The 139,660-nt window shown below is 34.8% G+C and overlaps 13 protein-coding genes, 3 long non-coding RNA genes and 3 pseudogenes across 27 annotated transcripts; 11 read left to right on the forward strand and 8 right to left on the reverse strand.

The window, feature by feature from the left end:
* Positions 1-2,011: 2,011 nt before the first annotated feature.
* LOC9323133 lies at positions 2,012-3,768 on the forward strand (annotated as a pseudogene).
* Positions 3,769-9,494: 5,726 nt separating this feature from the next.
* On the reverse strand, positions 9,495-10,091 carry LOC110224205 (glutenin, low molecular weight subunit-like). The gene has a single exon (XM_021010059.1). The coding sequence runs from the start codon at positions 10,089-10,091 to the stop codon at positions 9,495-9,497; it is 597 nt and encodes a 198-aa protein (XP_020865718.1).
* Positions 10,092-14,753: 4,662 nt separating this feature from the next.
* Positions 14,754-21,949, forward strand: LOC9324600 (nardilysin-like). Of its 3 annotated transcripts, XM_021035354.1 has the most exons (17): positions 14,754-15,743; positions 15,815-15,853; positions 17,293-17,431; positions 17,740-18,027; positions 18,112-18,224; positions 18,306-18,379; positions 18,479-18,697; positions 18,773-18,997; positions 19,081-19,262; positions 19,345-19,516; positions 19,610-19,765; positions 19,846-20,279; positions 20,358-20,510; positions 20,578-20,937; positions 21,018-21,097; positions 21,182-21,323; positions 21,443-21,949. In XM_021035354.1, the coding sequence occupies exons 4-17, from the start codon at positions 17,761-17,763 to the stop codon at positions 21,683-21,685; spliced, it is 2,820 nt and encodes a 939-aa protein (XP_020891013.1). In that variant the 5' UTR covers positions 14,754-15,743; positions 15,815-15,853; positions 17,293-17,431; positions 17,740-17,760; the 3' UTR covers positions 21,686-21,949. The 3 variants fall into 3 exon arrangements, with proteins under 3 accessions (XP_020891013.1, XP_020891014.1, XP_020891012.1); XM_021035355.1 differs by lacking the exon at positions 17,293-17,431 and having other exon boundaries at positions 15,788-15,853; XM_021035353.1 differs by lacking the exon at positions 17,293-17,431.
* A 506-nt stretch (positions 21,950-22,455) lies between these two features.
* LOC110230841 lies at positions 22,456-25,234 on the reverse strand. 7 transcript variants are annotated; one of them, XR_002333988.1, is made up of 9 exons: positions 24,993-25,234; positions 24,472-24,650; positions 24,227-24,401; positions 23,995-24,120; positions 23,644-23,771; positions 23,317-23,564; positions 23,140-23,231; positions 22,940-23,062; positions 22,456-22,717 (listed from the first exon to the last, which is right to left on the reverse strand). It is a non-coding gene; the product is annotated as an uncharacterized LOC110230841 (long non-coding RNA). The 7 variants fall into 7 exon arrangements; XR_002333987.1 differs by lacking the exon at positions 23,995-24,120 and adding an exon at positions 24,759-24,895; XR_002333990.1 differs by lacking the exon at positions 23,995-24,120 and adding an exon at positions 24,759-24,895 and having other exon boundaries at positions 24,989-25,234.
* A 6,073-nt stretch (positions 25,235-31,307) lies between these two features.
* On the reverse strand, positions 31,308-32,461 carry LOC110230842. Its single transcript, XR_002333991.1, has 3 exons — positions 32,021-32,461; positions 31,640-31,723; positions 31,308-31,485 (listed from the first exon to the last, which is right to left on the reverse strand). It is a non-coding gene; the product is annotated as an uncharacterized LOC110230842 (long non-coding RNA).
* Positions 32,462-33,801: 1,340 nt separating this feature from the next.
* LOC9324602 lies at positions 33,802-36,940 on the reverse strand (annotated as a pseudogene).
* Positions 36,941-46,060: 9,120 nt separating this feature from the next.
* LOC9324603 (probable S-adenosylmethionine-dependent methyltransferase At5g38780) lies at positions 46,061-47,619 on the forward strand. Its single transcript, XM_002887024.2, has 3 exons — positions 46,061-46,214; positions 46,306-46,959; positions 47,057-47,619. Exons 1-3 carry the CDS (start codon positions 46,140-46,142, stop codon positions 47,384-47,386), a joined length of 1,059 nt encoding a protein of 352 aa, XP_002887070.1. The 5' UTR covers positions 46,061-46,139; the 3' UTR covers positions 47,387-47,619.
* Positions 47,620-49,271: 1,652 nt separating this feature from the next.
* Positions 49,272-50,643, forward strand: LOC110230614. Its single transcript, XR_002333727.1, has 2 exons — positions 49,272-50,112; positions 50,351-50,643. It is a non-coding gene; the product is annotated as an uncharacterized LOC110230614 (long non-coding RNA).
* A 7,559-nt stretch (positions 50,644-58,202) lies between these two features.
* On the reverse strand, positions 58,203-59,198 carry LOC9324605 (F-box protein At3g17710). Its single transcript, XM_021010233.1, has 2 exons — positions 58,954-59,198; positions 58,203-58,878 (listed from the first exon to the last, which is right to left on the reverse strand). The coding sequence occupies exons 1-2, from the start codon at positions 59,182-59,184 to the stop codon at positions 58,366-58,368; spliced, it is 744 nt and encodes a 247-aa protein (XP_020865892.1). The 5' UTR covers positions 59,185-59,198; the 3' UTR covers positions 58,203-58,365.
* A 623-nt stretch (positions 59,199-59,821) lies between these two features.
* On the reverse strand, positions 59,822-61,105 carry LOC9324606 (putative F-box protein At3g18340). Its single transcript, XM_021010232.1, is given in 2 exon segments — positions 59,822-60,631; positions 60,633-61,105. Coding segments are annotated over 2 exon segments (1,020 nt in total). The 5' UTR covers positions 61,029-61,105; the 3' UTR covers positions 59,822-60,007.
* Positions 61,106-67,273: 6,168 nt separating this feature from the next.
* LOC9324608 (DNA ligase 6) lies at positions 67,274-74,841 on the forward strand. Of its 4 annotated transcripts, none has more exons than XM_021035148.1 (19): positions 67,278-69,698; positions 69,875-69,992; positions 70,086-70,167; positions 70,253-70,355; positions 70,451-70,547; positions 70,893-70,995; positions 71,079-71,210; positions 71,325-71,372; positions 71,596-71,693; positions 71,785-71,850; positions 72,003-72,162; positions 72,342-72,449; positions 72,903-72,952; positions 73,047-73,081; positions 73,191-73,252; positions 73,359-73,520; positions 73,598-73,686; positions 73,842-73,941; positions 74,339-74,841. In XM_021035148.1, the coding sequence occupies exons 1-19, from the start codon at positions 67,415-67,417 to the stop codon at positions 74,645-74,647; spliced, it is 4,206 nt and encodes a 1,401-aa protein (XP_020890807.1). In that variant the 5' UTR covers positions 67,278-67,414; the 3' UTR covers positions 74,648-74,841. The 4 variants fall into 4 exon arrangements, 2 of the variants coding, with proteins under 2 accessions (XP_020890807.1, XP_020890808.1); XM_021035149.1 differs by having other exon boundaries at positions 70,086-70,143; XR_002333994.1 differs by lacking the exons at positions 73,191-73,252; positions 73,359-73,520; positions 73,598-73,686; positions 73,842-73,941; positions 74,339-74,841 and adding an exon at positions 72,234-72,241 and having other exon boundaries at positions 67,274-69,698.
* A 386-nt stretch (positions 74,842-75,227) lies between these two features.
* On the forward strand, positions 75,228-77,001 carry LOC9323137 (probable histone chaperone ASF1A). The gene is made up of 3 exons (XM_002887026.2): positions 75,228-75,569; positions 76,209-76,324; positions 76,407-77,001. Exons 1-3 carry the CDS (start codon positions 75,461-75,463, stop codon positions 76,764-76,766), a joined length of 585 nt encoding a protein of 194 aa, XP_002887072.1. The 5' UTR covers positions 75,228-75,460; the 3' UTR covers positions 76,767-77,001.
* Positions 77,002-77,164: 163 nt separating this feature from the next.
* Positions 77,165-80,095, forward strand: LOC9323138 (cyclin-dependent kinase D-2). Its single transcript, XM_021035746.1, has 6 exons — positions 77,165-77,411; positions 77,487-77,785; positions 77,877-77,985; positions 79,103-79,228; positions 79,445-79,680; positions 79,756-80,095. The coding sequence occupies exons 1-6, from the start codon at positions 77,310-77,312 to the stop codon at positions 79,928-79,930; spliced, it is 1,047 nt and encodes a 348-aa protein (XP_020891405.1). The 5' UTR covers positions 77,165-77,309; the 3' UTR covers positions 79,931-80,095.
* A 350-nt stretch (positions 80,096-80,445) lies between these two features.
* On the forward strand, positions 80,446-81,341 carry LOC9323139 (annotated as a pseudogene).
* Positions 81,342-90,603: 9,262 nt separating this feature from the next.
* Positions 90,604-93,046, forward strand: LOC9323140 (protein DETOXIFICATION 9). The gene is made up of 7 exons (XM_021010137.1): positions 90,604-90,959; positions 91,040-91,584; positions 91,808-91,894; positions 91,982-92,038; positions 92,128-92,366; positions 92,454-92,659; positions 92,750-93,046. Exons 1-7 carry the CDS (start codon positions 90,711-90,713, stop codon positions 92,813-92,815), a joined length of 1,449 nt encoding a protein of 482 aa, XP_020865796.1. The 5' UTR covers positions 90,604-90,710; the 3' UTR covers positions 92,816-93,046.
* A 2,625-nt stretch (positions 93,047-95,671) lies between these two features.
* On the reverse strand, positions 95,672-96,892 carry LOC9323141 (bidirectional sugar transporter SWEET6). The gene has a single exon (XM_002888499.2). It carries the CDS (start codon positions 96,691-96,693, stop codon positions 95,908-95,910), a length of 786 nt encoding a protein of 261 aa, XP_002888545.1. The 5' UTR covers positions 96,694-96,892; the 3' UTR covers positions 95,672-95,907.
* A 1,873-nt stretch (positions 96,893-98,765) lies between these two features.
* Positions 98,766-101,403, forward strand: LOC9324609 (protein DETOXIFICATION 8). The gene is given in 8 exon segments (XM_021034219.1): positions 98,766-99,311; positions 99,314-99,376; positions 99,624-100,168; positions 100,260-100,346; positions 100,438-100,494; positions 100,588-100,826; positions 100,941-101,146; positions 101,259-101,403. Coding segments are annotated over 8 exon segments (1,488 nt in total). The 5' UTR covers positions 98,766-99,137; the 3' UTR covers positions 101,376-101,403.
* A 6,910-nt stretch (positions 101,404-108,313) lies between these two features.
* On the reverse strand, positions 108,314-108,949 carry LOC9323142 (defensin-like protein 195). Its single transcript, XM_002888500.2, has 2 exons — positions 108,833-108,949; positions 108,314-108,716 (listed from the first exon to the last, which is right to left on the reverse strand). The coding sequence occupies exons 1-2, from the start codon at positions 108,897-108,899 to the stop codon at positions 108,508-108,510; spliced, it is 276 nt and encodes a 91-aa protein (XP_002888546.1). The 5' UTR covers positions 108,900-108,949; the 3' UTR covers positions 108,314-108,507.
* A 5,291-nt stretch (positions 108,950-114,240) lies between these two features.
* LOC9324611 (major pollen allergen Ole e 10) lies at positions 114,241-114,833 on the forward strand. The gene has a single exon (XM_002887031.2). It carries the CDS (start codon positions 114,241-114,243, stop codon positions 114,580-114,582), a length of 342 nt encoding a protein of 113 aa, XP_002887077.1. The 3' UTR covers positions 114,583-114,833.
* Positions 114,834-139,660: the final 24,827 nt, after the last annotated feature.

The following is a 139,660-nucleotide window of genomic DNA, read 5'->3' on the forward strand; positions in this document are numbered from 1 at the left end:
AAATTTCAACCTCTCTTCCTTAATTGCATAAATCTTCATGTGTAATCGCTTGAGAAAATCTCATAAAGAGTAAGAGAATGGAAAGGGATCGAAAATGAACACGAAAGTGTTTTTTTCGTTTATGTTGTCTCAAGTAAAGCAGATGAAAACCCCATTTTTGTGCCCTCTATTTAAGATATAATATTTCTTTTTGACAATTGTAGTAATTTTATTTGTCTCTTAGGGCATGATTGGTTGGGCTTTAAATCATTCTTACATTCTTAATTTTTCTTAAACCCTTAAATATATGCCAATCGTGTTGTAGTCTTTTTCTAAAGGTAGAGCTCATATTGTCAATCATGTTGTAGCTTTTGTTTTTAAGCTAAAGCCTTTTTTCTTTCCTTTTTTGTTTTTTTAAGTTGTATTAGGATAAATTCTCAGAATCCTATTTTTTTTGCTTTAGACGGGCTGTAGATAAATATGTAAACTGTTAATTATTTTGCACAAAAAATGTTAAGTTGTAGAAAACTAGTAATTATCAAACACAAAAAAAAATGATAAGTTGTAGAAAACTGATAATTATCAAACACGAAAAAAACAAATTCGAGATGAGCTTGCAATGAATTTATGGAATACTCATAGGTAAAATTATTATTTATTTTATTTATAATCATAGGCTTTTATGTTTTACTATGAGTTTTCATAAGTATTTACTTTTTATTTAATTTTTCATTTGATATTATTATTTATTTATTTAAATTATTAATACAAGATATTTTATTAACTGTAATACAAAACAGAAAAAAAATCTTTTTATTACACCATATTATACTACAAATAAATATCTACAACCAAAAACTTACAGATACAGCAAAAATTCTACAGCAACAAATGATACAGCTACAGCCAACACAGCTACCACTACAGCGAAAACAGCTACAGCTACAGCCAACACAGGTACGACAAAAATTCTACAGCTACAGCCGAACCAATCACCCACTTAATTTATTTCTATCTTTTATTATCTGTTCACATTAATAACAAAAATAAAACAATATCTTGCGTTATTAATAAATTTATACCAACGGTGACTTTCTTTATTTGGTTAGTACTATATAGTATATAGTAACCAAAATTTAAATATTAGGATTGAAAATTAAGTATATAAGCATTGAATTTTAATTTTATAACACAAAATTGAGTAATGCAATTTTGAGTGTACGTGGGATAGTAACTTTAATAACATGTACTTTAGTCATATAGATAGTTTTGCATATTATACCTAAATAATAATACATTATACATTTAATATACACATACCTATGGTTCTTTTTAATTAGATTATAATAAATTCAATAACCAATAGTTTTATTTATTACAAATAGATTGACTACATTAAACTGTGACATCCTTATTAAAAAATCATACAAACTTAATCGATGTTTATACTACAAAATCATAAACTCTTAAAATAATTCCGGATCTGAATAGTTTATTCTTTATCTAAACAAAAAACTAATTTGTTTTTAGTGTTTGATTAGATTTTAAAAAAAAATGATAACTGATTTGTCTTATGATCTCATATTTAATTTGCACTCCAAATATTTTAATACAACTGCATTACATGTAAATGAGTTTCATTTTTATGTCTTTAATCAAAAAAATATTTCTTCTTTAATAGTATAGATAATAATAATATGGCCCAATGATATGAAGAAAAATTTGAAAACCTGTATAGATTGAAGTGACTATTGAAGGAGAAGACGATGAGATTAATTACGTCATATACTTCAAATTTCAAAGACGATGAGATTAACAATTCATAGAAGAAACAAAGCGTATATTCAGTGTATACTGATAGTAACCAATTACGTACGTAGCTATCTTTTTGCATATTATAACCCTCTTTCTTTACAACTATAATATTATATTAATTATATCACCTGTACCAAATATCTCTAAATTCTACGTACACTCCCACTTCTTCTGCTCCTCAAATTCATCAAACCCATTTCTATTCTAACTCCCAAAAATGGCGATTCGTCTTCCTTTGATCTGTCTTCTTGTTTCAGTCACGGCGATTGCAGCTGATTTGACACCGGAGTTACTTTTCAATTTATGGACTTCTTATATCCGTTTTCTTCTAGTCTTGCACAACTATTTCCTATGTTAGGAATCTTGTTATAATTTCTTTGGGAAGTTGTTCTGCAATGATTTTCTAGTCTTAATGGTTTTTTATTTTAAAATAATAAGATATTTACGAAAATGAAAGAAACAGACATAATATAAAAAAAGTGTGTTTGTATTTTTACATTTTCTTTTCACCTTAAAAATGAGTACAAATATCTGAAGACGGGTGTCTCATGCTGATTGGCTACAGTTTCAGTATTATTTGTGAGTCTGTACGTTAATAGCAAATAAATGTAAATTATTTAATTTGTTATTGCAGATTTCACCGACGTAAAAAGCACCAACGTCCAAGTAGGAAAAGGAGGCGTGAACGTTAACGCCGGAAAAGGTAAGCCCGGCGGAGGAACCGCCGTGAACGTCGGAAAAGGAGGTGTATACGTACCGGAAAGGGTAAGCCTGGCGGAGGGACACACGTAAGCGTTAGCGGCGGAAAAGGTCACAGCGGAGGCGTTGGTGTCTATGCGGGTAAACCCGGTAAGAGAACCGACGTAGGAGTGGGTAAAGGCGGCGTGATAGTTCACACCCGCCACAAGGGCAAAAGCCTGTTTACGTCGCTGTGAAACCAGGACCCAACCCTTTTGTGTATAACTATGCAGCGAGTAAGACTCAGCTCCACGACGATCCCAAAGCGGCTCTCTTCTTCTTGGAGAAGGATATGTTTCCCGGTAAAGCTATGAACCTTCGGTTTAATGCAGAGGACGGTTGCGGCGGGGTCAAGAAGTTGTCGGACGACAAGTCGGTGGTGTGTCACAAACAGAAGTATCCGTTCGCGGTGTTCTACTGCCATAAGGCTATGATGACCAGCGTTTACGCGGTTCCACTTGAAGGAGAGAACGGGATGCGAGCTAAAGCAGTTGCGGTGTGCCACAAGAACACCTCGGCTTGGAACCCAAACCACTTGGCCTTCAAAGTTCTTAAGGTGAAGCCAGGGACCGTTCCGGTCTGCCACTTCCTCCCGGAGACCCATGTTGTGTGGTTCACCTACTAGATATACTTTCTATACTTTGGATTATTATGTAATAATATTTGAGATAATCTATCTTTTGAGATGTTTTGCTAATGAACATATACATATATATATATATATATATATATATATATATATATATATATATATTACACATAGTAATGCGTGGTTTTCATATATAGTCAAAGAACGAAGGCATTTTATCTGTGTTTTTTTTTCTTTAACTTTACGTAGCTGTCTTTAATATGCTCGGATTCTTGTTGTTTTGCAAGAAAATATAATAAAACCAGACTTAAAATGTTACCTTAATTTGGCCCAAACTGTTTAAATGTTTATGACAGCCAACTTTATTGAGATAGAGCGGGTTATGAGTAGTTTCGCCTGGGAATGTGATTGAAGTGAATGATGAAGTATGATATCAAAATAAGGTATTTGAGAGTGGGGACAATAGTAGTTGTTGTGTGGGTTTGTTTGAGGAAGAACAAGGAAAGCTTGGTCACATAGAGGTTGATCATGTCATGAATGTGGAAAAAGAAAGAGAGGAAAGTGTTTTGAGTTCAAATTCAAATGAAAATGGTGATAAAGATTGGTGGGTTGGTCTATGTGATTCTTCAGGGATTGCTGAGGATTGAGGAGTTGCTTGACTGGGAGTTTCAAAGGTAGTTTGACTTGTCAAAGTGATGATCTCTGGTATCTCTCAGATAACAGTTGTGTGATATAATCAGCAAGCTAGTGGATATCGTACATGTGAGCGCGTATTAACCCAATAAAACATCGATCTTTTGATTGTAAAGTCTAATGTTTTGTTTGGTTACACTGGAGTGTGGATCTTGAGGTTGTGTAGTAGTTCTTTGGAGTGTGTAAAGAGCATTAATTAGGATAAATGTGTCAAAAATGGATTCAAATCTATGGGTCGAGCCGATCTATCAACTCTGATGAATGATTTTTTTTTTTTTTAAATCAAGAATTGCAGTTTAGTGTAACACGATCGACATTGATTGTCATGCTATACTTGCGGTGGCAAATGTTATTTTATTGGAGGCAAACCTTAATAAAACCATTATTTTTTTTTTATTTTTTTTTTTCCTCAAACACCATTTCTATTAAGATATCGGAAAGAGACTCTCCGCTAGGGAGAGCCAATCAGGAACCGACGAACTTACATGGGAAAATAGACTATTCCTAGCCCAAGCTTTTTTAGCTAAACAATCTGCTCGAGTATTAAAACTTCGAGGAACAAATCTAATGCTAAACGACGGAAAAAAACAAACGAGAGATCGGAAAGAGGCCATTTCTGCTGCGAAAGATGGCCAAGCGTCTTGGTTGTCTAGGATAGATATCATGTCCGAGCAATCAGATGCGAAGGCGCCATTGGTAATGCCTAGCGAGATCAAACACTCCATTGCCCAGAGCAAAGAATCAATCTCCGCGTGGAGCGGTGAGAGGCTCCTTCTCGAGCTCATTAAGCCAAACTGAAGAATACGGTCTTGGTCGACTAAAACCCAACCATGTCCACTTAGAGAGTCCTCCGAGTGCCAGGAAGCATCAATCTGACATTCCGAGATCTTGGGGAAGGACGCGGGAAGTAGAACCGACCGGGCAAGAGATTCAGGATCTGCTGCTTCTTTCATGTTTGCTTTCTTCCACACAGAGGCTTCTCGTAAAGCCAAAGCAAGAGTCTCCTGAGGAGGTTCTTTGAAGTTTTCAAAGCAAAATCTGTTACGACTTTTCCAGATATACCACAATATCCATGGAAAGAGTTCCAAAGTTTCCTCTTCTATTCCGAATTCTTTCCCACGCCAGAAAAGAAAGTCGAAATTATAGAAAAGGGAACTTCTGGGGAAAATGTGCCCTGAGGTGGGAATGGGTGATAAGGCCCAAATTTGCCTCGAAGGCGGACAATCAAAGAGAAGATGGTTTATGGATTCTTCCAGAGCCCCACAACGGGGACATCCTTAGCTTTCTCGTTGCCAATATGACGATAGCATAATCTCTGATAAGTGGCTAAACAGCCTGAAACACATTGCCACGCGAAATGCATAAGCTTTCGCGTAGTTTTTAACTTCCATACCTGTGCCTGAAGTGCCGAAACACCAGGTCCCTGAAAAGGGGGGTCACAGGTAGGACGAGATAACTCTCGCGCGGCCCAGTATCCTGATTTAACAGAATAGTTTCCGGATTTGGTGTGCGACCAGCTATAGCCATCACTTAAGTAGGTACGACTTGGCCGTATTCCTAAAATAAGTGGAATATCAGCGGGGTCAATCAACGCTTGAAGGCGGTCCAGCTTCCAAAGCTTTGTTGATTCATCAATCAGGTCGTTGACATAGAGAAGAGGGTCTCTTACATCAAGAAGACTCTTAGCAGCTCTCGCCGGGATAGTGGGAATCCACGGGTCCTCCCACACTTTAGTTAGCATTCCGGAGCCTATGGTTCTTCGGAGACCCGAGACAAGAAGAGGTTTGGCAGCCATTATACTTCTCCAGCCATAGGAGGGCCGATTCGAATTTCCTATGTGTAAGGGGTCGCTAAAACGATAATAACGTCCCCTTAAGACTCTACTTAAAAGAGAGTTAGGAAATTTAATAAGGCGCCATAATTGCTTAGCCAGTAGGGCTAGATTGAATTCCTCAAGCGTTCTAAAGCCGAGACCACCTTCAGAATAAGGTGTACAAAGTTTATCCCACGCTATCCAGTGGATACCATTGCTGTTCTCATTAGTTTTCCACCAAAAGTTTGCAATGGCACTGCTTAATTTTGAGCGAATCGCTTTGGGAAGTAGGAAACACGACATAATATATGTCGGAAGAGCTTGCGCAACAGACTTTATGAGGACTTCTTTGCCGCCTTTGGACAAGAACTTTGCGGACCAGGTATTGAGCCTTTTTTTAAGCCGATCTCTAACGAAGGAGAAGACTTGAACTTTTGAGCCGTGAATCTGTTCAGGAAGACCCAGATACGATCCCATACCCCCATCACGGTGAATTCCAATTGTCGCTTTAATGGTATTTCTGGTTGTGTTATCCACGTCATGACCAAACATTACCGAGGATTTAGCAGAATTTAGTTGTTGGCCTGAAGCCTCGCCATAGGTACGGAGAATCTTAATAATTTCACGACCTTGCGTCGGATCTGCTCTACAGAAGAACAAGCTATCATCGGCAAACCAAAGATGTGAGGTAGAGGGACTGGCACGGGAAATTTGAAGACCTTGAATGCGACCATGCCATTCGACATCCTTAAGCTTTGCCACCAATGCCTCTGTACATAAAATGAACAGGAAAGGGGAGATAGGATCACCTTGGCGAATGCCCCTAGATGGTCTGATAATCCCTCTAGGTGAGCCATTTATAAGAACTTTATACGAGACCGAGGAGATGCAAAAGATGATCCAATCTACCCATCGCTGAGCGAAGCCCATTTTCAGCATTAGGGCCCTAAGAAAAGACCATTCCACCCGGTCATAAGCTTTACTCATATCTGTCTTTATAGCCATGAATTTTTTCTTGCAAGCCGGGTTTGTGCGGAGGGCATGAAAATTTTCCTGGGCTATAAGAATATTATCGGTGATAAGTCGTCCAGCCACAAAGGCGGATTGAGTCTCGGATATAAGATCCGGAAGAAGTTTTTTAAGCCGAAGACTCAGAACCTTCGAGATGACTTTGTATCCAACGTTACACAGGCTGATTGGACGAAATTCCGTCATCTTCCTTGGTCTATCGGTCTTAGGGATCAGGCAAATATTAGTCTCGTTTAGGCAATTATCAAAGGATCCAGAAGAGTGGAAGTTTTGGACTAATTTAATTAGGTCTTGTCCAATCAGATCCCAGAACTTTTGGTAGAAAAAGGCCGTCATCCCGTCCGGACCCGGGGCTTTATCTCACTACAAGAAAACAAGCCGTTTGCGACTCCCATAATAGTCGGAAAACAGTCACAAATCACTTGTTTGCGACTATTGTCCGACTAATTAAATGGGTCGCTAAAAAACGGTCGCTAAATAAAACAGTCGCAACATAGTCACTTATTTGCGACTACTTTCTTACCGCACTATATAGTTGTAAATAAGCGACTAATTTGTGACTTGTATATGTTGTTGCATATTCCCGACTAAAATGCAACTGAGTTTGATTAGAGACAGATTTGTGACTAAGATTTGTAAGGTGAAAAAAAAATAGTAGTCCCAATTTAGTCTCGTATTAGCAAAGATTCTGCCACCAGTGTAATTTGGTTTAGTCACAAAATGGTCATAACTTTGTGGTTTGTCGAGTAACAATTTGTTTTGCAATCATAAACCTAATTCAATTTCGAATTGAAAAGCAGTAATCAAACAGAAATCAGATTAACAACTGAGTAATCAAATAACCATCCTAATTAAACAAGATAATCCTAGTTTTAACCAAAATATTAGCATCCTAATAAAACAGGTTTCATCCAACTTACAAAAGACACAATTAAGAGAACAAGTTCATAGGTTAGAAGAAGTGTCTTCTGGGGTGCCTGCTGCGTCTGGGATGGCTGCAGCTGCAGCTTTTGTAGTTGGTAGAGTGCCTGCAGCTGTTGTAGTTTCTTGGATGGGTGGTTGAGGTTGTGTAGAAGCAGAAGACAAAAAAGTTGCCAACTCAGGATCCTTATCTTTGATGAAGACGAGGAGCTTCTCCAAGCGAGATTGAGATTGGCGGTGCTCCTCATCACGTTTTGCATTTTCAGCCTCGTGTTCAGATATCTTGCGCCGCAGCTGATCTTGAAGCTCCACAATGGTTGCTGTAGAAGAGCTCGCATAACTCTCTTTCCTTTTTCCTTTGTTCAGTGTCTCCACAAGCGATCCAAGACCATAAGGGGTACCTTTGTCATCTTTATGAGTACACTAAAACAAAATCCAAAGAATCAGTGAACAAGAACAAGAAGGATGTCCAACAAAACGAAATCAATTACCTTAAGAAAGATCTCATTCTTTTCATCAATGCTGAGCATACGGTCAGTGGAATGTTCAGAGGAATTAGCAGAATTCTGAGGACCCTCCTCGTCCAATTCAGACATCCTGTCTTCAATGCCCTTCGCATACGCCTCAGCAACTTCTTTAGCTTTTTGATCCACAAATGATCCATCAGCCCTTGTATGTGTTTTCATAAACACTTCGCCAAGTGATACAGGACGCTTGAGCTCTTCCTCCTACAATTAAACTCAAGCAGATTTAAATCATGGAAGCAATATTAGAAAATCAGAGAAATGATTTGTTTGGATGGAAAGAGGACTCTTACCATTTCTTGATGAACTTGCACAAAAGATTTCTGACCGGCTAAGTGTTTGTGCACTCCAAGACCTCCACGATCAGAGTTTCTGCACTGTGAAGCATTCTCACTCCTCTCAATAGCATCCTCAGTCTTCCAATACACCCACATCTCAGCCCAAAGTGTATCACGGATCCACGGTGGTTGTACATCACTCTGCTTTGCTTGACTGACAATCCCTTTCATCCGTTTCTTGGCTATCACCAAGAATCCTTCTCTAACAAGCTCAGTAATCCCGACATCCCAATTATACTTCCGCTACATAACAAGCACTTAAGTTAGCAAAGTTACTAAGTCATATATATTAAACAATAACAGAATGTAAGGTATATATGACATTACCGCAAAACTTCTGAAGTATCTCTCTCGAATGGGTATTGGAGTAACCTTCCAACTGAAGTAAGGCCCATCAAACTTCCTCCGGAAGATTCCAGCAATCACTCTAGACAGCTTCCCTTTGTGCCGGTTAAACCTGTAACGAAAGTACATTTCACTTTAGTTATGCACTAAGACACTGTGAAAAATAACTCCTAATTCTATTCATTTCTTGAAATCACAGAATTTATTTGATGCAATAACCAACAGATACTGAGCAAGAATGAAATATGTTTGATTAACAGCAGAATCAACTATGACAAGTCTCTAAACTTCAAGTTGAATTACCAAACAAAGCTTTAGTCGTAAATGAACAAGAACCATGAGTCTATCAATGAACAATAAGTTGGTCCAACACAGAGATAACATAGATTCTCAAAACAAACACGGAAAACAAACCAAAATGTTTAACAAACACTAAGCTTTCTACTACAGGACATGACTACATGATTTGCAAATGCTTTTAAAAAAACACAAATGCTCACAAACAATCACAAAATCAGATGATCAATCAAAAACACATATGCTCACAAAAAAATCACAAAATCACAAGGAGAAAAGGAAAGAGATTACCAGAGAGTCTCAACTCCAGGGATCGGGTTCTGAGACAGAAGTGGAAGATGTTGTCGGCCTGGAAGGACTAGCAAACGATCCAACATTTCTTGGTAGTCGACATTTTGATCTCCATTTTGTTCTTAAGGCTCTTCGTCTACTTCTTCCTCATAATCGTCTTCATCATTAAGGTTTAGCTCTGGTGGTATGACCTGTTGCTCCTCTGGATCCTGACGAGGAGGAGGCTGTGGTAGACGCGGAGGAGGCTGCTGTTGACGAGAAGAAGAAGGCTGATGTTGACGAGGAGGCGGCTGCTGTTGACGAGAAGATGAAGGCTGCTGTTGACGAGAAGAAGAAGGTTGTTGTTGACGCCCAAGAGGTTGTTTTCGACGAGCAGGAGGTGGTTGTTGAGAGCCAGCCGGCGGTGGTTGTTGAGAGCCAGCCCGTGGTGTTTGTTGAGAGCCACCCGGCGCTGTTTGTTGAGACCCACCCGACGGTGCTTGTTGAGAGACAGCAGGTGATGTTTGAAGAGCAGGAGTCGAGGGTACTTGTGTCGCCGGCGGATATTGGGAAGGACGACTTACAGACTGTGTCGCCGAACTTGGGTTCGACGAGTGAGAAGAGGTTCCGACGCCACTGGGGATGAGTTTAGGATTCTGACCATGGTAGACTCTGGCACCACGGTTATTTGTCGATTTGCCTCCGCGACCTCTCGCTGACTTGCCTTTGGTAGGAGCCATTAGAAAGAAACGAAAGAGGGATTCAAAAGAGAAAGAACCGGATTAGGGATTCGAAAGAGAAAGAGACAAAATAGGAATTTGAAAGAGAAAGAATCGGATTAGGGATTCGAATGAGAATGAAGCGAAAGAGAAGAAGAGAAGGAATCGATTCAGGGAGAGAGAGAGATTGAAACCCTAGATCGAGAGAGAAGAAGAAGAATCGCAGAGTTGGAGTGAAGAAACCCTAGATCGAGAGAGAAAGAAGATCGAGAGAGAAGGAAGAAAGTGAAAAGTCGAGTGTGTATTTTGCCTAGTAATTAACGAAAAGGAGTCGCTCTTTAGTCGCAAAACAATTGCAACATCAATTATTTGGGGGGGAAAATTAAGCGCCCAAATACTTAGGGAAAATTTCATAAGATTTAACAAAAGTTGCAAAACAGTTGCAATATTAGTCGGCAAATAGTCACAAAACATGTCGTAATTTAGTCACAATATTTGAACAGTCACGAAAATGTCACAAACTAGTCGCAAACTGTGACTAAGTTGAGACAGACAATAAAAAGTCACAATACAAAAAATTCAAAATCTATGGATTTGATTCACTCTATTGATAGAAATCACTCATAAACACTCACTTTAGTAGCATAGAATACATGTACAAGTGTTAGGTTGGTCAAACCTGGCTTTCTCAACATATTTTATAAATTTTACAAAATTTCATATCATGTTCATAAAGTAACATGATGAGTTCATATGGATTTAGAACTTTTGAATGTTTGGATTGTAAACATTGAATTTCAAGAGGTTGGTTGAGTTTTTTTTTACTAATTTCAATAAAATCAAAGTAGTAACATATAAGAAAACATGTAAACAAACTTCAATTTACAAATTTCGAATTGAAAATATCGAGCGTTGGTAATCTGTAGCAAAATAGTCGCTAATCTCAGGTGCTAGACGCCAAAGGGTCACAAAATAGTTATCAAAATTTCTTAAAATATAACAAACATCGCAAACGTCGCAAAATAGTCGCTAATCTCAGGTGCTAGACGCAAAAGGGTCACAACATCAGTCGTACAATGGTCACACAATATGTCGGATTATGGTCACAAACCTCAAATCTGATATTTCGAATGTTTAATATCGAGAGTTGGTAATATGTAGCAAAGTGGTCACTAAATCTCAGATAAATGTGATCGATTATCTTTGTTCGTCGCAAATATGTTGCAATTTTGCGACCGTTTTGTGACCTTTAGTCAAATTGTAAAAAAAAAGAGTTCTATAGATAACAAGTCGCTAAGTGGTCTCAAAGTGCGACCGTTTTGCGACCTAAAATATTGAATTGGTAAACGGTCGGATAGTAGTGGCTTAATTGAGACATTTGTCCGACTACTTATTTCCGTCGCTAATAAGCGACTAGTTTCCATCTGTTTTGTTTGTAGTTGTTTAACAGTCGCAAAACAGACACAAAGTAGTCGCGAGTTTTTGCGACCATAAAAATAGTCACAACAAAGAGTCCCAAATTGCAGGTTTTCTTGTAGTGTCTGGATGAAGAGAGAAAAGGGCTTTTTTAACTTCCTCCGGTGAAATCTCTCTAGTAAGCTTTTGATTCATATCCTCCGAGATCATATTTGGCACATCCTGAAGAACAGAATGGAATTCTTGTGGGTCAGAGGTGGTAAACAGGTCCTTGAAATAATCTACCGCTAAGTGCTCAATACCCACTTCCTTGTCGACCCATATACCATCATTATTCAGAAGGCCCAAAATTTTATTTCGGGCACGTCGCTGCTTGGTGATAGCGTGGAAAAATTTTGTGTTCTTGTCCCCTGCTTGATACCACGTTTCTCTACTCTTCATTTTCCAAAAAATCTCTTCTTCTCGATAAGCGTCGCAGAGTCTCCATTTTAAACCAAGAAGTTCTTCGGCGGAGATGGATTCATCTTCTTGCGCGCTATCGATTTTATCTTGTAATTCCTTAATCAATTTTTCCGAGTTAGTAGAATTAGATTTTTTCCATTTAGAAATGGATCGTCTGCAATTCTTAATTCGTTGTGTAAAAAGACCTCCTTCAAGCGAAGGGAAATTCCAGCCTTCGACAACCGATTCCTTAAACCCCGGTTTACCTAGCCACCGTTTATCAAAAAAGAATTGCTTAAAGGCTCGGGGCGGACTATTCTGAATTGAAGCTAGGAGGGGTCTATGATCAGAGCCCCATAATTTTAAATACTCCACATTTGTGTGGGAGAAAATTGTGTGCCAGTCTTCATTACCCAAAGCTCTATCTAACCGCGATTTGATAAGACGACGAACTCTCCGACCCGTAACTCCACAACTACGACGTCCCACCCAGGAGAACAAGTTTCCCTGAGATGGAACCTCGATCATTCCACAATTTTCAATCATACAACGGAAAGGAAGGAACGACGATTCAGACCTACGTTTACCGCCTCTCTTCTCATGATTTCCGGTAATTTCGTTAAAATCACCGATCATAAACCATGGATCAGAACGAGTAATACCAATACGCGTCAAGCGTTCCCAAACTAATTCTCGGTATTGAACTACCGGATCTCCATAGACAAATGTAATAAAAACACGGTTTCTATCAATAATAGTCTCAATATCGATCAGCCGATCACTAACAAAAACAAACTTAACCGGATAATCTTTTGAATACATAAGAGCAAGACCACTACTGTTACCGTTAGGTTCAACAGTTTGAAGGGAGTCAAAACCTAAAGAGACTTGCATATTTTGAAGATGCATATCCAAGTCTCTTTAGGTCTTGAAGGGAGTCAAAACCTTAATAAAACCATTAATTATTATAAATATCTAACTAAAAGATAAAACAGTGTAATATATATGAGCTGTTCACTTCACATGGCATACCCCACACACACATTCCTACCCCCCCCCCCCCATACCTGTAGAAAGCGACATTATCTCGTCTAGAAAATGAAACTTTTATTTTATTGAAATCTCAAAATAGTGAAATTTCCAATTGTACTAATAATAATCAAATATATGTTTATGCTTTGTAAAACATTACTTAATTCGGTAAGCTCTCTTTTATTGTGTTATGCCAAGAAACCAAGTGTTGCTTGTCGAGTGATGAAAAAGACTTAATTATTATATAGTGGAAGACTGGAAATTGAACTTTGCCCTCTAATTTGAGATCTTTGGAACGAAGAATCCACGTTTGGCCTTCCTATCAAGGCGGCTTACATAAAATCTGATTATTTTACAGATCTCTCATCATGTATCAGAAATGAATATGTCCTTGCTTATACTTTGTTAAAAAATAAAAATAATAATGTAAGACTTTGACATGAATATATACCGTCTGAAAAGATAAATAAATCTTAATAATGGTAAGTAAACGTTTTGGTAAAGATTTCACGTAAAATAATCTTTACGTGATTTGTAAAATAATCAGATTTTATGTAAGCCGCCTTGATAGAATAGAGAAACCAAAATGGCGGTTCTTATGATCAGCTGCATTTATAGAATCAACACCTTTCTCTGCCCGTGAAAGTGAAAAACAACAGTACAACACCTACTTATAAGTTCGGCTCCTAGAGGTAAAGAACTATTTATAAACATCTAACTAAAAGATAAAACAGTGTAATGTATTATATAATATAATAATTCGGTCTATTATTAATATACAAAGGTAGATACTAGGTAAGAAAAAATGACAAATTTAAAATTATGACCAGAAATATAATATTATATAAGATAAGGAATAATTCTTTAATATTTAAAGATTCGATCATTTGAAGAGATTTCAGCATATAAATCCAAATACATATTTGAAAAAAGAGATTCATATCTATTTCATAAATAAGTTTCTACAAACAGTAATTAATTAGACTTGCGAGAAGAAATAAAGTAACCGGCAATACTTTCGAAGTAAGAAAAAAGGAAATACAAATCATTTTAAAATCTGAGATCGTAAAAAAAAAGTAATTAAAAAATGAGAACTCGAAATAGATGATTACATTGATCGTTATTTTAAAGAATAAAATATTTTAAAGAATCGTTGCTAAAAAATAAAATAAATATATATATGATCTTGCATGTGATCCACTTGTCCATATAAAAAAAGAACTTGTTGTTCGACCTTTACTTTGCATGTGATCCGCTTGTCCATATAAGAAAAAGAAGAAAAAAAGAAAATTTAGACGAAGAAATTTTAGTAATGGTAAATAAATGTTTAGGTAAAGATTTTATGTGTGACATCCGAGAATTTATCTAAAAGTGATTTTTTAACAGTATACACATTCGGGAAACAGTTGACTCCCCCTCCACGTAATAATCGGGTGAAAGTGTTAATTATTGACGCATACGTTTATGATTGACTCCAAAATCCGCTTGGTAATAATGAGCTAGATTTTTCAAATCCTCCACAAAAATAAGAGAGAATATTACTCTTTCCATAAATACAAACGAGAATACCATTTTGTAAGATGTTTGAAAAAAAGAGAATATTTACTTTTGTAAAGAAAGAAAGATATTTTTAATAATGGTAACTAAAAATAAAATATCCGAGGTGACCAAAAAAAAAAAAAAGAATAAAATATCCGGTAAATATGCGTGACATCCGGAAATTAACCTAATTGTTTATAGTACTTGACCTAATCCCTCACCCGTCTTTTTTATAAACCTCCACTTCCTCTCTCATTTTCAATTTCATTATTAAGCCTTCCTCTACACTGTTCTTATTTTTTCTCGTTCTTACTACTTCTTTACAAAAGTCCTGATCTATTATCATCCCTTTTCGTTCTTATTATGTTTTATGAAATATTTTTCTTAAAGCTTTTTTTTTCTTGGTTTTCTTGTTCTTATGTTTTATATTTCACTTTCAGTCTCTTGTTAGCTCCCATGGCAAACCCCAGATCCGGTGTTCCGGATATCGTTTTGTTTAAGGTTAAACCCGGATCTGGTGACCCGGCGATTAGTTTGTTTTTACTTATTTTCTGGTTACAAGAAAAGCCTATTAGCTGGTTTAAGTTAATAACTAAAACAATGAAGTCTATGTTTTTTTTATTAGTTTTTAACTTTAATCTTTTGTGAAAAAAATTATATGGATTTTTTCTTTCTTTCTTTCTATTGAGACTACTCTAGCATTCGATTCTTGTTTTTTTTTTTCTAAATCATAAATTTCTTTTTTTTCTTTTTTAAATCATGAATTGAACTATTAATTGCTAGGTAGTTTTGTTTATCTCCTTAAGTATGGATGTTATAAAGCCCTTCAAGCTTATTTCGAGCCCATTCCGAGTTGGCTCTGTTTTTGTTTTTTCTTTAAACAAAACGACAGAGTTTAGTTCTAGGTTTTTTGTAAACGACAAAAATATTGTTTTCTCCTCTTTCTCAGTTCCTCTGGCCGCAAATATCGATTCACTGTCGCAAAATCGATTCACGAAGACTCAGAGAGCCATCCTTCGACAACGTGAGAAGAGAAACGAGATCCTTCGCACCGAAGCTGGATCTCTTCGCAGCTGGATCTCTTCGCAGCTGGATCTCTCCGCCGGATCTCTCGCCGGAATCCACTCCTCTTTGATCTTCTCACTCCACTCCACTCCTCTTTGATCTCTCCGCCGGCTGTCTTCTTCTCTCTCGTGCGTGGGTTTAGGTGTTACGATTGAATTAGCTGCGACCATTGTTTGAGAGGTAAGACTCATGGGTTTGATTATTGGATTTGATTTCTCCTTTAGTCATTGAAATCTCGAAGTGGGTTTCAGGTGTTACGGATTGAAATCGCTGCAACCACTGTTTGAGAGGTATGATATATCTCTAATTCATGATTTTGTATTGAGTTTATGTGTACCAATGGAGACGAGTGTTGTGGCTTTGTTTGATTTCGTGTTTCTAATGCTTATAGGCTATTATCGTTTTTGATGTTTGATTTTGTATTGAGTTGATCTGTTTCACCATCTAAAGCTGCCATTGTTTGATGTTTGATCTGTTTCACCATTTAAAGCTGCCATTGTGTGTTTAGTTCTGTGGCTTCTTCGTTAGTGTTTAGTCTTTTTAAGTGTGTCAGTGCACCAAACTAGCTTTAGATGAAACTTACTTTCTTTGGTTTACTGATTACTGGGATTTCAAGTAGACATGAATCTTGAGCTCTAAGCGGCTAATGCACCAACTTAACTTTAGATGAAATTGCTTGGATTTTGGCCTAACTCTGTCTCTATTGTGGTACTAAAGATCTCTAGTTAGTGCATGAGCGCAGGCTTCTCTTGATATTTGGATGCGCCTGCAAAAAAAAACATAGTTGTTCACTAGAGATCTCTTAAAATTTTCAAAATCTCTAAGATAATGAGAACTTGATCATCTCCTTAACCACAAGATTTCAAGTGAGGTTTTAACCACAAGATCATCCACTTTGTTCACTAGCTTTTTAAGTGTGTTCTGGAAATCTGAGAGTTCCTTCCTTTAATGAAACCCCTGTTATATGACTTTTTTGAGTTTGATTTGTCTGCAACGAAGCATGTAAATCCAGGAACAGCTTTGCTTCTGTTTGTGAATATCTTTCTCTCTTTTTTGTTCTATAAATTTGAGTCTGTTTTGGCCTCATTTCTTTTACTGAATAATTTGATTTAGTCAGCTAAAATTAGTCTGAATTTCTTACGCAGCTTTGCTTGTAATGTCTGTTCGAGTTTGGTTGACTCCACCATGGTTTATGGTACATTATCATCATGTGCATGTTGCATTATCATTCAAGATAGTGTCTTGTGAACTCTAGTGTCTAGTGTCTTTCATGTTTCTTGGGAACTCTAGTGTCTAGTTGTAAATTTGACGTTTACACAATTTGATTAAATAATCTCTTCTGGTTCAACGTAGAGAAGACTGATTGTTGTTATTAAGATTTTTGGAGTTTATGTTTGGTAATGATGTTGGATCCTTAATTGTCATAACATAGGCTTTGGTTCTTATAAAAAAAAATTAATTTCATGAAAATGAAAATTTATAAATGTCAAATATAATAATTTGAAATTTCTTTGGTTATAAATATATATTTGATCAATAATTAAAATTAATATGGTTAAGATTAAGGATTAAAATATTATTAGATGAAAACATGGGCATTTTAGTAATTTTTCTTCTCAAAAACATCTAAATGAGAATGGTTGTCAACCAAACAAACAAAGTTTTAAGCAAAAGCATTTAGATGGACCATTCAGATGAACTACCAAAAATAGAAACGAACATCATTCAGATGGATTAGTCAGATGGAGCATTTGGATGGATCATTTGGATGCATATCCCAAATGAGCAAACAAACAGCACCTCACTGTCGCAAAATCGATTCACGAAGATTCATATTTCACATTCTCTTCAAGTTCTGATAGGCTTAAGTAAGGTTCAATCTATCTTTGTATGACTAATTTCTTCTTACACTTGTCTAAAATCCATCCTTATGATTCAAATTTGTGTGATTTTAAAGCTATGAATACTATGATATTTTTTTAATAAATGTAGTATCTAATTCGACTATATTCACGTGTATGAAATTATTGCCAAGTATGATACATTAATTTTTTATAGTGCTTTAGTGAATCGTATCGGTTTATGTTTGCTGAAGTATTGATAAATTAGTTCTTCATATTTTTAGTAGTTCAATATATCTTCTCATCTAAAATTGTTCATTTATTTGTTTTTGCAGGGGCTTATTAGATCGTTTACCATGGATTACCCAAAGAGAAGTAGATCTTCTGATGACGATTCTCACGATTTCAAGAGACAAAGAATAGCTGATCCCGGTAGACCTAGCAAATCTTTCACGCTGGAGAATGGGCTCAAAGTCTTTGTATTTAGCGGCGGCGAAGAATCATCGGCTGCGATGACTGTTCGAGTCGGTTCCTTCGCAGATCCTCCCAAAATTCCAGGGCTCGCGCATGTAATCGAACACATGCTTTTTCGCGGTTCTCAAAAATTCAGGGGCGAAAATGAGGTAAGTAAATTCAACATTCAATGATTTAAATGTTGTTCTTAATCTCGTTGTTTTTTCTAAATTTCATTTCACTTTGTATTGCAGCTACAAGATTATGTGGCTAAGTATGATGGCGGTACTAATGCCCGTACTGAATTTGATCATACAACATTCAGCTTTGAAGTCGATCCAGAACACTTTCATGGTGCCCTTGATAGGTAGGTTTTTTTGTCAATTCAATTCATTCAACCCTTCCTGTAAGTATGTATATTTTCTCACCAGAAAAATTTGTGTGCCAGGTTTGCCCACCTTTTCATCAATCCTCTCATGGAACCAAAGAGGTTGGAACATGAGATCGATACCGTGGATTCTGGTACCAATACTCTACAAACCGTATTCAATCAATTAATCCAAGTGCGACGAATATGTCCGAGTTACCTACTTTATTTTTTGTTTTTGTTTTTGGCTTCAGAATTTCTCTTGATCAAGTACAGTGATGCTGATCGACTTGATCAAATCCTCGCTCACACATCTTATGAGGATCATCCCTTCAAATGTTTTTCTTGGGGCAACAGAGATACTCTCACCAAAGTTCCCCTTGCTTCTCTCCGAGAATCAGCATTGGACTTTTTCAATACTCATTATCGAGCTTCTTCAATGATCCTTGTGATTGTCCTAGGATCAGGATCAGGTAATGATGCTTTTTTTTTTTTTTTTCCAAGTATCTTCTTGATTTTGATCTAAACTTTGTCTATCTCAATTGCAGGCGACTTAGATAAAATTCAGTCTTCGGTGACTGAATTTTTTAGGGATATTCCTAAAGGAATATCTCCGTATACACCAGAAATCAGCCGACCATGGGACTCGGGTAAAACTTATTTCCTTCAATCTGTTGAGAATAATCAGAGAGTGATGATTACTTGGAGAATTCCTCGGGAATCCCATCAACAAAACAAGGTCGCAAAATATGTTATGCAACTATTCTCCGAAGGTAAAGAAATATTTTTTATGGTTTGGGAGTTGATTATTTTGGTAGGTTTTGAACCAGTCAAGGTGTTCATTTCTTTTTTGCAGAGAGAGAAGGATCTTTGTCCTTCTTTTTGAAGGAAAAAGGATGGATTTGGTCGTTGGAGGTTTATACTGGTGGAAACAACGGTTTTTCAGCTGATGATGAAGACCCCTCAGCTTACTCTTCCACCTCTTTTGGGCAACTGTTTATGCTGGTTTTGGAACTCACCAACGAAGGTTTGGAACAGGTATACTCTTAAGCTCCTGTTTGTTATGTATGATGAAGATCCCTCAGCTTTCTCATCATTATTTTCTTTTGTTAAATGACAGGAATATGTACTCATCAATCATGTATACGAGTATCTCCGTTTTCTTAGCCTGAACACTCCTCCTCCATATCTTATGAAAGAACAAAAGGATTTACAAGATATGAGATTCCGTTTTCTATACAGTGATGACCGGTTGATTGATTCTTTACATGTGTTTGCTGATCGTCTGTCAGGTTTGCTGATCATACATCATAATTGATCATATTTCATAATGAACACTATTTGTTAATATATGTTCATTTAACTGTTTAAATGTTTTTGAACAGCTAACATGCTCTGGTGTGATGCTGATCATGCTTTGAGTCAATGTTTTTCTGATCCTACATGTGATCATAGTGAGATCAATGGCTTTATAAAAGAATTTTTTACTCCTGCGAATATGAGGATGTATTGTCTTGTAAAGACATTACCGGAAAAAGAAGGTATAATTTTTTTGAATGCTATATATTTCCACAATATTTATGAATGCTATATATGCTTATTTGTTTTCTTCTATTTTCAGTTCCTCAAATTGAGCCATGGTTTGGAACCTCTTACATAGAAAAGGAAATTCCCGAATCTTGTATTGAGGATTGGGTGGGTAGTCGTTTTTCTTTCCCTCCTGAAAACTTGTTTATGCCATCAAATGAGAATCTGCATGGCAAGTTAGGTAGTGATGATGAAAATGATGAGGAGCATGACTCGGCTAGCGAAGATAGAGATAATGAGAGCGTTGAGATGGATGATGAGGAGATGCATGACTCGGCTGGCGAAGATAGCGAAGATGGAGATAGTGATGTTGACAACACGATTAAGATTAGCAACACTATCTACTATCTCTCTGGTAATAGCTCCATTTCTGCTGCATACTTCTATCTCTCTATGCCTGCAGACCATACCATGAACCTGATTCTTGTGGAGTTACTAAAGTACTCACTCTGTCCCCTCCAGTTTACTGAAAGTGGTTTTAACATTCCCTTTCTGACTCAAGTTTGTTTAAGATAATTATTATAATAGGTCTCTTTTTGTATGCAGGGGCGCATGGCTTACATAGATTGCCGAGTATCTCTACTTGATGGAAACAAATTGTTGTTGCAATTTGATGGATTACACGAGAAGTTTAAGGACTTCATATCAAAAATTTGGGATAAAATCAAATCGTTCAAGCCGATACAGCAACATTTTAAGGTATGTTTTTGCATATTGTTTTTGAATCATTCAGTTCTTTTAACCAATCTCACTTTACATATCACAGGTGATCAAAGAGAAACTTCTCTTGGAGTTGCATCCCAGAGACATATCGGAACATGCCAAGCAGCTATTCATGGAGTCATTAGTAGAAGAGAAGTGCAAGCCAGTGGCACTTGATGGAGTCACCTTCTCTGACATACAGGAATACGCTGCTGACTTTTCCTCCAATCTGCGTGTACACTGTGGCGTCATTTTTGGTTCTATATCAGAAGAAACGGCCAAGGATATTGCAAACCTTTTGGACCAACCTTCTCTCCTGTTGGACCAACCTTCTCTTGCCATTAACACTAATGTGATGGCGCTTCGTGTTGAAAGAACAGAAGACATACCAAGGAATGCTTTTGATCGCAATTCGTTGACAATGGTAAGTATTTCGATTCTAATTTCTTCTCAAGATTTATGAAATACTCGACATAGTGAGGAATGCTTCTGCGTTTTGTGCAGGTGGTATATGAAATACCTTGCATAGGATTGTCAAGTTTCTTCTCCTCTTTGATGGCATATGGATTTGAACGTCAACTCAAGTTCGATTACTTCTATTTGATTTTTTTTTCTCGTGATATATTTGTTATCTGTTTGAGCTGAGAGCTTCTTTCCTTTGTCTCCAGGATTGTAGAAAATCTGGGGTACCAGGTTGATTGCAGCCCCCAAACAGAAGGCATTAGAGGCATATGCTTTTCGGTTATTTCTCCTCAATATAAACCACATTATTTGTTGGATAGGATATACTCGTTCATCCGTGAATTCAAGGTAAGACTTTCGTGTGACTTCGTTTAAAATACATTCATGAATGAAGAGGACACTTTTGCCAATCTCAAAAAACTTAATTTCACGGATACATTCATGAACGTTTTGTATTAAATTTGTAGATTGAAGAGAACTCTTTTGCCAAGTACAAAGAACTTGCAATAAACTCCTTGGCTGAGGGATCTTCCATATGGCACGTTTTGCTCAGCAATGAGTACTCAGCTCTCTTAGACGCGAGAGGAAGACTTGCTTCACTTACTATTGAAGAGGCTCGCCGGAGCTACGATCGGTTGTTTCTATCTACTAGCTCTCGAAAGAGGGTTGAAGTGTGCATCTCCTCTCCTACTGGGGATATTAACTATTAGAAATGGGGATATTACCGACTCTTGAAGCAGCCTTTTTGTCTACCTTTTTGATGCGGAAGCATGCTTTTGTAACTAGTTAGAGTTTCTAACTTATTGATGGTTCTGTACTTCTGTACCTGTCATAGCTAGCTAAAACATGATGATATGCTAGCTAAAACATGATGATATGCTAGCTTATTTAGCTTCTGGGTCTGTAAAGATTGCTAGATGTAAAACTCCATGAAAAACTAGCTTATCCATGCCTTTGTCTCAGGTTTTGTTGTTTTTGTTCGACTCTGTTTCTATTTTTTGCAGGTTTACATAAACCGATTTATGCAGGTTTCAATTTTTTTGGTATTAATAAACCGAAATTTTGCAGGTCTTCAATTGATTTCGGTTTAAATAAACCGATTTCTCCATGATTTCAATTTTAATCGGAACTCTTAAAATACCTCATAACCGACCCGATTGAACCGTATACCATTTGATTAATTTCGGTTAAAATCGGCTAGAATTCTTAGAAACCGAATTTAAGCTTAACCGAATAATCCGACCTGTTTGAACCGATTATTCCGTAAGCCCAGGGTGACTATTCTGAATCTTTTAGTAATGGATGTTTTTAAAAAGACACTGATTTTAATCTTTCTCAATTTTTAATATCATCAATATCATCTTCTCAACTTCTTCCAAACCCAAAAGAACAGACTCATCGATTTTGGTACTCTAGTAGAGAAGCAACTTGACAAGGAAAACATTGGCAAAACGAGGCATTACATCAACTCATCTTCAAGTTAAAAAGGCTACGCATTAATTGAACAAATATGATGGAATACTAAGGAGTAAGGCAAGGCAACAAAGAGGGAAGAGAACATGTGTCTTTCTTTCAGTCAGCAATTTCATTAAAACTACATTTCGTATAGGATGATAAGCTGAGTATTGTATCTTTATCTTTAAAATATTAAAAGAAAATAAAATCTTTCTTCAGTCTGCAATTTCTACCTCTGATACCAACATTCCAACAATATGAAAATTGCCATACACCGTTACGGCTACCTATGAAATGAAACAGAGTTAAACGTCCGTAAGGATGCACGTGCTTACGATATAAGATTATCAAACTAATGCCAGCCCTTATTGATGTCAAATCTATTGGTCGGTAGGATCCAAGTGGACAGTAAAGTAATTGTTTTCATTGTGAAATTCATGTATTTTTCCTTGCTCCTGAAAACTAGTATTGACCTTAAAAAAAGGCTCTGTTTTACATGGTCAACTTACCGTGTCATTCTTAATTACAGCATTCTCACAGAGTACTTGGCACTCACTTCAACTTCATGCCTTCGAATGCGTCTCCATATGTACCAGTGATTACATACCTCCTTCCTGAGCTATCAGATATAGCTGCAGCGTTTACATATAGGTTTAGATATCCAGTTTATTATTTAGAAACGAAATATGACATGAACATTGTTGATAACCTGAGTTTGAAGAATGTAGAGGTCAAAGCGATCATCATACATCAACACAACTGCTTCCATATTCTGATGCAACCACTGGTATAGAGCTCTACCTACTAGTAGAAATGAAATCTCTGTCCATGAGAGATGAATTGTAAGGTGGAAGAACTAAACACAAAGGAAGGGTTATTCTTTTACCTCATTAAGTAGTTTTTGGAGCGCTCTACTAGAAAGGTTAAAGATATCTAGTCCTCCACTGTTCATTTCATTTGAAAACTTGCTGTCTACAGAAACGAGATCTAGATGGATGCTACCGACCCCATCTGCTTAAGTTATAATGAAGTCTTCCAAAATGGCAACTCCGTGAGTGCGAAACAAGGCTAAGGTCGTACCACGATCAAATTTTCGGGATAATTTGATGGCTCAATAAAAGGTTCCCACAAGACCTTCGACATATATCCACGGGTAATTATCAGCAACTATCAAAACAGATAATGACAGCAGAATTCTGTGTCTGGCATGTACCTTGTGCATATTTTATAATTCACTTCAAGATCACATGAAACCAAACTCTCCTCCTTCTTCGCGGTCAGATTAGCTTGCAGCAGAAAGTTTCTCATAAGAACTTCAAGAAGCAGACCGCTACATCCCCACTGCATGAAAGTCAAGAGACAAGAGAAGTCTTTAACAGAAGTAGCTTAAGAATTCAAGCTGAAGTATCCCATATAAAATGCAAAAGCTGTAGGCAAGGAGAATATGGACAATCATGGAGCAAAACGTATTCCAGACACTCAACATTAAGACTAAAAAATATATTCTAGACAATGGACCACATATCAACCTTGGATATATATTTGAAACCAAACCAAAACTCACACATCAAATTAAGTTTTTCATCAGTGAAGAAAAAAATACGAAGATGTAGCACTAGATCCATAAGCCGACATAAACTGATCACAAAGAACGAACACCTACAGTACAAGGCATAGAGAGCCACACTATCTGCAAACGCAGCATTGATGAACGTAAAAGTGAGATCAACAAAGTAGTGCGTTCATAAAAACATTATATTAGCCTGCAGATATCAGTATATAAAGCAGAAGCATACCCTTCCATCTGATATAAGAAGAGACACATCTCTTATCTGGACTTTTGTACTCATGTTTCCTTGCAAATTTTGTGAAGATGGCGCGTCTCAGGTGCATCAAATGCAACTCCATGCCAGAAAGATGATACTTTATGAGATGCATGCATCTCTACATTGTCAGACAGTATCCCTGCATCTATGCACATGATTTTCTTCTGATCCATATGAATACAAGTAGTTGTGACACCCCAAATAGAGGAAAATACCTGACAGTATCAACCCCCGGATATTATGAGCATCCATCCCCTGTCCATAGGCAGAGTACGATTTCAGTAGATTCCCAGATGAACACAAAATATGACCGTCTGCATCTTTAGAGGAGCAAGCTTTTATTTCCAATGTTTTCACACGGACCGACCACTCTTCAACTTTGGTAAGTGAATACCTGAAAATGACGAGTGTACAAGATAACTTGTCAGAACCCCCAGTGGTAGAATACGTAAATCGACAACCAAGAAAAAAAAGACAATTGGATGAGTGTGGTTTTGACAACGGCATCAGTAGATGAGTCACAGGCAGTGATCGTAAGACCAAATATGTGTATGATAGGAAGCATAGGAACATATTCAACTGCTTGGCAAAACAAGCAGACACCACCGTGGTAGATATAAATGTACAGCAAAAGAAACACTGCATTCACGTTTGTATAATAACAGAAGGTTAACTAGCCACTAATACTGTAAAAAGTCACAAAATGAGCTCCTTTATCGTTGCAACAATTACCTACCAGAGATCCAGCTGTTGAATAGAAAGAACAAGCACTGTGCTATTTTCTCCTTCATTTTCAAGGTTGACGTGCAACCTGAAAAGTACCAAGTTGGTATCGACGGTGAAACGAAAGATGGGAACGGGGTCAATTGGAGCATTTCGATCTCCATGATCCTGAGTATCAAGACATTCAATCACAGACATGATTCCTTCAAATATCGACGGAGAGAAATGCACATTGATCACAGACAGAGTAGCTTCAACCTGAAATGTTAAAAAGAAAATAAAATCTTTCTTCAGTCTGCAATTTCTACCTCTGATACCGACATTCCAACAATATAAAAATTCCATTACACCGTTACGGCTACCTATGAAAATGAAACAGAGTTAAACGTCCGTAAGGATGCACGTGCTTACGATATAAGTTTTTCAAACTAATGCCAGCCCTTATTGATATATGCTTTCTAAATCATCATCTCCATACCACTACTCATTCTTAGAACACAACAAAATGATGAACTACCTCATAATATGCTCCCTAATGGACTTATATCATGTGAAATGACTTCTAAAAACCATCTCCTAACCATTATCCATTTATATACATGTTGAAGTAGAATAAAGGACAAAACAAATAGGAATGACAAGCCACGTAATGATATGCTCCTTAAGTTATTAAATCATATACAAGATGATGAGAATTTCTATGCTCTACACTGAATCCAACAGGCTAGGTTAGGCGATCTCCTGCAGCTAGACAAATAGGAGGACAAGGAGCCACACAATGAACAAACCCATGAAAATTCTTGCCTGTTCTCTGCGAAGGAAATCTAGCTTTTTCTTGTACAAGTTTATATACCTCCTCCGCATTTTCCTGTAATTTTTTCCAAAACAAAAATCTGAATACTAAGCAGATTGCTTGAATATATTGCGGGAGTATTTGTCGACTTAAGCCAAGAAACAATAAGCTGTTTGCGTGGAAATAAATTATGCAGAATTTTTAAGAGCATTGGAAAAATTGTAACTAGTATATGATTAATCATCACATCATCTAATTAAGAAAAAGATGGGAAGAAAGTAAGCTTACTTGATTTAAGAATGTATTGAAAGTTTCCACAGTTTTTTCCGTACATCAGCTATAATTGATTTTTGGGCATAATGCTACCAAAGTTTAATTCTGCCATCATGGTGGTTTCCTCGATAAGGAAGTGGAGCAGGAACGATACCGCCCATACCTAAACCATTCAATACATTCTTAAATCAAGATTTCTTCAAAACGTTCCATAGTGTCATATAGTAGAGCTAAATCTCAGAATAATAAAAGTTTGAATGGAGGAAAAACTATCCTACCCCTAATAAAAGGCTTAACTCTCACGCAATTGGCTAGTTTGCAATTAATCTAACAGAAATAAGAATCTGGTGCAATTGAAATCCATTCAGACTCATGACCTGAAACGCATAAGTGGAAGTTAGAACGAGCCATGAAATTGTAAATTAATCTTAGCTCTGAACCTAGTTTAGCAATTTGGGAACTAACCACATCAGTCAACTCACTGCTGATGGAATACTAAGGTAGATCGTCATAAAGCTCTCCAGATCGATTGGCCTATGCAAAGAAGTGCATCAGGCAAAATGAAGGATGCATATTTACACACACAACAGAAATGCAACCAAGCAACAGCATGCATACACCAGTGTTCGTTCTGTATAAATATTGTATCTTTGATCAGATAGCTGCAAACAGCTTCCACTAAATATAATGTCAATATGGGAGGTGACGGTGAACAATAATAGAATTGGCAAAATGCAATGCAAATCATTCATGGTACACTGATTACTGATAGATAGGAATGTCATCAAAAGTGCACTACTGGAAAATAAGTTCAGCCTAGAACTATGTGCTTAGTCAAAAAGATTTGCTTCTACAAGATCAATCAGCTGAATCCTAATTTTTTAGGCCATCAGGTAAATGAAGTAATAGACTCGCTACAGCAGATATAACATACAATTGTGTGCACCTCATTTTTAATATAACCCTAAAGATAGAGCAACCATGCAAAGCTTCGATGGTAAGGACAGATGTTAAAACACAGCAACAACGCTCCATCACCAATAGTGTTACACAAACATAGACTGGCTTCAGTAAATAACCAAATTTATCGCTTTGCAATCTCGATTGGCACCAGTTTGTCAAAACCTCCTTTTTTATCAACACCCAGAAAGTCCATGTTTCCCTCATAGATGTCGCAATAAATTTCCAAAGCTTCGATCCACAAGTTTATTCACTTGCCCCCCTCTCATCCTACCAACTGATGACCTGATATTCAACATAGACGCCATGTCAAGGTATCTCAGGTGCGCACATATAAACCACAGATCTTGGCTTCACCAAACAAAAAATTAGTTCATGGAGAAACCGGCTTCAACGGAGGTTTATTAGTAAGTAAAGAGGTATGTGGGTGTAGTGGGATATGCTATTAGCTGTCTCACAATGTAATTCAAAACACAGCATTATCATAGAGTAAAGAAAAGCTACAAGGAAGCAAACACGAAAGTGTACTACTTTTTATTAAGTGCCATTGAAGGTGCATCAAGAGCTTACCCTACTGGGGTTTGTTTAGTAACTTTCAAGCTTGAAAACCGCAGTCCTAATACAACTTCTACCTGCAGACAGCAGTTTACAGACAAACATATGAAAAAGGGAAAGAAGACAACACCAAATGATAATTCAAATCATAACTCTAGTGAATCGCAAGATAGACTGATAGTAGTTTAGCATAAACTTGATGCTACCTAAATTTGTATCCTCCAATGATAATTACTATGCCCTCAGGCCTAAACCAAGACTACATTAAGATTATAGATGTATATACAAGTTTCCCTGCTAATGGAGAATACAGAGTTACAAGCCTATATTTAACTAATTAAACTGAAAAAGCAGGAGACTTAGCGATTCAGGTTGTGCATCAGAGTATAAGATGTGGAAGTTTCTGATGGACAGTTGAATGCTATCAAGAATCTAAGCCAATAGAGAAGGAAAGTTGACATAGTAGAAAGGAGCGAAGACATGATTGATAACCTCATCCACAAGCAAGAAGATTTAAACTTACTCAAAAATCAGCATCAGACCAAACATAATGCAAAACTGTAAGATGCTTAAACTAAGGATAATGTAAAAAATGTAAGACGTTTAAACTAAAGGTAGCATTGCAGAACATAATGTCACCTTGGCTGCAATATATGACATACTAAAAGGATTCCCTGCTGGACTATCTGGAAAAAACAGAAAAATTGAAGGATCTGACCAAATATTATATAGGAGCAATCTTTAGAGATTAACTAATTAGTGCAATGTAACAGAATCCAAGACTACACAGAGTAGGACAGAAAGTATTTTGCTCACCAAAGATACGCCTGGATAATTTTGCCAATTCTGCAGCAGCAAGCTTAGCCTTCTTACCAGCAAACTCTCTTTTCTCAACCACATCTGAAATCCACTGCAATGGCCATGGAAACATTTGGAAGTTAAGTATAAAGGCTTGTCCACTTTGATATAAGCTTTAAAAGTTGTCTATGAGTAGGCTCATCCAAATATTCGATTGCTGCCTGAAACTTCACAACACACCTCTTCTCTAAGCACTTCCACAGCTTCCGAGACTCCATCCTGCTGCTTTTGGAAATTGCCAGAAATTTACTCAAAACTACGAAAAGAGAAGACTAGGCTACATCGAAAAACTCCATGATTTTTTATTCTGCGCCATGATGAATCAGTACGAGAAAAAATTAAAATCTGATCGTCCAGTTACCTCAAGAATAATATTTCAGCGATTTCCACGGCACATGCTGTAGCTCTTGTAGACAGTGCATCGTAAATGGCTTTTTCTACCACTTATGCAGCTTCCATGATGTTCTCATCATTTGTTTCCTCCAGAAGCAGGTGGTATCTTTTCAATGGTTGAGGAGCAACACCAAGCCAAGACATCTTTTCTGCCCAATAGAACTGATCCAGCATAAATGGGCATATGATCTGTACACACACATATACATGCACATTATGTAGTCACTTTTTGGCATTATAACTTCCAGATTGACTCAAATGAACACCAAAACTAGTCTGTTAACCCAGAAGATGCAAGATAAAGCTTCAAGAAAAAGAGACCAAAAAACGGTAATCATCATTTGTAACCAACAGTGCACAAGACTTTGGTTTATGAAAAGACTACATTAGGTTTATTGCAGCGTAACTAAAGAGCAGGCATGATTAAAGGACCATTGTACGTCGAATCTATTGACACAACATTCATTAACCGTACTAGTTAATTCTAACCTACTGATCCTTGTAGTAGTTTTACCATTTTATGTCAAGTTCGATACAAACACGTTTGTGGAACTAAAACAAATCTGTGGGATTCCAGCATGTAATGCTGCAGATGTAGAACCAAAATTTCCAGAGGTAGACATTTTCATAATAAAAACAAGAAACAATTATTGCATGAAAACTACCACTCGTTGAGTAGAAACAAAAAAAAAACAGACTCAAACACTCAATGGCCAATAAGTAACAGGTCACCTACCAATGCAATGTCATATGGTTTTTAAATTAATATCAGTATCATATTGCAACTAAACTACTACAAGTTTTAAAAAGGTGCTTAGATTTAATCAGAGATCAGCCAGTGCCGGACTTATAAAATGAGAAAAGTACATTAAATGGGTCAAGTAATAAGAAAATACAAACTATATGAAGATATAATCTGAACGGGAAGACAGATTGCAAAGTGAATCAGATGTTACCACCAAGAGAATTTACAACTCACTAGACCAAGGGAGATGGTGGCCGAATATGTCAAATCGGTAGATCCTGCACCAAATGAGCATGTCGGGTGACAGTTCACACTATCATTTCTTGCAATAAACTGTAACCTTCTGTTTGAAAAACGCCTACCGCAAAAGGGTAAAAGCTTAGGTTGAGTTCCTCGTATTGCCATGATCCCCATTCTTCAGTAAATAGAGGGCCGCATCCAATGAGTTACATCACTCCAGCTAACCTGGAAAAACATACAAACTATAATAATTCAGGAGTTTAATGACGACATGTTTGTATTACAATCATATGGAATAGTTTGCCGAGGGGGGCTTCTTTCAAGTACTTGTACAGCCCCGGGAGTTCCTTCCTAAACTGTCTTTCAAAGCCTGACGGTGGGCTGTAAAAAAAAGAAGAACTGAAAGTGGTCATCTTTCATATCCAGGATGTTATGTCACATTCATACACAGATTCATACTTCCAAGCTAAGAAGTTTACCTATACGGAAAAACAAAAGGAGCCGCCACTACACAGTGGAAATATAAGAATTCTGCAAACCGATCCTCCTTGCCTGATTTTCTTATTTTGAGCAGCAAAGGAGTAATCCCCTGCTCATCACGGGGTAGATTCTGGAGTTCATTTCAAATCTGGTATTCAGATAATGAAAGAAACAAAAATGGAAAACAGATTTGCAGTCACCAAATGCTATATATGATATCAGCTTACCTTGTCAGGATCAGTATTTTCCACGAAAACAGCTCCCATTATAACCAAGCCGTGCATGCCTTTTAATATGCTTCACGGACGGACAATATCCGTAAAAGTAACCATCCACTCATCTGAATCGATTGTGCTAGAGGTCTTATTTGTCTGCAGAGCAAAGACAATAATAGCTGCTCACAAGGTATAGATAATCACATCAAATTAGTATCTCGGATATTACTAATGGTAAGAGAATAACAGATATTATTACTAGAGAAGAAGGAAACAATGAAACGAATCAGTAAGCTCTTGCCAAAAGTAATTTGATTCAAATTTTGCCACACAGGGTCGTGCGTTTCAAAATTGTGACATATACTAGAATATGCTACGGTAGAACACGGACACTGATGTAACTACTTGGCTCAAAGTGCACGTGCTTCTTTAGGTATATACTCTATTTTTGATAATGATGATATATGTTATGCCCGTGAAGTAGAGATCATTGGAAATAAAAGAAATATGTTCAAAATGAAATACTAGAGAAAGAAGGTATAATAAGATTACCTCTTCTTCAGGTTTCTGAAAACATGACCAGAGCAAGTACAATTGGGTTGGTGCCCCTCAGATATTGCATACAAACTCAGTGAGGAATCTGCTTTCAGGTGTACTCTCACGATTGGACGGATCTAAAGAATCTAAAAGCTTTGCTTTCAAAACATCCCAGTACAGACTTGTCAAAATCCACGACAACTTGCTGTATTGGATACCTATATAACAGCTATGGTGCAGTGTAAAGTGAAATGGAATAGAGATCTTTTCAAATGACTAGTCTTACCTAGCAGAAGATTCTGAAGTTCCAACATCAGGAACCGGAGTTTTGAACAGGGAAAATACTTGGTCACCAGCCAGAGATGCATGCCAAGCAAGTAGTACACTTGCAAGAAGACTCTCCCCGAGAAAGATACGCTCCCCTGATGGTGATGTTGCCCAACTCCCAAAAGGATTCCTACAGATAGAGAAACCAAGAAACAAGCAGGATTAACACAATATTCCTACGTGAAGCGCTATGTTGGGTTAACTAATACATTGCTGATGAAACCTTTGATATGGTCAAGAAGAAGAACAAAGTAGCTTTGGTGCATCTAGCTAACATGACTAACCTCTGATTCCTGGCAGCCGAATGCACAATGATAGAGAAACAACATGTCCAAGCCATTGGTAAAACCATTCCCCGAGCCCAATCTCTACATCACCAGAAGAAGAATAAAAACTGAAAATTAAACTGGAATCCAGAGCATAGTTGCAACAAAGCTTAGCTGGGCAGAGATAAGCTTGTAGAGGACAATGAATTTTCATGTAAGATTTGAAAAGAAGCATCAGTTACATTCATTATTTCAAAACAAAAAACGCCGGCTCCAGGAAGACAAGTAAAACAGACGAATAACAACAACATGAGCTAGAGTGAAAATTATAAGATTAGAAATAGGATTGGGACCCTCTCTCTCTCTCTCTCTCTCGAAGCGGACTGGGGTTGTGCTTACCTGAAAGAGTTTCTGTCAAGAAAAGTGTCAAGTTCCGATTGATTCAAATTAGCGACCAAAGGAGTTGGCTGGCTATCGATCTGTATATTAATCCCTGAGGTCGAGAGTGAGTTCGAATTTCACGATTTATTCTGACTGATGGGGTATCCTTGGAAATGCTCAGTTTTTATTTTGTCCCAGCCACATTCGGTTTCGGTTATAACTTTCTTTAGTGGCTTTTGATCCCCCTGGTACTCGTCCTTGTATAGATATGGCGAGAATGGTGGTACGTATTACCTTTGTGATCGATTCTTTCTTCTTGTTAAAACCAAGATCGCGAATCTATACAACAGCACAGACGTAATAAAAGATATATCAGGGGAAGCAAAATCAATCTGAAATTGGTCAAGAGCTTAATGGTAAAATCTTGCTCAATTATTTCCTAAAACAAGCCATAATTATTTGGGAGTATAAGGGGGAATTCTTTTCTTTGTTTGGGAATATCCAAGCAAAAAGAATACGAAAAGTGAAACTTGATATTTTTCTTCTTCTTTTCCTTTTCTCAAGTTTGTTGGCTATATACTTTTGGGGGTTGCCGGATTTTTCAGCCCCTAACTAGTTGCAAACTCAAGGAATCCCCCTATACTTTTTTGCTCTTAAAAAACCACCAACAACTAACAATTTCCTTAATAAAACGTCCTCAATTTTCGGATTCATCTTGATTAATACGCCTCCAATTGAACCGGCCATTAAACCGGGTTTAACCACAAATCCGCATTTATTGTACCGCGATTAGGATTACCCGCATGATTACCCATGACCCGAGAGTTAAAACGACGTCGTTTTGACTCGTTCTCAAAACAAAGCCAAAACGACGTCGTTTTCTCTATTCTCTCTATTTTTCAAAATCTCTATTCCTCTACTACGATGTTCTGAAATCTATCGAGAAATTTCACTTTTCCCAAAACCTTAGCCATAGCATTATAAGTTTTCTCATCATGCTTAAAGAGACCAGACTCATCAATCCACCGGAAGAACAACAAAGCTTTCCTAGGTTCAACATCAAGACTTTCCACAATCATCTTCACTAAATCACTCTTAAACTCAACATTCAAATCTCTCACCCGTTTCTCCACATCATCGCCCCACTCTTCCTTCATCACAATCTTACACACCCTATCGCAAACATTCTCCGCCGAATTATCTAAACAATCTGAAGCAAAAAGCTTTCTCAGCCTCACCAAATCACTCTCCAGCCCATCTTTCTGAAATTTCTCACCTACTTTATCTCTAACATTAGCCGATAAGCCATGTCCTTTCTTCTTCATCACATCAACCAACCCCCAAAACTCATCGACAAGTCCATTAACACCCAGAATACGCAACATCATGTTATAATTCTTCGAGCTAAGTTCCTCAGGAGAAGCCTCCTTAATCCACTGGAAAAACCCTAACCCAGAAATCGCAAATCCCCTTTCCCTTTCTCTCAAGAACCCTAATTTTGAAATGAGTGAACCCTAATTCGCGATTTTGAGAAATAGAGAGAATAGAGAAAACGACGTCGTTTTGGCTTTGTTTTGAGACATAAAGAGACGAGTCAAAACGACGTCGTTTTAACTCTCGGGTCATGGGTAATCATGCGGGTAATCCTAATCGCGGTACAGTAAACGCGGATTTGTGGTAAAACCCGGTTTAATGGCCGGCTCAATTAGAGGCGTATGAATTAAGATGAATTCGAAAGTTGAAGACGTTTTATTAAGAAAATTGTTAGTTGTTGGTGGTTTTTTAAGAGCAAAAAAATATAGGGGGATTCCTTGAGTTTGCAACTAGTTAGGGGCTGAAAAATCCGGCAACCCTACTTTTGGCCACGTACACAAATAGTTACCAAGTGACAGGTTGGTTTATCAAAGACATAAATAACGCATGGCAAGTGTTTTAAGTTATAAAATATTTGAAAACATTATTTTCCCCGAGGGAGAAACGAGATTTGCTGACTTAATTAAATAGGTGGTGGATTCTATGGCTTTGATCCTCGCTATTCATCTTCTTCTTTCTTCTTTTCTAAAAGCATTGCGCTTGTGGAGAAGGAATCGCATCTTTGAACTTGATCGGAGCTGCTTATAGCTGTGTCATGTGAAAGAACATTCAACAATCATCACCAATTCACCATATATATATACACACACTACCTATAGAGAGATCTAATCAAAGTAAATGGAGACCTTGATCAGGCATAGAGGTAGTAGTAACATGAGACGAAACCTCTTCCTGCATGTTATAAAATTATAATTACAAGTTGGAATAAGGGGGTATTCAACCAAATATTCAAAGTGATTTGTGTTTTTATGAGTTTTTTTTATGATTTTATGGAAGTTGATAGTATTTATGGTAAATCCTTTCAAATCCCACCTAAAACCATCCTTTAAATCCTCTCAAATCCTTCAAAATCATTAAAAAAATCAAATCCACAAACTGTTTTCAATAACAATGGATTTTAAGATAGATTTTAAAATCCTTAGTTCAATAACACTAGATTTCATTAGACGTTTTAAAATTCATGATTAAATAACATGTGATTTGTACAATATTAGTTTCAATACAACCAAAATCAATAGTAAATAAAATAAATAAATAAATAAGCGCCTACCGATCCCTTGAGATGATCATCTGATGGGTTTTCTTCCATACGGGCAGAACAAGCTCGCAGTGAAGCTTTAGAGCCAAGTTCTGCCAATCTGTATATGAGATTGGCAACAACAACAACAACAATCACCATATGTATACATATACATTTGTTAGCTAAAGAGATCTAATCAAAGTAAATGGACACCTTGGTGGCGACTGATCAGGCATGGAGATGGAGGTAGTAGTAACATCAGACGACAACTTTTCCGGTTCCTGTTATAAGTTGTTGAAATTAAGAATCAAATCAATGAGTAATATAAGCCCTATATATATAGATGACAGAAATTTATCATCAATTCTAGTATAGATTTGCAATTAAAGGTAAAGAAAGTAGATTGTATAACCTGAGAATCAAATCCAGAGTCAAGCGACTGATTCAAACGATGCAGCAGTGCTCTCAAAGGAGAGCAATGGGATACCCAGGGATAGTTCTTCTTTCGATTTAAACGTTTAATGGTATTAGGACGAACACGGCCGAACCTTTTCTTCCCCATCATTGCTGCTGTGCTTTGTGCCTCCTAGACCTAAACGATTAGGGGACGCTGGAAACCCTAGAGCTAAATATATATATGTGTGTATATATGTATATATGTATATAGGAAATCAATTTACCAAGGTATCAAAGAAAATTACAAACAGAGAGAAAGATAAAGGAAAGCTTAAACGAAATCAGATGATAAATCAATTCGGAGACTCACAGAGCAAATCGTCGAAGACGAAGAAGATTAATGATGCATAAAGACAGTAAACACAAGAGATTATGAAAAACGTTTGATCTATTCAGAGTTGTTTCATTCTATAAAAGACCTATCTAAACCAGATCGATACGAAAAACAAACGGTACAAAAACTACAGAGACTCGTCGAAACAAACAACAATCAGATATGAATCATCAAAGGTTCTTTGATTGAGATAACAGAGCGATATAAACATAGATCAACAGCAGAACGCGATAATCTAAACATCAAAACGGAACAAAGAAGAATTTCATCGACGATCTACGAGAAGAAGAAGACTAACCTTGAAGAGAACGAAAGAGAGAGAGAAGAAAAGAGGTGCAAGGAGGCGTTAGAGCTTGTTTATATAGTGACCAACGAGATGCTCTCAGTACATCCCTTTGTTCTCGTTTTAGGGGTTTCCTTCTCTTAATGGGCTTTTATGGGCCTACACGCATCGGCCCAATATTATTACTGTTTGTTTAATCGTCTGATGGCAACCATCTTCTCCATGCATTATCGATTTTTTTCCCTTAAAACGTTTTATAAAAATTAAAATTTCAAATCCTTAATTGTAGGTAATCATTTAAGTTCAAATTATGTACCTTTTGAGCAAGATCACTAAGAGATTCTCCGATCAAGTCCATTACTATTCCTTTAGGGGTCTTGGACATCTTAATTCCGTCTCTAAGACATGATCCTAAAAGCAACATCATCCCCCGGGCACGAGCTCTTCAGCTCTAGCATCCAAGATTATTGGTGTCGATAGAGTATTGATCAAAATACGCTTTTTTACCGCTTGGTTGTACCCGGTGCACTGCATGTCTTTGTTCCACAAGGGAGAGTCACGGTCCATGATCCCTTTGGGGATTTTGGAGGTTAAATGGAATGTTTAACTCATGACTCCGATGTGGAAACTCTCCTTAGGAAGAACACAGTCGAGAAAGGAACCATGAATCCCACCCAGCGCTATAGTATCTTCTCCCTTGAGGAAGTGTTTGAAAGAGAGTGTTGAAATCGTTGATGCTAAAGTCATTGAAGAGAACTTGGAACTTGATGTTGTTTGCCGGGTTTTGTCCGGTTTCTCTACGGTATTTTTCTTCTACCGCATCAATTATGTTTTGGACTGACACAAAAGTATTAGGTCCACTCGCACAACCGAAGTCTGCTATACTGAACTGGTTGGAAATCAAATCGAGGTTGAGGTTCGCTGAGATCGCCTCGGTCATCTTTTCCTTTGCCACTTCTAGCAATGCTCTCTGTATAAAGACGAGACTGTTAAATACATATATTATAGGAATCAAGAACATAGCTAACTAGGAATATAATGCAAATCATTTATATATGAACCTGATACGAAGATTGTTGGTTATAACTCTCAGGACCTTCTCCTCCAATCGTGATCAATGTGGAGTATTAGTCATGATATCTCTCTTTATTCTTCTCACACTTCTTTTCTTGTTTGATACTTTGGTTTGTGATGAGAGTAGTGATAATCCATGAACTTCTCTACGCTATTTATAGTAATATTCCTTGTCCTTCAAAGAGCAATATAATGATAATAAAATACTAGATTTTAACCCGCGGTACACCGCGGGATGATTTATTTTTAAAATTTAGTATATATAAAATTTTGTAAATTGTATCTCTTTTTATAATTTACAATTATTATTAAGTAACGGTATACCACGAGTTCACGAGACAATTGTTGATAAACTGAAGATTTAACCCGAATTAAAACGGCATGTTCTTTTAAAACTTTTTAAATATTGATTCAAACCCGTCCACCATATAAACCCGTTTTGAAATATAACCCGTCCCGTGATTTGTTTTCTAAAAGTAGTGATTTTAAAATTTAATGATTATATATTATATATAAAAGTTTACAAAATGTATAATTTTCTAAGACATTTATATTTTAATAAATTGAGGATTTAGTCTGTATTAAAGCGGCATGTTAATGATATTTTAAAATTTTATAAATATTGATTTAACCTCGTCCATCATATAACCCCGTTCCGAAATATAACCCGTCATGTAATTTCTTAACCCGTCCCATGATTTGTTTTCTAAAAATAGTAATTTTAAAAATTTAACGATTATTTATTATATATATAAGTTTACAAATTTTATCATTCTCTAAGACATTTATATATTATAATTTACAATTGTTATTAAGTGATATTATACCACGTGACAATTTTTGGTTTTATACAATCTTTTCTAAATGAAACTGATTTGATATGTCTAATATTAGTGGTATTTAAAAAAATTATGGATTTAATATGTATTGAAACGGTGGATTAATGATATTTTAATTTTTTTTATTTATTCAAAAACCTGTCCTGCCAAACTCGTCCCGCAAAAAAACTCATTTATTTTATTAATGTTGAACTTATTTATGATATGATTCTGAATCATTGTCTAAATATTTTAGTCGATGTAGAACGTTGAACACACATTTTTCGTCAATTGGATAATATATGTCCGTTTTAAAAATTTCAAATCACAGTATATGCAGACAAAATAATTGATTTTTATTTTATTTTATGTATTATATGATGATTCAAAACAGTTAAAAACAAATCAAATAAATATGATAGGAGAATCATAATTATAAATCTTAATCAAATCTTCTGAATATCTAAATTATTAAATATGGAATATCTGGTGGATGAGTTGGGTTAAATATAACCCGATCCAAGTAATTTTTTGTGAAGGAATTTAAAAAACGGGTCGGATATCCGATTAACCCAGAAGCATTTTTACCCACCCATCACCAAAGTGTTACAAAAATACTAGTATAGATGTGGAAATTCCCGGAAAAAGAAAACAGTTTTGTTATAGAAAATTGATTGTGTTCAACTTCAACATAAACTATATATCTCGCGGTATGGTGACATGAGTCAAATAATCAAATAGATTATGAAATGTGTTAAATAATTATATGATCCACTAAAATTTTTAAACATAAACAAAGTTTGCAAATTGAAATATAAGATTAAGAATTAAATCCTTATAATCATATAATTAAGTCTGCAAAAGTAATTCTAAATTCGCACAAATAACGAACCTTCATATAGAAAATGAAGTATTAATAGGTTTAGGAGATTTGTTAGTGTAACTTGGATACGTTCAACGTAAGCATGACAGATGCAGTATTATAACTTATGGTCTTGCATGTGATGTATGTCAAATAACCAATTAGATTTTGATATGTATTAAGTGATTATGTTAAATATAAATGATTAATAATTTCTAAATTTCTTGTTTTAAATTTCGGAAACCTATATACAGTATGAAGTTTATCAAGGTTAATTCGGAATGCTCATAATTGTTGAAAAAGAACCACCACAGAGGATATACATTATATAGTTTATGGAAAAGATGGATTTTGAAGGATTTACTGTATTTTTAGGGACAATAGCAAGACGAAGCCTTAGTTTTGGATTGTTTCTGATGCTATATGATATTTCTCGTGAGAATATAAATCATTAGTTTTAAAATATTTTTAAAAATTGAAAGTTTTTTACTATCTATACTATTAATTGGGAATCACTAGATAATAAAAAACCTTTAAGTTGTAGAATATTACATAGAATGCCATTGATTTTTTTTTTAATTTGAAGAAAGAAAAAACAATTGAAAAAATCAAAATTAAAATTAATAAATTAATAACTGCCTAATATTTTTGGAGATTGTTTAAAGAAGATTCCATAATAAATCAAGATATTTAATTCAAAAATATATATATGTAAACTTATTTATTTTGGTAATATATTATTAGATATTTCTGGAAACGACAATCTAATTTAATAACAAATTATTATTTAGTTTAGATTTTAAAAGATTTTCGTAACAAAACTATGCTAATTAATTCTGATTAAATCACATGAAAAATAAAAGATTTCAAATTTTATTTTCCAAATATAAAAAAACATTTAGTATATTTATCATATATAATCTAAACTAAATACTTTCATCCTTTTAAATATAGCATATTCAACAAATAAGTTTTGGATTTTAGATATGTAAATATCTAGAAAATATTTGCAGTATACATTAAAATATTTTTTAAAAAAACGGGTAGTTTTCAATATTTTAAATATATATTACTAAACTAAATTTGAGTTATATAAAAGAAAATATATTTTTGAAATGTATTATATTAGTTACTATATCTTCAAATAAGTTAATATATTTCTTACCAAAAAAAAAAAGTTTAATATATTTCAAATCAAATAAATTATTTTATTTCGTAACAAATTGTTACAAGCTTTTGGAATATACATTCTTCTAAATTTGATTATTTTCTTTTTAAAAAAATATTAAAATGTAATTTAAATATCATTATGCATACATCCACGTTGATTATCTCATAGTTAATCTAGAAAATCGATTCTTTAAACAATAGATGGAGATCTAAAAGTAAATTACTTCATGTTCTTATGATGTTTATCTCCTAATTTTACTAACCTCCTATGAATATCTTTATGGTTTTTGGTTTTAGGGTCAACACTAGATCACAAGTCGCTTATTGATCCATTCACAAAGAAAATATATTTCATAAACGTTATCATATATTTAATTTTGTATCTGTTAAACACATTTTAATCTCTCCTTTTTATTGTCTATTGGCCAAAGCAAGAGATTTGATTGTAAGGAATTCAAGACATAAAACTGTCTTCGTATGGATGTTTATCATGTTTGGTGCTATAAATATTATATTCATTCATTTCCGGTTCTTCTTATTTTCTTATCCTGTTTGATTCTAAACACTCTTTATAGAAGTTCTCTTTATTTATGTTCCTCAGTTAAGTATTTAAATTATACGGAATTGAGTTTTCTTTTCCAGGTTCAACATTTGATACAGTACATTATAATTTATATACTACAATATATATCAACAAAACAACAAAATAATCTATATTTACTAAAACTTTATTACAATACATTTCTTAAAATACGAAATCCCGCACGTATGTGCGGGTCATGATCTAGTATTATATAAAAAAGTTTGAAAGTTTCTTAATTTAAAGATTCTAGTGTAAGAAATTTAGAAATTTCGGGCCTGATTGGTAACAGCTGTAGCTTTACATTTTTTGCTGTAGAAATATGACTGTAGGTTTATTTGTTGTGGCTGTAGATTTTATTGCTGTAGAATTTTGGCTGTAGAATTTAAAATTTTGGAAAGTTAAAAATTATGTGCTTTAGGAAAAAAGGCTTTCTACAGCCAAAAAAGTGAATTAAGGAAATATTTTGGCTGTGAGAAAAAAAAGGAAAGCCAAAGCTTTTAAAGCTTGATTGGATGTATTTCAAATCTTTAGAAATTTTTTTGTTTTGTAAAGACTGTAAAACACTTGCCAATCAGACCCTTCAAAGTCTCTAGTCTCTTATAGTTTATAAATAATTAATATCATCTAAAATTCTTATTCTAAAGTTAGCTCTGGCATACCACTACAACAGAGTTAATAAGTGACGTAAATAATTATTTTATAATGTCACTACCACATAATTTGTTTTATAGATAATATCCAAAGAAAATCACCATTAGACTCATCGATTAGAAAAAATATAGTGGTTGGGATTGGACAACTAGAGGAATCATAGACCAAGTTGTGAAAGTAGCTAACATTTAATTGGATAAGGACTTTCAAGCATTTGTTAAAGATTTTGAGTTAGCCAAGCTTCTAGACCATATGAACTCACACGTGAAAACTGCGGTCCACAGAGTCAGAACCGTAGACCACTTGCACCTGAGTACTTATCTATAGGTCATCCCTCAAAGAACATCGGTGTATTTGTCTTTGGCATATTACTCTTTCAGCTCACTACATAGAAATGGTGTATTTCAACTTTAACAAATGTGTCGTACGTTTTTATACTACAACAAAAATACCGTGATTTTTTTCAACATCAACGCTAAAAGTATTCAGTTAAACCATCCAAACTAATGGAAACAAGCTTAAAACTACATTGACCTAAATAGAGTTAGTAAACGATTTATTTATGTTGATTCAAACGATACGATATCTTTAACCAAATGACGTCTTTTTGGTCATTTGAGTCTCTTTTTCTACTATCATTATTTTTTTTTTTAAAGTCAATGATAGATATTCTTCTTAAACAATATCTATACTAGTATAATCGCAGCACTTTTTGTGACGGGTGGGTAAAAAAGCTTTCGGGTATATAGAATATCCGACCCATTTTAAAAATTCCTTCACAAAAAATTTGTTGGGTCGGGTTATATTTAACCCAACTCATACACCGGATATTCCATATTTAATAATTTAGATTTTTAGAAGATTTGATTAAGATTTATAATTATGATTCTCCTATCATCTTTGTTTGATTTGTTTTTAACTGTTTTGAATCATCATATAATACATAAAGTAAACAAAAAATCAATTTTTTTTCTGCATATACTGTGATTCGAAATTTTAAAAACGGACATATATTATCCAATTGACGAAAATGTGTGTTCAACGTTCTACATCGATTAAAATATTTAGACAATGATTCAGAATCATATCATAAATAAGAACATTAATAAAATAAATGAGTTTTTAGCGGGATGGGTTTGGCGGGACAGGTTTTTGAATTAACAATAATAAAAAGATTAAAATATCATTAATCCGCCGCTTCAATACGGATTTAATCCTTTTTTTTTTAATACAAATCACAGGACGGGTTAAGAAATTACGGAACGGGTTATATTTCGGAAATGATTTATATGGCGGACGAATTTGAATCAATATTTATATACCGCTTTAATACGGGTTAAATCCTTAGTTTATTAATAATTATCTCGTGGACTCGTGGTATACTGTTACTTAATAACAATTGTAAACTATAATATAAATAAATATGTTATAAGGAGATACAATTTACAAAATATTTTTATACTAACTTTAAAATTAAATCATCGCGCGGTGTACCGCGGGTTAAAATCTAGTTTAGTGGTATTTATTCAGTTTGTGCTTAAGTTATAGTTGAAAACGGTTAGAAAATTAATTGTAAACAAAAAATCTCAAAGAATTTACTCGCCTCTAGAAAGCCAAACCCGCAATGCAATACCTCATATATATACTGAGATTATCCAAATATAATTTGAATCTTTGTTTCCTCCATTCATTGTTGCTTCTCTTCTTTCCTCTAGTGCTTTATCGTCTTTTTGTTGTTTTTGATGTTTTCTTAGCGTCTTTTTATTCTCCACAATCCCACAAATGAACCAATTTATGTTTATGGTTTATGATTAATATTATACATATATGCAAGTGTCTCTGTGTCTGTTTATAAATTATATGGCTGATCACAAATGTCTGAGATTCTCTGCAGGATCAAGATTATAGAAGAGGTCGATTTGTTGCCTAATTTCTTCTGGTTCGATCGAAAATCTCCAAATAGTACATGTAGGTCCAAACAGGGTAAATTCAGGTTCAACCGGATTAAGAAATTCATATTTTGTTCTTGTGAACGCCTCTGAGGCTGATTCCACTTCGAGGTGTGCTCTAGATGAGCTAAGAACGTATTTTAAATAGTCATTAATATGGAACAATTGATCTTGGTCTTTATTTCGTCTGAACAAGGCTCATGGGTCTTCTCGAATAAGCTAAGCATGCTTGAGCCGGTAGTGTGAAATGGGTCTCGGTCTCCACCATGGTTGTTGCTTGGTTTGATGACCGCATCAAGAGATTACAAAGAGTCCAAATTAAGAAAAGATTGGAAGTTCACCTTACGTAACCAATAATATGCTTTACCTAGATACTTAAAATAGAGCCTATATAATCCAAATCATTTCTAAAGAAAAAGAAAATAGATAGACAAAACATTTTAGAAAACAAATTCAGACGTTGAAAGATAATGATAGATTTTCATTTTTCATTTTTCATTATTCAAACAAACAAAACCCCAAAGGTTTGGAACAATATTATAGACTATGAAAAAATATGATATCCCTATCAATTCTAGCTCCATGTTTGAGTCTCAAATGAAACCATGAAAGAATGTTTTTCCACTACATGTACATTATTGAAGCTTCAAAGTTCAAACTTGTGTTATATTTTGACTCAACTTAAGCTCTTCAGATTGCACCAAACCCGATATTGCTAGGAAGAACCAAGCATGTATATATTGACATTTATTGTCATTATGGTTTGTCAGCAACTTGTTTTATATATATCCCTTTTTGACTTCAGCAAATTAATTAATTATAATATGAAATAACTTTTATGATATATCATTCAGCTTGTATATATATGTAAAAAAAAACAATCAGCCATTTGCATGATTGAGGGAAGTACAAATCAGTGTCGGTCCGAGCATTTGTGAGACCCTACACAAAATATAAAATGAGGCCCTGATATTTATTAACAATATTTAACATATGATTTTTTTTTTATATATGTTAATTTTTATTATTGTTTTAAAAAAATATCCAAAAAAGTGGGCCTCAATATCACTAATTTAACTAAGTAAAATTTTAAAATGGGCTTCAATAACCAAAAAATACTAAAAAAAAAAAAAAAACCAAAAAAAAAACAAATTGTGGGACCCCAAGCAGTGGCTTGGGTAGCATGTCCTGCGTGCCGCTCCTGGTACAAATACATCATCACTACAACGATAAGAATATAAAAAGGAAGCACCATAAGAAGAAAGAAGAAGAAGCAATTTCTTTATCGGTTCTTGCCTTCTTGCGAATCACAAAAAAAAATTGCACTCTATGTTTAGCATTCTAGATGTGAGGAAACTCTTCCTATGCTTTGATCTGGATGACTTTAAAGATTTTTCTCATGGCTTCTCCTTAGGAGTCCTCGAATTGTCCGCGGCTACCGATAATTCCGTCATGTGTGTTGTAGCTATTCACAACATATTGATTACATATTTATTTTCTCTAGCCACTAATTGACTTCAAATGACAATATACTTTCAAGTTTTTATCTGTAGATAGGTAGTAGCTAGTCTATGAGAAATTTGATATGATCACGAAACTTATGTAGCTCGGGAGTAGTTAAACCCTGATTTTAAAACAATTATTTTCCTAAGGAAGTTTTCAAAGGTTAGAACTAAAGATTATTTATGATATTAATTTTCACATTTACAAAACAAATCTAGGATAACAATACTAATTGCCGAAATAAACGAAACCTGAATTGTCCTGAGAGGTGGCTAACTAGAAAAGCATGTTGACTCTCCAATTCATACCGTAGGTCCTACTACTATAGTACTATCGGGAGTTTATTCTAAATTGACGTTTTGGTATTTTGATTAATTATGCTTAACCTTAATACTTTATAAAAAAAAATTACTAGCAAAATTAATATATATTTGACCAAAAATCGACATATCAAATAAAAAATCGATTTTAACGTTTTCATAGTTTGACAGTCCTCAAAAATATGAAGAATTGATTAAATAAATTTATGTGTTAGATAGATCCTATTCTATAGTGTATCATTTACTTCAAGCTCTTCTTCTTTATGATTTTTTTCCTTGGACGAAATGCTTTTTAGTTTGGTTTTATCTTCAATAACTATATACTAGATGATATCTCATGTTATATGCGACGATAACAAATTAAAAAAAAAATTTGGTATAATATTAGTGTAAATTAATTTCTCGACAGTTGTTGAAAAATTTATAAATACATGTGATAAATATTATCATATGTAAGAAGTTTATTATCACATGTATGCTATTACTATATTAGACTGTTTATTATAATGTGAAAACCATTTAATGCCTTCAAATAAATCCAAAGTTATGCTTATGCAACATGGATGGTATAAAGTTGTCTACCAAAAGTACCTTTACCCTATTTTTTCAAACATTAGATTTTACTAGATTCTCCAATGACAATGCAAGTAAATTTCCAATGACATTAGATCAAATGTTAATTCTTAAAAAATCTCCCCTTTTAATATATAGTAGATGTGAAACGAATTCTATCGATATATGAATAACAATATTTAAGTTCTCTCTTTTAATACTCCAACTTTGAAATAAGAAGCAAAAATAGAGTTATTCTCCAAATATAAAAGATATTTCGCAACTTTATGAAATTGAGTATATATTTGTTAATATTTAATAGCTTCCAATTTTGACAAATGTTAGATTACATACATCTGTGCCTTTTTATCTTTCATCTTTAAAACAAAATTTAAAATTCAGTTTTATCCTTTTCATCAAAAAAAAAACCAGAAACCAGAAACCATAAAATTCAGTTTTATCCTTTAAAATTCAGTTTTATCCTTCCAATTCAGTTTTTTTTTTTAAGAAAGAGAAAAACATGAAGAGTTTTTAAAAAGACTTGTTTCTATCTTTTAAAACATTTGATTAGTTTAAAATGATAAATAATAATAATACATGTAAAAGACATAGCCAAAAAAATAAAGAAGACGAAAGACAGACATCAAACTATATTCTCCCTAGTGGACTATTTTATATTAGCAAATATAAAAGAGTCCACCAGAGACATCCATGATATTCAAACATCAAACTATGTTCTCCCTTATGCACCACCAACTTTGTAAATGCTTTAATCGTTTCACATATCTTACATTTTAACTTCTAGACAAAACTAGTTTAAGGTACAGTGCACTTAAGGGAAGAATTTTCAAACGAAAAAATAGTATAAACAAGCATAGATATGCGTCCATAGACTCTCACAATTCTCATCACAAATTAAAGTATCAAACAAGAAAAGAAAAGTGAGAAAAAAGAAAGCGAGAGAAATAATGTCTCCTACTCCAGAATGGGTCATGGTTGGAGGAGAAGGTCCTGAGAGTTACAAGCAGCATTCTTCGTATCAGGTTTACATATATAAATGATTTTAGAATTCTTAGCTAGAATATGAATTACTAAGATGTGTTAACAGTCTTCTCTTTGATTGGGGTTTTCTAGAGAGATTTGTTGAAAGCAGCAAAGGATGAAATAAACGCGGTGATCGCAGCGAACCTCAGCCTCGATTTGATTTCGAGTCGGTTCAGTGTTGCGGATTTCGGTTGTGCGAGTGGACCTAACACTTTTATGGCAGTCCAAAACATAATAGATGCCGTGGAAGAGAAGTATCTTAGAGAAACCGGACAAAACCCGGCGGATAACATCGAGTTCCAAGTCCTCTTCAACGACTTAAGCAATAACGATTTCAACACTCTCTTCCAGGGACTTCCTTCGAGCAGGAGATACTATAGTGCTGGCGTCCCCGGTTCCTTCTTCGACCGTGTTCTTCCTAAGCAGAGTATCCACATAGGAGTTATGAATTACGCTTTTCAGTTCACCTCCAAAATCCCCAAAGGGATCTCCGACCGCAACTCTCCCATGTGGAACAGAGACATACATTGCACTGGCTTCAACAACAAGGTCAAGAAAGCGTATTTTGATCAGTACTCGCTCGACTCCAAGAATATATTGGATGCTCGAGCTGAAGAGCTCTTACCCGGGGGACTGTTATTGCTTTTAGGATTGTGTCTAAGAGACGGTATCAAGATGTCGGAAACCTATAGAGGAATAGTGCTGGATTTAATCGGAGCTTCTTTAAATGATCTTGCTCAGAAGGTATATATATATTTTTATCTTTAACAAACTATATACAATGACAAAACTAACATTATATATCGTCTTTAATCTTTTTTCTAATATTAACAAATTAAAGGGTGTCATCGAGCAAGACAAGGTGGACTCTTTCAATATCACACTCTACACTGCCGAGGAAGACGAGTTGAGGCAAATCATTGAAGAGAACGGGAAGTTCACAATTGAAGCTTTCGAGGATATCATTCAGTCAAACGGGGAGTCGCTTGACCCCAAGATCTTGGCTGTCTCCTTGAAGTCTGCCTTTGGAGGTATCATATCCTCACATTTTGGAGCCGAAGCCATGAGGAAAGCCTTTGAGCTCGTCGAGGCCAAGGCACACCAAGAATTTTCTCGCCTCAAGAATGCCAAACCCGCAATGCAATACCTTATCGTACTTCGCAAGAACTGATGAGATCATCCTAATATATTGTGAATCTTTGTTTCCTCCATGCATTGTTTCTTCTCTTCTTTCCTCTAGTGGTTTGTCGTCTTCTTTTTCTTGTTGATGTTTTCTTAGCGTCTTTGTATTCTCCACTATCACATGCAACTATGCAAGTGTTGTTGATAAATGATATATATGGAACGTAAAAGGTGTTTATTCCATATGTTAATTTTCATTTGGATAAGTGATCCTATACATAATTTCAGTTTCACAATTTCACATTTACCATTTTTGTATATTTTTTTTCAAATCAAAATGTTGTCAACTTCGACTAGAGATTTTAAGACACCTCGTGTGTAGACTTCTCAAATTTATGGAATATGACAAACTGACTCCTCAGAAAAATGGTTCATTAGTACAGAGACTTGTTGATTAAAATGTACCATGGTGTTAGAGATAGAATCTAATTCAAAACCAAAACCTTTATTATGAAAATAGAAAGATTGAAAAATAAAGTAACAAGAGTCTAACTCCCCAAAGAGAACTACGTTCTCTTCCCTCGGCCTAACCCGATAGAATCCTCCAAAGCTCTCAATTGCTTGGATAGGTTTCACAAACAAAACCTATCCCTTATTTATAATAAACGTAACGTAAAAGACTCTAGGAAAAGTAAATAAGAAAATGGAAATCCTAAACTATTTCCTAAATCATAAATTAGGAAGTATTCGTATCACATGGCATGTAAAATGACACTTTAAACACACATGATTAAAATGATTGAAATGACTATCAATATCAACTACTAACAATTTACTTAACAATCTACTGAGAGGGGTGACCCATCCTCCAATGCCACAAAACTCCACAATCGCCTGTCTTCATTGAATTCAAGGTACACACTCGACACATCTAGCATAAAATATTACCCTCATGCAAATCACCTTGTGACACACGAATCCGTGTCAAACAAAAAAGTACAAACTAGAACACTATCCAGCTGAGACATAGATATCAAGATCAAGATGCATTCCATATTTGGTAGATACAAAACATGAACTATCTTAAATCGCAACATAAAAATCACGTTATCATCTTCAGATGGAACGACGGATTTCTGTTTCGCAGACTAACCCGAAAAAAAAAATTACATCTCAAACATTACCAAACAAATCAGCCTTTCCAAACATGTGAATTGTTTCACCACAATTAATTAAAAAAAAAATGAGAAAAAAGACCACCATTTATAAGCATAATAACCAATGACGCATAGTGTCGTTATTGAGAAATATAATGATGCAGCATATGAAAAGTTAGTAAACAATTTGGGTACAACTATTTATTCTGTTATTAATCTCAAGAAAAAAACAATACAATATCTCTAATATATGTTAAGCCTAATTATAAAAAATATGTAAACAGTATAACCCTCTTTTATTTGAACTTATAGTTGATTTTTTTTTTATTATACACTTTACATAAAAAAAAAATGAAGAAATTTTATACTCTAATTTCATTATTATTTAATATATAATAAATAACAAACAGATAATCAATTATAATCGTGTATTCGTGTGTGGTGTAAACAACTAGTACGTATTAACAATATCAAGCCCATGAATCATGTCCTCACAAAAGACCTTTTCAAATCAAGCCGAGACCGACGGGCCACGACAACGACACTGCACCAATAATTGCCTACACAAAAATAAATATCCCACCAGCCAATGCGTGCGTATCCACTAGTTTGATTCTCCATGTACGAGAATAAAACCTCATTTTCTCGTACACGGCATTTGTTGTACTGTCCCGAGAACATCACATGTAGCTTTTCTGAAGTTGAAAAACTATTTTAGCCTACACGTACGGCACGTCGGGACATAAATTCAACGGGAAGAGTTGCAAGATTTATAGAATTGAATACTTGTTATCAAATTCAAATCAAAAGTTTTCAAATCATCAAAGGAAAATTAGTATAAATAAGCATAGAGGCGTCCATGGATTATCACATTTCTCAGAAAATATTTAAAGTATCAAACAAGAAAAGAAGAGTGAGAAGAATAAAGAGAGAAAGAGGGAGAGAGAGAGATCATGTCCACTACTCAAGCATAGGTCATGATTGGTGGAGAAGATCTTGAGAATTACATGCACCAACATAGGTGCTCAGCCTTGAGATGATTTCGAATCGCTTCAATGTAGCGGATTTTGGTGGTACTAGTGGACCTAACACTTCTTTTGGCGGTACAAAACATACAGATGTTGTGGGAGACAAGTACCTTCGAGAAACCGGCCAAAACCCGGTGGATAAAATCGAGTTCCAGCCTCCTCAGAGACTTTAGCAACAACGATTTCAACACTCTCTTACAGGAACTTCCTCCAGGCAGAAGATACTGTCTTGCGAAGTTCCGGGTTCCTTCTTCGTCCGTGAGTCATGATCAAGATACGCTTTCTTGACCACATGGTTGAACCAGTGCAATGCATGTTGCTGTTCCACATGGGAGAGTCGCGGTTTTTGATCCCTTTGGGGATTTTGGAGGTGAAATGGAACGCGTAATTGATGACTCCTATGTGGAAACTCTTATGTCGAAGAAGGAACCGCGATTTTGCTAATCCAAGTGCTTAAATCGTTGAGGCTGAAGTCGTTGAAGAGGACTTGGAACTCGATCTTATCCACCGCGTTTTATCCGGTTTCTCTGTGGGTTGTGAAATATTTTATGTTGCCTGAAAATATGGTTTAATTGATGAACAGAGGTAAGGTAAGTCATGCAAGTAATTAAATTCATAAGTCCCTACCTATTCTTGCAAGTGCACATATTTGTCTTTCAGTAATTAAAAAACAGAACGTACACAAAAGATATATGATAATCAATCTGAACTAAGATGTTTATATATGGTTTATCATGTTTTAATTAAGGCTTCCTAAAAGACTTAAGATCACTAACCCTTTTTAACTACTAAATAAGATTTGATCTATCAATTGCCTAATGATTTCAGGGACGGATGAACAACATGAGCCTAATGTTACTTCCAAGTTTCCATCTCAATAAATTAGTTTTCGTTGCGATGGTCCGAGACGAGGGGGTACTTGCGCATATATATATGCACACATTGAAATTTTATTTGTTTTCCAAAATTTAAATCAGTATTTTTATATAATTTGATATGAATTTCTTCTCCAAATGCGAGATTAAAACTACATGTTACTAAGATTTTTTCAATGTTATCCAATGCCACTTATAATTTTTGTATTCGAAGAACTCAGTTAAAAGTAAGAGATATTAAGATCATATAATTTTACTTTTTTTGTTGACAACCGATCGTTTTATAACACAAGCTTGAGGTAATGGAGGTTGTCTGGCAAACCACACCGAATAGAAAAACCAATAAAAGACAATAAATCCAGGGCCGGTCCGGTAAAATCCGGGGGCGAATATGAAAAAAAATTTGTGGCCTATTTAAAAAAGTAAAAACTGCAAAAAAATTTTTTTTTGCTAATTGTGAGGTCTTTTTGCTAATTATGGGGCCTTTTGTTAATTTTGAAGTCTATTTATTAATTATGGGGCCATACAAAAAAAAAAAATCCTCACAAAATAGGCCTCGCAAAATTTGAGGTCCAATAAAAATGTTTTACTAAAATGTGTCAATGGCCGGGCCTGAATAAATCTAACATGGGACTTAGGTAGGCGAGCCAAGTGGTATGTCTTAAAATTTGATTTCTTTGAAACATAAGAGAAAGAAAATGATTACAAAAAAAATTTCAAATTCGTAGAAAAATTGGGTCATTCTTCTGAGTGCTCTATCATCAAAATAATATTCCTTGTAGTCTCTATCACCTAGCGTTAGGGGCATTAATTGCATCCCAAATGAGAATCTTGAGCTGAGCTCAGAGTGGAGGATGATCGTCCACATGGCAAGTTTATGTGGTTCACCTACAGGGTCGTTGGCTACGACCACAAATAAATGAGACAAATCTTATTTTGAAAAATGTAATATAGAGTGTCTCAGAAAACCATTGATATAGTGTAAAGAAAAATACATACATACAACCTTAAGTAACCCTAATCGGATTGGATATGCATATATAATTTCAAAAAGATAACTTAAGCTGCATATGTGGTCCATATAATAAACACCCTAAATTCTTTGGCCCTCATCTGATATATCTTGCTAGCATGTAACCAACAGGTGATCTGACTTGCTGACCCGATTCAAGCATACCAACACAATACAATCAAAATAGCTTAAATAATCATCCTCGTTCATTCAAATTGAAACCAAAAACCAATGACAAACTGGTCTAGTGGTTAATCTTTAGTAACTAAAAATGTAAAAATGTTGGAGGTCACGGGTTCGATCCGTGTGGAAAACGGTCGGTTCTCCAAAAGAACATTAAATTACATGGTTTGGATTTTGTTATAGGAAATATACAGGCCCACGGACCGAGAACCTCTTACTCCTAAAAACAATAAGAGATTTATCTTTTCCATCTTATGTAATTACTAGGTTGTATAGTCGCTATTATGTTATGTGTAATGGTGTAATAAAATGAATTGATCGTTTTAGAAGCAAATTAAAGCTTAAAAGATATTAGTCCACTTACCATCTACCCATTCTTGATGTAGCCTTAGTTGAAAGTGGTTAAATTTTAGCACATCTTGATTTCCTAATTCATATGGATTGTATGGTCTATATTATCAAAATTTCCCTTGTTTTAAGTTCTTCCATGGAATTATCTACTCATTTTCATAATTTAATATAAACTTATGTATAAAAAATATTTCTTCAACACTTAAACCAAAAAAACTAAAGTGTGGAGGTTATGTTTTTATCATTGAAGTGTAGAGGTTGATCTTTGTTTGGAGACAATTGATAATAGATTCATTATCACAAAAAAAAAATATGTGTCTAATAAAAAAAAAGTTGTTGGTAATTATATTTAAAACATTTTCTACTATATACTATTTTGAAAAAGAGAATTATATTTCTTTTTTCAGTAATTCACAAAAATATTTTAAAACTAAAACGAGAGAGTAATGTAATGAACTTGAAGGTGAAATATGGGGAGTACTCATAGATACATTAGGGTGGTCATATCTTAGATTTTCGTACTCCGATCCTTTCTATTCTCTAGTCCAAGAATTGTTTTTAACTATTGAATTTGCTTGTTTTTAGTTATTTTCTCTTCCTTGACATCCTTCACATCCATTAGCTTTCTTTGATGGGGAAACACGCCGTAGAGGTCACGAGACTCGGCACTCAGGATAGACAGCCCCATCATCTAAATATAATGATTGTTAATAACTAAATAGCTAGCATGATTCAAAAGAAATATTGAATACTTACAAAAAGAGTCTTTGCAGAATCTCCCTCTGTTGGAATCAATGTGCAAAGTTTGATCACAACAAAGTCGTTATATTTTAGATTATCATTATGAAATTTAGCCATCACAGACCTAAGATAAGCAAAGTGTGTCGAAGCTTTATTTTCCAAACAAAGAGAGTATTTTTTAATTATTTGTTTCATTAAAGCACTTAATTATGTAAATTTGATTTATATCATCTAAACGCATTACCTCTTTTTTTAAAAGAAACTTAAAATATTTGAGAAAAAAACAAAATTTTGCATCAAGGATCTTAATTCGCAATAACTAGAATTAAAAATACATGCAATGAACCATGCACTATGCAGATTGCAAAGAACGAGAACATGACAATACTAAATTTTCGATTGATAAAAACAGAACGATTAAAGAAGAATTGTAAAAACAGTTCAAATGTTCCAATTTAAAATATTTTTAAAATGTATTAAATTGAATATAAATATTTAATTTCCCACCTATTACTCAGTCAAAATTTTTGTTGAATATTTAAAAAATATGTATTACTCAAGTCTAAATTTTTTACCCGTTATAATTTTTTTTTCATAGATTGAACCATTTCTATTCGTTTTAAAAAATTCAAATCATGGCACATGCGGAAAACAAATCTACCTTTTTTATCATATGGATGATATGATTATTATCTGTTTCACAAAAATTGAATCATATAAAGATGATAGGTGAAGTATAATATTAACAACAAATTATTATGGTAAGTTAGATTTCAATCATATAAGTTCATTTTGATTGGTTATTCATTTTTTTGAAATTTAATAATGTATTTTCATTTTTATTATATAAAATTATAGATTTCAACAAAATAAATGTATAAAATCGAATATAAATATCTAAGTTCCTACCCGTTAGTCAAAGTTTTTGTTAACTATATTTATGTTTAAAAGATATATATCACCTAAGTCTGAATTTTTAACTCGTTACAATTCTTTCTTCATAGATTGAACAATTTATATTTATTTTTAAAAATTCAAATCATGGCACATGCGAAAAAAATCTACTTTTTTTTTACTATATGGATGATATGATTTTTTATTTGTTTCACAAAATAAAATCATATAAAGATGATAGGTGAAGTATAATGATTAATTAAAAATTAATATGGTAAGTTAGATATCAAATCTTATATTTTCATTTTGATTGGTTATTCATTTGCTAAAAATTTTAATATATGTATTTTTAGTTTTTGTCAAGTAAGTATATTGACTTATGAAATTGAATATAAATTTTTAAATTCTGACACGTTATTCAGTCGAAATTTTTGTTAAATATATTTCTGTTTCAAAGATATTTATCACTCAAGTCTGAATTTTTGACAGTTACAATTTTTTCTTCATAAATGAACATTTTATATTTGTTAATAAAATTATAATCAAGGCACATGCGGAAAAAAATCTATTTTTTCTACTATATGGATGATATAATTATTTATTTGTTTCATAAAATAGAATCAGATAAAGATGATAGGTGAAATTTAATGATTAATAAAAAAAATATATGGTAAGCTAGATATCAATATTATATGTTCATTTTTGGTTATTCATTTTTAAAAATTTAATAATAAATTTTTGTTTTTGTAAAGTAATTAAATTGACTTGTGTTAATTGACTTGTTTATCCTTAATGAGTTGAACTAATTTGGTCTTTGATATTATATTTCTAATGACATTTTTTAGTAATATATTACAAAGAATAAGATTAGTTTTTTAACATACTTTTATAATAATAGTAGTACAAGATATATGAGAAAGAACAGAGGATCTAAAGGTTATGAGAAGAAGAGTGATATGAGTCAAATTACTCCTAAGACCACTCTCTCAAATAAGAGATCAATTGCAATACTTTAGGGTCGAATTCCACAAATTTCTCTTGTTCACACAATAAGCTAACAGTTTTGAAATTATGCTAAATGAAATAATAAGAATTAAAATAAACGCAAGCAATTAAATCAGGTAAAAGATCAAACAGATTAAAGCGTCAGGTTTAGGGAAATTCTCAGGAATTAAACTAATAGTAAATCATGCAAATTAATTAAGATTATTTATCGAACCGTTTTAGAACTCAAATCACTAATGTATAGCCAACCACCTCTCGAATGTATTGGCTAACTAAACCTAATATCAGGATTCAGGAAGTTCCACCTCTCAAATGTAAACTCCTAGAATTAGACTAGCATTAATAACATGTTTGATATGTTCATAAATATTCCTAGACCACCTCTCGAAAGTATCTAGTAATTTCAGTTCACCTAAGATAGTTCCAGTAATAGATGACCTCTCGAATCTACCTATTATCCTATGATCAAGTTCTAGTTAGCTACTCTAGAACTAGCATTAAGAACAATTTAAGGTCAAGAACTCTAAAGATTAATCCTAACAGATAATAGATCTACTAATTCATCTAAATCCCTAATGAGAATCCCTAAACCTAACAGGAAGATTACTAAGACATGATTAAAGAAACAGAAAACATGTTGGAATAAATTGCAATATAAGAAATTAAAAGAAGAATAGAGTTTAGAATAAAATTTCTCTCTACATGGATTTGAAAACTCTGAAAGTAGCTATCTCCAATTATCTTTCAAATGGTTCAAGCTCAGAGAATTACAAAGCGAAAAGCAAGATAATGAATAATTAAAACCCTAAAAACTATTTATAATGTCTCAAAAAACGTGCAGGGACTAAAGTTGCAAACAGAGAAGTCTTTGAGGTTGATTTTTCGGGCTTAAAACTCTTAAACCGTCGAGACTTTTGATGGGGCTCGACCTCGTGTGGTGTCGATCGACACCAGGGCGTGTCGATCGACACCAGGGCGTGTCGGTCGGCACTCATGCCTTATTCTGATACCGAATTCGTTCCTTCAGCTCTTAATCTCCGGTTTAGCTCCAGAATGGTTCTTTATCTCCAAATTTGTCTCGAACGTGTTAAAACCTGAAAAGACTCAAAAAAGACTCTAGAAATAACAAAAAGACTCTAAAACTGACACATATATCATGGCTAAATAAATCTGTGATATATCAAAGAGTAGAGAAAGAAGTTAATGCATCTGCTTTTACATTGGAAGATGTGATAATTTTGAGATGGAGGGGGAGGAAGGAGATTGCTTATTCAAATCACTACAAATTCAACAACGTTGAAACAAAAAGTGATGGGTCTCACAGTGCCACGTGGCAGTCAGCGAATGGATAATTTTTATACTTATATGATAATATTTGCATATAGACATATGTTCTGTTTTTATTGGATATTGAAATTTTAGATATTTCTTATCTAACCCAATTATTTGAGATTAAATATATCATAAAATATAAAATATTATTTTAATTTTTTAATACCAAAATTCATCATTTTTCATACTCTATAAATAGAGACTTGTTTCACTTAATTTGGACACAGAAAAAAAAATCATCTTTCTTACTATTCTTTTGCTATTAGCCTTCATAAACTCTTGTTTATTGTTTTACCCATCTTTTTACTAAAATTAAAAATAATATATAAAATAAAAACAAAAACAAAAATTATTTTCTAAACTTTTTTTACTTATTTTAGTTTCATTTGATATTAATTGTTATTAATAATATGTAATCACAAATAAATAAATGAAAAATATGTTGGGTAAGGTGTTGTAATTTTATTGAAAATTTTAAAGTATGATCATATTTTACCAAAAAAAAAACTATGATCATATTCGCCAAGAATAAAAAAAGTAGTGAATATTAACATCAAAACAAAACTTTAATCATATTTTTTGGATGGCTTCTCTATATTGTATCAAATAATAGGACTAAACAAGTAAAAGCAGAAAGTGTAAGGGTTTGATGAAGTGTAAATCTAAGATTCTGATCTCACTCTCTTCCAAAAAGAAGATCCCTTGCCTTGCGATCAAGGAGATTGGTCTTTCTTTTTTCTCATGCATCTATATTACTTACGATCATCTCGCTTTCCTCTTCCACACTTTGTAAATTCAAATTAACCAGAAAAGAACATAACTACGTATATATACATGGTACATCTCATATCCCTTTAACAAAACTATATATATGCTCAGCTTCAGCTTTGAAAATCTGCCATAGTTCTTTTCACTGCCACTCAACATATGTTTGGCGTTTACAGCTTTAGAAACTTGTCCAAATATATCTCCTAATATGAAATTTGCAAAATGGGTTTTACTTTAGAACCCTAGAAGTGAAAACTGATTTGTTCTTGTAGATAATTTATGATTAATGTGTTGTTGGTAGAGAGTCGTTGACTGATTCTTGAACCTCTACGATGTTGTAGGCCTTTTGAATAAGGATGAACATTTTGGTTTTGAATGGTTGGTAAGTATGGTGCGGACCGGACAATGCATACCAATATTTTAGTATGCAAAAGGTCGGACTGTAGTATGGAGCAAACAATTATATGTTGGTATGGAGTTTATGTTGGTATGGAGCTTTTGGGAAGTGGAATGAAAAAATTGCGGACCAACAGTGAATTTATGATGGTATGGAGAAGTATGCTGAAGTGCATACTAGTATGGAGATTTTTAGTATGCAACCGTGCATACTAGTCCAGAATACTGAATGGTGAATTAAGTGCATACTGATCCGATTTTAGTCTGGTCTGCAGCATAATATACAACCATTCAAAGCCTTTGTCTAAACCAGAAGCTCAAGAACGTTTGTCTCACTATAGTGGTCTGCCTTTTGTTCTCTTTATGTTGTGTGTGCATGTGTCTAAACCCAAGTCACCTTAATCCAATTTTTCCAAAATAGCGTTTTTTAAAGTTGTAGGCCTTTATCATATTTGGATTGGTTAAAAGATGCATATATAGATAAACTATATACTATCAACCCAACATTAAGAATTAACAAAAATTCAATAAGGCTCATGTACTATTATCGTTTATTTCTAAATCAATCCACATGTAAACAGAGCATATGAGAAAGTTAAACAAAATCAACTTTCAAAGAAGGGAAAAGCTCCATATACTCTGCTCCAACAACAAAGAGAGCAGAAATTGCTTCTGAATCAAAAGTGAGGACACAACTATTGAATTCAGATTTGTAATAAAACACGAAAAATCCAAAATCTAAACTTGATGTAATATGAATTATTAAGGAACTGAGATCAAATTTGGAAGATAGACAGTGAGAAAACCGAACAATCCATGAATCAATCTGAATCCTCTTGAACATACCTCCCCTTACCATATAGATGCAAACAGCTCCAGTTTCGCCTTCGCCACAACACATGATTAGGGTCTTGTCAAAGATGAAATAACTAATGCCACAATACTTATTAACTAGCTTAGGCAAGTTGGTTGTTGACAATGTCATCAATCTTTTTCAAATATATATATTAAAATACGTTTTTAGAGTGTAATTTATTTTAAGTTGTATCATATTTGGATTGATAAAAGATGCATGTAGATTAAGCTATACTAGCAACCCAACCTTAAAAAGGTTTACAAAATCAAGAAGGTTCATATTTATTTCCAAGTCAGTCCACATGAAAACAGAGCAAATAAGAAATTTAAACTTTGTATTAGCTGTTCCCTGAAGAGAATTTACTTCTGAAACGAATTGAGATTTGTAATAAAGCAAGAAAATCCAACATTTAAACTTGTAGCGATCTGAATTATAAAGGAACCGATAACAAATTTGGAAGATAGACACAGTGAGAAAACCGAACACTACCGGAATCTATTTGAATCTTCTTGAATATATCTCCCTTCACAAAATAGATGCAAGCGGCTCCAGTTTGGTGGTCGCCACAACACATGATTAGGGTCTTGTCATAGATGAAGTAACTAATGCCACAAAACTTATTAACCAACTTAGACAAGTTAGTTGTTGGCAAAGTCATCAAGTTTATCCACACTACTTCCTCTCCATCAATCTTCTTCTTCGTTACCCAAATATCAATCTTCCCTGTTACATTACATTGCTTTAACAACGAAAACCGATCTCTTTTAAAAACCGCGAGGACAAGTTCATCTCGAGAACGGTTCTTTAGACAGGGCAGGAGACAAAAAGGTTTGAATATCTCCTTGGAGAAATCAAAGCTTCGGATGAAATACTTATAAGTCTCAGGTTCATGAGTAAGCCAATAGAGATTCCCGTTCAAGGACAAAGGTGCCATGATGGGCCACTGCGTGAAAGGGGCATCAATGAACTTCAACGCATGAGACGAACACTCGTAAATCGCAACTCTGCGGTAACTTACATGGTAAGTGTCGCTGACTTTACGGAGACAATTAAAATACCCCAAGATCTTGTAACTCTTTTCGGGTTTACAACTATCGTATCCTACACCGCAAAAATGGAAACCTTTATCCTCGTACTCGATCCATCCAACCTGTCTCAACCACGGATTCCAAACCGCAACACCTTGCTTCCAAAAGTCACGAAACAATAACCCATCGCAAGCGGTGATGGTGGTATGCATCAAATCCATAGCCTAATAAATAAGACAGAAACTAATATCAGAAACTAAATTATTATTTATTAGATTATTAGAAAACTAAATTATTTTTCGTCCTGTCTTGGTCTTATAGCATCCCATGTCTTAGATTGGTCTGCACGCATAACAAGAATTGGCGAGGTGTGTTCGGCCAATCCCCACATGAGGACTATTTTGGTGTCCTCTGGTGCAAAGTTTTACAATATAAAATGTTTATTTCAAAGTTAAAAAATATAAATAGTCGGATGGAATTGAGGTCATTTTGGTGTCCTCTGGTGCAATTGGCCTTGGTCGCCAGAGGCTTCGATACAGACAATTTGTCAACAGCAGGTTATGTAATAATGGAAACAAAGCCTTTAGTTTTGCTTCCTCAATAACTGTTATATATATCCTTTTTTTCTGTTTTGTGCTGATTCTTCCTTCTTCTCTACGGATTCCAGCTTAAAGGACCTCCCGAAGACGCAAACGGAGTTTGATGGGAAGGCTTGTGCTGCTGTTGGACAGAGCAGCCTCATGGCTTACTACGAGACTATGTTTGACCAGGTCTTTTTTTTTCATATCTATACAACATTATACAAGATGCATATAGATTAAGCTATACTAAGAACCCAACCAAGAAACTTCATAAAAAGATGTCAAGAAGGCTCATGTACTAAACCAATCCACATGGAGACCAGAGGATATTGTATATAAAAGAAATGAAAACAGAATCACATTTCAAACATAATCACATTTCAAAAGACTGGAAAGGCTTTGTACTCTCTTTATTCAAACTATCCAATTGAGATATGCATAATAAACAAGAAAAATCCAAATTCTAAACTTGCACTGATTTGAATTCAGAAGGAACCGAGATCAAATTTGGAAGATAGACACAGTGAGAAAAATGATCAAAGCCAGAACCTATTTGAATCTTCTTGCACATGTCTCCCCTCGCAATAAAGATGCAAGCCACTCCGGTTTGATCGGCGCCACAACACATGATAAGGGTCTTGTCATAAATGAAGTATCTAATACCAGAAAACTGATTGAATAGCGAAGGAAAGTTAGGTATTGACAGTGTCATCAAGTTTAACCACACCACGTCATCCTTATTACAATTGTTAATCTTCTCCTTTGTTACCCAAACCTCTGTATTCCTTGATATACGAGATTGCTTTAACAATGCAAACCTATCTCCCTTAAATACAGTGAGGACAAGTTTATATAGTGAGCCAGAAACATGCTTCCCACAAGGAGGGAGACAAAAGCGCATCGATATTTCCGTGGAGAAATCAAAGCTTCCGAGAAAATACTCACGAGTCTCTTCATTGTAAGAAGTCCAATACAAATTTCCGTTCAAGGACACATATTCACCTAAACCTGCCAGCATTGGCCAATCCAGGGAATCAAAGTACCCCAAGATCTTGTAACCCTTTTCGGGTTTAGTAGTATCGTATCCTAATTCCTACACCCAATAAATGGAAATCTCTGTCCTCGTACTCGTACTCTATCAATCCAACCTGTCTCAAACATGGATTCCAAATGGTAACCCCTTGCATCCAAAAGTGACGAAACAATAATCCATCGCAAGCCGTGATACGGGTATATGTCGACTTCTTAGCCTCAAAATGTAATTCAGAGGCTAGTTCATTCACCTCTATCGTCGAATAAATCTTGGATTTGGTCAGGATGATGAATTGGGGACGGGCACGAGCTAAGCTGTTGTTGATGAACCTTTTGTCGTTGAAAAGATGTTTCCAGTGTTTACATACAGATCTGAACCGAACAAGAGATCGAGGTGGAAGCCGAGACAGTATCTCTTCCTCCAACTCCCGCGGAAGCTTCCCCGACGCCATTACCTTTCTCTCACTTCGGTGGCTTTCGCGTGTGGCTCCTCTCCCAATCAAGTAAGCAGAGAATCTATATTATTTCGCGTTTGTGCCTTTATTTAATTAATAAGAAAAGTGAAAAGTGATCCTTTTTTCTTTATCTATATCTGTTAGGAAAATGAAATAACACCCTTTTTTTTTTTTCCTTTTTTTTTTTTTTTTTGGAAAAAGTGACATATATTTAATCTAAAAATAAAGTCTAAAATGAAAAATAATTTTCAATATTTACTAGGTCACGAACCTCTACGATGTTGGCAGAACTTATTTTCAACAAATATATTTGATTATGTTTATGTATTAAATTATTATATGATAATAAATGTCCATACTTTAACGGAAAAATACGATAAAATGACACAAACGTAAAAAGTAACCGTCAATATTTTAACGGAAAGTTACGATAAAAAATAACCATCAATATTTTAACGGAAAATTGCGATAAAAAGACAACCGAAAAATAACCGTCAACAAAAAAAAATAACCGTCAATATTTTAACAAATATTTGCGATAAAAACACAACTGAAAAAATAACCGTTAATATTTTAACGGAAATTACGATAAAAAAACATAACTATTCAGAAGTGCAAAAGACATTTATTGAGATTGGAAGAGAGAGAAGATGATGAGGAGTGTTTAAAAAAAAGGTGGGTGTTGTAAATATAAAACATAAGAAGGTGGTAATTGTTTTTTGAGAAATTGTTAAAAGTGTCCCTTTTTTAATACCCCTTTTCAAAAATGCCCCCTTTGAGAGTCCATTTTTAAGTTTGCCCTCTTTTAATTTTTAATGACCATTTTACCCTTATTTGAAACAAAATTAGTTCCACAAAATACAAAATATTTTTTGGCAGGAAAAGTGATCCCGCAATTTTCCCGCCAAAACACTTGTAAAAAACCTTTAAAATACCTTGTAAAATTTTCCCGTAAAAATTTTCCCGCCAAAAAAATTTTTTTGCGGGAAAAGTGATTCCGCAATTTTTTTGGCGGGAAAAATTTACAAGGTATTTTAAAGGTTTTACGAAGTATTTACAAGTGTTTTGTAAGGTTTTACAATGTATTTTAAAAGGTTTTACAAGGTACTTATAAAGTTTTATAAGGAATTTATAACATGTAAAACCTTATAAAAAACTTGTAAAATCTTATAACTTGTAAAACCTTATAAAATAGCTTGTAAAATCTTATAAATACCTTATAAATACGTTGTAAAACCTTTTAAAATACATTGTAAAACCTTATAAATATCCTGTAAAAAACCTTTAAAATACCTTGTAAATTTTTCCCGCCAAAAATTTAACGCCAAAAAAATTACGGAATCACTTTTCTTGCAAAAAAAATTTTTTGGCGGGAAAAAATTTTACGGGAAAATTTTACAAGGTTTTTTACAAGTGATTTGGCGGGAAAAATTGAGGGATCACTTTTCCCGCCAAAAAATATTTTGTATTTTGTGGACCTAATTTTGTTATATTTCCTTATATATTTGTGATATCTTTTATTAAAAGAAGGGTAATTTAATCATTTTGTACATAAAAAGGGGTATTTTAAAAAATGGACAGCCAAAAGGGGCATTTTTGAAAAGGGGTATTGAAAAAGGGGCATTTTTGTGAGTCTCCCTTGTTTTTTTTAGTCAATTTTTTTTTTCAAAAATAATAGAATTGGATTACGAAAGTGAAAGAGCAAAATTTGAGAGTTTTGCCATGTATCAAATGTGAGTGTTGCAATCATATATATAAAAGTTGGCTAACTCTCTCCATATAAGTGTCACATCATCACACATGTCATTTTATATTATTTAAATTAAAATTTCACAAAAAGAAATGAGGAAAATCAAAAGTCCTCCATTACATAAAATCCTCCATCATTCTACTCTTAATTAATTTTTTTCAAAAGAAAAAAAATATATACAAAAACATGTTAATGTATCAAGCATTACTTTCATTCTACAATTTTTCTTTTAGGAATTTTTTTATCAATGATCATTACTCGATAATAACTGAAAATTTACTTATTTTGTAGTTTAACTATTTGTTACCTAATTTCTTATTAGTTTAGTAATTCTTTGAGTCATTTTTCGCAACTACGTTTGGTGGTTCATATATGACGTTTGTTGATAATATTGACAAGCAAGTTTTTTCAAATAATGAACTTTTGAAACGTTAGACATACCAAGAAATTCAAGACACCGCACTCTTCTCTTATATGGCTATATGTAAGGACAGAGATATAATAGTGTTAAGTTAAATAACTCTTCAATTTTTTGCTTTCTTTTTCTTCTTTTCATATGAAAACTCTTGAAGCAAATAAGTAGTTAGTTATACTTATCTTGTTTATATTATGTTATTCAAATATTAAATCATGAGCCTATCACGATGTGGATGAAGTACTAGATCATGATAGTACATAAAATAATGAATTGTTTGTTCATAATCAAGTTAGGCAAGTATCAAATTACACAAGTGACATAATTACATACCATTATATCAAAATATCATATATTGTTGTTGTATGTATTCAAGATATATCATATATAAGGATCTTAATTATGTATATAAATAATCAAAAATGAATCTAATTATAAAAATTGTAACTACATAGGATGTATTTAATTTTATTAACTACATAATAACACACAAAATGAACATAAATTAACAATAAGAACAATAAACATGATTTTCTAAAAAAAATTTATAACAACAACCCACGCGTAGCGTGAATATTCATCTAGTATTTGTTAAAGTGACTGTTGATTTAGTAGAAATATATAGATAGATATATTTGAAACAATGGCTAGAAAGCCACTTTCTCGAAAAAAAAACGCTGGAATGCCACTGCCATATTTGTAATTTTATTTACCATTTTTTTAAATCAAAAATGGTAGAAATGTCCAAAAAACCTATAAGAAAACTGGAAATTACAGATCCAACCAAAACAATCCGACCCAAATCCAATAAAACGGATTATCCGATCCAATCTAAGGGTGAATAACACTAAATCCCTAATTATAAAAGGGAAAAATGTCGAAAAATGCGCCAACTTTCAAATTTGGGACGGTTAAAGCATGAACTCTCGAAATGTCTCTTTAATCACAAAGTTTCTGTTGACCTATCTGAAAATAGCTAAGTTTTCGTTGACCTGGCCAAATTAGGCATCGCGTTAAGTCCCCGTTAGAACGACGCTGACGCTGTTAACAATCCGTTACAAGTCTCCGTTGGATCAAAACGACGTCGTTTTGTCGTTTCACCAGAAAATAAGAAGGAAAAATGGCATCTTCAAAGATTCGAACTGCTGACCTGTTACCCTAATAAAAGACACTCAACCATTGAGCTACGAGAACATTTTAATGTTTTAACAAACAGAACGTTTATATATACTTTGAAGCAATAATTTTGAGGAAGCATAGAAATTTTATCTACTTAGGAACTATATAAATGAGTAGAAGATTAAAGAGTTGCACCAGAGACTGAAAGACTGAGATTTGTTTGGTTCTAAATAATAGAATCATATGGTGAAAAGGAATTACGTACAACTAGATCATTTAGGTACAACTAGATCACTTAGGTACAGCTGAGACAATTTCAGTATAACTTGAACTATTTGTTGCAATTGCACTATTTGATTGTTCGGATAGTTTATTGTTTTTTGGTGCAACTCATAAATTAGATATAACTATGTGTGTAAAACAATTTTAAGAACATATGACTTCATGTTTTTGTGAAAAAAAATATTTAGGTACAACTACGTGTAGGTACAACTGATATATTTAGGTACAACTGGTATATTTAGGTACAAGTATGTATAGGTACAACTAGTATATTTAGGTACAACTACAAGGTCCTTTCGAGTTTTCTAAAAAATAACAAATTAATTAAAATTGATATTAAAATGAATTTAAATATGACTGGCGTGAAAAATAATAATAAAATGGACCTTTGGCGGCGGGTTATTAATTTAAAATCATCACACGTGCTGTAAAGTGGACCAAAGACAGTGGGATATTCATAAAAAATTGTTTGTTACAAAACATAGTTGTACCTAGTTATTCATTTGTACTCTCATATTCATAGTTGGACTTTGCCAATTTTTCCGTATTTGCAGTTGGACTATAATATAAATTATTAATTAGTAGTTGGATACATGATTTGGGCATTAGAATATTACATAACAATATATGTCGTACATAAGGAAGAGATCACTAAACCACCGGATTACACACCAAAAAGTGGAAGAAATCAAGAAACGCGGTTTCCATCAACCGGAGAAAAACGCCTCTATAGAACGAAGAACAAGGCTACGCCTGGGATAAACTTGGAAAATTGGTTGCAAATTAGAGAATTTAATTTGTCTGTTTTGAATTTGCATTTCTCAAATTTGTATGAACTATTCACCTAGTTCAACTTGGTTCAACTTATTGGATTAAATTAAAAACATGTATGTGTTTGTTTTTTTGTTCTATTTTAATTTAAGTAGTTCAACTAGTTCAAATGTTTGTTTTTGGTTTTTGTGGTAACATTTAATATAATTAGTTCAACTAGTTCAACTAAGTAACGCTAAAATGTTTAAATTTGTTGATTTTTCAGAATTGATAATTTATTTAAACGTAAAATTATATATTAAATTCTCCAAAATATAAACAAACTATTTTGGATCAATACAATAAAAATTTAATAATTTCTAAGAAATAAATGTTGTTTCACATAAAACACCTCTTATGATATAAGAAATACTTAGTATATGATCACCTTATATGAAGTAAAAAAGGTGAAAACCAAGTTTTCACCAATGTTCCATTATGAAAACTTTGGAAATGCAAAATAAATTAGAGAAATCATGTGTCCAACTTGCAATTAATTATCTACAGTCTCATTCAACTGCAAATTATAAAAATTATGGAAAGTCCAACTATGATTACGATAGTACAACTGGACAACTATGAGTATATTCCGTCCAGAAAAAAACAAAAAAAAAAACCTTTTTAGTGGGGCCCACATATTGAGTAAGTACAACATTAAATAAAAATCAAATGCTGAACGTTTTTTTTGGGCCCACATGCTGAGAGGTTTTTTTTTTTGAGTTTTTTTTTTGCTTTTTAAAAATTAAAGGAAGAATAATTCATTACGGGTAAAATGGATATTACATATATAGAGTGGCATAGAGACTCTAAAATGGCATGTCTGATTCATTTTTCTTGTTTAGTGGCATTCTAGCCTCTGTCTCGATATATTTTGGAGTATTTTTGCTAAATTTATTTTTTCTTTCTCTTAGGCCGTTGCTTTAATAATCTCAAGAGTCCGAGGCTAGTATGCCACTTAATGGAAAAAATAAATCCGGCATGCCATTTTGTGATCTGAATGCCACTGTAAATGTGATATCCCCAAATTACCCTTAATGAAATAACAGACGATCGGTACAACTAAGAGATGATAGTACAACTGGTACAGATGAGGGATTATAGGACAACTGATACAAATAGTATAACTGAGAGATAATAGGAGAACTGGTACAAATGATACAAATGAAAGATAATAGTATAATTGGTACAAATGGTATAACTGAAATATAAATAGGTACAACTGCTACAAATAGTTATGGACAACTGGTATAACTGGTATAAATGGTTCTACTGAAACAAAGCAATTTGTAATTCTAAACTCTAATTCTAAACCCTAGCGCCGTCACACTCACTAATTCGTCTCTTCTTGCTTTCTTCACTATCGTCGTCGCCGATTCACCATCACCCTTCCTCGTCGAAGTTTGTGGACCGTCTTCTCTCACCAAACGATTGCGCACTACAAAGGACGAAAGCACGAAGAGAAATCCATGGAGAAGAAGCTTGAAGAGAGATCCATGATTTTTGAATCTCAGAAATCCATGGAGAAGAAGCATGAAGAGATATCCGATCCATAAAGAAGAGCAAAGAGAGATCCATGGAGAAGAAAAGATCTTGAGTTTAATTGATGATGATGATGGAGAAAAAGAGATCTAAAGTGAAAGATCTAAAAAATCGAGAAAAAAGTAAAAGAAGAAGGAGAAAAAAAAAAAAAGAGGAGGCGTGAAAAAAGAAGTAGAAGTGTAATTATGTTATTGGATTAGCAAAAGAAAGGGTAAAGATACGTAATAATTAGATTAGGAAATGGGTTTTTTTGTCTTTTTATATTAATTTGATTTAAATTTATTTTTTTAGAAAATTGAAATTAGATGGGTTGCATTTTAGAATTTTTTTTCTCACATAGTGGCTTTCTAGCCATTGTTTCCTCAAGTCTGATGAACATCGCTTCCGTTTTCTCCAAAACCAGACGAAGGCAAAATCTATCCAATCCCTAAACCGTCACATTTTGGCGCCAATTTCATCTTCCTCATCATGGCCACCGATTCCAGCGGAGTCACAATCTCCGGCAATTTCTCAAATGGCGAGAACGCAGAAACCCTAAACCTCGACACTACAGAACTCTACTCATCAGCAATATCCTCCGTCTCTACACAATCTCCCCCACCGAAACCACCGTTCTCATCTCTTTCAATCCCTCAATCAAAACGAATCCCTAAAACTAACTTCATCGTCGATCTCTTCCGCTTCCCACAACATTCCTCCACCTCCGTCGCTTTCTTCCTCTCACATTTCCATTCCGATCACTATTCCGGTCTCTCCTCTACTTGGTCTAAAGGAATTATCTTCTGCTCACACAAAACCGCTCGTCTCGTCGAAGAAATCCTTCAAGTTCCTTCACAATTCGTCTTCGCTTTACCTATGAACCAAATGGTTATGATCGATGGCTCTGAAGTTGTGTTGATTGAAGCAAATCACTGTCCAGGAGCGGTACAGTTTTTGTTTAAAGTCAAATTAGAGAACGGTGGATTTGAGAGGTATGTTCATACTGGAGATTTCAGATTCTGTGATGAGATGAGATTTGATTCGTTTCTTAGTGGTTTTATTGGATGTGATGGTGTTTTTCTGGATACTACTTATTGTAATCCTAAGTTTGTTTTTCCGACGCAAGAGGAATCTGTTGGTTATGTTGTTAGTGTGATAGATAAGATTGATGGTGAGTGTGTGGAGACGAAGAAGAAGGTTTTGTTTCTTGTTGCTACTTATGTTATTGGTAAAGAGAAGATTTTGGTTGAGATTGCTAGGAGATGTAAGAGGAAAATTGTTGTGGATCTCAGGAAGATGTCGATTTTGGGGATTTTGGGGTGTGGGGAGAGTGGAATGTTTACGGAGGATGTGAATGAGAGTGATGTTCATGTTGTGGGGTGGAATGTGTTGGGAGAGACTTGGCCGTATTTTCGGCCGAATTTTGTGAAGATGAATGAGATTATGGTCGAGAAAGGGTATGATAAGGTTGTAGGTTTTGTGCCTACAGGGTGGACTTATGAAGTGAAGCGGAATAAGTTTGCGGTTAGGTTTAAAGATTCGATGGAGATTCATCTTGTACCGTATAGTGAGCATTCAAACTATGATGAGCTTAGAGAGTACATAAAGTTCTTGAAACCTAAAAGAGTTATTCCTACAGTTGGAGTTGATATCGAGAAGCTTGATAGCAAGGAGGTTAATAAGATGCAGAAACATTTTTCTGGATTGGTAGATGAAATGGCAAACAAGAAAGATTTTTTATTGGGTTTCTATTGCCAGTCTTACCAGAAGAATGAGAAAAATGACGTAGATGTTGTGTCAGGCTTGGCTGAGGTCTACGCAGGGGACGATAAAAATGCATGTGAAGACGGTGGAGATAATGTTCCATCATCTAGAGGACCCTTATTGCATGATACAGCTCCAAGTAGTGATTCTTCGGTGACCGAAAGATTGCTTGTAGAACTACGTGATTCTTTGCCTGCTTGGGTCACTGAAGAGCAGATGTTAAATCTGATTAAGAAGCATGCTGGTAATCCCGTGGAAATAGTTAGTAACTTTTATGAATGTGAAGCAGAGCTTTACAAGCAATCCTCTCTTCCCACGCTTTCCTTGGAAAATCAGCCTGTTTTGTTTGATGACGATGTAACAGACTTGCAACCAAATCCTGTGAAGAGCACTTGTCCAGATGTTCAAGCAGTTCAAGAAGGTTTTGACTTACCAAAAAAAATGAATTTAACAAAGGGTACTATTTCTCCTGGGAAAAGAGGCAAAAGCTCGGGCAGTAAATCAAACAAGAAGGCCAAGAAAGATCCAAAATCAAGACCAGTTAGTCCAAGGCAGCCAACCATTTTTAAGTTCTTCAATAAGGTCTTGGATAGTGGATCTAATTCTGTTGGTGTTGGATCAGAGACTGAAGAGTGTAATACAGATAAAAAGATGGTCCACAATGATGCTACAGAAGCATACAAAGAAGTGACAGATCAATTTATTGATATTGTTAATGGCTCTGAATCTCTAAGAGATTATGCTGCTTCCATCATTGATGAGGCTAAAGGAGATATAAATAGGGCACTGAACATCTATTACAGTAACCCCATACCTGGTGAGGGAGGACTCTCCAGCAAATCAATTCAGTTTTCGCATTGTCCAGAAGCGTGCTCCTCTCAGGAGGGGAAAAAGGCGTCAGAAAAGTCAGGACATGCAGTCAACATATGTGTGCAGTCATCAGCAGAGGAAATTGTGGACAAAAATTATGTATCTCTACCTCCTGAACAATATAAACCTAAAGAGCACGGTTGGTATTTTTATATGCACAATCTTATAAATTTTATACCATATCTAGGGTTTTTTCTCTTAAATTTGAGAGAGTTTGTTTGCAAACAAATTGTTTGAAGTGTTGTAGGAATTTTTAGTCAACTTGCTGCATTTTTTCTGTGTATCCACGCCCATATGTGTTTTCGTATAATGCAGCCTGTTGGAGGGATGGACAGCCTGCTCCATATATCCACCTAGTCCGAACATTTGCTTCTGTTGAAAGTGAAAAGGGAAAGATCAAAGCTATGTCTATGCTTTGCAACATGTTTAGAAGGTTGCCTACTTTCTTTCTTTCTCGTTCACTCTGTTGAATAAGCTGCAGCAATGACATTTGGCACTTATAGATATGTAAATTCTCATCCATCAGCTTGTTGGCTCTCTCTCCAGAAGATGTTCTGCCCGCTGTTTATCTTTGCACAAATAAGATTTCGGCTGACCATGAGAATATTGTCAGTTTAAGTTTCTTATGTTTTCCCTTCTCTTTTTATTTAAATAACCTTAAAAGATTTTTCTGATCATGTATCAATTCGACAGGATCTTAACATTGGTGGAAGTCTAATCTCTTCTGCATTGGAAGAAGCATGTGGAATAAGTCGGCCTACTGTGAGGGATATGTATAATAGCACCGGAGATCTTGGTAAAGAAAAATCTATCCCATCACAGTTAACTTATGGTTATGTTATTTCTTCTGTACAACCCGCAAAAATATGTTTTAATTATCAAAAATTTCAGGAGATGTTGCGCAGCTATGTCGACAAACGCAAAAGCTACTGGTTCCTCCACCTCCACTTCTAATCAGAGATGTGTTTTCAACTCTACGAAAGATAAGGTAAAGAACTTAACTGGTTATGTGTTACAGCATAATAGCTACTGAGTGATGATGTTATGTGTCCTTTTGAAGATAAGAATATTCAGAGTTGCTTTTTCATCTGACTGTTATAATGGCTATATATGAGTTAAAGAACTTTATATAATTATATATAACGACATTTCTATATTCTGAATTTTGTGCCGGTTTGATGATGCCTCCCCTTGTGTCAGTAATTGATTTGAGCGTCTGTCCGAATGAAGCATGTTTCAATTTTTGTTGGATGATTATAATGATCATTGTTGTCTAGCCACAGTTTTTTTCTAAACTGAGTAATTCCATTAAGCTCCTAATAGTTTTCCTCAGTGTGCAGTCAGGTACTGGAAGTACTAGGCAAAAGAAAAACCTTATCGTGAAGCTAATGCGCTCTTGTAGAGAGAAAGAGATCAAATTTCTTGTAAGAACATTGGTAAGTATTCAAAAATAGTTTTTCCCAAAATATTGTTCACAACTTCTGTGTTTTAAGTTTTAACCAGCAATGTCCCTCGTCAGGTCCGTAATTTAAGGATTGGCGCTATGTTGAGAACTGTTCTTCCTGCACTTGGGCGAGCAATCGTTATGAATTCTTTTTGGAGTTGCCATAACAAAGAACTGTCAGAAAACTGTTTCAGGGAGAAACTTGAGGTTTGATACCTTACGTAGTTCAGATAAAGTGTTTTCTTGTCACTTATCAAGTCAAGTGTGTTCCAAAATTTATATTAAGGCTCATGGAGCTAAGAGGAAAGCTCAAAATTTCAGGGAGTTTCTGCTGCAGTAGTTGAGGCTTACAATATACTTCCTTCTCTGGTGAGCTTTTTAAGTGTCAACCTATACATTAATTTTCTTATGCGATTTAACAATTTAGGATGTAATTAATCAAGACACAGTGAAAAAAAATCAAGAATCTGAATTATCCTAATTATGTTGTTTTTGTAAAAATTTGAGTTCCACCGGTTTACAGCCTTCAAATTGTCCGTGCTTTGTCCTATTCAGTATAGTTACCAGCCTTCAAATTGTTGTTTCCAAATAGGACGTGGTTGTTCCTTCTCTCATGGACAAAGACATTGAGTTTTCAACGTCAACTCTATCAATGGTTCCAGGGATACCTATAAAACCCATGCTTGCTAAGTAATTGTGCAGATTCTCACGGCATCTTTGTTTGCAAGATAACGATTAATACTGCTGATCTCACGCCTTCATTACTGTTTTCTCATTGCAGAATTGCTAAGGGCGTCGAAGAATTTTTTGAGCTCTTCCAAGACAAGGCGTTTACTTGTGAATACAAGTAAGTTTGTCTCAAGAATAACTCTTAAACTACTCAAAACCGATAAATTTCTTATTAATGGGAATGTTCTGTAAGTTTGCACTCTGTTGATCTACACTAATCTTCTATGTTTCCTGAATTACCTTGCTATCATGTCTAAATATGACTTTCAGATATGATGGTCAGCGTGCCCAGATCCATAAGTTACTTGATGGTACTGTGCGTATCTTCTCTCGGAATGGGGACGAAACAACAGCGAGATTTCCGGATCTTGTTGATGTCATAAAACAGTTTTCTTGCCCTGTAGCGGAGACATTCATGTTGGACGCAGAGGTAGGAGAATGTTTCATAGAATTCATTGTATGCTTCTTTATCTCTCTCTAAACCCCTCTAGCAATGTGCAGAAAACGAGGCAAGGGACCTTTTATCGGCTTTCAATAATCAATCAGTAATTGTTTATCATGAGTTCTCTTGGTCATACATAGTGCATTGTTTTTTTTTAATGGGTTTAGGTGGTTGCAATTGATAGAAAAAATGGAAGCAAATTCATGTCATTCCAAGAGTTATCAACAAGAGAGAGAGGGAGCAAAGATGCTTTGGTAACTACCGAAAGTATTAAGGTATTAAACAAAATATCTGAACAACATTATTTCTACAATTAAATGATTATCAGTGTTTATGTCAAGAATTTCAGTAGTTTTCTCCATGATTTGTTTTGTTATATCAAATTCTGTCTTGGTCCCCTTGTTCTTTGTTGTAGTCACAGTTCTAAACCTGTCACCTGTTTTATCTCATGATCTTTTTGATTGCATGGATGTGGGGTTGGTTACTTGTTTTTGGACGTTACACTTGATTCCCAATTGAATGCTAGTATGGAAGTCCCGCATCTTCATACATGTTAATCTCTACTAATCCAGTTTTGTTCTATATGATTGACGCTTTCTTCATGGAGTTTTTCCTATTCTTCATTGTTACTCTTTGTGGATAGTCAATCTTTGTCTTTTGTCAGTTAAAATTAGTTTCCCAAGATGTTCTTTTAGACATTTTTCTTTTAATTTAATGGCTTTCTGCAGGTTGAAGTCTGCGTCTTTGTGTTTGATATTATGTTCGGCAATGGAGAACAGTATGAGTCTTTTACTCAATCTTTTTATTTTCATTTGAATTTTTCCTAATAATATATATGTTGAGTCAGTAATTTACTTAGCGTAACAATGCAGGCTGTTGGCTCTTCCTCTCCGTGAGAGAAGAAGACGTAACCCCCCAATTTCTCTCTTTTTTTTCCTTATTTCGATGCATTCATTTTCTCTGTCAGATTCATATATGCCCACTCTGATCTTACATGGTTATGCTCAAACTGTCAGGTCTAAAGGAGGTCTTCCCTGAGATTAGGCCAGGTTATCTTGAATATGCTAAGGAAATTACAGTAAGTGTTACGGTAGCTTCGCATCTTAAATTAATTGGCTAGAACATCGTAACACCTCACTCTGTAATTATGTGCTTTGGTATGTTCCTTCGATCATTTTTAATAGGTGGAAGCAGAAGAAGCTTCTTTGAATAATCAGGACACTTTGAGTAGAATAAATGCTTTTTTGGGAGAGGCATTTCAGTCATCTTGCGAAGGAATCATGGTTAAGTCTTTAGATATTGATGCAGGATACTTCCCCACAAAGCGTTATGATTCATGGCTCAAGGTCGTGTGCTGTAAATTTTCAAAACTTAACATAATGTGTTGGAAATGGATTAAATGGAGCTAATTTTTCTGGTTCAGGTTAAGCGAGATTATGTAGATGGATTGGGCGACACATTAGATTTAGTTCCTATAGGTGCTTGGCATGGCAACGGGAGAAAAGCGGGATGGTAGTAAAAGCATATTTCCCAACTCTTTTTCTCTCTTTCCTGAAAAAACAGTGTGTTTGAATTGGCCTTGTAGCTATGAAGCTCAACTGTAATCATAAGTTTACTTGGTAAATTTCTCAAATGAATTCTGATTATTTTTTCGATTTTCTGTGTAGGTATAGTCCACTCCTTATGGCCTGCTTCAACCCTGAGACTGAGGAATTCCAGAGTGTCTGCCGTGTCATGTCTGGGTTTTCTGATGCCTTTTACATCGAGGTAATAAAAATCTCAACTACACTATTGCACTTCTCCGTTTATGCATCTTTAATGATGAAAACTACGAATTTTGACATTGTGACTAAGGGTGGACATTCTGGTTTATGGTATGGTTTTATTGGGTTTCGTTTTTGGTAGTTTAAACTTTCTAGAAGCTGAAACCAGTAACAACCATTGGTATTCGGTTCTTTTCTGTTCGATTCAGTTTGATGCGATTTGATTTTGGTTTTGGGGTTTCTTTTGCTCTTGTTCCAGAATGATAAAACAGATTGGGTAGTAAATACATTTTAGTTCAAATTTTGTTTGGTCTTATATGTCGTCTCCTAATTCGTAGTTTAGCACCATTTCAAACGTGTTTCTAGTATCTAGGATCACCTATACTTTGTTTTACTTGCAGATGAAAGAACTCTACTCAGGGGATAAGATCCTTACGAAAAAGCCGCCTTACTACAGAACAGGGGAAACACCTGACATGTGGTTTTCCACAGAGGTTGTTTGGGAAATCAGAGGTGCAGATTTCACGGTCTCGCCTGTTCACAGTGCCGCTTTAGGTCTCGTCCATCCATCCCGAGGTATCTCCGTTAGGTTTCCGAGATTTATTCGTAAAGTAACAGACAGAAATCCGGAGGAATGCAGCACGGCTGCAGATATCGCAGAGATGTTTCATGCTCAAACCAGAAAATTGAACATCACCTCTCAACATTAACATGCTTCCTATCTGCTTTTGGTTCGTTTTGGCTATTAAGCACTTAAAACAAAATCTTGTGACCTGTGAGTAATTGCCAATGTTTTTGTGGTTTTTAATCGCTTTGTAAACTTACGTGTAAATATTTCTACTTAAAACCACGTAAATATTTAGCCAGTCTCTATATAACACTTTTTCTTTTTTGATGTCGTAAACACAAATGGTCTCATTGGTAACATACTAACATAATATGGTAATCTCTTATTGTTATAGTAATGAATTGATATATAAGAGATTGGTGGTATCAAAAATACTACCGTTATTTCTCTCATACAACAATTCCGTTCATGTTTACCGTTTTCTTTGAGAAATAACGTTTTGTGTCAATAATCGGATCGTTCATTTTCTCGCAATTACGAATTTGTTTTGTATCACTAATCGGATCAAACATAAAATTTCAATTTTTAGCATTTTTTCCCTCCTAGATTTCATGAGTTAAAGTACTCCTCCCGCCAATTAAACTTAACCGGTAATAGCCGGTCACCATTCCCACGGCAACCGGTTATAAGAAGCTTTCCCCAAAATTGAAAAAACATTTCATCTTCTCGAATCGCTTCGTCTTCTCTTGGAGCTTCCTCCGTTGATTAATCCTCTCCTGGGGGAAAAAAATTCGAAAAACCCTAGCTCTTCCTTCTTCTTGCTTCTCGCAGCTTTATCACCTTTCGAATTGTTAAAAGAGAGAAACTTTTCAATCTGGGTCTCTCTCTTTCCCAAGTTTGGATGTGGGTTTATTGAAATCTAGGGTTTTTCTTCGAATTGGTTGTTGATAAGAGAATGAGTGCAATTAACATCACCAACGTCGCTGTCTTCGATAATCCTGCTCCTTTTGTTAGCCCATTTCAGTTCGAGATTTCTTACGAGTGTTTGAATTCTCTCAATGACGGTAAAAATCTCCACTTTATTGATGTTTTACTCGGTTTATTTAGGTTTTAGTCTCTATTGATTCTTATGGCTTGGTCCTGTTTCAGACTCTTATGATTCTTGACACCAATAATTGGAACATATTGTTTACCCAATTGCTATATCAGAGCCATGATGTTAATTAACGATTGAATGGAGTAATTTGACTAATTTGAATGTGCTAAAGACTTTAACTTTGGATTTCTTGAATACTGATAGATCTTGAGGCTGCTTGTGTTTTAGTTGGATTCATCTATGCACAAGTTCTTCTTGAGTTACATTGTTATTTGGACGATGCTATTCTCTTGTGTGTCGAAAGTTCTCTTTTGGGCCGTTTTGCAGGGTGATATGTTTTGCCTTAATTAGTGTTTTCGTATGTTGTTCGCAATTGATTTGAAGTTTGGCTCTGTAAACTGTGATCAAGAATGATGCATTAGTTTTCCAGCATTCATGATTCTTGGATTTGCTTAGGAATTGTTATATCTTGATAAGATATGTTTCTGTTACTTGTCTTTATGCAATCGAAGCTAGCCATCTACTTTGATAGCTCTGATCATTTTCTTGTAAGAAAGATAATGGAAAACGATTGTTCTGACTGACCCCAGCTTTGCTTTTGGTACAGATTTGGAATGGAAACTTATCTATGTAGGCTCAGCAGAAGATGAGAGTTATGATCAACTTCTTGAGAGTGTGCTTGTAGGGCCTGTTAATGTTGGAAACTACCGCTTTGTATTGCAGGTAACATACACACTCCCTTGCTACAATCATGGTTTACTAAGTACCAGAAAAGCCTTGGTCTAACTCTCTGTTATTGTTACAGGCTGATCCTCCGGATCCATCAAAGATTCGAGAGGAAGACATCATTGGTGTCACTGTGCTATTGTTGACATGTTCTTACATGGGTCAAGAGTTCTTTAGAGTTGGATATTACGTGAACAATGACTACGAGGATGAGCAACTCAAGGAAGAGCCACCAACTAAGGTTATGATCGATAAAGTCCAGAGGAACATACTTTCCGACAAACCGAGAGTTACTAAATTCCCTATAAATTTTCATCCAGAAGAAGAGGAGACTGCTGCTCCTCGTTTCGAAACATCTGATGAACAACAACCTAATGTCAATGGTGAAGCTCAGGTTTTGCCTGATCAGCCAGCAAATCCAGAACACCAAGAATCATGATTCTTCCTTAACCCAAGTCTAGTTGAAAAAAAGTGGATCAGAACTAATGTCTCCAAAAGATGTTGCATTTTTGTTTTTCTCTATCTCAAAAGCAAGACCTCCAGTTTGTTGTACTTGTTTGTGGATTTAGAAGCTTTAGGGAAGTGATTGTGGACATGCTTTCTTTTTTGGTCAAAGATTTAATCGTAGCATAGCCAACATTAAGTTTCAAGGTAACAAAGACTGTCCATTTTAAGGTGGTTTTCCTGAACCGTAGCGTCCCAAACCCGCGATCTGTTGAAATAATTTCCTGTTTGAATGATTCATTTCTTAGATTTCGAAAATTGTTCCTTCCGCAAATTAGTGAGAATTTTGATAGTGATTAGCTAAGACTTGAAATTTTTTGAGATATAGTAGGGTTGTTTCTGATAAATTCATAAATAATAAGTCCGTTTCATAAAATACCAAAAATTACGGGTAAAAATTGAGACCAAAAGAATCTAATTCCTTATAAGCTCTTCCTTCTCTAGCCCTCGTCTTCGTCACCGGAGAAATCAAAACCCAATGTCGAAATCCAACGAAAACCAACCAGTTGATCGTTATCTCCGCCGTCAAATCCTCGGAGAAGGAACATACGGTGTCGTTTACAAAGCCACAGACACAAAGGTAAAACCCATCCCGATTTCAACTTTCATCAGATTTTAAAAAACTTTAAAAAGTTTCGATTTTTCAATCTCGTAGACTGGAAAAACTGTAGCAGTGAAGAAGATAAGATTAGGAAACGAAAAGGAAGGCATAAATTTCACAGCTTTGAGAGAGATAAAGCTATTAAAAGAGCTGAATCATCCACACATTGTTGAACTCATTGATGCTTTTCCTCACAATGGAAGTTTGCATTTAGTTTTTGAGTATATGCAAACGGATTTAGAAGCAGTGATTCGTGATCGTAATATCTTTTTATCACCTGGTGATATTAAGTCTTATATGTTGATGACTTTGAAGGGTTTAGGTTATTGTCATAAGAAATGGGTTCTTCACAGGTAAAGATGTGGAAGAAGTTGTGTTTTGGTTTATAAAGGTTTGATTTTGATAAATGAGTGTGAGAGTTTGTTTGTTTTTTGTGTTTGGTAGGGATATGAAGCCGAATAATTTGTTGATTGGAGAGAATGGTTTGTTGAAGTTGGCTGATTTTGGTTTGGCGAGGTTGTTTGGGAGTCCGAATCGGAGGTTTACTCATCAGGTATGGATGATAAGACCGTAAGATACTGTTTTGATGTTTGTTTGAATTGGCAGCTATATTAATGTAGTTATTGATGATCCAGTGATCGATATAGTTTGAAATTTATTGTTGAATTGGCAGCTAGATTAGTGTAGTTCTTGATGATCCAGTGTTCGATATAGTTTGAAATTTATTGTTGAATTGGCAGCTAGATTAGTGTAGTTCTTGATGATCCAGTGATCGATATAGTTTGAAATTTATTGTTGAATTGGCAGCTAGATTAGTGTAGTTCTTGATGATCCAGTGATCGATATAGTTTGAAATTTATTGTTGAATTGGCAGCTAAATTAGTCTAGAATTTGTAGTAAATATCTTGGCATTTCTTCTTGATGATCTTGGAATTTTCTGCTGGCAATGAAGACTCGTTTCCAGAGTATTGAGAAGATAGCATATGTAATTGCGATTTTTGCATACTTATGTGTGTTTGGTTTTTGTGAGGTGAAAGATTGTATTGACATTTTTTGACTCTAGAAGATTCTGAGATTGATTGGTTACTCATGTAGAAATCTCTTGTGATATTTTTTGTTTGAATTGGCAGCTAGATTAGTCTAGTTCTTGCTGATCTATTGGTTTTTTTTTTTTGCTGGGACAAACTAAGAATAGAAATATAGAGCATTGAGAAGACGTAGTAAGTTTTTAATTCGAATGCTTGGATACTTATGTTATCGGTATCGGTTTTAGTAAAGGTGGAAGGTTGGTGGTTGCAAGTTGCCAGATAACATTTTGTTGCTTACGGTCATATTAACGTTTTGACTCAATAAGATTCTGCAATTGATTGGCTGTGTAGAAATCGTTTTTGCTGGGAATGAAAAATTGATACAAGATTGATTCCCAGACATCATCTGGTTCTAATTTGTAGTCTTGCATACTTGTATTTTTCGATTTTGGTTAGATGAGAGATTGATGGTTCGAAGTCACAAGATACCATTTTGTTACTTACGGATGTATTAACATTGTTTACTATAAAAGATTCTGAGATTGGTTGTGTTACAAATGTAGACATTTGGTTAGATATATGTATCTGCTTGTGGAAGATTCGTTAAGTTTAAATTGGATCTAAAGATACCTATTCACACAGGTATTTGCTACATGGTACAGAGCGCCTGAGTTGTTATTTGGAAGTCGACAGTATGGAGCAGGAGTTGATGTTTGGGCTGCAGGTTGTATCTTTGCTGAGCTATTACTTCGTCGACCATTTCTACCGGTAATGTTCTATTCCTTTTGTACGATACATGTTTCACAAGTTTTTTCAAAACATGTCCTGTACTTCAGAATTGTCTTGATATTCGTGAAAATTTGGGTATGATCATATCTTGTTAAGTTTTCAAGGATATTGTCAGAACCTCTTCATATGTTTCTGCATCAATAGATTAGATCTCTGAACAGCTTTAAGTGACCTTGACTACGTTTGTTTCTGTAGGGTTCTACTGAGATTGATCAACTTGGAAAGATCTTTCAGGCTTTTGGAACTCCAGTACCTTCGCAATGGTCTGATATGATCTATCTCCCAGACTACATGGAGTTCTCTTATACACCTGCTCCACCATTACGTACCATTTTTCCTATGGCAAGCGATGACGCTTTGGATCTTCTAGCAAAAATGTTCATCTACGACCCACGACAAAGGATCACAATACAGCAAGCTTTAGACCACAGGTATACTCTTGAAAAAGAAACTCACGGGACGAAAATTCCATTTTATCTCTCTGATTCTCATCCTTTTTTTATCAGGTATTTCTCGTCTTCTCCATCACCAACTGAGCCAGGGAAGCTTCAGATTCCGGCTTCAAAAGGAGACGCACTCGAACCAAAGGCCTCCGAGCAAAACCAACACGCAAATAGCCCGGCCGTACTGTCACCTCCTGGTAAAATGAGGAGAGTAATGGGTCCTGAGGGATTCACTTGAAAACATAATGTTTAAACTTTTTTCCTACAGTATCATCATTTGTGGTGGTATATGGCTTTGATTCTAGAATCGCGTTTTGTAACACCTTTCTTCAAATTAGTTTACCAATCAAAACCATACAAAGTATCAATTTACAAAGAAATGAGAAGCCATATTTTGATGTCGGCCACGTCGAAGTCAAATTCCTCCGAACCTTAAACTGATAAAGATACATGATCCTGAATAAACCTTAAATTCATCCTAAATTTGAAATATAAACACTGACAGAAAAACACACACACACACTAAACATTGTTTTTATACAAATAAGAAACATGTACTACATTCTCACACTAACATGTTTTCTTAACTATGAACCAATAATAATACAAATATTCTCAATTAATCGTTTTTTAACTTTGCAATTTATTAACATTAATTAAGAAAATTTACATAGAAAATCAATTTTTATAAAACAAAAAAAAAAAACCCTATATATTCACTCTTTTAAGAACATAGGAAGTATGAGTTATATTCCATATACTTCCATAATACTGCAGAAGTGGGTTGAGCCCTCTCTCTCTTCTCTCTTCCATATTTTCCAGAGAGAGAGTTGGCTGCCGTTCCTCACCCGCCGTCTGGAATTCTCCGGCAAGGCCGTCCAGTTAGTTTAACTGGCTTCAGCCCGACATCCACCGACTTCTTATGCGGAGATGGTCGGCTTTCGTCCAGCAAATCCGGCTTCCACAAGTGGTTTTGGCTGGTTTTGTATTTTCTTCCGCCGTGAATCGGTTTCATGCCGATTTCTTTAGTCTGTTTAGTTTATCTTTTAATAATCTCTCTGGATCTATGTTTGGTGGTGCCAATCCGGCAATTTCTCGATCAACGGTGGTCTTCTCCGACTAGCTCCTTGAGTTTTGCTTTGTTTTATGTCTCCGGTTGTTTCCAGTGGGATTATGCCATGTCTAATCCGGCCAGATCGGGTGGATTTGCTGCTTTCTCTCTCGGATGTTCTCAAACCGGTTTTCAGATCTGTGGTTTACAACAAATCTTCATCGGTGATTACGTTCAAAGTCATGAAAAGAAGACTTGTTTCCAGCATATGAAGATTGCCTGTAGCCGTTTCTACATGTAATTGAAGCTTCGATCAAGCAAATTTCTGTGGATCAATCTGATTTCCCCTTTCCTGCTTTCGCCGGATTTCAGTGTTTGGTGATTTGATAAGTTGATGGGGTTGAAATCTCTGTTATGGTATCCCTTCTCTCTGTTTATGCAGTCTCCGGTGAGAAACAACAAAAAAATCGATGCTTTACCATTTTCCGGCGTCGATTGAGTTCACCGGAATCGGAGTAATTGACGGCAAAGGATGACGGAAAGTTTCCACGATTTTCTTGCAACACGTTTCATCTACGTATCTGTGTGTTTGACACGTGTATTAAGCAAGATTTTATCCTTCTTTTAAGTGATGTATGTAATCATTTGGGCCTTTAATGGGTTGTAACCTTTGTGATGTGGATTATAATAAACAAAATCTTTAGTGAAAAAAAAGAAGTATGAGTTTTCCATGGATTATATAATATATCCGAAAACCTCGAAATGATAAAATCTTCGAAAAATCGGGATAAGTATCCATGTAACATTTTTCAATTAGCTGTGAACGAAACACAAAACCGCACCCTAATATCCCGCCCGGGATAGGAGTGAACAGGTTCACACAATATCAGTGTTTTAAGCTTGTGGCCTTCAAAATGTTAGAGCTGGCTCTGCCTGTATATTACATATAGAACCCTGATTTCTTCCTTTTGGAAAGGTCGGTGTACTGTCTTTCAAATTTTTTTAAGGAGGTCAGCCAGCGACTTCCATGGGCTTTTGCCAATGGACCATTTACTGGTCTGACCGGGTTTTTCTGGTTTAATTGAATTACTCAATTAATTATAGTTATTTACGGTTTAAGCTGATATTATGTGGGTGTGATAATTCATGCACCAACATATATTAAACAATCTATATTTGTCGCGGTTTAGCTTTAAAGGTTATGATTCTTTTCACTTACTCTTATCATCAGGAACTCACAGTTTGGACATAGACCGCGTCCGTCCCATGAGAGACACGAGTTAAACTATGAATTTAGAAGGAAAAAAAAAAGTATTAAACAAAATAAAAAGGATTTAGTAGTTAGCTAACCACAAATCGACCTCTCTCAGAGATGGTGGCTGTAATTATGCCACTTGGCGTAAGTAGTTGAGGCAGTGATTTGGCGATATTATCCATGTATAATGTGTAAAGCCAAAAATGATGATAACATTTTCTCTGATTTTAAGACGAGAATTCAATATTCAATGTTTTCCGACAGCTTGTTGAAAGCTTTCTTTGTCATGTCAACAATTAAATGAACGTTTGTCCAAGTATCCATGGTCTAGTGGCAGAAGTTTTGTGAAAGGGTGAAACTCCCAAACCTGAGTTTGATTCTTCTTGGAAACAAAAACACATTTGTTTGGGAAGTCTATCAGTTGGGATTTGGCCCAATTAGTTTACCTGGTAGCCAGAAATACAGGCGGCCTGACTACCCATAGCACTTAGTCGGAAGGTATTCCAAACTCAGAATAGGCAGAGTGGTAGCCTGTAAGGGCCTAACCGTTAAGACGGTAGACCAGTCCACTATATAGCACCTCGGTGCGTTTCTACCGAGGCCGACCGGATAGCCGATAGGGTTTATCAAAAAAAAAAAAAACAATTAAATGAACGTGCATTAAAAACCAAGGTTGGCTCTATCAATCGGAAAAAAGAGAACAGTTTGAAGCGGCCATGTATTTTTTTTGAACAATTCTTGGGTTAACCACTTTCATTCACCACCTCTTAATTATCCAATTAGAATTTACCATATCATCTAGTTAAAAAAATTAAAACAATTATTTTCTAAATAAAACAATAAGATTAAGTCATAACCACTCTTTTATAAACCCAAACCGATATATAATCTCGTTTAATTACAAAATCTAAACCCTAATTCTCTTTTGTAAACCCAAACCGTCATTTAAACTTGTTTAATCGTAAAAAATCTAAACCCTAATCGTACTTTCTAAACCCAAACCGACACTTAACCTCGTTTAATTGTAAAATATAAACCCGTTTATAAACCCAAACCGATAGTTAAACTCGTTTAATCATAAAATCTAAACCCTAATTCTCTTTTGTAAACCCATACCGTCATTTAAACACGTTTAATCGTAAAAAATATAAACCCTAATCGTACTTTCTAAACCCAAACCGATACTTAACCTCGTTTAATTGTAAAATCTAAATCCGTTTATAAACCCAAACCGATAGTTAAACTCGTTTAATCATAAAATCTAAACTCTAACACTTTCTAATAAACCTAAACAGATACATAATTTCGTTTTAGTGGCAAATTAAATTTTATAATTAAATGAATTTTTTATTATTAATAAGTGGCAGATTTTGATTGGATAAAATTAAGGGGGTGAACATAAGAGGTTCACCCCTAGAGACCCAAATATTTTTCATTTTTTTTTATTAACGAAAATATTTCTAAAGGGTTACCAAAATTAACCTAAAAGAAGTTTGGTTCTCTTCTTTCTTAATTATAAGTATTTAAGTATTAATGCATCAATAATTAATACTTTAAATTTAAATCATCATTTTCTTCTGTTCCACCGTCTTTTATGGCTTCTAATTGTATTACCTTTATTACAAAGAGTGTCATTCCAACATATTTCATACATTAAGAAAAATGTTAAATTTTTTCTTTTATCCTTTATAAATACACTAAATGAGTTTCTCTTTCTTATCAATAAGCTGAAACTAAAAATATGCATAAAAAATATAAAACGATATTCTTTGTGAAACAAAAAATTAACCTTAAAATGATACTCTTTGTAAAACGGAGGGAGTATTATTTTGTTTTATTATTATCTTACTGCCAAATATATATATATATATATATATATATATATATATATATATATGATTTTAAACTATCACTTACACTTTAATAAGTATTGGGGATTATTACACAGATTTTGCCATTTTTTGGAGTGGTATTTATGGATTTTGCTATTTTTCTAAAATGTTCTGGTTTTGTTATTTTTGAACATTTAAAAAGTTCAAATTCACGATTTCGTTTTTTCTAAAATACATACTTTATAACAAATACTAAACTCCAATAACAAATAGATTTGACTAAACTCAAATATTACGGATTAAACACATGTTAAAATGTTTCTGAAATAGCAAATCCATAAGATTTTAGAAAAAATAGTAAATCCACAAATGCAACTCTAAAATTAGCAAACTCATAATTGATTACCAACTATTTATATTGCAATCAATGCAGTGTGCTGTATTTAAGTACCATATCTACTTAGCAATATGTGTTTATTGTTATTTCTTTAGATAGGCATGACCAAAAGCTAACTATAACCGTATTTCGGACCGTAACCGGACCGTTTTTCAACCGTGACCATATAAAACGGTTAATAACCGTAATCTTTAACCGTAAAAATAGATTAGTTACGGTTAAAAAATATACTAACCGTAACTGTTAATTAACCGTAAACGTATCAAAACCGTTAGTTAACTGTACGGTTAACCGCATGGTTAATCGTGCAGTTAAAACCTAAAATACATAATTATTTCACTAAAGCAGTGTCTTAAATGGTTCAATGCGCTCACTACTAAATTTAAACCACTCCACTCGTCCTCTACTCATTTTCCACCAACCAAATCATAAATAATTTACAAGTTATTATTTCTACTCCCGTAATCATTTCTTAATTCTCATAGCATCCTTTATATAGTATTGTTTGGAATACATATTGTCAATAAAATAATAACTCAATCATTATAGTTATTACCATTGATTTAGTTATTCGTTGATTTACTTAACAGAACAAAATAACTAATTAACTATAAATATTAAAGTACATAATCACATAGATTATATATTGTAAAATAAATATTATTTGATATATCATCATGAAATTTTCTTTCTAAAGGTTAAAAATACCTAAGCTTTTGTCTTTGATATTAACCGTATCGTAATAATTATATAACTGTAACCGTATTTAACCGTAACCGTTGTCACTGTAACTATATTTAACCGTAACCGTTTTAACAGTATATATAACGGTTAAGGTTACGGTTAGAGAAATTTTATAATCGTAACCGGAGGTTAATAAACCGTAACCGCAATAACCGTAACCGTGGTCATGCCTATCTTTAGAGTCTAAACTAAACATTTACACATGAGATAACATGGTGTACCACAATAATAGAATGTTACTAATCAAACTTGGAGTAGTTATAAAGTTTTGACAATACCTTTGATTTGATTTGAAGCATACAATCACCAGTAACTAGTGTTCAAAGATTGATTTTAGTTTGGCCGAGAGATATGACTTCTATGCTTCGCGGAAACAACTCTTTTGAAATAGATCTCAACCTATAGGATCTCTTCATTGATTAGATTCATAAAGTTATTGTTGGTTGTTATTTACATATTTATATTTACATGTTTATTCATATAAACATTGTATTTATGTAAATACCCCTCTACTTGTGAAAATAATATCACGTCTCTTTTAACGTATGTGACTATTAGAAAAGCAACGATTGATCTAAGAGAAGCATCTCTTGGATCAAGCACCGCTTGGATTAATATTTAAAGAGATGTCACAATACAGAGAAAGGGGAGTGAGAGACGCACAAGATAGAGAGAGGGAAGAACAATACAGAGAGATTAAGGAGAGACAGAGATTGAGATTGATTATAATCTTCTCCTTCTCCAAATCAATTTCTGAGAATCTCAAAGTAGGTTTGCTAGGATCAATTGTTGTATCCTGCAAGACAGACGCTCATAAGAAAGCTACTAATACCACCGTAGGGACGAAATTCTGTCTTAGGAGATTGCTTATTGCAAGCCTCAATCAATCTATACGTTGTTCTTACGTTGAAGCAAAGAAGAAAAATACGGTGTACATACTCGTGTACATATTTCAGTTTCAGTTCTCTTCTTGTTACTTATTCAATAAAGTGTGCATATTCGTGTGTACGTATTTTTAATCTGCATCTATATTCCTGAGATAACAGAGGTCCAACAGTTATTCCATGTCAAAGGAAAAGAAACAAAGAGATAGTTGGATTATCAAGATGCATTAAATTAAGTGAACGTAAATATGAAATTGTGTACATGTATGTGATTAGAGTTTGTTTAACATAAAGTTAAAAAAAAAAGTTGAAACTATCAAAAAGCTCTGTATACTATTAATTATTTCTTCCAACAAAGGATGTCAGAACCAATTATTTATGCTTTTTTTCAACAACTTCTGTTTTTTAATTTATTTTTTGATAACTTCGACGAGGATAAGTAAGCAAATGGCTTCCTCTTTTTCAGTATGTATAATGCAGTTCTTTACGATTGTAAAAATAATAATGCAGTTCTTTTTTTTTTTAGTAGGAATAATAATGCAGTTCTTTACTGTACTACTCTCAATTGATTATCACGGATTGTGAACACATATTCTCGGTTATCACTTTTAAAGTTATATATTGAAAAAAATGTCAGAAAAATCCCTAACTATGCAAAAAAAAATTAAAATCTTCAACTTTTATGGGATGAAATATATAATCAATTTATTTTTTCTAATTAAATCGTAAATTTTTGTTAACTTCTTATTTTAATCGTGAATTTTAGTAGACTTTGTCAAAATAGTCACATCGTGTATTTGAGTAACAGAATAAATTGACAGAATTAAGTCTCCACCGAAAATCTCGTTTCAACAGAGATATAGCACCGTGAATTTATTCCGTCAATCAAACTTAATGACGTGACTATTTTGGCAAATTCAATAAAAAAATATACTCTAAAATATGAATTCAACCAATAAAAATATACTTTAAAATATGATTGGTCAAAACAAAGTTAAATACATTTAATTTTTGCATAAAATTTTAAAACTTAAATGAAACAAAATATTTTTGCCAAAACATCACTTATTGTGATATGAAAAGAGTATTAATAAAGGACAAAAAAAAAGTTAATTATTTTTTTACTGTGTGAAGAAACATTAAACGATACTTACAAATGAAATGTAGGAAATATGTATGTATATTAAATTAAAAATAATAGTAAATAAGTAATCAAATAACGTACATTGTGAGACGGATTTATTGATACTAAATCAAAAAAAAATTTTGTTTAGAAACACATAAACGAATTCTTAACTTTAGCGGTCAACTCAGACTTAATTTTAAATCTCATTAAAGGTTGTTATTGTTGAATGGTATTAACTTTGTTTTAAAATATATAATGTTTAAGGGTTTTTACACAGATTAAGAAATATTTTAATTTTTGTTTATATATAAATTAAAACATCATTTATTATCTACACATACACGATTCAACTAATAATAAAATAAATTACAGAATATAAATCGTCAAAACTAATAAAAATCAATTAATTTTGCATTGATAATTGAAAACATCATCTAATATAAAATGCTTCTCTAGAACATTATATACTGTGAAAGAGAGAAAGTATAAAGTTTGATAGTATTTTTTCACAATGATTATGAAAACAAAAACTTTAGCTTGTAAATTATTAACAAATAAAATTATTAGACTAAATTTATTTTTTTGTTGAATGAATGTAAAATTATGTTTAACAAAAAAACTGTTTTACAATGAATACGTCAAAGAGAGTATAATTCATATAATGTTTAAAAATATATTCTAAGATTTAGTTTCCACGAATTTGAAACCAATAGGGAAGGCTACCATCATAGGCACCTTGCGGTCGAACAGTACTGAGATTGTTTCTTACACTTCTGTTAATGATGTTACTATGTTAGTGAGCTTCTGTTAGTGTTTATGTGTCTTTTACATGGATAAATATGTCACGTGATCAGTTGAGTGGAATCTAGTAGTTAGATGAATGCCTCGCGTCCCAACTTGTTGTGGATCGGTTCGGATAATATTTTATACTATTATCATGGATTAGTGTCAATGAATTAACATCGAGATATGTATTTAAAGTTGAAACATGTTTTCTTTTTATTATTATTCTTCTCCTTTTTTTTTTTGTCATGGATTAGTGTCAATAAAATAACATCGAGATATGTATTTAAAGTTGAAACATGTTTTCTTTTTATTACTGTATTATTCTTCTCCTTTTTTTTTTTTTTGTCGGTCAGTAGTGAAACATGAGTGTTGGTTTTCGCTTCCCAGCAGCTCCAGCGATTGTATTGTAATTGATTGTAAATACAGTAAAACTTCTATAAATTAATACTCTATAAATTAATAAATTTTCTAAATTAATAATTTTTTTTAAATTAATAAATTTTTTTGTCTCCGAGTTGAGACCAAGACCAATATAAAATATGATATAATTCAATAAATTAATAAGATAATAATTTTTTTGAAAATCTCATGTAAACATATGGTCCCACCTATATCATAAATTAATAATTATATAAACTTATCTATATATATATATATATTTAACTTAATATATATATGATATAAATTTATATATTTTATATATGAATTACTACGATATATATTTAAAATATTATATGTAAAAAATTTAATCAAATATGACTCTATTATTCAAAAAAGTTTGTGTTATTTTTTAAACATAATAATTGCTTCTCTACTTACAATTGGTTTTAAAAAGATACCGCTTATAAACAAATTTTTTTATTTATAGATAGAAATTTTTAAGAAATTACCAAATTAGGAAAATCTCTCTATAAATTAATAATTTATCGATAAATTAATATCTCTCTAAATTAATAAAATTTTCTGGTCCCAACATTATTAATTTATAGAGGTTTTACTGTATATGCTTCCTCCGTTCTTCTATAAATGATGTTTTAAGCTTCTATTTTTGTTCTTAAATAGATGATATTTTCAGTTTTTAATGTAATATTAATTAGTTTTTTATTAGTTTTGACGATTTATATTATGCAGATTGTTTTTCTATTGGTTGGTTAGATAACAAACGATGTTTTAGCTTAGAAATAAATAAAAATTAAATGATTTCTTAATCTGTGTGCATTCTCCTAAAACATCAAATAATAAAAGGGAAATTGTTAAAAATGCCCTTTTTGGTGTGCCCATTTTCAAAAATGCCCCTTGTAGATGTCCATTTTAAAAAATGCCCCTTTTTAAATCTGAAATTTTTATAAAGTTTTATTAGGTTTATAAGGTACTTATGGATTGTAACTACTACTTGAAGACTCGATCCAAGTATTTATAAGGTTTTATAAGGTGTTTTTAAAGGTTTTACAAGTTATTTTAAAGGATTTTTAAGGTTTTTCAAAGATTTTACAAGATATTTTAAAGGTTTTTAAAGGTAATTAAAATGCATTTATAAAGTATTTATAAAATATTTATAAGATTTTAGATACATAGAAATGTAGTTTGTGTATGTTTTAATAATGTTACATACATATTTGGGTAAATCTTATATTTTTAAGAACATTTTTTATAAAGTTTTAAAGAAGGAGCATTTTTGAAAAGTAGCATTGAAAAAGGGGCATTTTTACAAAAGCTCCATTTTAAAAAACGGAGAGATTATTCTATATTTTAATATATTGTTTCAGTTTTTTTTAATATAATAAATGTATTTAACAAATAAATATATATGGTACTGAATACCTCCTCTATTTCAAAATTTTTAATGTTTAAGGTTTTTGTGCATAAATTAAGAATTCATTAAATTCTAAATAAAAATACCATTTATTATTCACCTAAATAAATTTCAACTTAAAAAAAAAAGCAGAGGAAGTATAATATTAAAAGTATTGATCATTTACCAATGTCTATCGAGTTGAGCCAATGCAATCAATACGAAGAGAGAATTTTATTCCTTATTCTTGAGAATGTATATCTCATTTTTTTATGAATAATCATATAATAACGGATAATCAGTATGTAACTCAATTTAAATAATCTCTTCTAATTGAGTTTTTAAATCGGTTTTACACGCTCCATCTATCTTATTAATAATAAAACATTTAATTTAAACTGCAAGCCGCCAATTCTATCCATGCTAATCAAATAATATTGTAATCATTCGTTACCATTCTCTCAAGACCTACATGATTTTTAAGTTTTAACCATAATTTTATATTTGATTGGTAAAGGTTCTAAAAAGTTTCAACAACCCAAAAGCCTTAAAACTGAACCATTCATGTTTACTTTTCTTGTTTAGGCTATACAACCAAAAAAAAAATACTTTTTAGAGTACAATTTCTAGAGCATAAAAAAAAAATCACAACTAAAATTATTTACAAAGTACAAACTACAAATAGTAATCAATTACTCCTTCCGTTTTGTTTTAGTTGTTTAAAGTTTTTTCACACAAATTAAAAAAATCATTAAATTTTTTGTTTTACTTTTTATTAATATATTTTGTATTTTTTATATTAGCCAAAATATTAAAATAATAGGAAGAAAAATAAAATTTTTACCAAATATTTGCATTGAAAACCTAAAACGACAATTATTATAAAACAAAATTGATGTCCTAAAACGACAACTAGAGAACGGATGGAGTATTAGTTAGGACGCATCTTCTTCTTACACGTATTGAAATTGTATCTTTTGACTTAAATGAGTGAGATGATAAAAGTCTAAAACGATTTTCTCTTTTATACGCGGAAACGTGTTTATTTTCTTTTCCTCGAGTCGCGACGTCGCATATATTTATATCAAAATCATAAAGCTAAATAAATACGACACAACTTCCCACATTTTCTCTCTCCAGAAAGAAAAAAAATGAAGAAGAGTATCGAAACTCCATTACTGTTGAACACCAAACAATCACAAGAAGAAGAGAACGAAAAGCTAAGATGGGAGAAGATAAAGAAAGTTGCTTCAATGGCTGCTCCAATGGTCGCTGTGAACATGTCTCAGTTCCTTCTTCAAGCAACTTCAACAATGATCGTCGGTCACCGGAGTGAACTCGCTCTCGCCGGAATAGCTCTCGGAAGCTCCTTTGCTAATGTTACCGGCTTTGGTGTTCTTGTAAGCAAATATATCAAACTATAAATCTTTTTTTTTTCTTTTGATCAGTTTGTTTCTAATTATTTTTGTATACTATATAGTTTGGACTTTCAGGTTCATTAGAAACTTTATGTGGTCAAGCATATGGAGCAAAACAATATCACAAGCTTGGTTCTTACACTTTCACTTCAATAGTTTTCCTCATGATTATCTCTGTCCCGATTTCGATTCTTTGGATGTTCATGAACCAGATCTTGCTTTTGCTTCATCAAGATCCTCAAATAGCAGAGTTAGCTGGTGTGTACTGTCTCTGGCTTGTACCGGCTTTATTCGGTTACTCTGTTCTCGAGTCGTTGGTTCGATATTTTCAGTCACAAAGCTTGATCTATCCAATGGTCTTGAGCTCTTTAGCTGCTCTGTCTTTCCATGTTCCTCTCTGTTGGCTAATGGTTCATAAATTTGATTTTGGAGCCAAAGGAGCGGCTGTGTCTATCGGTATCTCTTACTGGCTCACCGCGGCTTTCCTTTGGGTTTATATGAAACGCTCTAGCCGTTGTGCCGAAACGCGGATTTATATGTCGAAAGATGTGTTTGTTCATACAAATATCTTCTTTCAATTTGCGGTTCCTTCTGCAATGATGTGTTGGTAAGTATGTAAACTTTTATTGAAAATCCGAATAGATTAACCAAGTGATGGTAGTCTAGTGGTCGTCGTTTGTGGATAGGCGAAAGATCGATTTTGTGCATGTTTTTGAGATTAGTATGGCTTTCGGTTTAAAATCTTTTGTTACAAATCAAAAGGTCTAATGGATTTTTGTTTTTCCATTCACTAATATTCTATTAACACTTTTTTGTTATTGCTCAAATAGCCTTGAGTGGTTAGCTTTCGAGGTGATTACTTTGCTGTCTGGTCTTCTACCCAACTCAAAGCTCGAAACTTCGGTTATTTCGATTTGGTAATGTATCGAACCGCGAAAAAGTATACTATGTTATCCTTATATTTTCTTTCATTTTCTAAGCCTTAAATTTTTGGGATTGAGCAGCCTCACAACCTCTTCATTGCACTACAATCTGGTAAATGGAATCGGTGATGCAGCAAGGTTTGTTTTTACTTTAATACTCTTAAAACAAATTTGACATCATTTCATTTTCGAAGAGTTTATGTTTCATTTTATTTTTGGTTGGTTAGTACCAATGTGGCAAATGAGCTAGGAGCTGGGAATCCGCGAGGGGCGCGGGATTCTGCTGCGGCTGCAATCATAATTGCAGCTGTTGAGTCAGTCGTTGTGAGCTCTAGCCTCTTCTTTTCTCGCAGTGTGTGGCCTTATGCATATAGCAATGTGGAGGAAGTAATTAGTTATGTGACTGATATCACTCCCATTCTTTGTATCTCAATCCTCATGGACAGTTTCTTGACCGTCCTTTCCGGTTAGCCTTTCTTAACCCTCATCTCTTGTTTAGGAACCATGGTAATTTTTGTGATCGTGAACCGAATATACGTTTTGTTTTGTTTAGGGATTGTGAGAGGAACCGGGTGGCAGAAAATTGGAGCCTATGTAAACATAACCTCTTACTATCTCATTGGTATTCCCGTTGGACTTCTATTGTGTTTTCATCTCCACTTCAATGGGAAAGGACTTTGGGCTGGTTTAGTCACAGGATCAACACTACAAACTCTAATCCTATTTCTTGTTATTGGATTTACCAATTGGAGGAAAGAGGTGCTTGCAACCGCGTAACTCGCTTTGTTTTTAATCTTTCATTTGATTTTCGAGAAATCGAGCTAATATTTGTTTCTACATTTTTGTCAGGCAATCAAGGCTAGGGAGAGAATAGGTGATGAGAAGGTTTGGAGACATGACTCATTGCTTAATTGAAGAAAAAAAGAAATACAAACTTTGGGGGATTTTGATTGCTTTTTGTTTGTGAGTTTGTGCAAGAATCTTCAACGGTTATGGATTTTTTTTTCTCTACTTCTGCTTGAAAGATTTATAATAGGATTCAAGTGTTTAAAATGCATGGGACCTAAACAAAGTTTAAAACTTAATAAGGTATGCAGTTGATTGTAATTGATATTGCGAGAAAATTATAGACATTAATTCTTATGATATCAGAGTCTAACAAAGTTTAAACATATAGCTCACTTAAAAAAAGGAGTGACCAAAGTTGATTGGTTCAAGCGTCAAATCTTCTATACTATAAAGTCTATAATACAACTTGACGAAATGGCCAAAAACAAATAATGCACCAAAGAGAGTAATAAGAGTATCTTGAAAGGATATACCAAAGAATAAAACAAGTCAAAAAGCAAATTTGAAATACTTTCTCCGACAAGAGTCAAGGTAAGTGAGATGCTCATAAGAGTCAAGGTGAGTAGGTGATTGTTATGGCAGAAAACACGTGGAAGCAACTACACATCATAAATCAATTGAAGGTAAAGAAATTCGAAACATCAACATCATTCCAAGAAACAAATTAAAATGTATGGACATACAACAAAATCAGATATACAAGGAGGTACACAGTGAAATGAATCCACCCGCGCATGAGTCCATGTTCAAATCCAGTTTTGCATCAATATTTTGATTTTCAGATATACAAGGAGGTACACAATGAAATGAATACAACTGCGTATCAGTCCATGTTCAAGTCCAGTTTTGCATCAATATATTGATTTCATGGACGAGTTTTGTTGCGGAACTCCTAACAATATTAAATATATTGTCCCATATCATTTTTATATTACGTTAGGTTATATCACATTTTTGATGTTGGATTTCTAGTACGCCTGCTCAAGGTGATGGTTATTCGATTATATTTCAAACCATACAAAAATTGAAAGTAACTAATGTCGAAATACATCAACATCAATCCAAGAAACAAAAATATATGACATACAAAATCGTTTATACAAGGAGGTACACAGAAAAATGAATCTAGCCGCGCATCAATCCATGTTCATGTCGAGTTTTGCACCAATATATTGATTTTTTTGGAGATATCTTAGAGCATGGACATAGGTGATACTTATAAAGTATTATTAATAATTTTTTAGTATTATTTATAATATTTGTTTATTGTTTGAGATTTTCTTATGATACTTGTATTAAATATGTTTCCATTGGTGAGACCGGTTTAAGTATCATAAAAAAATAATTATTTGTAAAATCAAAAATAAATATATAAAAACATAGAATTACAAAAGTTAATATTACAATAAAAAAACGTAGGTAAAAATAAATTTTTTTACAATTAAAATTCAAAAAAATATAAAAAAAACATGATGATAAAAATAATCGGGAAGAATCGGGAAAACGAGAATGATTTTTTTTTTTTCAGGGAAAAACGCATTTTCCAGCATAAATCAGGAGCCGCCACGTCACCCGATACTAGGTATCAGAAATATCACTGCATTGATACTGATCACGTCCAAATGTATTGTCTGATCTATTAAAAAATTATTTATAGGCTTCCGATACTCTAAATATATCACCTATGTACATGGTCTAAGTCTTGTCACGGAACTCCTAACAATAAATATATTGGCCTATATCATTTTTATGTTACGTTAGGTTACATCACACTTTTGATGTTGGATTCTTGATATGCCTACTCAAGATTGATGGTTTTTCGATTATATTTCAAACCAAATTTTTTGTGTGAACAAAAGAACTTTGTGGAGATTCAACCGTAAAATACTACAATTATCTCTTATCTGAGAGTGTGGTTTTAGGTAATTCGACTCATATCAATATCCAAAATTGGGTATATGATAGATACAAAATGAATAAAGTGGATTATCATACATATTGGAAGTTGGAGCGATAAACTAGGAATCGATGAATATGTTCTCTTGTATTTACTTGACCAATTGGCCTTTGATTTATACAGGGCATGAGGTCGTAACCCTAAACTTGTAGAGAAAGTAAATTACAAACACACTTTAACTATATGGAAACTAAAAATACGAGAGATATCGAGAATATATCTCAATATGGAGAAAAAATCTTCTAGTATATAAAGCTGAAGGTTTCATGTCCAGGGCTTGTGGCCTTGTCTCACCATATCTGTTTAAGGAGGGGAAGGAGGCAAGGAGCTACTTCTCTTGATGCTTGGACGGGTGGGTTTAGGTTTGGTCATTAGATGGGCTTGGGACTAAATTTTCTTTACCCAGATTCATTTTGACTTTTACATTTTGTATTTGCATCTTTTAATCTGAATATTTGATATTAATATTTTCAATCCTCAAGGAGAGCTTCCTATCCGGTTAGCCTTTCTTAACCATCTTCTCCGGTTTAGGAGCCATGTTTCTAATTTTCGTGATAATAAACCGAATGTTTTGTATATATGACTATATATATTTTAGGTATGTGAGAGGAACAGGTGTGCAGAAAATTGGAGTCTATGTGAAAATATATATTTTAGGTATTGTGACTTGTGAGAGGAACAGGTGTGCGGGAAATTGGAGTTTATGTGAAAATAACTTCTAATTATATTGGTATTCCTATTGGACTAGTAATGTCAATGGGAAAGGACTATGGGCTGGTTTAGTCTCAGGACCAACACTACAAGACCTAATCCTATTGCTTGTTATGGAATTCACCAATTGGACCAAAGAGGTGATCACAACCAAGTTTGCATTTGTTTCTAATCCTTAACTCGGTTTTCGAGAAATCGAGCTAATATTTGTTTCTAACTATTTGGGAAATTTTGTGTTCAAGAAACATCGACGGCTTTCTCTCAAAGAAATGACCTCCAAAAACAAAATGAACCAAAGAGAGAAGTAATCTTTTTGTTTTCTTAGACAATGTAACATTACACACCAATATTTCAAAATAGTCCATGGCTTCTCAAAATGTTAATGGACAACGAAAATTGTCATCTTATTCGCATATTACAGTCCTTCAAAAAAATAAGTCCTAGATGTGTATGATAATCTAACAGTGAATAGCACAAAAAGACCAAAAAATCAAACACCGTTAACTCTTTTGTTGAAATATGCGATGTTCTCAGGTTCCGTTTGACCGATCGCAATAGATAACCCAACTTCACCAACGTAGCCGAGTCGCTCCTTCCTTTCCGCCATTATCCCTTTGGTGGATTCATAGTAGGTACCATACAATATTAATTGTACTAGTCCAAACACACACCCAATCCCATTTGGTATAGCCAAAAATGGATCAAAAGGCACAAAGCCATAAATTGTCCAAACACCTGCATTTATAAAACTAACTACGGATAACAAAAACGGCATGAACTCTAAACTTTTTGTTTTTATTACCATTTTCATGACGGACAATGGAGAAGCATACATCATAGCGTTGAAAACGCAAGAAACAATCCCAACGCTTATTGTCCGTTGTTCGGTAGTGTGTTCGAGGGTTAATACCAAAACCGCAAGAGTAGCCACAAACGCAGCTTGAACGGTTAAAACAGCGGATATTACCAACCGATGTTGTTGACGATCACAAAAAACGAAAAAGATGGTAAGGAAAACGATTTCGATCACGATTCCTATACCGCTGATTGTAACGAGCAAGGTGCTATCAGGATGAACCATAGGAAGTCCATAAAGAGCCCGAACCATACAGTTTAGGAGAGTGGCTAAATATGGCATTGGTGAGTATTTTTCCACTGATTTTTTTTTCACTATGTGTACAAACGTTGGCGTTGGTGACAGAAACAAACATAGAGAGATGAAGTTTCCTAATATTCCTACAATCTTCCGAATAAGATTCAACTGTGCATGTACCATATTGTGATGATGAAGAGTAGTTATCTTGAGAGAAGTAACAAAAGACAAAATAAAAGAAGAAGGCAAAGAGCAAATTTGTGTAAGATTGCTCAAAAAAAAGAGTCATGGTGAGTAGTTCATTTTAATAGCGGACAACACGTGGAAACACTTTCCACGGGAGGAACAACACATGGATACTGTATATCAAAAGTATTTAAAACTGAAAAAAAAAAAAGAATTCCAAACACATCAATTGTAAAATATCTGTAATCTTCAATTTAATATGTTATTCATTTTGAACGGATTCAGAAAATTCGGATATTCATAAATTTATGGAACATTTATAATTTTTTTAGTACGTTATTCGTAAGAAACGAAGAAAATTAAAAAATTTAAAATTTAAAAGATCAGATATCCTTTTTTGTTTTGGTAATATAAATATATACAAATCTATATAAAGATAAATATAACATATAAAACCTTTATAATTTTTTTATAGATTGTATGATTGTATCCAAATTTTTTTGGGTGGATACTAATAAAAAATAAAATTCATAGAATGAAAATTAAAATTATACTAAACAGTAAAAACAATAAAAAATTTATAAAATGACATTTAAAATCATACTAAACAAAAGTAGATATTGGGTTTCTTCTTTCACCTTTCGATCTTCAACTCGGCATTGGAGTTTCAATCGGAGCCGCTAGATGTGCCTTTTTCTTCTCCGACAAAGTAAGGTTGTGGATATCCAGAGCCGGCCATGAATACAAGCGGGCCAAGCCCATGCTTGCGGCTTCATTTACTATAAGTAAAATTTCGGCCTCTTTTTTTGAAAATTTCAGTAGCTAAGCTGGTTATGTGCTTCCTTGATGCGTTAGAAGGTCAATGGTTCGAGTCCATCTACCTTCATTTTCTTAATTTTTTGTTTTTTTAATATTTTTATTCACTAAAATAGGCCCAAGTTTTTTTTCCTGCTTGCAGCCTATTAAATACTAGGGACGGCTCTGTGGATATCCGCTCCTCGATATTGTTGTGGCGATTCCTCGACGGAGTGAGTAGTCTCCAATTGATTCCTTGTCTAGTTGAGGATACCGGAGGTTGCACGGTGGATCTTCTTGGCTCGTCCGTCGGTTGTGGCTGATGTGACATGCGGCGAAAGTTGGAGAGCGGGTCGGTGGGATTTCTCTGTTTGTATGGCGGTTAAACCTTTAATTTGGATTACTCTAGTCTTTTTTTCTATGTATAATACTCCCTCTATATATTTAAGTGATGTTTTAACCAAAAAAAATGTTTCATTTTAAGTGATATTTTTAATTTTTTATGCAAAATTTAAATATATTTATCTTTTTGTGACATATCATATTTTATAGTATATTTTTTATGGGTTGAATTTATTTTCTTTAATAATATTTTTATGTAAAAAATAAATTAAACATAATTTATATATTTTTTTAATTTGTGTATAAAAACCTTAAACAAAACTTAAAATAATACACGAGTATGAGTTTGGCTGATTTTCTTTAAAGGAAAATCAACTACAGGTGGCGGGAACCACTGAAAAACGAACAAATATTTGTTTTTACATATTTTCAACAATATATAAAAGAGAAATTGTTAAAAATGTCGTTTTTGGTGTGTCCCTTTTCAAAAATGCCTCTTTTAGATGTCCATTTTCAAAAATGCCCCTTTTTAAATCTGAAATTTTTATAAAGTTTTATTAGGTTTATAAGGTACTTATGGATTGTAACTACTACTTGAAAACTCGATCCAAATATTTATAAGGTTTTATAAGGTGTTTTTAAAGGTTTTACAAGTTATTTTAAAGGATTTTTAAGGTTTTTCAAAGGTTTTACAAGATATTTTAAAGGTTTTTAAAGGTATTTAAAATGCATTTATAAGGTATTTATAAAGTATTTATAAGATTTTAGATACATAGAAATGTAGTTTGTGTATGTTTTAATAATGTTACATACATATTTGGATAAATCTTATATTTTTAAGAACATTTTTTATAAAGTTTTTAAAAAATGGTATTTTTGGAAAGTGGCATTGAAAAAGGAGCATTTTTGCAAAAGCCCCTATATAAAACCTCCCAGATAAGAAAATTTAGTTTCCCTAGCTAAAATTATTTTCTGCAATGTTCATATCTTGCCATTTAGACCTTTTATCATTAGTTTCTGTCAGTTCCACACTTCCACCAACAACTATTCAACGTTTTGTATTAACTTCCTCAGCAAGATCGCATCACCTGTTTGCGTTGTATTAACTCTACTTTATTGAAAAAAAAAAAAAAAAAAAAAAAAAAAAAACTCTACTTTATTGAAAACCACGTGTTTGCGTTGTTGTTAATTTATTTCCCAAGGTCAACGAAGAGTTCTTTATCTTTCCCCAAGTTTTTCAATTATTGGATCCATTCATTTTTATTGATTGAAACGCTTCTATAGAAACAGTTTTGATCAAAACAATGGAAAATGGTTTCTTGTTGGTGCCGAAAGATGAGGAAGATAATGAGAAATCTGAAGACCAGACAGAGATGATGAAGAAGGTAAGCTTTATGGCTGCTCCAATGGTGGCTGTGGCTGCTTCTCAGTACCTCCTTCAAGTTATCTCCATTGTTATGGCCGGTCACTTGGACGAGCTCTCTCTCTCTCCGCCGTTGCTATCGCTACTTCTCTTACCAACGTCACCGGCTTCAGCCTCCTCGTAAAATTCTCCTCTCTCTTATCTCTCTCGCCTTATAGACCTGTCCAAAGGACAAGCATGCTAAGCAAAAAGTTAGGGTCGCAAAACTTTTTAATTTTTATAATGCAACGTTCACTTTTTTTTAGTGATTATATATTTTGTACTACCATTTTTGTTTGTTTAGAAGGTTATTGAGTGTCCACATTTTGTTTTTCTTAATTAAGACCACTATTTTTATTGGACCGGCCTTGCTGACTTAGATCTTTAGTTTGGATTGGCAGGTGCGTTAGAGACACTGTGTGGTCAAGCTTTTGGAGCAGAGCAATTTAGGAAAATCGGTGCATACACTTATAGCTCAATGCTATGTCTTCTCTTGTTTTGTTTCCCAATCTCACTTTTGTGGGTTTTTATGGACAAACTATTGGAGCTTTTCCATCAAGATCCTCTCATCTCTCATTTAGCGTGTAGATATTCGATCTGGCTTATACCGGCTTTATTCGGATACTCTGTTCTTCAATCTATGACTCGGTTTTCCCAGTCACAAGGATTGGTTCTACCTCTCTTCTTGAGCTCTCTCGGAGCTCTCAGTTTTCACATTCCCTTTTCGTGGCTTCTTGTTTATAAACTGAGATTTGGAATCTTCGGCTCTGCTTTGTCCATAGGTTTTTCGTATTGGCTCAACGTAGGTTTGCTTTGGGTTTTCATGAGAGATTTTGATCTGTATCGCGAAAACAGGAATCTTCGGGCGCAAGAAATCTTTTTGAGCATGAAGCAGTTCATTACCCTCGCAATTCCCTCTGCGATGATGACTTGGTAACAAAATCCTCTTAACCTTTAAAGTTTGTTTATTTTGGTCTTCAATAGATCTACCTCTATAATTTCTGTTTTTTGGTGTATGTAAAAGCCTGGAATGGTGGTCGTTTGAGCTTCTTATACTAATGTCCGGACTCTTACCAAACTCAAAGCTCGAAACATCGGTATTATCCATTTGGTATGTACATATATCACTTTCTACAAATTCTAACATAAATCTTTTTTTTTCAAAGAAGCTTTTGACCTTTCAGTCTTTATTCTTCCAACAGCCTAACAATGTCGTCTCTGCATTACGTTATTGTGAATGCAATAGGAGCAGCCGCGAGGTTTTCTAGATTTCCAAATTTTCAAACAATCTATCTTTTTGTTCATGAAACAATTATCTGAAATTCTGAACCATTGTTTTTGTCATATAATAGCACACACGTCTCAAACAAGCTAGGAGCTGGAAATCCGAAGGCAGCTCGAGCCGTTGCTGATTCTGCGATTTTTCTCAGCGTGATTGATGCAGCCATAGTAAGCATCACTCTCTATGCCTACCGAAGAAATTGGGCTTATATATTCAGTAATGAGAGTGAAGTCGCTGACTATGTAACTCAAATCACACCCTTTCTATGCCTATCAATTGGTGTTGACAGCTTTCTCGCCGTACTCTCAGGTAAACAAGTCACATCATGATGTATAGACCGAAAAGCATTTGCAGCTGTCACTTGACGCTCAAGAAAGCTAAATTTATCTGTTCTTAAAAACCCTAAAATTCATGCTTCTTCAGGAGTTGCTAGAGGAACAGGGTGGCAACATATAGGAGCTTATGCAAACATAGGGTCATATTATCTGGTCGGTATCCCGGTAGGTTCGATCTTGTGTTTCGTTGTGAAATTGAGAGGGAAAGGACTTTGGATCGGTATATTGATTGGCTCTACTTTACAAACGATTGTTCTTGCTCTTGTCACTTTCTTCACCAATTGGGAACAAGAGGTATGTATATCTTTGCTTCTTTTTTGCTGTCTCATTTACTAGTCTTTTTTTCGTTTGTATTCTCTCTTCTTGTTTGGATAGAGTTTGTATCATGCTTTGATCTGGGTTTTAGGCAGTGAAGGCTAGAGACAGAGTAACCGAGATGACATCACAAGGCAATCAAGTAACAGAAATGATATTAAAAGAGGATGTACAAGGTTTATTAAAAGATATCTCAGAAAATGTGTAAAATCATTGAACTTTAACTAATAAGTACATATGATTTTTTTGAAGAACTTTACTCAGATGTAAAACATTTTATATGAAATTATCAGAAACATACAAATCTTTTTTTTATTACTATCATATTTCGGGTATATTTATTATACCCAGCGTGCCCATGTTAAATATTACAGGAAAAAACGTAATTACAAAGAATGCCACTGTCACGTCAGCAAAGCCGCGTCGCCACGTCAGAAATTGCTGACTTGTATTAATGAACTCAGCCGTCAAGCGATATAGAGGTGTCAAGCAGGCCGATAGCCCGCGGGCTTTGTCCAAGTAGCCCACAACGGGGCGGGCTTGGACATCATTTTTCATGCCCATAAAATAGCGGGCCTCGCGGACAAGCCCAGGCGGATTGCGGGTTTTTGAGGGTTTTGTCCGCGGATTTGCGGGCCGGCCCGCGGACTACAAATATTTAATAAAAATAAATAATTAATATAAATAAATAAATATTTTTACATAATTCTAAAAATATATATGTGAAATATATGAACATATAACGAAATTTAATGTATAAAATTATAAGATTTAAAAATAATTCTAAAAGTATCTTTTATTGAAAAATTGTTAATTTCAAAATTTAAAAATTAATTTTATTTTTTAATTATTTTTAAAATATTTAAAACTAAGCCCGCTGGCCGTCCCGCTAACCCGTTTGGCTTAGCGGGGCGGGCCTGGACATATTATTTTTGCCCGCGGTCCTAGCGGGCCGGCCCGCCGCGGTCTCATAAATTTAAATGCCCATCGCGGGCCGGCCCAGATGGACGCGGCCCGGCCCGTTTGACACCTCTATGTTGCGGCTGATTTAAGAAAAATGGCTGAGTTATGAGCAAACGGCTGACTTACGAGTATAACCCAGCCTCGAGTTACGGCTGACTTACTGAAATCTGTCTGAGTTATGAGAAAATGGCTGACATTCGAGCATAACCCAGCCTAAGTTACGGCTGAGTTTTCACCCGATGGTTGATTTGTCAAATTTTTGGCTGAGTTATTGCTTCGACACGGCTGACTTAACTTTCTCCGGCTGGCTGAGTTATCAAAAACGGCTTAGTTATGGATTACGTTACGGCTGATTTATGTTCGAGTGTCATAAATCAGCCGTAATGAGCTGGATTAACGGAAAACTCGGCCTCATTACGGCTGACTTAGTAGCGAAAGATTAATTACTAGAATAGCAAGCAATGACGGCTGACTTATTAAACTTTACGGCTGAGTTAAATATTTTTGGTTGAGTTACGAATTTAAACGGCTGAATTTGGCTGCCGTTTTTTGTTTTTTAAATACTGTAATAGTATTCATGTTGCGACTGAGTTAAAGTTTTGTTTGATGGCTGATTTAATTAGGCTGATTTACATTTTCGTTTGGTGGCTTACTTGCCACTTCATCAATTAAAAAATGACGTGGATGCAACATTCCATATCATCATTCCATGTCATCTTCATATATCAAAAGACAAAAAAATAGGGCCAAATTTTTTCAACTCGTCTTCTTCACCTGAGTTTTTCACATCACCGGAACTTCCAATTCCTCATCGTCTTCCTCATTCTTCTTCAATTTCTTTCATCCTTCTCCCGATATGGTTGATCCGGTTTCGGTAATTATTGTTTTCGGTAATTAGGTATAGAAACACAAATATGTATTTAACACCGATGAAAGAGGGTGTAGAGTTGTGCAGATAGATGCGGAAACAACGCACGAAAAACTTGTGAAGTTAGTGGTCGATGATAAAGTTAGACGAAATGTTGCGTCTCTTATTGTTTCGCGGCAAATTTACATGTCACGCCTGAGTTATATGCTTAAGAGAAGACGAAAAGTTCGGTCAATTTACATGTCACGGCTGAGTTATATGTTCCAGGAAAGACGAAAGGTTCAGTAAAATTACATTACGGCTGAATTGTATGCTTAAGGAAAGACGAAACGTTTGGTTAATTTACATGTCACGGCTGAGTTATATGTTTGAGGGAAGACGAAAGGTTTGGTAAAATTACATTACGGCTGAGTTATATGTTTAAGGGAAGACGAAAGGTTCGGTAAATTTACATGTCACGACTGAGTTATATTCTCCAGAAAAGACGAAAGATGGGTTTAAATTATGTTACGGCTGAGTTATATGCTTCAGGGAAGACGAAAGGTTCGGTAAATTACATGTCACGACTGAGTTATCATTCAGGGTAGACGAAAGGTTGTGTAAATTATATGTTACGGCTGAGTTACATCACGTTACGGCTGAGTTACATCACTTTACGGCTGATTTATAATACAGATCGAAAAGCAATATTTTTATGGAGAAGACAATATAAAATTTATTGGTCAAATAACAACAATCAAATTAAAAAACGTAAAAATATGTTTGAGGGATACATAGGAGGAAGACTAAACCGTATGAATCAAAACATAGATAGAAGTAGAATGTCTCCAAATAGATCGATTGAGAAGAAGATTAAACGAGAGACATGTAAAATCAAAGTAAAAGAGTAGCTATTCTTGATTTCAACTCATACCTGTAACGAATCATGTAGAATTCCATAGATCTCTTTGATTTGGGTTTTGATTTTTGATGACTTTTTTCGTGAGCGAGGTTGCGAGTAGATCTGACGAAGCTTTTGATTTGGGACCCTATGGCAAGCGTTGTGGCTGTGAGGTCTAGGAAGATCTAGCCCAATCGTGCAATTTGAAGATCTTTGTCAATGTTGTACCCAAGTTAGTTGCAGAATATTTGATCTAAAAGCTTTTCTTGGATTTGGAGACAAAAAAAGAGAAGAGGGAAATAAAATGAGTTTGAGGAGCGTGAGATTGGTGATGTGGATTAATGACATGTATAATCAAATTTTTATTTATTATTTTTAATTAAAAACGAATAAAAAATTATTAATTAAAAAAAAACTAATGAAGAGTGTTAACTGTAATTACACGAATGCTCAAAACATATGAGTAATTTTTAAAAGATATATGATATTCTAATAATATACATACTTTTTTATAACATCTGAGTAATTTTTTTTTTTTTTTTTTTGACTTCAATTTAAGTACATATGATTGTCCGGTTAATTTTTGGGTATTCGGATTTTGTTTTATTTGTCAAATTTAATGGATGTTGGATAACATGTTTACACTTCTATTAGGACAGTAACACTTTTTGTATTGTGGTTGACTATTTTAACCTTTTGTACAACGAAGAGAGTGAAAAATAAGTGATATCACCTTCGCTCTATTCTTCCAACAAGGCAACAACATCATCAATATTTAGTTTATTGTTAAAAAGTTAAAATACATCACTATTCTAGAGACATCAAAATAGTTATGTGTTTTGAATCCATAATTCTATAAATACATTTACTCAGTTTTAACTCTGTATATATAATAGAAGAGTTCTCTTTCTATCTACTATGTCCACATCATCATCCATATCATCATAATTTTTTTTCTGTGAGTTCCACATATCTTATTTATTGCAACAAAAACATTAAAATAAAATTAATTTACATACTTTTTATTATTATCTTTCATTAAAAAACTATAATAATTTACAAAAATAAATTAAATATTAAAAAAACGAAAAAGTACAAATATAACACAAAATAAATTTTGAATAGAGATTAGATACAAATAAAATTAGATACTTATATCTTAACGTATAATCAGTAAATACTTTTAAACGGTTAGAGATAGGAAAAATAAACTTATCATATATTTTTATGGTACAACAATCATTTTTAATAGTTACAATTATTTAGTTGACTAAAGAACATAAGAGTTCAGAAAAATACCAAAATTAAAGGTTTTTACTTAAAATAAGAAGTAATTTATTTCTGAAAAATGCACATTTAAAATTTGAGAATATATTTATTAATGTTAAAGTACTGATACTGGGTTTCTCTATAAATATAATATAAATAGTTAAACTAATAAATTTCTCTATATTACTAATATTTTCTAAATTAAAAAATACTGGGTTTTTGAAAAACAAATGAATACCTAAAAAGGAAAAACTAAATATTCATAAGTGTTTAGAAAATTATTATAGATTGAAAAAATAAAGTGGTTTAAAATAAAATAAAAACTATCCTAAACATCACAAATAAAAATAAAATAATCTAATCGAATAATGAAAATGTGTAGTAATAATATTTGAAATATTATTTGTAAATTAGAATAGTAATGACAGATAGAAGAGTTTTTAACTAGAAATAAGAAAGATTTTGTGTTTTTCAAAATAAATTTATTTTAAAGTTAGAATTAGGAGTTTGTAAGTTACACATTTTAAGAAAATCAACATTAAGAATACAATCTAGAATCATATTACGTTAAATTATTCTAGGAAAATTGTTAAAAATGCTCCTTTTGGTGTGTCCCTTTTAAAAAATGCCCCTTTTAGATGTCCATTTTAAAAAATGCCTATTTTCAAATCTGAAATTTTTATAAAGTTTTATTAGGTTTATAAGGTACTTATGGATTGTAACTACTACTTGAAGACTCGATCCAAGTATTTATAAGGTTTTATAAGGTGTTTTTAAAGGTTTTACATGTTATTTTAAAGGATTTTAAAGGTTTTTCAAAGGTTTTACAAGATATTTTAAAGGTTTTTAAAGGTATTTAAAATACATTTATAAGGTATTTATAAAGTATTTATAAGATTTTAGATACATAGAAATGTAGTTTGTGTATGTTTTAATAATGTTACATACATATTTGGGTAAATCTTATATTTTTAAGAGCATTTATAAGGTTTTAAAGAAGGGGCATTTTTGAAAAGTGGCATTGAAAAAGGGGCATTTTTGCAAAAGCCCCTAAATTCTATATGTGAAAAGGAACTTTTATATTTTTCAAACGATCAAGATCAAATATTAAATTTGATGTTGAAATCTGATGTTTGTGAAAAATAATAAGTCCATATATGAAATTTGTTATCTATAAAGAAATAGTGAATAGTGAATTTTTTTTTACTATTTTGAAAAGATAATGTAAATTAGAAAAGTAAATATTTTAAAATTCTAATGATTATATTTAGACTCAAAGATTCATATTAATAAATGTTTTATATTAAAATCTCGTGCAACGCGCATGTACATAATCTAGCGATGCTAATTAACAACATTAACAGTAAATAATTTCACGGATCCATGGACAAGATCAGAACTCTGTCTGTTGATGATGATTCATTGCAGCTTCCCCTGTAAGGCTGTAACGTAACAACGAAGAAGATGAGAACTTCAGAGACTTCAAACAGAGAAAACAAAGATTCCGATATAATTACCAGGTCACATTGTTGAATTCAAAAGTATATGTTTTTTATTACAAAGTCTCTTGTTCACATGTCACGTGCGGAATTCGTCTTTGACTGGGTAGATTAGCCACAAAACAATTGGAACACTATCCACATAAGAACTGAAGAACATATGGATACCAAAATACAATATAAAGGCAACTAAAAGTCGCACGTTTATTTTTCTCTTAGTCAAAGTATACCAAAATATAGTCGCAGAAACAAAAGTCATACTTTTCTTTATTTTCATTTTACATTCACTAGGTTATGAACCCCGCGATATCGCGGGGAACTAATTTTCAACAAATATATTTTATTACGTTTATATATTAAATTATTATTATAATATATTCAAATAATTGAATTATTATATAAAATTAACTATGTCTTAAAGTTATATCATAAATATTTTCTAAAGATATTAAAAAAAATTTATGAATAAAAATGTAAAAAACAAAATTATGATTAAAAACCACTTTTGAAAATTTTTTGTGAATGTAAAATTATTTATAAGTGACAAAATAACTAACGAAGAGTTATAATATAGAGAGGAAAAATTCTAGCGGGTCAAAACCAAAAAGATATAAAAACACAACCAGAAAAATAACCGTCAATACAAAAGTAACCGTCAATATTTTAACGGAAAGTTGCGATAAAAAGACACAGCCAAAAAAATAATCGTCAACGAAAAAAAGAACCGTCAATATTTTAACGAAGAGTTGCGATAAAAAGATACAACCGAGAACAAATAACTGTCAATATTTTAGCAAAAAATTGCGATAAAAAGATACAACCGAGGAAAAAATAACCGTTAATATTTTAACAGACAAAAAAAGACAAAATCGAGAAAAAAATATCGTCAATAATTTAACAAAAAGTTATGATAAAAAACAGAAACGAAAAAAGTAACCGTCAATATTTTAACGGAAAGTTGAGAGAAAAAAACACAAATAAAAAAATAACCGTCAACGAAAAAAGTAACCGTTAATATTTTAACGAAAAGTTGCGAGAAAAAGACACAACCAAAAAATAACCGTCAACTAAAAATTAACCGTCAATATTTTAACGGAAAGTTGCGATAAAAAGACACAACCGAGAAAAAATAACCGTCAATATTTTATCGGAAAGCTGCGATAAAAAGACACAAACGAATAAAGTAACAAACAATATTTTAACGGAAAGTTGCAATAAAAGACACAACCGAAAAAAACCCGTCAATATTTTAATGAAGAGTTGCGATAAAAAACACACTCGAAAAAATAACCGTTAATATTTTAACGGAAAGTTACGATAAAGAGACATAAGCGTTCAAAAGTGCAAAATACATTTATTGAGGTTGTTATTTTGGTTAATAAAACCAATTTGATATGTAGTCTAATGGTTGATGTAAAAAAACTTTGTAGTATTACTAACTATACAAAAAATGCAATGAAATTATATAATGTAAAGACGTAACTTTAAATGAATAAATGCAACTATAAAGATATAACTGTAAACTGAAAAGATACAACTGTAATTGAACAAATATACCGTAAATAATTCAACGAAAATTCAAAGAGAAAATTCTATAAAAAAACATAACCGTAAGAAAATAACCGATTTAAACGAAAGGTTGCGATAAAAAAACGCAACCGTTCAGATGTGCAAATGGTATTTATTAGATTGCTATTATATATAGATTATTGTAATATCGCTAGAAGTATTCATATCCACTTATTACACAGACCATAACTAAAAATGAACATAAGTACATAACAAAAGATTCAAACATACAGAGGCTGCGTCTGCGTCTGCAGCCATAGTGTATTTATTAGCGTCGCGATTACTTTAGATTTTATTGAGGAGTATCATCACAGGAGTCACATAAGCATTTAACGTTACTGCCCTCTCCCCAACGACACCTTCCACCTTTAGCTCCTTTGATTTCACGGCATCTTGTATAACAAATCGTCGGAAATATCCGAGGGGCACAAAAGCCGAAACCAACATCACCGCCATATTCTTCCAAGCATTCGCTACCTTGAGCTTCTATCTCCGGCATGTCTGTCATAAACAAAAGAAAACATAGAATCACATATAATGAATTTGCTAGCTATGATCACAGAGATTTTTTAATTTATTTAAAATAATTTCAAGAAACGCAGAGTAAGTTTGCTTACCAGAGATAACCAAGAAGAAGATGAAAAAGACAACAAAGATGGAAACAGATTTTGTTGCCTTTGCCATTTTCTCTGTTTAGCTAACTTTGGGTTTCTTGTTATGTGTTTAACACTTGGTGTTGCTGCTATTTATCTTTATCTTTAGGACCAAACCGATTTGCTTTGTGCTATGAAACCGAACTATACCAAAACTAAACCAGCCAAATAATGGATTAAATTGAATTTTCAAAAATTTTAGTTTGAATTTTTGACCTTTTCATTTGACTTCGAATCGTTTCCCACCATCGCATATGAAGTTGTATGTGTAATGTATATCTTCTATACTAGTATTTTTGAAGTACATTTTATATCGGGTGGGTTAAAAAATTATCCGAGATTTTCGGTATCCGATCCGATACAAAATTTATTTCAAAAATCTTACACCGAATATTTCATTTTTTTTTTGTATCAGGTCAAAACATATCCGAAATTGTGAACTAGATATTCCTTGTCTAATAATATAGATATTTAGAAGATTTGGTTAAGATTTAAAATTACGATTCTCCTATCATTTTTGTTTGAATTTTCTTTTGACTATTTTGAATCATCATATAATACATAAAGTTTAAAAAGTCTCAATTATTTTTTCTGTATATATTGTGATTTAAAATTTTAAAAACGGATATGTATTACCCAATTGATAAAAAAAGGTGTGTATTCAATCAATGTTCTATATTGGCTAAAATGTTTAGACAAAGATTCAGAATCATATTATAAGTAAGATCAAAATAAATTCAAATCCGAATGTATAAGAAGCTGAACTTAACAAACATCAACATTAGTAACGTAGATATTACATCCAACTTTTATTCTGTGATTCATATAAAACGAAAAAACATATACATTTCTACCGACTCCGCTATACCAAAAATGTCTTTATATATAACTGTGTAGATGTCATAAGCTTGTTCCAAGGTAACCATTGCTGGCACCATAACTACTTATAGGGGGGAGGCAAATCATGAACCATAAACTTCACTGAGTGTTTTCCCATACCATTTAGTATCTCCAAGCATTCTTGGAGATCAGAATCTGTAACCAGCATCACCCATTTTTCTTCATCATCCAACTACTTCAGTTGAAACGATCCGTCTTGTAGCTTAAAACGTTTCCCAACTTCTTTATTGAACTACACAGTCTTCTCTATAAGTGGCATTTACGATCAGCGTTGTTGATCCACTCTCGTCGCTATTATTGTTGTGGGTTCTCATTTGGTTCCAATCTTCCATGGAAGTAGATGAGCCTCCGCCCAGATACTGCACCTGAGCAATTTGATGAATCTGATATGCTGCATGACATGGATTGGTTAGGTTCAACAATACTGCCACTGCATCGGATTGTTGGATCCATTCCATCTGAAATTTTGAGAGAGCTTAAGTTGCAAACGCCTTTTATTCCTTCACTGCCATTCAAGCTAGACTGTTCTGCCATCCAACCCCATGGTTGACCACTAACATTAACCTCCATGAAAGATCCTGCAAAAATTGAAAATAACTTAAGATTCTAATCGATCCATCTATTGTTTATGGATAGAGAGGTTCTTACCTGATCTTGCTTGGTTCATGGTAATATGCTCTTCTAACTTAATGGCATTGTCGACAAATTTAGCTTCCTGGAGTGATATAGATCAAATATTCAAATTAGACATGTAGACTACTCTCTCAAATAAGAGATCAATTGTAGCACTTAAGGGTCGAATTTCACAAAGTTCTTTTGTTCACACAATAAACTAACAGTTTCGAAATTAGGCTAAATAAAATAATAAGCAAATTAAAATAAAAACACGCAATTAAATCAAGTGAAAATTCAATAGGATTAAAGCGTCAGGTTTAGAAAATTCTCAGGAAATAAACTAATAGTAAATCTAGCAAATTAATTAGGATTATTATCGAACCGTTCTAGAACTCAAATCACTAATCTATAGCCACCCAGCTCTCGCTCGCATTGACTAACTAAACCTAGTATCAAGTAATTCCATCCTCTCGAATGTGAATTCCTAGATCTAGACTAGCATTGAAAACAAGTTTGATATATTCACAAATATTCCTAGACCTCCTCTCGAATGTATCTAGAAATCTTTGCCCACCTAAGATAGTTCCAGTAATAGGCGCCCTCTCGGATCAAAACTTATTATCCTATGATCAAGTTCTAGTTAGTTACTCTAGAACTAGCATTAAGAACAACTTAAGGTGAAGAACTCTAAAGACTAATCCTAACAGATAATCGATTTACTAATTCATCTAAATCCCTAATGAGAATCCCTAAACCTAACATGGTTATTACTCAGACATAATCAATGAAGCAGAAAACATGTTTGAATAAATTACAAATAAGAAATCAAATAAAGAATAGAGTTTAGAATATAAATTTTCTCTCTACAGGGTTTTGAAATCTCTGAAAAGTTGCTCTCTCCAATTCTCTTCCAAAAGGTTCAACCTCAGAGAATTACAAAGCCAAAAGTAAAAGGAAGATCTAAGATAATGAAATAGAAAAACCCTAAAAACTATTTATATTGTCTCCAAAAACGTGCAAGGACTAAAGTTGCAAATAGGGAAGTCATCTGGGTTGATTCTTCGGGCTTTAAAACTCTAAATCGTCGAGACTTTTGCTGGGCCTTGTGTGGTGTCAATCGACACCAAGGGGTGTCGGTTGACACTCATGCCTTGGTCTGACACCGAAATCGTTCATTCAGCTCTTAATCTCCGGTTTAGCTCCAGAATGGTTCATTTTCTCCAATTTGTCCCGAACGTGTAAAAACCTGAAAAAACTCAAAAAGGCTCTAGAAATAACAAAAAAAAAAAACTCTAAAACTGACACATATATCATGGCTAAAATCGGTAAAATGATATATCATGGAGCTCGAATGAAGTATCGTCAGTCATATTCTCCGACTTCTTCTGGCATGTGCATCATTCCCATTAGAAGATGGACCCTTTTGGTTATCAAATTCTTGGATAAAAGGTCCAACTGCAATGAATTCGCCTGTTGCTGAGTCAAACTTTAGTCCAATACCGTCTGTATTTTCCTTAATGAACTGTTCACTTTGTTAATCGTACGAGATGGCCACCTCATGATCCCATGCTGCCTACATATCCATTTTAATGTTGTTGGACAAACTGCAGAAGATAATCCAAGTCAAGGTTTAGATAGTTTGTGTGCTAACAAAAATAAATCCATGCCTAGAAATATGTCGAAGTCTCACCACCAAGGCTTTTAGACTCCCAAAAAAGTGTTGTTGGCGAGCGCTTAAGCTCATATTTTTCTCTGTAGTGCTTTTCTTCTTCTTGCTCATAACCTATGAAAAGTTGTAAGAAAAAATATCAGTGCTCAATTTACCAAACTTTTCACAAAATCTATAGAATAACCAAATGTAGACATCACGTACCTTCTCCAAAGTGCCTTGAGATACTGTGATACTGTTTTCTTTATCAGAGGACATGTCCGAAAATATGCTTCTAGTGTTTTTCAATGTGTGCATTAATTGGATTCCAAAATAAATATACATCCATTTGTACAAATATGAAAATAAACTTTCTTTGATAACAAAAGGTGAAAGGTAAGTAAATTCTTAAAATTAGACAATTGTATAATTATTTTCCAGCGAATCAAAATTAAAACTTGAAATAGAATTATAGGGAGATATGTCATATATCACCAAAATAATATGAAAAACATCTTATATATCTTTAATATATTTTGATCTTAAGTTTTATTTAGAATGATGATAAATAAAAATGCTCATATTTTTAGGAGGAAGATGATTTTATTTCTTTTAAAATAAATATTACTAAATCTAAAATAGATAATGTGTATCTCATTTCAAAAATAAAGAACATGTATTTGCCAAATAAAAATGGACACATGTTAGCTTGAGAGACAACACATGTCTGCTTCTCGTAGTAGAGGAATCCTTCTTTATTACTCTCTCTGTTTCGAAATATAGGAGATTTTAGAGATTTTTTTGTTTCAAAATATAAGATGTTTTACACATTTCTATGCAATTTTTAAATATATTTAATATTATATGACCATTTCTATTTTATAGTTTTTTATATCATTGGTTGGATTTTTTTTTTTTGAATATTAAATGATGGTTTTTAAAACAACAATAAATTTCTTAAAATATGTGTTTTTAACTTAAACATCCTATATTTTTAAACAGAGGGAGTACTATATCTATACTAGTAACTTTGAAGTACATTTTTAGTGGATGGAGTAAAATGCATTTGAATACAATGGATATCCGACCCGTTTATAAATTTTGGTCATAAAAATTTTGTTGGATCGGGTTATATTTAATCCAACTCATACACCGGTTATTCCGTATTTAATAATTTAGATATTTAGAAGATTTGATTAAGATTTAGAATTATGATTCTTCTATCATCTTTGTTTGATTTGTTTTTAATTGTTTTGAATCAACATATAATACTTAAATAAAAAAAAATTAATTTTTTTCTCTGCATATACTGAGATTCGAAAGTTTAAAAACAGATGACGAAAAATATGTGTTCAATGTTCCACATCGACTAAAATATTTAGATAATGATTTAGAATCATATCATAAATAAGATCAACACTAATAAAATAAATGAGTTTTTTTTTTGCGGAACGGGTATAGCGAGGCAGGTTATTGAATCAACAATAATAAAAAAATTAAAATATCATTAATCCGCAGCTTCAATACGGATTAAATCCTTAAATTTGTTTTGATACCACCAATATTAGACATATCAAATCAGTCACTTTAAGAAAATTTGTATAAAACCAAAAATTGTCCCGTGGTATAATGTTACTTAATAACAATTGTAAACTATAAAATATAAATATCTTAGAGAATAATACAGTGTACAAACTTTTATATATAATAAATAATTTTTAAGATTTTAAAATTACTATTTTTAGAAAACAAATTACGGAATGGATTAAGAAATTAGAAGACGAGTTATATTTTGGAACGGGGTTATATGGTGGACGAGTTTGAATCAATATTTATAAAATTTTAAAATATCATTAACATGCCGTTTTAATACGGGTTGAATCCTCAGTTTATTAACAATTGTCCCGTGGACTCGTGGTATACCGTAACTTAATAACAATTGTAAACTATAAAATATAAATATTTTATAAAGAGGTATAATTTGCAAAATTTTATATATACTAACTTAAAAAAATAAATTATCCCGCGGTATACCGCGGATTAAAATATAGTATATATATATATATATATATAAAGGGACACATGTCAACTTGAGAGATGTTATGTATCAGCTTTTCCATGCTTATGTTTAAAAGGAACCTTTTTTATTATATATAAAATATATATATTGCAATATTGTTTGAGTTATCATTTACAAGCAAACACCAAAATGTTTCCGCAATTGAAACTAATCGTCCTTCTATCTCTCGTTGTAATTCACCTCCTTCATGTCTTGGCCAAAAAATGGTGTGTGTCAGCGGCATCTGCGCCAGATACACAACTACAACTACAAGCTAATATTGATTGGGCATGTAGCATAGGAAAAGTTGACTATGTAAAAATCAATCTAGGTGGAGATTGCTATGAACCAAATACTCCTACTAGTCATGCATCATTTGTGATGAATGATTACTACCAGAACCACGGAAACACTGAAGAGACATGTGATTTCAATCATACTGGTCAAATAATTGGTGCTGATCCAAGTTATCGTCGTTGTAGGTATACGTAGAATATATTGTTTGATGAATAATTTTTTGTGATTGCAAAGTTTTCTAGCGAATAATACAATTATGTAGAATCGAAAGTATTATTAAATATTTTGTAGGTTAATAAAAACTAAATTTATTTTTCATTCATTTTAGTCATAATAAATGTTTATATATTGATGAATTTGTCATTATATTCAACATTTTTTGTGATTCTCTCTTACAACAAAGTCATTATTTAAAATAAATACAACTTGTGTACCAAAACTCTTAGAATGGTGTAGAAGTCATCACTATTTTATAACGTAATAGTTTATAAACTATTAATATTGTATCTTTCATAAACTATTAATATTGTATCTTTCATAAACTATTAATATTCGTTCAATTGTTAACTATTCTTAAATTCTGATAGAAACTAACATAATGCGTTAAGATTTATAAACTAAAATAAACATATATAGAAATATTTTTTCTGATGGAAAATGTTATTGATAATTTAACACATTCGTATGCCTATAAATTATTATATATGATGAGTAACATAGTAATCTCAACCTAATTTCAACTTAACTTTTAGAAAATAATAATATATTTAATAACTCACAAATTGTTTTTGACAAACTAAAAAAAATAAACATAACTAATAATCTAGCTGCATGATTTGAAACTTATACTTTTCACCCATTTTTGAAACAAAAATTTGTCTGAAGTCGCTAGAGAATTTGACAACAACGAAGAAGAAATTTTGGTTTTCTTATCTCGTTTGGTGATAAAACAAGGCTTTGAAAAAGCATCCAATGTCGACATGATGGTGAAATCTCTGTAAAGTATTACTAGGACTGTCAGAAGAGGATATGTTGGTCTAGGGAACATGTTGGATTGACATTTGGGATGAGTTCAAGAGAAAAATCAAGAAACAATTTCAACTTCGAAAAAATGTATGATCCGCAACTATGTCAAAATTTTTTAATATCTTTACACTTTAAAATCCTAACAGCTCATTCAAGATTCGGTGCTCCATTTTATCGATAGACTTTAAAAATGGAGTAAGCAAGAGTTGCAACAGTGAAGGATTTAGTCGGTGGATGAAGCCTTGTGGCCAATTCGCTCTAGAATTTATACAACGTGGACCGACTCAAGACCTTCGAGGAGAGGAACTTGTTGTATTCACACCAACCTATGACATTCGAGAGGAAGAAAAGGTGATGTCTAGACAAAGGTTGGGGTAAAATTGTAGTAACTACAATTTACATTAAGTTACATAGTGCGGTAATAATTACTAACCCTAATTACTATTGTAGAAATTGTTGCTCTAACATGCTACAATTTACTTTCAATCATTTTTATGTTTATTTCATGATCCTAATCACTGCAGTTATAAAACAAGACCTTAACTTATAAAACCATCAAACCTTATGGAATTCTTTTATAAAAAGTATAACACAATTGGAAGTAAGACTATAATCCCATTTTTTTATTGTGGAAGATTAAAATCTTAGGTTCGAGTAACGGAGACGGACAAAACCCATTGGAGATTAATTACACGCTTAGGTTCGAGTAAAGATTAAGAGCTGTGTTTGGTCTCGGACTTGAGCAGACTACGAGCATTAAACCCAGTGGATAAAAAACTACATTAGGATTAGAGGCTCTGAATATAATTTGGTCGGGGTCCACGGGCTCATATTCGTATTAAACCCCCACACATGATAGAATATTTAACCCTGATGCCAAAGGAAAGAGCCTTACCATCCGCCCATGAGCTCCTCTGCAAGGATGGCCCTTTCGATATATATACGAAAGACAATTTGATAATGGTCCTATAAGAGGCTCCACATAAAAAAAATCAATGTAAGAGATTAAAATATTTTTATATAAATAATAATATTAGAGAAGTTATTTATCTAATTTGTTGAACTGTCACTATCTCGCCATTCCTCAAATTAACGTTTTTCTAAGGACAAAAACATAAGTGACATTTTTCAACTGAGAAAATACATCAATTTTTGAAATCAAATCTCATCAAAAAATTTCCCTCATTTTTGTTCGATGTTTTTCTTTTATTCAAAAGACAGAAAAAATGTGAAACAAAGTCACATGAAAGAGAGATAGTCTGGTCATATCTTGTGGGTAGACCTTGATAATAAAACAAAGTAACAAACTTTCGACCTTATGTGTTTATTAATAATATATCCATTTAAAATTTAGATTCGGTTATAGTTTGTATAACAAAAACAAAATATATATATATACTAAACTGGTGTTTTGGCTTTTATAAATTCATAACTTCTTCAATCAATATCTTAGCTGTGGATGTAAGATTGATTTTTATATGGATTCTTACATAAGATAATTATATTAAAAAAAACTTTAAAAAGATAGGATAAAGCAAATAAAAGGTGATGACAGAAGGCTAGAGAGCACAAAGGAGTAAGATGCAAAGAAACTGCTCCGAATTGTATCTTATCATCTGTGCTCTCTATCTTCTGTCAACACTCTCAATGCCTCTCAAACCATTAAATATCGATATTTTGATTTACGACTGAAAAAGGATATTGAAAGAGCCTAATACATACCTTTATGAACATCAAGAACTTGATGAAAAAAAAAACGAAGTTGATGATCCGTTTAGTTATAAATAGAAGAATAATATGATATGGATGGTGTAGAGAAGTACCAAAAGGGTTGTTGATTAAATGATGATGATGATGAGATTTCTTGAAGCCAATATTTATAGACGCATAAAGAGCAGCTAGATGATTTATCTCCGCTCCTAAATTTGATCATTTTGTTTCAACAAATGTGAAATAATCGTTGTTATGAATTGGTTCCTTTGGTATATCCAGCTTTAAAATTCTATCCCTCAATTAAAAAACTTTAATTCTTGTTGAAAGAAAAAAAGTTATTATTCCCGATCAATGTCCAGCCGAGATGGATCCAAAGAAAACTTCATAGGTCTACTAACGAATCAATAAGGTAAACAATTTTTTAAAATATCAATATTTTATTTGAAGCAAAACATAGAGATTAGACATTGAATTGGTATCATGTTTTGGTTTATTGTATGTTTCTATTTATAAAGATACACTTACATAAGATAAATTAAAATTGTTACAACGTAAGCCTTGCAGGGCATTGTAGCCAGATGAAATGATATATAACCTAATATGCCTAATTAAGATAGAACCAAAGTGACCTAGAGTCCGGGAATCTCGGATTACCAAAGCGAGCCGACGTTGTTATAGTATTGGATTTGATAGTTGTCCTAAAAACTACTGCTGGCTTCAAAGTCATCGACCGATGTGCTAGAATAGAGCATCGTCGCTGAGGAAGAATGGTTCCAAATGTAATGGTCGCTTTTTGTTTTAGTTTTGTTGGAGATTAGGTTGAGATTACTAGGCCATGAAATTTAGGTCCATAATCTTGAGGAAGCATGTGAATAACATCCCAGGAAGTATATAAGGGATATGGACTATTCCAGTACTCATTCCTAATTGTTTTTGGGTTAGAAGCACATGTAATTTTAATATGGTATCAGTGCCCGATCCACATGCTTCCGTAATCAGACCCTGACTGGGTTACCTTCGTACCCATGAGAGATGGTCTGTAGAAACTCCGAGATTAATGGATGTAGAGTCATTATCTCGAGGGAGGGTGTTAGAGATTATGTTGAGATTACTAGGCCATGTAAATTAAGGTCTATGATTTTGAAGAAGCATGTGAACAACGTCCCATATTGAAAAAATGGGAAGAGATTTGAGCGGTATATAAGGAATATGAGTCTCTCCACTCATTGTCAATTTGTTTTGGGTTAGAAGCACATGTAATTTTAATAAGTTTTGATATGGTTAAAATCGGTTTTGCCTTGTAGTTAGATTGTAGCCAAAATTCTTAACAAACAAAAACAAAACGTATGCTGGATATGTTGAAGAATTGTTAGCTCTGCCATGACAACAATTCACGTGGGTATGTTTTGAATCTAATTATTTGTTGCTTGCGGTAGCATAATGGATCTCGTTATATTTTGCCTTAAACTCGGATACCGCCCGTGCCTATCTACAGCAATTTTTCTAATCAATCAGATTCCATATCACACCTATAATATCAACCAATTAAGAAAGAAAGAGAAAAGGTATATCATATATAGTTCGAGTCTCTTGTCTGTCATAAAGTTGCCCTAATAACATATAGGTCGAGTAAATGGGGTTGACTGCTTTCTCTTTTTTGTCTTTTGCGTCTTTTTTTGGTTATATATTGTTTTCTTTTGGCTTTGGTTTCCTTCCATTTTGTTTGATTTTGGTTGGTGCTCTCTCATTTGTACATGGTATTGCTTTTGACCATATAAATCCTCTAGTGTTTAAACATTATACATATATACATTTAGAATTACAAGATATAGAAAAAACTCATGCATATACATTTTTGTAAAAAGGCTAGGTTTTTTTAATTTTAAAAAAAAAACTATGAATGTTTAACAAGTTGATCTGAGAACCCCAGAAAAAAAAAAGAAGAGAAACTCTAGCCCCAAGACTAAGCTTCCGTAGTGGGAAAACCGAAAAAGTACTAATTCGCAAAAATGTCTAACCTTATCAGAAGTAGCGTAAGTTTGGAAGCTATTGATAACTTGTATATATCAGATACAATTGAAGTTGTAAAAATATTTTTCCTTAGAAAATGGGATTATTGTCTAAAATGCCATTTTTTTGGAAAAACTTACGAAAATGGTATTTTTTTTTAATGGTTCACAGATTTTGCCATTTTTAACTTTTGAAAATGTACGTATTTATGATTTTTTTTTTTGCAAAAATACGTACTTTATACTAAATACTAAACCCTAAGAACAAATAGAACCGACTAAACCCAAACATAACTAATAAAACGCATGTTAAATCACATTTTTGGAACCTAAAAAATGGCAAAATCCATAAACTATTCAAAAAATGGCAAAATCTACAAATGCCATTATGAAAAATTGCAAAATCCGTAATTAATTCTTAAAAAAATAGATTTTTTTTTTAATTTAAAATATGAGTATTATATACAGGTTAACCAAAATCACAAGTAAAAGTTCTATTAGCTGTCTAACACACCAAAGGTAAATGTTATTGTACAGATCGATGTTCATACTAAAAGACAGCTCATTTCCTTTGTCAGAAAGTAATTATAACCCAAAATAGTTATTTATGGATAAGAAATAGAATGTTATTGTTGGCAAAAAAAAAGAATATTAGGGTTAATACAATTGTGTGGTATTTCTGTGTGGAGTGAGATCATGGATGATGGATGCAATAAGAATATGTATAGCCAATAGAAGGAAAAAAAAGGTGAATAGGGAACAAAGAATCCGACAGAAACAGTGTCTTATCCTCATCTCTTCGTTTCTCATTGGGAAAGCATCTTCTTAGTTGTCGCTTCCCTATAGCTTCTTCCTTATTCTCTTTTGCTTTATCAACCCTATCTCCATTCCTTTTTCTTCATTCCACTATTCCCCACTCACTCCATATTTTTTAATACGTATATACAAGCACATATTACACACACATATGCATATTTACTAGTTTTTTTTTGTGTGTGGATATTTCAAGGACTAATAAGTCTACATTTTTACTGTTACCCATTAACATTTTAGAAGATTTTATAAAATTCCTATCAATTGGTTTTCGATTTTTCGGAAATATATTAGCCGATAAATTAATCGTTGATCTGGTTTCTTTAGTACCTTTAGTGGTTCTTATACATGTCATCTTCTTTGGATTATTTATAAACGGGATTCAAACTCTTTTTGCCACTTTAGCTGCTGCTCTCATATAGATTATAATCAACGATTTTTTTCTCCGATCCAAACATTTTTTTAACGTTAGCCCAATTAATTATAGAATAGTTGGTTGGTTTACGTTATGTAAGAAACATTCGTATATTTATGTGTGGATACTTCAGAAACTAAGTCTACATTTTTACTGTTTTTGACTGGTTATGTATATATCAATAGAACTAGGTAAAAAAATTTAATTTTGGTTTTTATAAGATCCATCTCCAACCATATTCTGTATCTACCACTAAACTTTGTATTAAATTAAAATTTAATTCATATCCATACTTTATTTTTTACTCTAAAATAGATATCTCTAAATTTTTTTTTTATTTTTTTTATTTTTTTATCAACCACACATTCATTAAAAAGTAACTCCATGATATATAGAGTTTTTTTCTTTTACTAAATTTTTCTTTATATATAGAGTTTTCTAACATGTTCTTCTATTTTAGAGTTAGGTCGAAAAAAACGATCAACTTCAAAATACAATTATAATAGGTTAGAGATGATCTAAATAACAAAATATGTACAAATTAAATTAAACGATTAATTTCTCTTAGCAACAATTATGTGAAGATACGTGGTGACATAAAGAAAATGTAAATTTTATAATTAGACACATGCATGCATGTAGTTAGATCATAAAATTGTAACGCTCAATTATAGAGCATCACTTTAAATTACGGTATTAAGGATAGACAGTTATGGATAGATTCGTGGTATTTGGTCAACTAAAATTTTACAGCGCACATGCGATCTTATCATCTTTACAACAAATTAACAAGATCTAGTCAAACTTCTGCCTTGAGAGAAGAATATATAAACTGATAAAATATATATCAATGCATTATCTTTGATTAGACAAGGCTGTGACAGTACGCCATATTTGTACCCAAATTTTTCTTTGGTTCCATATATAATTAACAATTATATGATTGGATATGACAGAACAATAGCTCCTAAATAAATAAAAACAAGAACAATTCCATTTTTATTTTAAAAATTAGGGTTTTTTTTTTTTCTTTCCAGATAACTATACGAGAAGTCAAAATTGGCTCATTAATAAAAATGTTCGAAATCGGCTCAGCTCAATCCAAGACATGGGAGACAAGGAAGGTCTGACGGCATGGTTTGCCTCCTGATCCTTGCCGTAAACCAGTTCTCTCATATACAACTCAAACATTACTATCTAACTCCTTTGAATTTATGTTTCAAAAACATTTATATTTTGTGTAAAAACGTTTTTTAGTTGAATACAATTTTACATTCAATTTATGTTTCAAAAACATTTATATTTAGTTGAATACAATTTAACATTCAATTTTTTAAAAAAAGTCAAAATTGACAAAAGCTAAATGTAGAAGTAGAAGCAACACCGCTAATAAATAGTTTATTAATTTGGGGAAAGTTTTAATAGCGTGCTATTTCTTAGAAAAATGCACTAGAAACCATAAATATTACAAGTGTGAGCTAATAAAGAAAACATGGGTTTAGTTTTTTTACTGTGATAAATAATACATGCAAACAAGAAAAATCACATAAATGTTTACCTTTTGTCATTTATTTAAATCCATAAAAAATCATGTTATTTTGAAAAAAAGCACACAATAAATATAACAAAAACATATTTAGGATTTTTCCATCTAAAATTTTCGTAAATAAAATTTCTGTTACAAAGAATACTATACCTCTAGTGGAAATATGCATACATATGTATATAATTTCTAATAGATTGATTTTAATGAGCATCCTTTTAATTCGATATCCTAGGACCCTTCAAAACACGTTCAGTCATTATGTGGAAACGAGTGTTCCGTGGAATATATAGCTTTGAAGCCTCTAGAGTTGGTTTCCAACATCCACGGAATCTCAACTTATCAAAGTGATGATAAGACTTATATGCTTACTTCAACTTTCACTTTGAACCATGTTTTTTTTGCATAAAACTATTGAATCCGGTTCTATTATGTTTTTTTTTTTTGTCATCTGTTGTCATATTTATATTAATAGAGGAAACCAAAGTATCATACAACCCCGACGGGTGCAACAAAAGGAAAATCTCCTCAAACAAAATTCTAAACTAAGCACCTTTATAGAAACAGGCCTTTACCAAAAATTCCAACATTGAGAAGGACGCAGAGCACTGCACAAAAAGCACAAACAGAGAACTAAACTCTCTCATCATAAAACACAGAAGATAACCAAGTCGGATGACCAACCGCAACATACGACTGTAACCGACAGTCTCTAATGACACTTTTGGCAATGAGAGAGGCTCCACTATTGGCTAACGATTCTTCTAACTCAAGTCTCCAATCTTGAATTAACCTAAGCAAAGAAAACATTTCAAGAGATTGATATCTGAAAGATGGCCACGCGTTTGGCCTAAGAACAGCACCAACTAATTCAGCATCCTCCAGAGCAAAGAAAACATGGTTCACTCTATGGCTTATCATACTTTCCATTGCCCAAACCACACTTAACCTTTTAGCCTCATCCTTAGAACTGATGTTTGTAAAGGCTCTCCTACTGTGTAACAAAACAAATCCCTTATCATCCCTAAGAACCCACGCACATCCAACCAAAAAGTTCCTTTTTGACCACGCCATACCAACATTGCATTTTACCCAACCAATGGGTGGAGGCGTCCAGCGAGGTACTGCCATAATCTGGGCATTAGGTCTTCCAACATCAGCACTTGTCATTACAGTACCCCTTTCAATATCTACCTCCTGAGCCAAAGACCACTCCTCAACATCATTTTTAATCTTTTCCACAGACTCCAAAGCAGAAAAAATCTTTCCTTCAAAAAACAAAAGATTCCTATTTTTCCAGATTCTCCAAATTATCCAGGGAAAACTCTTCCTAAGAGCAGCATGCCATCTCAAGTTGTCTCTATTAATGAGGAAGTGTTGAATAATGGAGAAAACCGATCCAGAAGACATACCATTTTCAGGCGCCGGGTAATCTGAAAGGGCCCAAATCTGCCTGGATAAAGGGCAGGAGAACAAAACATGTTCAATAGATTCACCCTCAAACCCACAGGTTTGGCATCTAGGATCGATCTTCATTCCTCTCGTCGCCAATTTATCAGCCACAGGTAATGCACCACTTAACACCTTCCAAAGAAAAACTTTAATCTTTGGATCAGTACTCAATTTCCATACCTGTTTCTTTAGAGGGTTTGTTGAAGGAAGAAAATTAGCCTGTTGCAAAGCCTCATTTGTGTTATTTTCCATAGCTAGCCAATAAGCTGACTTGACCGTCAGAAAACCACTTTTGTTATATCTCCAGACCCAAAAATCATCAGAGTCAACCACCGGTTTAACTTTCCTAATTTTTGCAACATCATCAGGGAAAAAGAGATCCTCTAACTTGTCAATATCCCAATCTTTCCTTTCAAAATCAATGAGATCTTTAACTCTTAGTCCAGGATCAATAAAAAGATTTTTAATCCAAGGAGCTCTTAGGCCATCCTCATCAACTAGCCATCTATCCACCCATACATTTAATGAAGCACCATTTCCAACTCTTTTCTGCAGCCCTTTGATAAGCAGGTCCCTACCATGAATAATGCACCTCCACCCAAAAGAAGGTCTCTGACCTAAACACGCCTCAAGAAAATGAACTTCAGGAAAATATCTGTTTTTCATAACTCTTGAGAACAGACAATCTGGAAAATGCAAGAGACGCCAAGCCTGTTTTGCCAATAAAGCTTGATTAAAAAGCTGAATATCCTTGAATCCCAAACCACCTTTATCTTTTGGTAGGCATAACTTTTTCCAGCTTAACCAATGAATTTTCCTATTATGTTCAAGAGAGCTCCACCAGAACTCAGCCATTCCACTCGAGAGATTTGAGCATGTAGTCTTTGGTAATCTAAAACAAGACATAGCAAACACCGGCATGGCAAGGGCTACCGATTTCAGCAAGATCTCTTTACCTCTTTGGGACAGAAAGCGAGAGTACCACCCAGAAAGCTTTGTCTTGAGACGATCTTTGATATAATCTAACATTTCCACTTTTGAGCCACTAAAACACTCCGGAAGACCCAAGTAGGTCCCTGCTCCCCCAACATTATGAATCCCTAAAGAGTTCTGAATGCAAAGCTTGAGGTTATCATTCACTTTAGATCCAAAGCTAATGGAAGACTTTGTGTGATTGATCGTTTGACCTGTAGCAGCCCCATAAACCTCAAGTATCTTCTTAAGCACTAAACTCTGATCTTGATTAGCCTTACAAAGAAAAAGGCTGTCATCAGCAAAGAGGAGGTGGGTAATGGAAGGTCCACCTTCATTAAACTGAATACCATCGATAAGACCATTTCTTTGCACCACATTCAGGAGATAAGATAGACCTTCAGTGCATAAGACGAAAAGAAAAGGGGATAAAGGATCCCCTTGTCTTAATCCTCTTTGGGGAACCACCATCCCAAAGGGTTGGTCATTTATTAAAACTGAGTATGTCACAGAAGAAACACAAAACATTACCCAGTTAATCCACTTTTCATGGAATCCCAAAGCAGCCAGCAAAGATCTTAAATAACTCCATTCAACTCTGTCGTACGCTTTTGACATATCTGACTTTACCGCCATAAACTCAGAAGATATAGAGGAATGAACATTTAGACCATGAACCAATTCATGAGCTACCAAAATATTATCAGAAATGAGTCTTTCAGAAACAAAGGCTGTTTGCGATTCAGAAACCAGATTAGGTAAGAACGGTTTCAGCCTCTGTACCAAAACTTTGGAGATAATCTTGTACAATACCGAGCACAAGCTAATAGGTCTGAGGTCAACCATATCAGTCGGATGAGAGATCTTTGGTAAAAGGCAGAGATGTGTATAGTTCCACTCAGATGGAAAGACTCTAGTCTCAAAAAACTGTCTAACCTCAATGCAAACCTGTTTACCCACCGTAATCCAGTAATGTTGGAAAAACAATGAGGACATACCATCAGCCCCAGGAGCGCTGGCCGGTTTAATGGAGAAGACAGCATCCTTAATTTCCTCATCAGAGACCTCTTTCACTAAACAGTTGTTCATTGCTTCAGAAACGCGAGGTTGAAACCCAAAAAACCAACTAGAGAAACTGGCCGGATTAGAAGAAGTGAACAAATTCTGAAAGTAAGCACAAGCAACCTCTCCTTTAGCAGCCTCCGACTTCTGAAAATTACCATTTATGTCCACTAGCTTTTCAATTCTCTTCTTTGCTCTGTTCCCTTTGACTGTTGCGTGGAAAAACTGAGTATTTCTTTCACCACATCTCATCCATTGAGCTCTACTTTTCTGCTTCCAGAAAACTTCCTCATCTCTATAAGCCAAGGAAAGTTCCTTTTTCAGAAAATGAATATGATTCAAAGCCGGAAAAAAGGAAGACTGTTCGATCTCAAGGGCCATTTCCATCTGATGAATCTTATCATTAGCATTCGTGCAGTTTGACTTTTTCCAAGCACTTAAAGCCTTCCTACACAACCTCAACCTATCAGCCACAGAAGCTATATAGTTAGAGGAATCAGTACTCCATGCGCGAATCACCGCTTCTTCAACATTGGGTTTGTAAAGGAACCTCTTGTCAAATCTGAATTGTCCTCTATAAGTATCCTGCGAAGAAAGCAACTTCAACAACACAGGCCTATGGTCAGATCCTCTAAAGTCCAAGAAAGTTTGGTTTGAAACAGGAAACTGTACAAACCATTCTTTATTACCAAAAACTCTGTCAAGCCTACTCTGAATCCACAAATCATATCTTTTTCCAGCCCAAGTAAAACTATTTCCTTGACTAGGTAACTCCTCCATGTTACACGATCTTAGCATCTCAGAGAAAGGCTTGAAGTAAGAGTCACACCTCCTAGGTCCACCAAGCTTTTCACCATTGTGAAGAATATCATTAAAATCCCCCAGCATACACCAACTTTCTCTTCTTCCCACGCCTATTCTGCTGAGTCTTTCCCACACTATTTGTCTTTTCTTAAAATCTGGGTCTCCATATACAAAAGAAACAAAAAAGGAGACCGCTCCAAACTGAACATGCAAATCCACCAGATTCTTGTCTGCAAACTTTACATCCACTTGCACGCTGCTCTTACAAAACACCGCTAAACCACCACACTTTCCTATCGGTTCCACAGTATACACTCTGTTATAACCCAGCCACTCTTGAACATCCACCAATGTATCCCTATCATGCATCGTTTCCATCAAAAACAACATCTCAGGAAAATGTTTTTTACGCAATTCCCTAAGACGAGGAAAAGCCAAGTCTGTGGATGTCGGATTCACACACTCAAGTATTTTTGTTAAGTGGGAAAGATTATCCTTGAGGGACAAGAATGAACATATAATAACTTGTAAATTGATACGAAAATTGCTATATTATTTCTCTCTCGAGAGGAAGATCCCCTTTACATGGCCATCGGCCTCTATATTTATACACCGATAAACGACATTAAAATGAGTAATTAAGCACAATTATTTCTTCTTAAAAGTGTCCATTTTGATTCTTCAGCTTTAATGCTCAACGTTTGAATTTGAGTTGACTCTAATCTTCATGGGCCTCGCCTCTTTCGGCCCAAGTGTCCGTGAACCGACTTACCCGTGTCTTCTACACCGAACTCGTGTCACAGTGTAGTCACTTCGGATTCTCGAAATGGTGACAACCACTTCGACCGTCCCTTCGGCTCACGGGTCCAATGGGCTTCATCCTTTATGGGCCATTATCTTGATCACATGGCAATCTTTGGTTGGTCTCGTACTTCTGGTGCGGGATCCGACACCAACAATTAGCCCCCCAAGTTCTTCGAAGTGCTATTCCAGTTCGGAGGACTTTAAATGCTCAAGTGGCCAAAGATTGCGCTCGAGAATCTTTCTGATTTCCCGCCGAAAATCCCATCACTCCTTTAATTTTGGCACTATCCATTTTTAACCGAGTGACATCTGTCATCATTATGACCGTATATTGATTAATTACTATTAAAACGGGAAAAACCTTCCCACTTCTCACACGACTTCCGAGGCGGTTTCATCATTAGCTTGAGGTAACTTCTTTTCACCATTACTCTCTTCTTTTACTTTTGTACTTTAATCAAAACCTCTCTCTTCGTTCCTTCACCAAAACCCTTCTTCGCCGGATCTTGAATTTTTCTTTCTTCCCAATGACTTCTGATTCCGATAGACCCGAGTCTCCGTCTTTTGACGAGAGGCGTTCTAGTAACGACGAGTGCACCCGCCCTGGTGACATTGCCGGTCCGCACTACAGGTCCACTTGTACTCTTCAATCCCTCGAGCGATTGAGAGAGCTTTGCCGGATTCCGCCGGAAATTATGGCGGAAGCACAAATAGCTTCTCCCACAGAATCTCCAGAGAACCATCGCGATGGTTACTTCTGTGTGTATGAGATTTATTTCAAGGGTTGCGGGCTGACCTTTCCTCTTCCCGAAGCCCTAATTTTATACCTAGCGGCTCTTGAAATCGCTCTTCCTCAATTAACCCCTAATCTTCTTCGTACTATTCTTGGCATTATAACAATCGCGGCGGAGGCCGGTTACGTTATCGGAGTTACTGAACTAAATGAGCTTCTGAGCGTGAGAAGTTCATCGAAGAAAACGGGATATTTCTCAGCATATCCTAATGCCAACAGGAACATCATTTCACATCTTCCGAACAAGGATGAAAATTGGCATCATCCTTGATTTCCAATTAAGAAAACCCCCGCTTCGATTGGAAATCTCGCTGATTTTCTCCCTTCGAAGTGGTCTGCGAAACCCGGTAGTGATTAGGTTGCCCGTATCTTTCCCAGTTGTTTCTTTATCTTTATTGACTAACACCGTTGTTTCATTTCGCAGCTTTCATCGCTTCCAACCTCCCATCTGAAGAGTTCATCGAATTCTTCAAAATAATTCTTGAAGGGGAAACCCTTTGGAATTCCTTCACTCTTGAACGATTCCTGGAAGCTAACCACAGACTCAGGATGAGTCCGCCTGGTCATCTTCACCAAATTCCTCCCCCTCCTTCAACTCAAGGAATGTCATCTCGGGCCCTTGCGGCCAAGCGTAAGTTGCTTTCCAAGCCGATGGCTGAGGCTTGCGAGGAGAAGAAGAAGTTCCTCGCGACTTCTATAGACAAGAAGGACTACAGTAGAACCTTGCTGGTTGATGATGGCAGCACCGAGGGAGCTCGATCTGTCGCTTCCTTCAGATTAACTCCTCGTCGCGATCGTCGCGACTCGCGTTCTCCTCGGAGGGTTCAATCTCCTCGCCGTGATTCACCTCGTCCTCCCCGAGATGATTTTAGTAACGAGCCGATTAAGAACTTGGTTCGCCGGAAGAGAGACAAGTCTTCTCGCAGCGACTCTTCTCCGCAGAGGGAAAAGTCGAGGGCCCGGACTGACCGCTCACCTCGATCATCTCCTCCTCCTGAACCAATGGGTCCTCCACGTCCGGTTGATATGTCCTCCTCCTCCCAGCCTGATAGTGGAAAGACTGCTCGGAGTGCGTCTCCGAAAAAGGGAGATTCTGAATCTCGAGATGCTCCCTCGAGGCTGAAGCCTGCTCTTGTACCTCAAGTCAAATCGCTTTCAGGTTTGGTGATTTACATACTTCAACTTTTTGTCTTTATTAAAACTCCAATTTTTACAACTCTTCCTTCTTCGCAGCTATGGAGAAAGAGGGCAGCGTCTTCCGATGCTTCAAGACCCGATCGGGCTCGATCCTGCCAGACTTCGACAAATGGCGCCCTGCGATTCGTGAACGCTATTTGCTTCACGCGCATCACTCATCTCGGGTTAGTTCCGTTTTTTTTTTTTTTTTTTTTTTTTTTGCATTGCCATTCTGCGAACTGACCCACCATCCCTGGTTCATGTATAATGCCAGGCTCAGAGCGAATTTAACGACATGATCGAACATTATGAAGGGTTGGTCATTGGACGGGAGAAGGAGATTGACATGTGGAAGAAGAAATTCTCAGCTCTTGAGGCTGACCTCAACTCTTCAGCTGGCTCTAAGCATGATCTGGAGGATAAGGTCGATAGGTTGACATCAGAGTTGGCGCAGGTAAAGGGGGAACTGCAGGACTACTATGACCGGAATTACAAACTCCAGGACGAACTGTCTGGTGTTCAGGGTAGACTTCACGAATCCAAATCAGCCGCCGACACCCTGAACAACCAACTTATCGAGCTCGACGCGAAGTACAAGGCGCTAGCCAAGTTGCGTGATTCTGAGTTGGCAAGGTCGGCATCGAAGGCCAGAATGGAGGTTAAGGGACGCGGGATGGAATTGATCCAAGGGGCCATTCGCTTCATGCAAACCAAGAAAGCTAGGTCGGACTTGGAGTCAGACATCAAGGAGCACGAAAGCAACTTGATTCTGCTGGACCAAATCCATGAAGCAGATTTCTCCGAGGAGCAAGAAAGGACCGAGCTGTCGACTAACCTTTCTGAGAAACGGAGTCGCTTAGCAGCTCTTCCCACTTCGATCTTCAACCCGCTTGACTTCGAGGCTTTCTTTACTGAATCACCTCCTATCAGTGAATCGGGTTTAGACTGGGCAGGTAGCGCTTGGTTCCTATGGCTTACCTTTTTCTTACTTTGTACCTTTGATTGACTGGAATCATTATTTCTAGGTTCAAGTGAGACGGAAAACGTTGTCCCGCCCGCAGCTCCAATGGTACCAGAGGTCACTCCGGAGGTTGGTTGCACCGCGGAGGGTGGTCAAGGAGCTTCATCTGATCAAGCAGTTGCCAAGGACGCGAATGAAGCTTCGACTGTTGAGCCGGATTCCGAGGTGGCCGCTGCTCCGTAGTGGCTGTGTCCACTTTAAATTGGGGACTGTCCCTTTATTTTTAAGACTTAATTTCAAACTTGTCTTTGCCTAAGGAGGCTTTATTATTTTCTTTTGAACAAAATATTTGCCTGAGGAGGCTTTTAAACCTTTCTTAGGTTGTGGCCCAAGGGGGTCTGGTTAAAATTATATGCGGGTTTGCAAAGTCCGCTTTTAACCTTTTGTGGCCTTGTGGCAATGCTTTCGAGATTTTTAGGCTGATCAGACCTTTCTCTTTAGAATGCGAGAGCTGAGCTCGGCTTAAAGCGAGTTCCCCACTTCGGGTTTAGTCAACTCGGTAAACTTGTCAGGCTTGGGCCTTAGAAACTTTTGCAGTTAATGCGACGGTTGCTCTTTCCCTTCTTAAAGAGAACGGCTCGTCTTTTAATGTAATAATTGCCTTTTCTCGATTTTCCAAAAGTGGTTTAACCCACTCGGAAACGCTACCATTAATGGATTTATGGTTCCAAGACAAACCCTAAATCATTATAAATAAAGGCTTACCTACCTCTAGGCTTTATTAAACATGACTATAGAATCTCACTTGAGAAATATTCTAAGAATGGAAAACGAAGAAGTAGTCCCCATCGATCCCGGCAGCCCACTTTTCTTGTCCGGCGACGGATTTGAACCGGCTGGCGTTCTCTTTCCTCACGCCGTCTTTCACTTCCCTTCAAAGGAGAAGAAAGAGGCTTGCGACTTCATCGACAAGGTAAATATTTAAAGTTTTTTTACTTAAAAACTTTTTCGTTTTGCCTTATTCACCCATTTTTATGCTAGGTCGCCGACAAGCACCGTCGCTTGTGTGAAGAGAGGCAGCGGCTGGGACTCAAAAGGCAGACGCTCGAGGCTCGCATCGCCCGGGTGGAAAGGAAGATACGGGCCCTGGAGAGCGATCCCTTTCAATGGGAGTGGCGGAACTTTGACTCCGTTGCTGAGATCCCGAAGATGCTTCGGATGTATCTCCGCGCTAGAGGAGTCCCGGGTCCCGTGAACGCCCCTGTCTGCGCCGTTCCGTCCGACAGTGAAGAGGAAGAGGATTTGGAGGAGGAGGCCAGCAACTGCCGGAAACGCGTTCGGGATCGTTCCGAAGTGGATGTCACGAACAGGGCGTCCACTTCGGAAACTAAATCGGCGATGAAGGAGCCTGTTCCTGAGCCTCTCCCATAAGTGTTTTTTAATTTCTTCACTTTCTTCTTTCCTTTTTTTTTTTTAAAAAACTCGTGATGGGCTTCGGCCCTTTTTATTTATGGAAATATTTGCAACTTTCCTCTCTTTAAAAATATTCTCGGAGATGCACCTTTTAATGCAGGATCTGTTTGAGGGCATGAATCTCTCCGCGAATCACTCCATTCCTTGGATAGAATCCGCAGCTTGCTAAGGATATGGGGTTCCTATAAATTACAGGTTCAATTTCCCTTTACTTCTCACCATTCTTTTCATTTTAGCAGGTATGGAGTTCAATCTTCGCTGTTCGGAGTCTATGCCCGACTTCTCCAGAATCGGAATGATGAATGAAGATGTTCCAAATGAGCCAAACAGGCATCTTCCTCCACTTCGCGGCTTCTTGAGATCTCAGATCCGAGCCCCCTGTGAATTGATCAGGGATCTCCCAACCAGAGATCAAGGAACGGCGATGGCGTTCATAGAGGCGCTCGAGCTTCAACACCGGAAGCTTACGTCGGAAAAGAGGAGACTTCGGAAGAGGATTAACCGGATGCAACGCAGGCTTACTACAGTGTCAAGAAGTCTTCACATCCTTGAATCTCACCCCGGAGAGTGGATTGAGCTTGGGATTTCTGACTTTGCTCGAATTCCGGACTGCATGATGCCGATCCTCGATCTTGCTGGTCAAGGAGTTGAAGTGTTCTGCTCGTCAACGAGGATTTCGTAGTTCAAAGTGTACGATGGGGGACACTTCGCCTTTTTTTTTTTTAATAAACGCTTTATTTCTAATCTCCTGTATGTTCGCATAGCCGAACCTTCTTCCTTTAATAAAGAAATAAAACAAAAATTTTATTAATAGCTGAACTCGTTTTCGAGCTGCCTACGTACCCGTTTCGGGATCAAGCCAAATCGTAGTTCATGTATATAAACAATGCATGTAGCCTTTAAACATAAAACTTCTTTAAGTTGATCACATTCCAAGGTCGCTTGACTGGATTGTCTTCTAGGTCTTTTAACCTATAAACGCCGTTTCGAACCACTTCGGTAATAATGTAAGGTCCTTCCCAATTAACACCGAGTTTACCGGCACCTTCTTCTTTTTTGTTTTCAAAGACGCGCCTTAATACATAATCTCCCACGAAGAACGGCCTACTTTTAACTTTAGAATTGTAATATCGGGCTGCTGCTTGTTGGTAATTCTGGATCCGAATTAGAGCTTGATCACGCCTTTCATTTATGGTATCTAGTGAATCTTTAAGCATTGCTGAATTTCCTTCCTCATTTAACGGTGCTTCTGTTCGGCGAAGTCCGGGCACATTGAGTTCGGCTGGTACTACCGCTTCCATGCCGTAAACCAAAGAGAATGGAGTTTCTCCTGTAGGTCGCCTAGGGGTTGTACGATAGGCCCACAGGACGGGCTGGAGTTCTTCATACCATCCTCCCTTTAGATGACTTAAGCGTTTCTTGAGATTGCTTAATATTGTCTTGTTCGCGGCTTCAGCTTGTCCGTTTCCTTGCGGATATCGTGGAGTAGAATAACTAACTTTGATTCCCCAGTCCGCACAAAAGGCATCAAACTCGTGTGAAATGAATTGTGGTCCATTATCAGTAACTATTTCGTATGGAACTCCATGCCGACATATAATGTTTTTCCAAATAAAGGTCTTCACGGCCGAATCCTTGATACCAACATACGCCTCAGCTTCAATCCATTTTGAAAAGTAGTCCGTAAGGACTAGAAGGTACTGTACACCTCGAGTTGATTTGTGCAATGGTCCAATGATGTCCATTGACCACCTCATAAACGGGTATGGGGCGGAAATGGAGGAAAACAATTCCGACGGTTGGTGGATCAATGGTGCATGGAGTTGACAGCGCTTGCATCTTTGGGCGAACTTAACACAATCTGTGATCATAGTGGGCCAAAAATAACCCATTCTTTTAACTTTAAAAGCCATAGCTCTTCCTGATGAATGACTCCCACATAATCCTTCATGCACTTCGCTCATGACGATCTCGACTTCGGGCCCAAAAATGCACAATAGGTAAGGGTCACTGACACCTCGTCTATATAACGCATCCCTTGACAGACAAAATTTCGCGCTAACGACTTTCATTTTCCTGGCCTGCCATTTATTCTTTGGGAGCTCGCCTGTCGTGATGTAGTGCTTTATTGGCTCCCTCCAGTCAGCCCCCCAGTCTTTAGCCGGAATTTGGTCAACTTTGTGAAATATTCGTGGCTCTGGTTCGGGATGTTCATTTGGTTCAAGAATATCCTCCTCGATTAATGGTTCGGTTTCCAATATTGTTTCTGGAATCACATCCTCAGCTAAGACAACGGGTTCCTTGTTAGATATGTTTGATCCCTTTGACTTTCTTCGTTTGTTGGGTGGCGGTTCGGTCTCTGGTTCGCCACGGTCGCGCGCCGCTGCTCGAGACCTTGTAACAACGAGGGTTTCCTTGCTGTCCTGAATGCTTCGCTCCGAGATACATTCTACTGGAATAACTCTCTTCAACTCAGGGTCTGATGTTGATGCCAATGCGGCAAGTGCATCTGCAGTTGTATTCTCTCCCCGAGGTATACGGATTAATTCAAATTTCGAGAAATTTTTAGATAGATCCTTCACCACTTCGAGGTATGCTTCCATTCTTGAATCTTTGGCCTCATAGTCTCCATTAAATTGGTTAACTACTAATTGCGAATCGCAATAAGCCAATATTTCCTTAGCCCCAACTCCTTGTGCTAGTCGAAGTCCGGCAATAAGGGCTTCGTATTCTGCCTCGTTGTTGGAGGCATTGAATAACAATCGGAATGATTGTTCTAGAATTTCTGATGTCGGAGATTCCAACCTAATTCCCACTCCGGATCCTTGCTTTGTTGAAGACCCATCTACGTGTAACTTCCAAGTTTGGTTCTCCTGTTGATCCATCGTTCCAGGTATTGGTAGTTCGGTCAGGAAATCTGCTAAGACCTGAGCCTTCATACTGCTCCGGCTTTTGAACTCTATGTCATACTCGCTTAATTCCACCGCCCATTTCGCCAAACGTCCGGATTGACTTGGACTATGAAGTATTGTTCTGAGTGGTTGGTTAGTTAATACTTCAACCGGATGAGATTGAAAATATGGACGCAGCTTCCGGGCCGAAGTTACCACCGCGAGTGCAAGTTTTTCCATCATTGTGTATCTGGTTTCCGGATCCGTCATTGACTTGCTCACGTAGTAAATTGGTTTCTGCTCCCCACGGTCTTCCCGAACCAAGACTCCACTAACCGCGTGGTTTGAAACTGAAACGTACAAATAGAGTTTTTCATCCACTTCCGGTTTGGACAGTATAGGTGGAGTGGTTAAGTATGCTTTAAGCTGCCCAAAAGCTTCTTCACACTTCTCATCCCAAAGAAATCCTTTGTTCCCTTTTAGAATTTGGTAGAAAGGCAACGATTTATCTGTTGATCTCGAGATAAAACGATTCAAGGCCGCAATCCGCCCAGTCAACCGTTGTACTTCTTTGAAGTTTCTCGGAGATGGCATGTTTAGAAAGGCGTTAATTTGATTTGGATTGGCTTCAATCCCTCTTTCTGTCACGATATAGCCAAGGAATTCTCCGGATGGGACTCCAAACGTGCACTTCGCCGGGTTCAGCTTCATTTGATATTTATTGAGAATATCAAAACATTCTTCCAAATGTTTAACATGATCTTCTTTCTTCAACGATTTAACCAACATATCATCTATGTAGACTTCCATAGTCTTCCCGAGTTGATTGTGAAACATTTTGTTCACCAACCGTTGGTAAGTCGCTCCTGCATTTTTCAAACCAAAAGGCATTACCTTGTAACAGTAGATACCTCTATCTGTGATAATTGACGTCTTTTCTTGATCGTCGGGGTCCATCATTATCTGATTATAACCCGAGAAGGCGTCCATAAATGTTAACAGCTCATTCCCAGCGGTGGACTCTACAAGTCGATCTATATGCGGGAGCGGGAAACTATCTTTGGGACATGCTTTATTTAGGTCTGTAAAGTCGATGCAAACCCTATCTTTCCCATTCTTTTTCTTGACAACGACAGTGTTTGCTACCCACTCCGGATATTGCACTTCTCTTATGGACCCTATCTTTAAAAGTTTATCCACTTCGTCGTTTACTATTTTTGCCCGCTCCACTCCAAGCTTCCTTCTTTTTTGTTTCACCGGTCTGAAGCTTGGATCTACGTTCAGTTTATGACAGATTATACTCGGATTTATGCCCGGCATGTCCGCTGCTGACCATGCAAATGATGCTTTGTTTTTCCTTAAGATTTCGATCAAAGCTTCTTTTATTTGGCCAGTCAAAGTTGCTCCAATTCTAATTTTCCGGTCCGGCTTGTCTTCTTCCAGTTCCACTTCGACTACTACATCTTCTTTCTTCTGCCCACTAGGAAATTTTGTTTTTAGTCCTTCTTTCGCGGGCTTCGTTAATTGCTATTGAATCTTCATACGGTGGCTAGCTAAGTAGCATGTTCGCGAAGCTTCTTGATCTCCCCGAATTGTTTCCACCCCATTTGATGTTGGAAATTTGATACATTGATGGTATGTAGAGGGAACTGCTTTCATTCGATAAATCCAGGGAGTCCCAAGGATGATGTTGTAAGCTGCGGGCTTATCGAAGACGACGAAGTCCACAATTTTCGATACTTTTTTGGCAAGGACCGGTAGCTTGATTGTCCCGAGAGACATGGCTGATTCGCTAGTTAATGCAACTAATGGAGACGGAGGTCCTACTATGTCTCCTCGGCTGATTCCCATTTGTTCTAGAGTACTTAAAAAGATCAAGTCGACCGAACTGCCTGTATCTATAAGGATCCTTGATACTTCGAAGTTTGCGACATCAAGAGTAATGACTAGAGCATCGTCATGCGGTCTTTCGAGATGCCACGTTTCTTCTTCGTTAAATGATATTGAAGCACCTTGAAAATCAACTTCTTCGCTTAAGCTTGCTTTGAGTAAGACATTTCGTCTATGTTTTTTGATGGAACTTATTGAATTTCCGCAAAATCTGGAACCTCCTAGAATCACATTGATCTTCCCCTTCGAACTCATTGGTTCTTCCTCGTTGGATAACCTTGGTCTTTTGGAATCTTGATCTTTGGAGTTTTCCTTTGCTTCGTGGTATTCCTTCACAAAATCTGTTATATCGAATTTAGAAAGATTGCCACTAGCCCAAAGCTCCGCGAGGTGCTTTTTAAGAACGCTGCAATCCTTGGTTAAATGTCCGGTTACTTTATGAATGTCGCAATATAGACTTTCATCACGGACCCAAGTGTTTGATCTTCCCTTTCCTTGGAATTGCTTCCCGACGGAATTGTTGAAGGGTTGCGACCCAAACTTCCTTGGTCCTTTGCTCTCTTTAGGCTCGAACTTCTTGGTAGGGACGGTGATTGCCGGCTTTTCTTGTTTATTCCATTTGGCAAAACTTTCTTTTTCGTCTTCTACCTCCATCCAATTGTTTGCGCGGAAGAGTGCATCCTGAATTGTGTCTGGTTTATGAAGTATTAAGTCTTCTTTAAACCTTGAATCATGTCGCAATCCTTTTCGTAGGACGGATAAAGCCGATTGCTGGGAGATTCTTGGGAGTTTTGACAGCACTCCTTTGAATTTGGTGATGAAAACTCGAAGTGACTCATTAGATCCTTGCGTTAAGTTCCAAAGATCGGCATCCGAGACGCTTTTATCCATAAGGATAGAGTATTGCTTTAAGAATACGGCTGATAGTTCGTCGAAATTGCTGATCGAACCCGGCTCTAATTGGGTGAACCACATTAGAGCTTGGCCACATAGATTTTCCGAAAACAGCTTGCAATAGCCTGCGTCCTCATCAGCTTCATCCAACTCGACTCTTCCTGCAGCGATCAGAAAGGCTGCAAGATAGCTTTTTGGATCCTCCAATCCGCTGTAAGGGTCCAACTTGAGCTTCCGGGAATCTTTGATCCTCAACCTTGCAATTCGCGGGATAAAAGGGGTTCGCCTAGCTTCTTCAATGACTCGATTGATGTCTGGCTCCGAACTTGTAGCCTAATGAAATTTTGATTTCATTTCTTTTAATTCCTGGCTAACTTTCCTCATGGTCTCGAACTGGTCGAGGTTCTCCTGCTCGTACTGAGCTGCAAGTTGTTCTTCATCCCCGAGCTGCGTCTCTTCTTCCGACGTCTGAGCTACATTATTAGTAGCACCGGGAGTTGTTTGTCCGCTGGTTTCATTTCGTGCAGCGGAACTTGGCGAGTTGAATATCCCTCTTCGGGTTCCCACCGGGGTTCCTGCACTTAAAGAGCGAACACGAGTTTGTATATTATTGACACTTTGACTAAGAGATACCTGGGATGTTTGCAACGTATCGACGGCCTTCTCCACATCCGAGAACTTTTGTGATATGTCCGACATGGTTTGCTGCATAGCTTTGAGGGTTTCGGCCAATGATGTCTCAACGGCGTCTCCTCCGGACATTGTCGCTTATCTCGGAAATGTAGAAAAGAAGAAATCTGACCACTCAAGAATCCTGATTCTCCCCACAGGCGGTGCCAAAATGTGGATGTCGGATTCACACACTCAAGTATTTTTGTTAAGTGGGAAAGATTATCCTTGAGGGACAAGAATGAACATATAATAACTTGTAAATTGATACGAAAATTGCTATATTATTTCTGTCTCGAGAGGAAGATCCCCTTTACATGGCCATCGGCCTCTATATTTATACACCGATAAACGACATTAAAATGAGTAATTAAGCACAATTATTTCTTCTTAAATGTGTCCGTTTTGATTCTTCGGCTTTAATGCTCAACGTTTGAATTTGAGTTGACTCTAATCTTCATGGGCCTCGCCTCTTTCGGCCCAAGTGTCCGTGAACCGACTTACCCGTGTCTTCTACACCGAACTCGTGTCACAGTGTAGTCACTTCGGATTCTCGAAATGGTGACAACCACTTCGACCATCCCTTCGGCTCACGGGTCCAATGGGCTTCATCCTTTATGGGCCATTATCTTGATCACGTGGCAATCTTTGGTTGGTCTTGTACTTCTGGTGCGGGATCCGACACCAACAAAGTCTTGAGACCGTCCCAAGCCTTGGCAATTCCAGCTCATGATGCTCATTGGGCATTGAGCAATCCCTCCTTTGGGATCACCTCTCTGGGATTAAGCTTTGAGAATTTTGCAGTGCTTGTTCCCTCTTCTGCTGCTTTCCTCTTGTCATTAGAACCTACAGACTTCCCCTTTTTTAACTTTAAGACCTCACCCTCAGTTGGAGGCTTGAAAAGTTTGGGTTTCCTTGCACTCTTCGTCGGACGTTTCCTAGCCTTAGCCTTTTTAGAGGTAAACCCGGACGGACCAGCCTCAGAGAAACCGGTCCTAAAAACCGTTGGATTACTCTGAAAAGGCTGAGACAAGGCAAGAAAATTAGAATCTTGCACAAAGGGAAGATTAGGATTAGATTCCACCAACCATGATCGGTCTTGAGACAAATGGGGAGTAGAAGACCTGGAGACTAAACTCAGCTCAGTTGAAGCAGATATTGACGCTTCACTATCATACCCAAATACCACTCCTTTTCCAACAGTAGCATCCAAATGCAAAATTGGAAGAGGTTCAAGTCTCAAAACAGATTTTTTAGCAATAGGATCTTTTTCAGCTTCACCCACTGTTTTCTTCACTCTTGCCATCTTTATGGAAATGTCTTCTCCATTAACCATCATAAGGTATTGTCTCATACCTTCTAGGACTTCAGCTGCTATTCTCGGCCTACCCGTAGAAACATCAACACCTACTTGGTCTTCTCTCAAGACACCAAATAGAGGATCTGATTCTTTCAGGACTGGAGGCTTCTTTATCTTCTCCACAGGTTTACCCATTCTTCTAGCTGCTGCTGCATCTTGACCTCTTTTTAGAAAAAAAGGACAAGCTTCTCTTTCATGAGTTAACCTTTGACATTCGTAACACCTCTTTTGTACTCTTTCATATTCAAAACGCACCACTGTGGTCCCTTCTTTCATGTTTATCACTTTGGATCTTCGTAAAGGTCTGGAAATATCGAAAAGAACTTTCACTCTGACGAACTCTAGAACTTGAGGCACATCCGGATCAAAGGCAACCTCTGTAACCTGACCGATTAACTCTCCAAGTGAAGAAATAGCCAGGAAGGTGTAGTGGTTGATTGGGATGTTCCAAATCTGAACCCAAATGGGCATGAACATCAAGTAATTTTCTGGTGGATACTCATACCACCTATCCACCACAATCGACCACTCATTGTAAGTATGAGCACCTTTA

Source organism: Arabidopsis lyrata (assembly GCF_000004255.2).
Source record: "Arabidopsis lyrata subsp. lyrata unplaced genomic scaffold ARALYscaffold_2, whole genome shotgun sequence".
Lineage (NCBI taxonomy): Eukaryota > Viridiplantae > Streptophyta > Magnoliopsida > Brassicales > Brassicaceae > Arabidopsis > Arabidopsis lyrata.

Coding starts and splice junctions, on each gene's coding strand:
- LOC9323141 (XM_002888499.2), bottom strand. CDS start 96,693: ATGGTACATGCACAGTTGAATCTTATTCGGAAGATTGTAGGAATATTA.
- LOC9323142 (XM_002888500.2), bottom strand. CDS start 108,899: ATGGCAAAGGCAACAAAATCTGTTTCCATCTTTGTTGTCTTTTTCATC. Junction 108,717..108,832: donor CTTCTTCTTGGTTATCTCTG/GTAAGCAAACTT, acceptor TGTTTATGACAG/ACATGCCGGAGATAGAAGCT.
- LOC9324608 (XM_021035148.1), top strand. CDS start 67,415: ATGGCCACCGATTCCAGCGGAGTCACAATCTCCGGCAATTTCTCAAAT. Junction 71,211..71,324: donor GTTTCAGGGAGAAACTTGAG/GTTTGATACCTT, acceptor TCAAAATTTCAG/GGAGTTTCTGCTGCAGTAGT. Junction 72,953..73,046: donor ATGTTCGGCAATGGAGAACA/GTATGAGTCTTT, acceptor GTAACAATGCAG/GCTGTTGGCTCTTCCTCTCC.
- LOC9324603 (XM_002887024.2), top strand. CDS start 46,140: ATGTCTCCTACTCCAGAATGGGTCATGGTTGGAGGAGAAGGTCCTGAG. Junction 46,215..46,305: donor AGCAGCATTCTTCGTATCAG/GTTTACATATAT, acceptor GGGGTTTTCTAG/AGAGATTTGTTGAAAGCAGC. Junction 46,960..47,056: donor TAAATGATCTTGCTCAGAAG/GTATATATATAT, acceptor AACAAATTAAAG/GGTGTCATCGAGCAAGACAA.
- LOC9323140 (XM_021010137.1), top strand. CDS start 90,711: ATGAAGAAGAGTATCGAAACTCCATTACTGTTGAACACCAAACAATCA. Junction 91,895..91,981: donor ACTTCGGTTATTTCGATTTG/GTAATGTATCGA, acceptor GGGATTGAGCAG/CCTCACAACCTCTTCATTGC. Junction 92,660..92,749: donor TTACCAATTGGAGGAAAGAG/GTGCTTGCAACC, acceptor CATTTTTGTCAG/GCAATCAAGGCTAGGGAGAG.
- LOC9323137 (XM_002887026.2), top strand. CDS start 75,461: ATGAGTGCAATTAACATCACCAACGTCGCTGTCTTCGATAATCCTGCT. Junction 75,570..76,208: donor TTTGAATTCTCTCAATGACG/GTAAAAATCTCC, acceptor CTTTTGGTACAG/ATTTGGAATGGAAACTTATC. Junction 76,325..76,406: donor ACTACCGCTTTGTATTGCAG/GTAACATACACA, acceptor TTATTGTTACAG/GCTGATCCTCCGGATCCATC.
- LOC9324600 (XM_021035355.1), top strand. CDS start 17,761: ATGGATTACCCAAAGAGAAGTAGATCTTCTGATGACGATTCTCACGAT. Junction 18,698..18,772: donor TGTCCTAGGATCAGGATCAG/GTAATGATGCTT, acceptor TCTCAATTGCAG/GCGACTTAGATAAAATTCAG. Junction 18,998..19,080: donor TATGCAACTATTCTCCGAAG/GTAAAGAAATAT, acceptor TCTTTTTTGCAG/AGAGAGAAGGATCTTTGTCC.
- LOC9324611 (XM_002887031.2), top strand. CDS start 114,241: ATGTTTCCGCAATTGAAACTAATCGTCCTTCTATCTCTCGTTGTAATT.
- LOC9323138 (XM_021035746.1), top strand. CDS start 77,310: ATGTCGAAATCCAACGAAAACCAACCAGTTGATCGTTATCTCCGCCGT. Junction 77,412..77,486: donor ACAAAGCCACAGACACAAAG/GTAAAACCCATC, acceptor TCAATCTCGTAG/ACTGGAAAAACTGTAGCAGT. Junction 79,681..79,755: donor CAGCAAGCTTTAGACCACAG/GTATACTCTTGA, acceptor TTTTTTTATCAG/GTATTTCTCGTCTTCTCCAT.
- LOC9324605 (XM_021010233.1), bottom strand. CDS start 59,184: ATGGATTTGATGCATACCACCATCACCGCTTGCGATGGGTTATTGTTT. Junction 58,879..58,953: donor AAGTCAGCGACACTTACCAT/GTAAGTTACCGC, acceptor CCTTTCACGCAG/TGGCCCATCATGGCACCTTT.
- LOC110224205 (XM_021010059.1), bottom strand. CDS start 10,091: ATGGCTCCTACCAAAGGCAAGTCAGCGAGAGGTCGCGGAGGCAAATCG.